Source organism: Manis javanica, chromosome 5, assembly GCF_040802235.1.
Source record: "Manis javanica isolate MJ-LG chromosome 5, MJ_LKY, whole genome shotgun sequence".
NCBI lineage: Eukaryota > Metazoa > Chordata > Mammalia > Pholidota > Manidae > Manis > Manis javanica.
This window is the reverse complement of record NC_133160.1, coordinates 47,875,733-48,019,911: the sequence shown is the minus strand read 5'-3', so window position 1 is coordinate 48,019,911 and position 144,179 is coordinate 47,875,733. Positions and strand designations below refer to the sequence as shown.

Genomic DNA, 144,179 nt, shown 5'->3' with positions numbered 1-144,179 from the left:
CACCTGCAACTGCTCAGTGTGTTCAAATCTGTCTACTCCAACAGATGTCAAGGGTCACAAAGGCAGGAGATCCCTTCTAAAATCCCAGTGCTGAGACCAGAGTATAGCAGAAGCTTAATAGACATTGAACGGCTGGATGGATAGGTGAATAGGTGGATGGCTGGATAGATGGGTGAATAAGAGAGTGGAGAGATGGATGGATGGGTAAATGGATGGATGGATGGATGGGTGAGTGGGTAGATGAATGGATGAGTGAGTGGGTGGATGGACGGGTGGGTAGGCAGATGGATGGATGGATGGATGGGTGGGCAGATGAATGGATGGAACTCCCCAGGCATTGAAGAGTGTAGGAAGATTCTGTGGGCTCTGAGACAGAGTCCCTGGACTATCAGTGATATCTTATTAAAACATGAAGGACATGAGAAACACCTCTGAAGAGTCTTCATCCGGAGTTTGACATGGGCACTTTATACCTTGGGGAAGCTGTAAGCCAATGAGTCCTTAACCCCCAAGACAACCTAACCCAAATCTCTGTAGAGGGCTGATGTAGCAGATGCTGGTGCCCTGTCCACAGTCCCTTGACTGTCCCCTCCAATTCTCCACCTGAGCATTCCCTCTGGTGCACTGGTCCTCACTGTCAGCTCAGGAAGTTGCTGTCCCCAGTGAGAAGGAGAACTGGAGGAGTAAACCCCAGCCCCTTCCCCTTAGCCAAGGAGACTCTGAAGCATGGCCCACACAGTCTTCCAGAGTGTCTCAGGGGATGGAGCTCCAGGACCCCAGTGTCACTTGCTTGCTCAGGTGTTGTCACCCTGTATTATCACCCCTGGTTGGCTCCTTCCCAGATAAACTACTTGCCCCAAATCCTTGTCTCAGGTCTATTTCTAGGGGAAGTGCTCCAACCAAAGAAAGCCCTGGTGAGTAACAGCCCTCTGGGATTGCAGGAAAGGAACCCTTTGATTCAAGGGCCTTTGATGGGCTGCTGGGCGGAAAGAGCTGCCGTGGAGTCTCATTCTGGGGCCAGAACCCTGGCCCTTCCCGGTAACCCTGAGTTGGGAGAGGCAGGAGTACAAGCCCAGGGCCATGAGGCCAGAAACATTTTTGTTTTTTCTTTCTGATGCTGTCACTTCACAACACAATATTTGCACTGTGAAACCCTGAAAACTGCCAGATCTCACCCAATTTGGCTTAATCTTCCTTAAGAGCTTGGCATTGTGTTAGACACTCAGACATTCCCACGGCCCAGTTCCTATTTAAAAACTGCCTATCTATTTAAAGTTCACGGTGGGGAGAATACAAGAGAAAAGACTCCCAAGCTGGAAGGAACATGAGATAGGCAAAAGAAAAATCCAGTTTGCTTCTAAAAAAGGCTGAAAACTATAACCGTCCATGGTCTCATGTCTCAAGTCTGAGAAACTTTTTTTCTCTTCTGGTTGTTTGCAAACCAAAGTGGAATTTTGTTATGGGTTACTAAGTGAGCCTTTTCAAGTTCCTAGCCCTCAAATGTCTCTACTGACATTTAGTTTCCTCATGCTGATGGGAAGGAGGATGGAGCCGAAATAAAGCAGAGGGTGTCTCCGCGCTGTGATGGGCTTCCCTCACACTGCCGCGGTTTCCCAGCACTCATCCGGGACCCAGCAGAGCTGCCTGGCCCCTTTTACGACCAACAGAACCGTGATGAAGGCAGTAGGAGTCAGAAAGCTATTCACCGCAGGAAGCTCCAGTATCCGGTGAGAAGTAAGAAGTACAACAGCACAGGATGCACCTTGGGTCAGCGCGACGCGGAAAGCCCTCAGTCTTTGTGCTCTTCTCCTTGCTGGGGCGTCTGTGTCCGAGCCCCCCGCTCCCCTCTGGCTCAGCTGTGGTCTCCACAGTCACTGCCGGCCTGCCAGCCTCTTGCCGAGGGTCACACACAGACCACAATGGCCACGTCTGCTGGCCTCCTGCTTCTGCTCCTGCTGGGCCAGCCCCAGGCAGGGGCCGGCGCTGCGGGGGAGGCTGTGGTGTGCGTGGGGACTGCCTGCTACACAGCCCACTGGGGCAAGCTGAGCGCGGCTGAGGCCCAGCTCCACTGCGGCAGGAAGGGGGGCAACCTGGCCACCGTGAAGACTGAAGAGGAGGCTAGGCACGTCCAGCGAGCCCTCGTTCAGCTCCTGCAGCCGGAGGTGCCCCTGGCAGCGCGGATGGGCAAGTTCTGGATCGGGCTCCAGAGAGAGAAAAGCAAGTGCTTAGACCCAAGTCTGCCACTGAAGGGCTTCAGCTGGGTGGGCGGTGGGAACGACACACCTTACGCCAACTGGCACAAGGAGGTCAGGAGCTCTTGTGTGTCCAAGCGCTGCGTGTCCCTGCTGTTGGATCTGTCCATACCGCCCAACGCCAGCCGCCTCTCAAAATGGTCCGAGGGGCCCTGCGGGAGTCCGGGCTCCCCTGGAAGCAACATTGAGGGCTTCGTGTGCAAGTTCATCTTCAAAGGCATGTGCCGGCCCCTGGCCCTGGGGGGCCCCGGCCGGGTGAACTACTCCACCCCGTTCGAGGCCACCAGCTCCTCCCTGGAAGCCGTGCCCTTCGCCTCCATGGCTAACGTGGTCTGTGGAGAAGAGGACGACAGTGGGTGGCTTTACTTCTTGTGTAAGGAGAAGGGCCCCGATGAGTTTGACTGGGACAGCTCAGGCCCCCTCTGTGTCAGCTCCAAGTATGGCTGTAGCTTCAACAATGGGGGCTGCCAGCAGGACTGCTTCGAAGGGGGAGATGGTTCCTTCCGCTGTGGCTGTCGTCCAGGGTTCCGGCTGCTGGACGACCTGGTGACCTGTGCCTCCCGGGACCCTTGCAGCTCCAGCCCGTGCAGAGGGGCAGCCACATGTGTCTCCGAGTCCCACAGCAAAGCCTACACATGCCGTTGCCCCCAAGGCTACCAGCTGGATCCCAGCCAGAGGGACTGTGTGGATGTCGATGAGTGCCAGGATGCCCCCTGTGCCCAGGAGTGTGTCAACACTCTTGGGGGCTTCCGCTGTGAGTGCTGGGTGGGCTACGAGCCCAGGGACCCCGGGGAGGGGGCCTGTGAGGACATGGATGAGTGTGCCCCCAGCCGCTCGCCCTGTGCCCAGGGCTGCACCAATACCCATGGCTCCTTCTTTTGCTCCTGTGAGGAGGGCTATGTCCTGGCTGGAGAGGATAGCACCCAGTGCCTGGACGTGGATGAGTGTGTGAGCCTGGCAGGCAGCCCCTGTGATGGCTTGTGCCTCAACACGCAGGGGACCTTCCACTGCAGCTGCCTGCCCGGCTGGGAGCTGGGCCCTGACGGGGTCTCCTGCACCACAAGCCCCATGACCTGGGAACCGCAGGCTGGGTCTCCCCAGGAGGAGGACATGGGAGATAAAGAGGGGAAACATGTGCCTTCTGTCACCAAGCCTAGTCCCACTAGGGACCCTGAGGGCAACTCTGAGAGAGCGCCCACCACCAGGAGACCTCCCCTCCCACCCAGCACACCCGTCCCCTCTGCCTCTCCTGAGATGCTGGCTCCCAGTGGGCCTCCTGGCATCTGGAAGGAGCCCAGCACCCATCAGCCCATGGCCACCACTGACCATGGGGAGTCTACAGATGGGGATATTTTTGCCAAACAAGATGAGGACGGCACTGATGGGCAGCAGCTGCTCTTGTTCTACATCCTGGGCACCGTGGTGGCCATCCTGCTCCTGCTGACTCTGGCACTGGGGCTTCTGGCCTGCCGCAAGCAGAGAGCAAAGAGGGAGGAGAAGGAGAGAAAGCCCCAGAGTGCAGCAGACAGCTACTGCTGGGCTCCAGAGCGTGCGGAGAGCAGGGTCATGGAGAATCAGTACAGGTAAGGAAGGCCTGGGGTCACCCAGAGGGTGGGGGGTGAGCAGGCAAGGGGAGGTGGCGGGGCAATGATTGCTGCTGAGCACAAAGTGGACAGAGGGCAAGGAGCAGGCACTGCCCAGGTGGACGGTGATCCCCACCCTGTTGTCAGCCCTGAGAGCTCACTCAGGGCCATGCTCTGCCTGTGGTGTGGCACACATGACACATGGGTCTCTCCCAAGGTCTAGATGTGTGCAGCAGGCTTCCAATGCTGTGATGTGGTCTTTGTTTTCCATAGTCCGACATCAGGGACAGACTGCTGAAGGGGAGATGGCCCCAGAGACACTGACAGTCGGCCACCACCATCCTCAGAGCTGTATGTGCCCCATGGGACGGGCAGACCCACGTCCTTCTGAAAGACTGGACTGGAATCTAAGCAAACAGTTGTAAAACTGAAAAGCCTGCCAACTTGAAGCAGGCAGGTATTTCCTACGTGTTTGTGGTATTCCTGAAGTGGAGGCCATGGGTTGGGGTTTTACTCACTGTGGGAATTTTGTGAATATTAACAATTCTCACTCACCTCCCTTTTCCAATTTAAATGCGACTAATTTCATTTTCTGCTGGGATTCTGGATCAAGGGGCATCACAAATCAGGGGCTAATAGTTTTGAACTGCTCTACTCACTTGAATCACCTAAGAAGAAAAGGCAATTTGCTAATGCTAATTAGGACCTAAAGATTTGCTCCTCTTAGGAAAGAGAATTAGCCAATTAATTGGTTTCTTATATAAGCAGCTCTTTTTTTTTTTTTTTTTTTGTCAAAAGGGAACATATCCAGGACTGGAAATCCTTCTTTTCATTTGCATTCACTTATTTTCCTTGCACAGTCCTGCTGAGCTGGATGCTGAAATCCTCCAGAATGACTTAGAAGTGCACTTAACTGCTCAGGTAGCAAGGGTCCAGAAAGTGTAGAAGTCACATTTCCTAGTTCTTAAGTTTCTAAATAGTTTTGGATTTATTTTCAAGTGAAATCTGAGAAACGTGGGAACGGTTGTATGGAGTGAGTTGAAAGGGATTTTGAAAATAAGACATCTACCAGGCCAGGAGGGACCGGGGGTTTATTTCACAGGGGCTTGAAGGAGACAAATTAAACACTGAATTCTACTGGCTGCAGGACCCTTGCTGGGCAGGGATTAAAGGCACTGGGTTAACACACGCTTGGCCATTTATGAGAGGAAGACTTGCAGGAAGCAACACAATTCATCTCTGGGCCAGTGAAGCCCAAGATCCCCTCCCCAGTGGCCTGCCTTTTCCTCACGCTGCTCTGGATTTGAATGCTTCCATTGCAGCACCAGAAAGTTCCTCATTCTTGTTTCTCAAGAAGGTGTGAGAGAAATGATGGGCTGAGTTTTGAAAGCAGGTTTCATGAGGCATCTTAGCCCAGCTCACAGTTAATGTGACACCCTATTTGTCGCTGCAGCTTACAAACAAGTCAAGGGCCAGTCAGACAGGATGGTGTCCTGGTGCTGCTTAAAGAACTTCCACTCCATTTCTCTTTTCCTTAAAAAGGCAGGGCAGAAGGAAGGAAGAGAAAGAGAAAGCAACCAAAATCTTTCCCAACAACAGAAACTGCTCAAAGTGATTTTAGTACATATCCTCATTTTTAAGTGGTTGCCCTCCTGGCGCTGCAGTTGTGGTATGACCCCCTCATACTCGTGCCTGGTCACGGAGAGCAGCTTAGGGGTGACCCGTGGTCAGGGCTGCTGCGAGCCTTCGGCAGCACTGGGAGGCCTCTGGCCTTGGGGTTTCCTGCTGTCACTGTGCAGGAGAGCCCGCGGGATGTTTCCTCCCAGAGAGTCCAAACTCAGCCTCTCAGCCTCCCCATTGTTTCTGGGTTTGCTTTAGACATGCATCTGCCTCCCTGGGGCAAGAGTCACCAGATGCACAGCTCTCAGAGTTGAGTAAATGTCCTTTGGCCAATTTTGAAATGTGAATGCTAGAGTTCAGACTTAAGAAAAAATGCAACACTGAAGGAGAGGTGCAGGGAAAGATGGGGATTTTGTGGGGTTCAGCAGGGAATTTTGGATTCTGTTTTTTAGGGTCATGTAATACTCTTCAGTTTTCAGTTGCAATACTGGAGTTTAACATTGAAGGAGACCAATTTAATGTTGAATTCCACTGGCCACAGGATCCTTGCTGGGCAGTTTGTGGTGTGGGAACCAACTGTTCATCCATTTAGATGATTTTAAAGACTTGGTCAGATGAGTTGCTGACCAGTGTCTGAGCTGACATGGAACAGATGCAACTTCAGTGGCTTTACCTCTAGGCCTTTGCAATCTTACCCTTATCAATTGGGGTGAAGGAAACAGGATTGAGACTTCCCCAAAGCCCTCCATGATCTTGTGGGGCCTTGCACTGGCCAAGGTCATTGACATGTCCCTCCATCTCACAGAGTTCAATTTCTTCTACAGCCCAGCCCCAGTTTCCATGTTCGGATCCTTCTGTGGGTAGGAATACGCAGCCCTATCCCTGACACAGGCAACCAATAATCCCTACTATGAAACAAACAAGGGGAGAAATGGGCTGATAAATCTTTTCTCAAAATCCCTTCCACAGAATCAACCCCTCTGCAAGCAAATGAGGGGTTCTGATGGCTGTTGCCGGCCAGGAGGAATGAAGGCTTCAGTCACTGTCCGGCCCCACAGGGTCACCTCTTGGCTTCCATGCCATCCAGTGATAGCAAGTGACCCTTTGCAAAGGCTCATCCCAACACCCTCTGCACCATTAGGCAAAAAATACGATAAGAAGTTGAACACATATGTGCTTATAATATGGAGGAACTGAGTTGGAAATGAATTTTTTCTCTTAAACCCACATATGTATTCAGTTGCTATTCTTTTTATGTTCTAATATTATGTTCTAATAATGAGCCCTTGTTTGAGAACATTGTGTTACGACCTGGATTTTTATCCATTTTGGATAAACCTGAATTTATCCATTTGAAGAATATAGATTGGATCACTAGCTACTTTTATTCAGCCCACTTTCTCATAAATATTTCTGTGAGCAGTAAGAAAGCAGAGATGAGATTTGACCAAAAAAAGCTCTGAATTCAAAATAACACCATTTTTTAAAGCAAATATAGGAAAGCCTTTTCCTATTTTTATTCTTAGCGTCTCCATTGTCTGAATCAGGAAAACAGGAAAGGATTACTTTCTAGCAGCTGCAAAATGGTGTAATGTCCCTACATATTTCCATCTTTTTAAACAATAGGTTTAGCATGGAAATCTGAGATATGATCCTTGAAAACATTTGTCTCTATCTGGCTACAAAACCACTGCCACTGCTTAAATCCATGTGGTTTATGGAGATTTTCAACCAAAAAAAAAAAAAAAGAGATGATAATCAAAATTCTCCATGAATCCAATAATTAAAGACTATTGTGTTCCAGATTCCCAAAACTAATACTTACTTAAGTGCTTTTTGAAAAATGAATTGTGTCTTGATGTGTTCTTGAAGATAATGCCTACCTGTTTTAGGAAGAAACTCTGGAATTCCCTCTTGGCATTGTCCCTCTTACTGCAAGGTTGGCAAGCATTTCCTCTCAGTGTATTTTCCGCTGTTTCCCTGGACTGATGTTCTTTCTGCATATGTGGCCTCAGCTTGAATTAGGTATTAGGCAAGGCTTTGTTCTGTGAAATGAGATGCAATTGTAAGTCACTTCATGAACACTAAATGAGAGTAAGAATTTTTAAATATGTGTATTTGAAATTTGTTTCACTACTTCTGGAATCATGGCATTTCTATGCAAGGTTTACTTTCATCCTAGGCTCAAATGTTTCCCAGGCTGTGGGGAGCGCAAGCTTGAGCACTGCAGCACCCTCAGGACTCTGTGAAGCTGGGCTGCCCTGCGCGTCAGCCCCGAAAGTGGCAGGCCTGCTGTCCCTTGTGCTTTGTATGACACTGCTATCCTAATAAATTCTGAAGCATTTGCTGCTGTCCATTAGTTTTAATGGATTTCATAACAACTCAAAACACATGGCAGAACTTGCACCCCTGGTATTTAAATATATCCATTGTCCTCTCTGCAGAGCTGCTAAAGGTAGGTCCCTCGAGAGCCCTTACTGCATCTTTACCTACTGGATGTGACAGGAGCCCGAGTGCACTAGGCTGGGGCTGAGCCCTGCCCTCAGGAGCAAGGATGTACCGAGCGACTGAGCTGCATTGTGCCCAGTGTCCTGGCTGCTGAGACCCAGGCCTGACTCCATGCTTCCAGATTTTGCATTCTGATCCTGAGTCCACTCCTCCATGCCTCTGTCTTCACACTTAATCCCCTGAATAGTGGTGACACCTGGTGCAGGAGTAAACATGTCCAACTGGTGTGATGGAAAACACCACTCCGTAATTACTATAGGAGCATTTATAACCACTTTGTCAGCAAAGCCTTTTCAGTTTATTTAACTAATTAGACAGGGGACCCAATCATTCATTGTTTGGCTGCACAAATCTCACTGTGACTGCAAGTTGTGGCAGCAGGTGGTGGTCGATTCCATGTCCATCTGCTTTTCAGATTGCATCCTTGGTGAGAAGAGGGTTTAGGCAGGATGAAGTGTCCTGCTGTTATGCTAATGAGCAGGACCATCCAGATAAACATTCGTTACTTAGAGCTAAATAGAGCTGATCCCCTCAGCAGTGTGGTCACTAACAAACCACATTTGGAAATTATATTTTAATATGAACAACCTGGGCTGTCTCCCAACACACACAGATACACACACACATACACACACACACACACACACACACACACACACACACACACACACACACTATACACACACACATACACACAATTTTTAACATCCTTCTGTTTTACATTGAAAAATCTGAGGCCAGTGTTTCCTAATTTAGGAAAAGCCCACAAACAAAAATATCAAATTTTAGCAGTGATTCCTCTTTTAACAAAACAATGACTTTTGCTATTTGCTAACTAACCAAAGGAACTTAAGTCCTAGATAAATCTTTCAAATATGATTCATTTACAAAACAATTTACTTTATACAGCGGTATTTCCATTGCACAATGTGAGGTACATTTGTAATGAACAATGTGTCAATTGAAATACAAGACTCACCTGTATATTATAAAGTACATGGCTTTTCACATGAATCAAATGAACATACCAAATTTTCAACCAACTCTTAAATATATTGGGTAAGAAGGGACAGAGATGGCAGAGATAATACACTGAAAACCAAAAAGTTTCAGTTTAGCCTCTCCCTTAATTATATTTTGACATTACTGCTGCTTAGAAAGAGAAAGACTGATGGGCTTGCCCTTCACATCTTCTTTATTCGGGGGTGTCTTCCTTATAAGAGGAGATGATGGGAGGCAAGTGGTGAGAAAGTGAAGAATGAGGCAGAGAGACTGGAAGGCCCAGGGTGACTGAGGTGGCAGCCCTTCTGAGGGGTCCAGCTGCCAGAAAGCTCAGCATAGATGGCCCCTTGCCTTGGGGTGCCACAACCAGATATGCCCTGAGGGAGCTTGTGCCCGACCCTGGGAGTGGGGAGGGGAGGAAGGAGAGGGAGGGAGAGGGAGGGAGAGAGAGAGGGAAGGGGAAGGAGGGAGAGGGAGGGAGGGGGAGGAAGGAGGGAGAGGGAGGGAGAGGGATACAGGGAGAGAAGGGGAGGGAGGGGGAGGGACGGACGGATGGGAGCGCGAGACCCAGGTGTGGCAGAAGTCATGGGGTCACCACTCTCCCATCCCAGCTGTAGTCTGAGGTAACTGAGGGCCACTCCCGCACTGTCACCTGTAACTCCCGGGACCGCCCTCCCAGAGCAGCCGAGCTCTATCTTTGAGGCCTTGGCTGAGGCCCGACTCCCTCTGTATCATGCCCTGTCACCTTCCCAGCAAAGCACGGTTATCTCCTCCACTTCACATCTTATGCCTGTCAAGGTCTTAAGCTGGGTCTATGACTTCTGCCCTGCTGAGATCCTTCTATGTTCAAATATCACATGACAATAATGGAATTTGTGAGTCGGAAGAAAGTAGTTGTGCCCTTTACCGCCATTCCCAAGGGCCTACCTTTCCAGCAAGATTACATCATGGACTGTAAATGTTTCCCTTCCTTGTCCAGCTGCCACCTCCCTCCCATTTAGTAGCCGTCCCACGTGATATGGCTTTTCACCTTCTCCTTGTATTTTCACCAGTTTTGTCTTCTACTTAAAGCTCTGTGGTTAGGTGGTTACATATCTGGCAGAACCTTTACCAATAGGAAAAACAAGTTTTCAATGTTTTCACATCTAAAAATTAGTTTGTCTAACTATGAAAATCGATATACCTGATTGATCTGCGGCATCTGATAAATACTTTTTCAGTTTTTAAATTTAAAAGCACATTTCCAGTTTTCCTGTGTCTCTTTATATTTTGTCTCCTGTAAATGACAAAGCTGGATTCACAGTTGGTTTGTTTTTTTCTCCCTTTATCCAATCAAAACTCTTTGTCTTTTAATGGGAGATTTAACCTATTCACATTTCCTGAGATTCCTAGTAAATGTGTAGTGGTTTATTTTTTGTATTCTATTTGTAATGTTTTGGATTTTCCTATTCTCTCTATCTTATCAACTATTGGCTTCATTGAGGTGTCTTTGTCTATATTTTCCCTCTAACAAATTATTTGGGCCTTTATAAGGACTACTTGTAGTCTTAAAATGCTCCTTAATTTTTTATCTCACATACTTAAATCTATACCTTCCTATCAATATCTATTACTAGTTAAGAGCTATACTATCTTCCCAAAAAACAGAGAAAGCAACCCCAGAAATCTGCTGTTTCTTTTCTCTACTCCAACTACCCCTGCCTTGACCACCATCAGCCCCTCTGATTGCCCCTGAATTTTATTTCTTGAGTTTTATGCATTTTTGCTATCAACACCATGTTAGATTCCATGAGTTTGACATGATCTTCTCGCACTCACCTGGTTCTCAATGCTCTTGGATTCAGTTTTCATGACAGTAGAGCTAAACCCCAAGTGTATTGTCCATTTGGTTTGTGTCTTTTCCTCAGGGAACCATTAAGGAGTAGATTTTCTGCATCCTTGTGCGACTGGAATTGACTCTTTTCCCAATTGAGTGATGGCAATGTATAGATCTTTCTCACCTTACAATGGGTTCACATCCTGATGAGCCCATTGTAAGTTGAACATATCATAAGTCAAAATGCATTTAATGCAACTAAACTACCAAATACCATAGCCCAGCCCAGTCCACCTTAAAGTGCTCAGAACACTTACGTTAACCTGCAGTTGGGCAAAACTGTCTAACGCAAAGCCTATTTGATAAGGAAGTGTTGACTATCTCATGTAGTATACTGAATATCATACAGAATGACTGCATGGGTACAGAACAGGTGTCAGCGCATCAGTGGGTAACCCTCACGGCTGTGTGGCTGACGGGGAGCTGTGCTCACTGCCCCACTCAGCATCAGGAGAGAGCCCCGTGCCCCACAGAAATACCTGGGAGAAGATCCAAATTCAAATTTCTCAGTAGGGTTTCTGCTGAATGCATTTTGCTTTTGCACCATCATAAAGTTGAGCCATTGTAAGTTGGGGACCGTCTGTAGGCTACCGTCCCTCAGGCTCTGGAGGTACACACTCTCACTTTCCTGCAGCCATTGTTCCGACAAGAAGGCTGACTTCAAGGGACAGTGTTGTTCTGTGAGCCTGTCTGTTCCCTGAAAGCTCACCTTCTTTCCCATCCCTTTTGTGTTCTGAGGGGGTACAGATGTGATTCTTTTTCCATCCTGCTGCACTAGGCCATCACGCTCCATCTCAGGAGGGGGTTTTTTCTTCCAGCAGTATTTGAACTGCAGTGTGGGTCTGTCAGGATCCCCTGGAATCCCCTGTCCTGGAAGTTAAAGGGTAGAAAGCAGGGCCTCAGCCCAGTGTTTCTGAGTCAGCAGGTCTGGGGTGGAGCCAAGAACATGCACTTCTAACAGGTTTCTATGTGGAGCTGCTGCTCTGGTCTGTCAGGCCCAGAGACGCAGACATGGCAGATGGAATTTGACCTGAGCTCAGGTATTTCTAGGGACCCCACTTGGAGAACCTCTCCTTTATTCAGTTTGGGGTAACTTTCTTCTCTTATTGTGAGAATACCCTCTTGTCCATTCTCTTAACTTTCTTATTCTGGAAATGATTTTTCGAGGGTTCTGTTTTCCACTTGTCCTGTCTTTCCTCCACACGCTCTCTCTGTCTACCATTTCACAACAGGCTATGAAGTTGTCTCTTTTCCCAGCCCCTCCCAGTGATCCTTGCTCTGACCTGCCTTTTTACAAAGCACTGGTCACATTCTGACACAGTCTATAATTCTTCATGTAATTGTGGTTTATTATTTATTGTCTATATTTGCATATTTGTAAGTTCCACCAGAGCAGTGGCTTTCTTCTTTTGGTCTCTGCTATGCGGAGGCATCTCGATGAGGGCCTGGCATCCAGTGGTGCTCAGTAAATATACATTGAGTGCATGGCTGGCCTGGAGGGACTGAAGCAGTATAGCAGGCAGGGTGAGCAAACATGCCTCCCGGGTGGTCCTATTTGAAATCTTGATGTTGGTGACCTCTCTGTCCCTCCTAGCTACCAGAGTCCACCCTGTCACCTCCCAGTTGTCTCACCTCATCCTGTCTCGGGCTCAGGGTGCTGTCCACACTCAGGCCTACACTACCACTGCCCTGGACTGTTGCCATCATGTCTGTTTGGCCTCTGGGCTCTTTCCACTTCAGCTCTTGGAAGCTGGCTTGAAGCAGGGGCTCCAGTACAGGGAAAGTACTAGGACCATGGGGAAGGGACATAACCATGGTAACTGGGAAATGGTGCAAAACACCCCAGTCATTCCACCTGATGGCCAAGGGAGGCAGGATGTTTATACACCATACACACCAACTGTCAGCAATAATGGGAGGGGTTTGCTCCAGGAGGGGTGCTGGGTACTTCCTGGCACTCCCAGACAATCAGATGTCTGGGCAGAGGGGCCTTGCACACTGGGGCTGGGAAGGCTGTCAGGCCCAGAGACGCAGACATGGCAGATGGAATTTGACCTGAGCTCAGTGAAAAGTGCAAAGGCTGTGGGCTGGGTGCCAACAGTGCGCCTGTCCCTGGCACCACCTGACACACCTCTTGGTTCCCCCACACGTCACGTCCATTTTCTTGGGAGGAAGCTGGGTACTTGAGGAAGGAGTTCACTTTCCAGGTTTCTCTAATGGCCCTCATCCCTTGATTTCTCCAATGATGGTTCAGTGGCTATCTGTGCCCATCTTCCTGAGAGATTATCAGGTGCTGGAGGGAAAGGAGTGTACCTTTATTATGCCTCCCACAGTGTTCTACACACAGTTGACTCAAATATTCTTAAACCAAAAACCCACTGGTTATAGAAATTCATTGCACTTTTACTACTTACCAGATATGAAAGCAATATTTATTTATTGAGAAACAGGTGGCATTACTTCCCACTGTGTAGACAAGGAAGCAGAGGCACAGACGAATTAGGAAGCCTGGTCATGGGCTGACAGGAGATGAAGTAGGGTGTGTGAGCCTGCAGCCTCACTCTTAATCACTAGGGTTCACTGCTTCCTGTTGGGCATGAAGTGGAGCTGTAGTGGAAAGAGTGTCAACCAGCAGAAGTAGGGGACTAGCTGGCCTCTAAACCTATTCAAGATAGGAAAGGTGGGGTGCTAAGCAACTGTGGGTATTTTCTTTAAAGTACAGTTGACATAATATTATATTAGTTAAAGGTGTAAACAGTGATTCAACATGTGTAGACATTATGAAATACTCAGCATAAATGTAGTTATCACCTATCACTGTATAAAGCTATTACAGCATTATTGACTGCATTCCCCATGTTTATTTATCAATAAGCATTTACCAATATCCCTGTGACTTTTATATTTATTTTATAACTGGAAGTTTGTACATGTTGATCCCCTTCACGTATTTCACCTGTCCTCCAAACCCCCTATCCCTGTGTCAACCACCAGAGGGTGATTCTCTGTATTTATGAGTCTGTTTCTGCTTTTGTTTTTGAAATATTCCACATATACGGGAAATCATATGGTATTTGTCTTTCTCTGCCTGGCTTATTTCACTTAGCACGATACCCTCTAGGTCCATGCATATTGTTGCAAATGGCAAGATTTCATTCTTTTTTATGGCCAAGCAATTTTCCATTGTGTATATGTACCACATCTCCTTTATCCATTCATCTATCAATGGATATTAGGTGGCTTCCATATCTTGGCTATTATAAATAATGCTGCAGAGAAGAACATCTTATGTTCAAATGAATATACATGTGCTTGTGTACTCCCTACACACAAACACACACACACACACACAGACAGAGCTCAAGAGGTTGTATAACCTGAGGCTCACCATGCCCTGAGGGCAGATACCAGGACTACATCCTCATGGACCCCCACAGTGCCTATCATTCTGTCTTGGTCAAAATAATGTGTTTGTGTGAAGTGGAGGGGGAGAAAGGAGTGAAGCCTGCAGGGAACAGCCCATGGTCATGCTTTGCCTTCAGCTAGACTCTCATATAAGCTGATGGGAATGCAAACGCTGCAACCTCTTCGAAAACAGTTGGTTAATTTCTTAGAAACTTGAACATACACATATGATCCAGAAATTCTGCTCTCAGATATTTACTCCAGGGAAATGAAACCATGATTCATATAAAGTCTTGGCCATGGATATTCACAGGAAGCTTATGTATAAAACCTCAGCCTGGAAACCACCTAGATATTCATCAACAGGTAAATGGATAAAAATGAATAAATGGAGAAAGGTTTATCCATATAGTTCCTCATCAGGAAAAAGGAAGACTTCTGATGTACACAATGACATGGGTCATTTCCAAAAGCACTGTGTTTTGCAAAGTAAACCAGTCACATAAGATTCCTGTATGATTCCATTTCTGTGACATTCTAGAATAGGTAACCCTGACCTACAGTGATAGAAAGATCTGTGGTTATATGAGGGTGGGAATGAGGACTGATCAGAAGGCCCTGAGGAACCTTCATGGATGGAAATATCCTGTGTCTTTATTGAGGGGTTGTTACATGGTGTTTCCATTTGTCAAAAGTCATCAAATAAAATATGTAAAATTGGAACTTTTTTATATGTATTGACTTTTATTCTACCAGGCTGTTGATTTTAAACTCCTAATGTTATAAATAGAAGTTTCTAAGTAGTGGTCTGTATTTTTTTGTAGAACAGGGACACATGGTTTCTTTGCACTTCATTATTTTAAAGGTAATAAAGCACGAATGATCGTTTAGGCTGGAATCAGTCTTGTACTACCTGAATGGTCTACAGTGCTGGAGGCTTGTCTGTGGCTTCCAACTCAGCTTCAGGGGCTGGGGAGACACCCTCCTGAGGCCAGTCCTCTCCCACCCTCCCTCAAGGGAGCCACAGGAATAATTTTTTGACTTTCATCAAAACATCCAAGTACATCATGCAGAAAAGGTCCCCCTGTCTGACCCATGTCTGCTTTCCTTTCCCCCATGCTGAGTATTAACTTTTGAACTTCAGTATTGGATTTTTTTCTTTTATCCTCCTTTCTCCCAATCCTCTAACTACATTTCCTTCTTAGAGGTGGTCTCAGTCAAGCCCTACCCTTTGGCTGTAGGCCTGTGCTTTTAGGGAAGCAGCTTTTTCTTTGGAAACAACCTTTTGTGTTACTAAAATTCATAAGTGAAAACAAACAACCTTGGAAAAGCTCTTGTGCACCACAGATGCCAAGTTTGAAGTGAAACCAGTGTCAGCAGTAAAGCCATGGCCTTTCACAAGAGGCTTTTCCACTGCACAGGAGAAACCACATACCCAGAAAAACTTCTTTGATGCTCAGAAAGACTGGATTCGATGCTTAACGGTTTGTGGCTTTAATTAAATGCTGTTTGTTAACTTTAGTTATATGCTGAATGTTTTTCAGCATGAGGCATTTATGCTTTTTGAGCACAGGAAAAGATGATTCATATGGGCCATGTTATTTCACAGTTTGGAATAATATGGTCTGGAAACAACTCATGCATTGTTTGTTAAAACAAGAAAGCAAACCAAAATATATAAATAAATAAATTTTTAGCTGCACTATGTAGCCTACTAAAAAATCATCCTTTGGGTCACTTTTCTCCACATTTGCACTATTTGTGTAGAATAGATCTGAACTATAAATGATTCTTTGTTCAGTACTGCTTCAGGTATCTAATTCTAGTTCTCCTTGTATGTTTGAGAAACTTGTAATATTTAGCAGTGAACTTGGCCACACATAATAAGGCCTAGCCAACATGACTCTCGTCCCCCCACATGGCCCGGCCGCTATGGCTACTGCCCGTCTTCCAGGGTTTTGGTCTCCATCCCAGCATGTGGCTTTCACCCTCATGCTCACGACAGGGCTCATCAAGGACTTCTTTTTGTTTTCTTTTTTTAAAGATCGAAATAATATTTAGATGCAGAGGAAGGCACCAACCCCAACTACACAAGCTGATGAGGTCTGATAAGTGAATTCACCCCATAATGATCACTCAATCAAGGCACAAAACATTCCTTAACCCAGCAGTACCATCCCAGTCCACCCCACCTCAGAGACAAACCCCATCCTGCTTTCCATTACTATGAATTAGTTTTGTCTGTTCTAGGAATTCATATAGATGGAATCAGAGTTTATTGGGTTTAGGGCATCATTTTATGACTTGTTTTCTGCCTTTCCTATCTGTTTTTATTTGTTTTCTTCTGATTCTCTATTCCTGCTTTATTTTGGGTTAATCAGTACTTTAAAAAATTATTAACTTTATTTTTGGAGCCATTTTTGGCTTACAGAAGAATTGAGCTGAAGTACAGAAAGGTCCCATATAACTCGCTCAACCCTTGCCCCACAATTTTGCTTGTTAACATCTTGCATTGGAGTGGTTAATTTGGTATAATTGATAGGCCAAAATTGATACATTATTATTAATTAAAGTCCATAGTTTGCATTAAGACTCACTTTTTTTGTTGTACATTCTATGGGTTTTGAAAAAGTGCAAAATGATATGTATCCAGCATTACAGTATTGTACAGAACAGTTTCATTGACCATAAAAACCCCTTATATTCCACCTGCTCACTTCTCTCTTCCTCCCTCCCACTTATCCCTGGTAACCACTGATCTTTTACTGTCTCCATAGTTTTGCCTTTTTTAGAATGTCATATAGCAAGAATCAGAGATTGGCTTAGATTCCAGATTGGCTTAACAATATGCATTTAAGTTTCCTCCATGTCTTTTCATGGCTTGAAAGCTCCTTATTATTCGTAGCACTGAATGATATTCCATTGTCTGGATGTCATTTCAATCTGACTCCTCATTGACTGTTTACTGATATCCCCTTATATTATTATTTAGTGGCTGCTCTGGAAATTATATCTAGTCACAGTCTTGTTAGCTTCATGTAAAGTATAAGGAACTTGCAAGACTTTAATTACATTACTCTATCTTTTGTACTGATTTTTTGGTCATATATTTTATATCTATAGACTATAAATCCCACATTGCAGTGTCATAGTTTTTGCTTTAAAGAGTCAGTTATTTTTGAGAGGCAATTGAGTAAATATCACCTTTCATATTTATTCACATACTTAATACTTATTCACATACAATTTCTGGTGTACTTTGTTCCTTTTTGGAGATCCAGATTTCTACCTGGTATCATTTCCTCTCACCCAAGTGCTTCCTAAGCATTATTACAGTACACGTCTGCCAGCACTGAATTATCTTGGTTTTCTTTTATCTGAAAATGTATTTCTTCTTCATTCTTGAAGAATATTTTAGCTGGATATAATACTCTGTTGGCAGTAGTTTTGTTTCAGTACTTTATTTAAATATTGCTCTATTGTTTAGTTGCCTTCACTGGTTCTGATGTGAGATCAGGTGTTTTTCCCTAGCTATTTTCAAGATATTCTGCTTACTTTTGTTTTTCATCAGTTTGACTGTGAAAACTAGTTATGGTTTTCTCTGTACTTATCTGCTTGGGATTCACTTAAATTCTTGGATTTGTAAGTTTATGTTTCTAAAAAACTTTTGGAAATTTTGGAAATACTTCATCAGAAAATTTACTGTTTCACTATGCCTCCCTCTTCTCTTCATCTAAGACTCTAATTCCATGTTATTGAAGCCTTATTCACTCTTTCTAAACCTGTTTATTTTTCTGATCTTCAGACTGATTAATTTCTCCTGAACTATATATTCATCAGTTCACTGACCTACTTTTCTCCTTATTTCCCATATACTTTTTAGTCCATAAAATAAAATTTTCATTTCATTTATTGTACTTTTCAGTTCTGCAATTTTCATTTGGATTTCTTAGTTTCAATTTCTTTGCTGAGATTTATTTTACTCATTATGACTATCTTTTCCTTTAAGCCCTTGAATATGTTTAAAATAGTTCTTTAAAGTCCTTATCTGTTAATTATAACAGTTAGCTTATTTCAACACCTGTTTCTATTGAATTTAAAAAAATATTATGAGTTAGTTTTTCCTGTTTCCACCTACACCTGGTATTTTAAATTATATAGTGCCTTTGGCACACCATGGAGGCTGTAGTTTGTATTATACTCCTCTGTTCTTCTGTGGAGTCCACTGTGCATGTATCTTGTTTTTATTTTCTTTAGTCCTATTGTGAATTCCTTAGTTTTGAGACATAATCTTTACTTCTTAGGTATGGCTTTTTGGGAGATTTCAGTGTCAAGCTCAAGGTGTTTACTAAGCCTTTCTAATTTGGTGTAACTCAAACTCTAAACTTGGTCTCTCATGCAGTGGTCAGTGGCTGAGCTAATTCATCTGCCTGTTAATTTCCACTAAGTTTCTTGAAGTCCTCTTCATGCATGTGTTTCAGAAGTCATTCAAAGACTTAAGTGGAGCTTATATTTAGATGATTCTGGGGCTCTTCCCTATGTCTTCTAAATTTCCACTTTAATTTTCAACTGTGCAAACTCTGAACTCTACCTTCTGACACTGCTAGCCAATAATACTGGGAGTGTCTGCCAGAGGTTTAATCACCCACACCCTGTGACCTGAGACTATGCTCAGGGAAAATATGAACAAGTATGCATCTCATCTAAAATGATTTCCTCCTTTAAAGAGTTAAATCCCTCCAATTTCTTACTAATTTTGGTTATTCCTAAGTGCCTTCAAATAGTTGTTTTTCATATTTTTCCCAGAATTATTATTATTAATACTTTTACCAAAACCAAATCTTAAGCTTGTCCTTCAAAGGATCCTCCAGGTAGCTCACCAAGTCATGATTTTATGTCCAATTGGCTAGAACTGGGCCACATGACCATTCTAGACCAAACACTGGGAGGGAGAATAGAGGCAGGGATTGTAGATTGGGGAGGAGAGTCAGCTAACCAATAGTGTCTCTCACATTGCCATTTGAAGCACTCTCTATTTCAGAGTTTTCAGATTTTCAGACTCACTTTTTTTCTCCCAGCAAAACACATGCTCATATATATCTCATCTAAATGAATGAGTTTTGACAGTAATTTGAGATTAAAATTGAACATTAGCCCACTAGTTTCATATGATCTTAGTGTAGAGGTTCTTGAAGATGATCATCTGTTCTCAAAAACTTTAAGATCTGAAGGCCATGGATCTTATAACAATTCCATGATCAACAAGGCCTGGAAAGCAGCATAAACAGCAGGAGCCATTTTCTCTGTAACAAATACTTTGCATTTGTCCCACACACCTGCCTGGTTTTACTGCCCATCCTGGGTGTCCATGAACCAGCCCCAGAGTTTCAGAGTAACCCTGGGATCCAGATTTTGTCATCTAACTCTAAATTATAGATTTTGTCTTCATTTTCAGAAGAGAATCCAAGACTCAGGGATCTTAGCTAGCATGGAAGGAGAGCTAAGAATAATAATGATGGCTTGAGTTCATCCTATGTGGTGGCATAGTGCTGAATGTCTTGCTTCATTACGTGTTGGGTACTATGTATTATGTTTATTTCACAGCTGGATAAATTGAAGCATAAAGATATTTAAGCAACCTGTCCAATGTCATACAGCAAACATCAGAACCAAGATCTAAACTAAAGCCCATCTGACTCCTCAGAATATTGCTTTTATTCAGAACATGCCACTCTTTAAATGTTGATGCAAATTCACATAAGGAGAGACAATTCTTTCTGTTTATTTTACTAGATATAGAGTAAATTGTATCACTCAAAGAAATGAACTTTCTTCACCCCAAATTATAAAAAAAGGAAGCCACAGAAAGTCTGACGTTCTAAGAGTTTTGTTTTACTCAGTAAAATCTGTTCAGAGCTATTTTAAGATAGAGAAGTAGAAGGCTGTATGAAAAGAGACTGGGGAGGGGAGAGAAGGGGTTGCATGCATGCATGCATGTGTGTGTCACAAGACAATGACTGCAAACCAAGTCTTACAGATTGAAACATACCTATTGATGGATCTTTGAATACATGCAGCTATTTAATGGAATGGAATCATGTATCCACAACAGCTGATGAGCACTCAGTAAGCTAAAGGCCCACTCCTGCCTTTGCAGCCTCTGTCTCAGGCTGAATGGGCCTCCCATGCCCTCCTCTTCCTGACACATCCCATCGCTCAGCTTTGGCATCACCAGCACCCTCCTCTCTTGCCGCTTCGGTCCCCATGAGACTGCCAGTCCCCATTAGTACCGAGCCCTAGCACCCCTTCTCATCACTGCTGGGGCTGGGGGTCTTGGAAGACTCTGGAGCACTGAGGGATGCAAAGTAAGCAATTTATAGACATTCTGACAGTATAGCTGGCAGAACCACTCAGCATCTTCTCCTAGGAAGAAATTAATCACTCATTTGATATTTAAGATCTCCTACTGTATATAAAATACTGCAATAAGACATGGTTGTAGCCTTCAAAGAGCATGTAAATCAGTTGAGAAGACAAAGCAGATACAATAAGAGAAACAATAGAAATAATACAATTAATTTTTTTTTAATGCTTGAACTTGAGCTAGGCTTTAAAGTTCAAGTATTTCAATACATAAGGGCCAGGACAGGCTAATATGAACAGAAGCAGTTATTCATCCATCCAGACAAGTAATATTTATTGTGAGCCCAAAATATGCTGGTCATTGTGCTATACATGAAAGTGTAAGTGAATAAAATAGACATGATGACCACCCTATGCAGCACACAGAGGGGAGGTAAATAAATGAAATACATATATGATTACTACATGTGTGTATCATGCATATGTGCATATTCATGTATATGTATGTGTGTGTATACTTATATGATTACAAAGAACAAATAAGTAAAAAACAAATACATGAGATGGATGAGATGAAGGAAAGGGACAGGATGGTGGAATGAAGAGGGTGAAGGGGTGGGTGGTTTGGACATGATCTGAGAAGAGGTGAGAAGGAGAAGGCTATGCAAAGCCTAAGATGGAAGCATGTCTCAGGGAGAAGAACCAGCCGCAAGAGGTTCCCAGGGTGGGACAGAGTTCCCCTGGGGGATCAGACCAGGCAGGAGAGGAGTGGAGTGCTTGTAAAGGGGAGAGGAGAGAGGTTAGAGGTGAGAGGGGAAGGTCTAGGGGCAATATTCAGGATGCTCAAGAAAGAGTGAATATACAGTTTAGCTCTGGAGCCAATTAAAGGGAAACTCAGAGCAGATAGAACTCCTCAGTGGGCACGTAAGGGAATGGCAGTGGGTGCCACGCACTGGGCAGACAGGCCAGGGCCCCACACAGGGCCCTTCCATGACTGCCCTTTCACTATCCCTTGACTTTAACAAGGATGAGGTCCCTGGGTGGTACAGAGACCCTCCATGATTTCTCTTGTATTTGTTACATGGATACCCTCACACTGCCTAAGGCAAATGCTTGCTACAGGTCAAGAGCACTGATCATCTTTCACAGAGCCAGATGAGGCTCCCTGAGTCAGGGAAATGCTGCTGGAGTGAGATGTACTCCTCTAGGAATGTCAGTTTTCCAATACTTTGTTATGAAAATTATCAAGCATACAGTCAGCATCTCTACACCACTAGATTCTACGTCTACAGTGTCACTGTGACTGCATCATCACATGGGTGCCATCTCTCCACCCATTCATACACCTTATTTTGGGGTGTATTTCAAAGAAAGTTGCAGACATCATTATACTGTCTCCTAAACATTTCAGCACATGCCACTAACTAAAGTCCAATCTTTGTTTATGGTTGTGTATTTCTTTTGAGGCAAAATGTACATACAATTCAATGCACACATTTTAAGGGGAGCATTCCATGAGTTTTGATAAATGCAAACACTTGTGTAACTCAAGCCCCCATCAAGGTAAGGAATGTGACCATCACCCCAGAAACTTCTTCCCACATCCTCCTTCCCAATCAGTTTTGACCCCCACCCCCATCGTAGGCCCTCACAAGAAGCAACAGCTGTTCTGATATTTTTTCCCCATTGTGGATTAGTTTAAACTGTTTCAAAACTGCATATAAATGGAATCAGACAGAATCTACTTTTTTGTGCAAGGCTGCTTTTGCTAAGAGATGTTTCTGAGACTTATCCCTGCTGTTGTGTGTTCACTCCTCTTCACAGCTACAATTCCTCTTCACAGCTGCAACCACACTGTTCACATAGCTGCTGCTGAACACCTAGACTGCTTCTACTTTGAAGGCACCTTCTGTAAGACTTAGTCTGAACAGAGCCTTGGCCATTTCAGGGGCAAGCCCACCTTGTCCATAAGCCTGGAAAGGGCACCCATTTCACCGGATTTATTTCCTTTTGCTTAGGCCACCTCAGAGATGGATGTGTGGTCACATGCTGGATGTCAGAATGACATCAACTTGCTGCCCCAAGACTTCAACAAGGTTGTTTAACTTCCCCCAAAATGGTTTCATAATCTGTAAAATGGGGATAATAAAGGTAATTTTGAAACTTTGTTGTGTAGATTCAATGAGATGAACCATGCAGTGTTCTTTATATGACACCTGGTCACAAAGTGGAATTAATGAATGAAAAAGGCTCTATAGCAAATGTCCAATACATATTAGCAAAACAAATTTAATTGTTGACCCTAGGAAACGTGGTGGAGATTCTAGGGCTTTCCATCACAGACATCTACAGACATGCCTTATAACTCATCCAAGAAAAGTGGGTTTCCTTGCTGAAAACAGAGAACTTTCCCAAACATGTACAGTTATCCAGCATGTGGACTGTCATTGTCCACAAAGGAAACTTTGTTCTTTGCCTTGGGACGAAATGCCATGGCAGTGTACTTCTGGCTAGCCTAGGTATTAGTACTCCTGGAGAAAGAAATGCCATTGTAAATCTTGCAAAGTAAGAGGAATTTGAAGAAGACCATACCACAGGGTCACTACTGCCTACGGGACCCATGTGCACACCCCATTTTATCAGCAATTCAACCTGTGGTGCCCACGGTGTTGATACGAGACTTCTGGCAGACATGAATAACACATGAATCCTTGCACCCCATAGGCGTTGTGTTCTGAATTGCACTTCCTTTTAAAGGGATGCAAAATGTGGGTGACAAAATCTAGAAAATGTGTTCTTTTAATAACACTGTTGATTAAAATAAAGTTGATTCTGACACTTTTATTATGAAGCACCTTTCTGAGTGACATTCCTGAAAACAGACATTTCTTTTCTGTCCATCAGATAGTTAAAGAAAATAAAATATCTCCATAGATGAAGGCTTGTTGTCCTTTGTGGTGGCTCCCTGCTCTGATCATTTCTTTTCACCATAAACATTGCTTAAGTTTGACACTGTACTGCCACTCTGCACCACTCTGAAACTGAAGGATAAACCAATATGGCCTTTTACATTTGCTATTTCAGGTTTTCCTGGGTCTAAGATATGTGTTTTCTGGAAGATGACGTTTCCATCTTTCAAAGGTTGTTTGACTAGAAGAAGTAGTTCTCTTACCAGTAAAACTAATTGATTGGGGAGAGAACTGAAAGTGGCCAATAGAGAATATGCCTAGGTCACTGCAGGGAGGGCGGGGAGCAGGGGGGTACACAGTGGGGGTCTGGCCGACCTTGCTCATGTGCTTGAGACCAGATAATCTGAGCTCTAGATCTTGGATTTAGCTCCAGCTTTTTCAGGAGGCACAGGACCAACCAAATCTGTAAAGGGAACAGTTCACACAACCTTTTGTTTCTCCTTACCTTTCTCCTACATCAAATTCTCCTGCTATCATTTAAAAAAAAAGAAACTTATATTATAAGTAAACTGATCATTTTAAACTGGGGTTTGGCAGCCTTGACAATCAACTCCAGAGACTCAGAGTTCTTACAGCCTTGCTGGAAAGTCCAGGTGAATTTAATTAAATGACAGAGAGCTGAGTGGACGTGGATTTCAGCGGCTTTGTTGTGGTGACTGAGGTACCAGACTGACAAATGGCCGAGAAAGCCTCTTTGATGAGGATTTATTACATCATCCACATCATCTGCACCAGGAAATAGTCCTTTAGATTTAGGTGTGAAATTCAAGCAATTGAATGAAATTCAGAAATAGAACTTTTTTTGAAATGGAACTTTTAAGCAGAAACAGTAAGTTCCATTCAGAAGGAAATGAATGGTGTTTTTAATTCATGTCATTTAAAGACATTTAAGATGTCATAAAACTCAGTCCAAATACTCTGTTGACTATATTTGCTCATGTCTGGCACCAGAAATGTCAGGGCAATTATGTCATTTGGCAAATGGGGGTTTTGCCTTGGTTTGGGACTTAGGGCCTTGGTCTGGTGGGCCCAGTGTCATTGCAGGGCCCTCAAAAGATGGACAAGGCATTCAGAAGGGGCAGAGAAAGAGATATAACAGCCCAGCCACTGGCTAGAGAGCAGGAGGAACAGGCCGATGCCGCACTGTTGTCTGTGGGGATGCAGGAGGGGCCCTGGGACAAGAGACGCAGGTAACCTCCAACAGCTGGAAAGGGCAAGGAAAGATTCTCCAGGAGGAACACGGCCCTGCCAACACCTTGATTCTGGACCTTTAACCTCCAGAACTGTAAGATAACAACCCTGTGTTGCTTTAAAGGGCTCATCTGTGGTGACTGGCAACAGTAAATAGGAAACTAATAGACTGCCTCACAGAAAAATACTCAGCTACTCACTACAAGTGATGGATATTTCCAAGTTTTCAAAGAGCAGGACTTTATTCTGCAACACAGTAGTGCTCACTGAAGAGCAATAGGGAAAGTGTATGAAAAATAGGGTCTTTACTGACATAGTGTCTGCAGGACATGGACCTCGGCTCTTGGGTGCCAACCTGGTCTGAACTGGCTGATGGCAGAGAAGCTGCAGCAGAACTGAGCTCTGGCCCTCTCCAGACGTGAGAAGGTTTGCCCCACACTGGGCTGTGGCGAGGTCAGAGCATGGAAGGGTCTGCAGGCTTACAGCCTGCAGGAAGCCACTCTGCAGGATTCCAAGTGCTGGAGGGCTATCATCCCAGCAAGGCCAACTCTGGAATCCAGGTTCACCCTGCACCCAGGTTCACTGGGAGGCCAGTGGGAGCTTTTGGTCTGTAACTGAAAGAATAGCATTTCTCCCTCTCTCTACAGTTCAAAGCCTGTCCGTCCTCATCTCTTGTGAATTGCACAACAATGAGAAATGTATCCATAATAGGCACAAATTAGAGATGGAGGTCCCCCCACCATTGTTCCTTATATTTGAATAAAATGCTTCTTATTTAAGTTGTTGGGTTTTTTTTTCTGTCTTTCTCCATATCTTCTTTGAATTAGAGAGAATTTTTAAAGCAAGGTCTGTGTCATCTGGGATTTTTCTCTTCTGATATGTTTAAGACAGGGGTTGACCAAACATGAACTGCAGGCCTAGTCAGGCCTGATGCCTGTTACTGTATGGCCAAAGAGCTAAATACAGTTTTTATGGTTTTTAAAAGTTAGGAAAAATCAAAAGAAGAAAAATATTTCATGACATGTGAACATGATAAAAAAAATGCAAAGTCCACCAATAAAGTTTTATTGAGACACAGCACTTTCATATTTATGTATTGCCTAGGACTGCTTTCATCTATAATTGCAGAGACCAGTGGCCTGAAATGACTAAAATATTGGTTGCTGACCTCTGGTTTGAGGGACATAACCTAATGAACATACAGAACATACTACTGAATGACGACATTTGACTAAAAATAGGGGTCAGGCCTTGAAGTTTAAAGAAATTTGATCAGATAAATGGCAATCCAGGAAGCCATACCTTAGTTTATTCAAGTTTGAACCAGCTGGGCAGGTGACCGACTGCATGCAGCGCAAGCCCAGTTGTACTGGAGGAACTAAGCAGGGATTTATTTAACACCCCTAACAGGAAGTATGCAGGTTGACTGGGGCTGTGAATTCCTAGTGCTTTTAGCATCTCGGATCCCTTTGGTCTTCCTGCTCTTATCCCAGCCTCATGGCCATGATATGCTGTACCTTCTGTTTTTGTGACAAAATTCTGCGAACTCCACTTTGTTTGGCTTCAAAGGCTATTTCCACTCCCTCATCAGAATATGGTTTGGGATGGCTGTGCACTACAGGCAGGAATGGTGGTTGCAAGGCCCAGGGGAGCACTGGCTGATCCAGGATCCAGAGAGGCAGGTTCAGGAGCAGAGATGAGGGTGGTGAGCATGTGATCAGAGCTTTGGAGGCCCCTCCATTCATGTGTCACAACCATGAGCCAGGGGTTCTCATGCGCGTGCATTAGAATCCCTGGGAGGGCTGGCTTGAACCCACATGGATGGGCCCAGCCCCTGGAGTTTCTGATTCAGGCCTGGGCTGGGCACAGGCATCTGCCTTTCTGACAAGTCCCAGGTGAAGGATGGCATTTGCAGACAGAAGCCATAATGCTGATGCTCGGGAGGTCCTTTCCACGCAACTCGAGAAACTGTTGTGGAGGGCTGGAGAAGGAGCCAGCTCCTCTCTACAAAGCTCTCAATCAGTCCATCTGGCTGTCCTGCTGGCTCTTTCTCAGGCACAGCAACACTAGGGGGTGTGTGTACCCACCCCACAGGGATCTCGTCAAAGGCAGAGCCTGATTCAGAAGGTGTGGGGTGGGGTCAGAGATGCTGCCCTCTCACAGGCTGGAAGATAAGGATGCTGGCCTGGGGACCACGTGTTGGGGGCAGAGCTGCAGGGTACCACTTGGGTTGGCTGGTTCCCTCCTCCTCCTCAGCCTGCCTCACAGCAGGGCCATCCTGCTGGCAGCCCCAGCTGCCTCTCTGCACTGGGGCAGTGACGCACAAATGTTTGGGGCAGGGTGTCTGCATGTTTGCCCTTGGGCCCAAGACACTGTCTCATGAATGACATTGTCAACTCATTGAGAAGATGCTGGGGAATAAATGGAAATGGTAGCAAACACTTTCTGGGAGACAGAAGCCAAATGTTTTTTCTTTCAACCATTATTTTCTTCAGGTTCAGAAACTGCTTAATTCCCAGTGAAATACAACTTTCAGATTGCAAGATAAAGTATGAAAATGATGTCCAAGCTCAAGACCACAGGAAAACAGTGGGAAGAGCATACATGATGAGGAAATGGAGTTATAATGTGTCTCTGTGGCATTTTTCAAGTTCTGAATTTACTTATTATAAGCTGTGCATGTGCATTTATCCTACCTGCAGCAGAAACAGCTGAAGTTTTCAATCTGTACCATGGGTGATGCTGCCAGCATGCTCCCTGCATCTGCTGGCTCTGGCATTCTTCAAGGACCAGCTGGTCAGCAGGAACATGAAAGCAATGATCTATTCCTAGGAGGAAGCATCCTTCCCTGCTGCCTATGGCCTACAAGGTGAGTAGGTGTCCCCTGGCCCATCTTTCTGGGAAGGCCCTTTAAGGGACTCTGGAAGGCTGGGTTTTGCTTAATTTCCCAAAAATCCCCCCAAAGGAGAACACATCCCGAAGAGGGGCCTTTGCCAGTGCTTCTCTGAGATCCAGCTGCAGAATGACTCCCAGTCTGAAAAGCATTTCCAGTGATCTGGGTGTGGACGGAATGCTTCTCCACCCTGTGGTGGGTGGGCTGACTGCAGATGCAGGTGAGTGGGGTTGGAAGCTCCCCAGCTCCCTCCCCTCTTCCCACAGAGCCTGAGGCAGCCTCAGGCACTCACCGGCCTATGGGAGGAAGTGGGATTAACTGAGTAATGGACTCAAATATTGGCAACCCCTGGCCTCACAGTAAAGCTCCCTCCCTGACAGCTGCTCTCCCAGCCTCCTCTCCCCAGAGGACCTGTAAGCCATAGTTCAAGATGTTCTGGCCAGTTCACCCAGAGGTTTTGAACTATCCTGCAGGCCTGTCTTCTGCCACCAGAGGTCTGTGGTCGCTTGTCTGTGGCCCTGATGGAGCTTGCTACCTTTACCCTCATGTGTGAACTGCTTGAAGACCTTGGGCCAGTATCACTCGCTGACAACCTGGCTAAGGAATGGGCTTTCAGATATGGATTGCTTCCATCACTGAATCTTGGATAGTTTGTTATGTAGCAGTAGATGACCAATTGTATTGCACACTCGTTCACGCTGCAACAGCAGGGTTGAGTTGTTACAAGAGACAGAAGGGCCTGCAAAGCTAGACACATTCCCATCGGTCCCATTATGAAGAAAGTTTGTTGACCTTCTGCATCCACAGAACTCTTATTGTCTCATCTTTCACAATTCAAACCAAGAAGCCATAAGATTTAGCAACTAAATGGTAAATTGGTAAACACATTTCGGTGGAATTGGGACAGGTCTCCACTACATGGCCTGGTTGAATCTGTGATAAAGATCTGTTCAATCATGAAATCTGTGTTTGGTGGAATGCTTGCACTGAGCTCAGGTGTGCAGAAGCACAGACCTTGTTAAGTTCACAAAAGCAGCTATCTCATGAAGCTGCTCAGACACTTACATTAAATGATTCAAAAGTGGTGAGCCAAGTGACTCAAAATAGGTTCTATTTTGCATGAGAGTTCAAAAATAAATTGTACATTATTAACCAAATTACATTTAAACTCATTAGCTTTCAATTGCCAAAAAATAATTTTACTTTCTTTATAAAGAACTGGAGCCCTTCTGTTATGAAATACATGCTTGATGTAGAAAACACAGGAAATAAGAGGAAAGTAAGTCATTTGTTATGTTTCAACTCAGAGATCATTTTATTAACATAAACATATAAACCATATGTAGTATTTTTTTCTAAGTCAGCTGAATCTATTTCCACAGCTTTCTATGCTTCTTATGCTAACAAAGTGTTCAGGTTCTAACTTTCAAAAAGGTTGTGTACATTATGGTAGATAAGTGTTTTCATTGCTGGATTTCTTACATATAAAACATTTGAAGTATATATTAAAATACAACTTTATTAAATAGCATTAAATACATAAGTCCCCTTTTCTTATTTTCCTACTTAAATAAGTGATGTTCTCTACACATGCTTCACTTTTAAGCCTGTCATCTTGCATGTAGTTGAGTGAGAACATATCCCACAGGAATTGTTTGCCAGACGTCAAAGCATATTTGACGTTTTTCAAATAACACTTTTGGATTTCTTGGCTCCCTTGTGAGAACTGTCTGCAAGGACAGAGCATTCCTTTCAAATATGCATTGTGTTTTCAATAAAAAAAGAATTTGCTGTGAAAAAATATGTAAAAAATAAAGGGGAGTCTAAAATAGCATAAATATACCTTGACAAAGCACTAGTTTTAGAGGCTTCTATTTGGCTGACAGAGATCTGTATTCTTAAGTAAAAAAAAGAGGAATAGTTCTTAATTCAGGGGTTCCATGAACTTGGATTGGAAAAGCATTACATGCTTATTTTCCCTAATCTCTACCTGAAACTTGGCATATCCTCCCATTATAACAAAAGAGGTAGGACCTGAGACGGTCAGCTGTGAGGTTGCAGTAGTGAGGTACTTCATGCCATACCACAGGTAGTACAGATCTTCCAAAATACTGTTTACATGGATCACTGCTTTGAAATTATGGCATTTATGTGGTGTGTGTTTATCACAACAGGTCTTGTGATTTTAAATATCGATAAAGCAGCTTTTCTATCTGGTATCACATAGTTACTTATTTTTTGAATTTTCATTTGTTTATTTTATTTTATTTCATTTATTTTTTATTAAGGTATTATTGATATACACTCTTAGGAAGGTTTCACATGAAAAAACAATGTGGTTACTATATTTACCCATATTACCAAGTCCCCACCCATACCCCAATGCAGTCACTGTCCATCAGTGTAGCAAGATGCCACAGATCCACTATGTGCCTTCTCTGTGCTACACTGTTCTCCCTGTCATCCCTCACACCATGCATACTAAACATACCCCTCAATCCCCTTCTCCCACCCTTCCTACCCGCCCTCCCACACCCCTCCCCTTTGGTAACTACTGCTTCCCTCTTGGAGTCTCTGAGTCTGCTGCTGTTTTGTTCCTTCAGCTTTGCTTCATTGTTATACTCCACAAATGAGGGAAATCATTTGGCACTTGTCTTTCTCCATCTGGCTCATTTCACTGAGCATAATATCCTCCAGCTCCATCCCTGTTGTTGCAAATGGTAGGCTTCGTTTCTTTCTTATGGCTGAATAATATTCCATTGTGTATATGTACCACACTTTCTTTATCCATTCCTCTACTGATGGACACTTAAGTTGCTTCCATATCTTGGCTATTGTAAAAAGTGCTGCAATAAACATAGGGGTGCATATGTCTTTTTGAATCTGAGAAGTTGTATTCTTTGGGTAAATTCCAAGGGGTGGGATTCACGGTCAAATGGTATTTCTATTTTTAGTTTTTTGAGGAACCTCCATATTGCTTTCCGCAATGGTTGAACTAGCTTACATTCCCACCAGCAGTACAGGTGCGTTCCCCTTTCTCTGCATCCTCACCAGCATTTGTTGTTCTTAGTCTTTTTGATGCTGGTCATCGTTACTGGTGTGAGGTGATATCTCATTGTGGTTTTAATTTGTATTCCCCTGGTGATTAATGATATGAAGCATCTTTTCATGTGTCTCTTGGCCATCTGAATTTCTTCTTTGGAGAACTGTCTCTTCATATCCTCTGCCAATTCAGGTTATTTGCTTTTTGGGTGTTGAGGTGTGTAATTCTTTCTATATTTTGGATGCTAACCCCTTGTCAGATATGTCATTTACAAATATATTCTCCCATACTGTAGGATGCCTATTTGTTCTGTTGATGGTGTCCTTTGCTGTACAGAAACTTTTTAGTTTGATGTAGTCCCATGAGTTCATTTTTGCTTTTGTTTCCCTTGCTTGAGATGCATTCTTGAAGAAGTTGCTCATGCTTGTATTCATAAGATTATTGCCTATGTTGTCTCTAAGAGTTTTATGAATTCATGACTTACATTCAAGTCTTTGATCCATTTGGCATTTACTTTTGTGTATGGGGTTAAACAATAATCCAATTTCATTCTCTTGTGTGTAGCTGTCCAGTTTTACCAACACCAGCTGTTGAAGAAGTTTTCATTTCCCCATTGTATGCCCATGGCTCCTTTATCATATATTAATTGACCATATATAGTTAGGTTTATATCAGGGCTCTCTAGTCTGTTCCATTGGTCAATGGGTCTGTTCTGTGCCAGTACCAAATGATCTTGATTACTGTGGCTTTGTAGTAGAGCTTGAAGTTGGGGAGCATAATCCCCCCAGCTTTATTCTTCCTTCTCAGAATTGCTTTGGCTATTTGAGGTCTTTTGGGGTTCCATATGAGTTTTAGAATGATTTTCTCTAGTTCATTGAGGAATGCTGTTGGTATTTTGATAGGAATTGCATTGACTCTGTAGACCGCTTTAGGCAGGATGGCCACTTTGATAATATTAATTCTTCCTATCTATGAGCACAGGATGTGTTCCCATTTATTGGTATCTTCTTTAATTTCTCTCATGAGTGTCTTATAGTTTTCAGAGTATAGGTTTTTCACTTCCTTGGTTAGATTTATTCCTAGGTATTTTATTCTTTTTGATGCAACTGTGAATGGAATTGTTTTCCTGATTTCTCTCTCTGCTAGTTCATTGCTAGTGTATAGGAATGCCACAGATTTCTGTGTATTAATTTTGTATCCTGCAACTTTGCTGAATTCAGATATTTGATAGAGTACTTTTGGAGTGGATTTTTTAGGGTTTTTTATGTACAATATCATGTCATCTGCAAACAGGGACAGTTTAACTTTTTCCTTGCCAATCTGGATGCCTTTTATTTCTTTGTGTTGTCTGACTTCCGTGGCTAGGACCTCCAGTACTATGTTGAATAGAAGCGGGGAAAGTGGGCATCCTTGTCTTGTTCTTGAACTTAAAGGAAAACCTTTCAGCTTCTTGCTGTTAATGTAATGTTGGCTGTGGGTTTGTCATATGGCCTTTATTGTGTTGAGGTACTTGCCCTCTATACCCATTTTGTTGAGAGTTTTTATCATGAATGGATGTTGAATTTTGTCAAATACGTTTTTAGCATCTATGGAGATGATCATGTGGTTTTTGTCCTTCTTTTTGTTGATGTAGTGGATGATGTTGATGGATTTTCAAATGTTGTACCATCCTTGCATCCCTGGAATAAATCCTACCTGATCATGGTGGATGATCTTTTTGATGTATTTTTGAATTTGGTTTGCTAATATTTTGTTGAGCATTTTTGCATCTATGTTCATCAGGGATATTGGTCTGTAATTTTCTTTTTTGGTGGTGTCTTTGCCTGGTTTTGGTATTAGAGTGATGCTGGCCTCATAGAATGAGTTTGGAAGTATTCCCTCTTCTTCTACTCTTTGGAAAACTTTAAGGAGGATGGGTATTAGGTCTTCACTAAATGTTTGATAAAATTCAGTGGTTAAGCCATCTGGTCCGGTGGTTTTGTTCTTAGGTAATTTTTTGATTACCAGTTCAATTTCATTGCTGGTAATTGGTCTGTTCAGATTTTCTGTTTCTTCCTTGGTCAGCCTTGGAAGGTTGTATTTTTCTAGAAAGCTGTCCATTTCTTCTAGGCTATCCAGTTTGTTAGCATATAGTTTTTCATAGTATTCTCTAATAATTCTTTGTATTTCTGTGGTATCTGCAGTGATTTTTCCTTTCTCATTTCTGATTCTGTTTATGTGTGTAGACTCTTGATAAGTCTGGCTAGGGGTTTCTCTATTTTTTTTTATTTTCTTGAAGAACCAGCTCTTGCTTTCATTGATTATTTCTATTGTTTTATTCTTCTCAATTTTGTTTATTTCTTCTCTAATCTTTATTATGTCCCTCCTTCTACTGGCTTTGACCCTCATTTATTCTTCTGTTTCTAGTTTCATTAATTGTGAGTTTAGACTGCTATATGGGATTGTTCTTCTTTCCTGAGGTAGGCCTGTATTGCAATATACTTTCTTCTTAGCACAGCCTTTGCTGTGTCCCACAGATTTTGTGGTGTTGAATTATTCTTGTCTTTTGTTTCCATATATTGCTTGATCTCTGTGTTTATTTGTCCTTGATCCATTGGTTATTTAGGAGCATGTTGTGAAGCCTCCACATGCTTCTAGTTTCACACCTTTGTGGTCTGAGAAACTGGTTGGTACAATTTCAGTCTTTTTTAATTTACTGAGGCTCTTTTTGTGGTGTAGTATATGATCTATTCTTGAAAACGTACCATGTGCACTTAAGAATAATGTGTATTCTGCTACTTTTGGGTGTAGAGTTGTGTAGATGTCTATTAGGTCCATAGTTACTTCTTTTTGATGTTTTTATAACTGTATTTCAAGGTGGTTGGTTCCTTCTGTAATTCTGTGTATTTCATTGCATGCATTCTTTAAAAATATTATTCTGAGAAGGGGTCCACAGGCTTCTTGACTTGACTGTAGGAAGGTCTATGGCACGAATGCTGCTCACCTCTTGCTTATCACCTATGGCCTCAGCAAAGATGGCCACAACCAGTCAGATCATTGTGGCAGAAAGGTCTGCTGTTCCACTGGCTGGGCATCTGGGGGACCTTCTTGTTATTTTCCTCTCTGCTCCTCTTTTCTCAGAAAAGACCTCTTGAAAGGTGGGAACACATTAGGACACATGAGTGAGAACACCATGGTGGGGGTCCATGGATCTACAGAACACAAAATCCTCCCTAGTCCCAATGTGGGCCATGTTGGACAACCATCCCTGAGCAGGTCAGTGATCATCTATGAACTGCCTTTGGCTTATGTGAATATCCAATGAGATGAGAGATGCAAAGCTGTTTAAAGGGTGGCAGTTACTGGCATCATTTGCTGCCTTGTATGATAAAACCACGAGTAGTGGGAAAGGGCTCAGAGGTGCACTTGGTGGCCTGATACTTGAGTAATTGGGGGAACATAATGTCTCCTTTCCTTAATAGCTTGTTTGAGATATAACTCACATGACATATATTTCACTCATGTAAGATATACATTTCAAGGCCTTTAGCATATTTACAGAGGTGTGCAACCATCAGTATAATCAATTTTAGAACATTTCTATAACAACCAAAGAAGTCATACCCATTAGCTGAGGTGTCCCAATCCCCCAAACCCCACATGCCCTATCTCTAGGTACAGTAACCTACTTTCTGTCTCTTTAGATGTGTCTAGTCTGGACATTTTCTGGAAGAGGAATCATATAATATGTGGTCTTTTGTGACTAGTTTCTTTCATTTAGCATAATGTTTTCAAAGTTTACTCATTTTGTGGCATGAATCAGTATTTCATATCTTTATTGCTGAATAACATTCCATTGTATGGCTATACCACATTTTATTTATACATTCATCAGGTGATGGACATCTGGGTTCTTTCCACTGTTTGACTACTAAGAATAATGCTGTTATGCACATTCATATACAGGTTTTTGTGTGGACATGTTTTAATTTTTCTTGGGTATATACCTAGGAGTAGAATTCCAGTAGCATATCGTAACTGTATATTTAACATTTTGAGGAACTGCTAAACTGCTTTCCAAAGTGACTGTCCCATTATTTATCTTCATCAGCAGTATATGAGAGTTCCAATTTCTCCACATCCTTGTCAACACTCATTATTATCTATGCCTTTTTGATTCTAGTCATCCTAGTGGGAGTGAAATAGCATCTGACTGTGGTTTTGATTTGCATTTCCCTGATGGTTAATGCTTTGGAACATCTTTTCATATGTTTCATGACTGTGTTTGTATCTTCTCCAGATAAATGTCTGTATTTTAATTGGGTTAGCTGTCTTTATTATTGACATGTAATATTTTATATATTCTGGATTTATTACATGATTTATAAATATTTTCTCCCATTCTGTGGGTTGTCATCTTGCTTTGAAGCATAATTCCTTTCATTTTGGTAATACCCAGTTTCTGTTATCTTTGGTTGCTTGTACTTTTGGTGTCATGTCTAAGAAGCATCATCTAGTCCAAGGCCATGGGGTTTTACACCTGCTTCCTCCAAGAGTTTTCTAGTTAGACCTTTTATCCATTTCGCATTAATTTTTGTATGTGAGATGAAGGGTCCAACCCAGTCTCATGTGGATAGTTAGTTATCCCATCGTCATTTGTTTAAAAGACTATTCTTTCCCAGATTTAATTGTCTTGGCAATCTTGTGGAAATTAATGAATTCAAAGGTTTATTTTTGGACTCTTAATTTTATGCCATTGACTTACGTGTTTCCTTGTGTCCGTACCACACTGTCTTGACTACTGTAGCTTTGTGATAAATTTTGAAATCAGGGATTTGTTTGTCTTTTCCAAGATTGGTTTGGTTATTCAGAGTCCCTTGAATTTCCATGTGAAATTTTGGATCAACCTGAAAATATATGCAAAGAAATCAGCAGGTATTTTGATAAGGATCACATTGTGTCTGTATTGGTAAGGGTTGCATCGAGTCTGTAGATCAATTTTGGGAGTGTAGTCACTTTAACCATAGTCTTCCAACCATAAACATAGGATCTCTTTTCATTTAATTAGGTCTTTTTTAAATTCTTTCAACATTGTTTTGTGGTTTTTGGAGTATACATTTTTGCCTTTCTTTTGTCAGATTTATTTCTAATGTCATGTAAATGGGATTGTTTTCTTAATTTCATTTTCAGTTTATGCATTATCATATAGAAATACAATTGACTTTTGTATACTGATTTTGTATCCTCCAACTGTTGGACTTGTTTATTAGTTTTCATAGTTTTCTACTAATTCAATTATTTTTGGGGATTTTCTGAATATAAACAAGATCATGTCATCAATGAACAGAGACAATTTTATTTCTTTCTTTCCAGTCTGGATGCATTTTATTTCATTAACATGATTAACTACCCTGTCTATTCATACATTGTTAAATAGAAGTTGCAAGAATAGACATCTTTGTGTTGTTTCTGACCTTTGGGGGAAAGCAGTCAGCCTTCCACCATTAAGTCTGATATCAGCTGTGTGGTTTTGAAGATGCAACATATTCACTTTTACAAAGAATGAGCCAAAAGAGGACTGTCAATTTTTACCTTGCTTCTTGAAGAATGAATGCCTAGGTGAAAGCCAAAATTTAGAAAAAATATGTGCTCTGCTATAGTGATATGCTGTTGTTCATTTAATAACATTTGCTAACCAGGTGTTCATTTTTCCACACTTTGATTCCTACAGTGCTGCATAGCCACAGAGACTTAATTTTTATGTCTGCGTTTTAACATCGTTATGGCTTATAAATACAATGTTTTTGTCTTTTTAATTTCTTTCCTCCTAATACTAAATTACTGTAATGAATATCAACATTGAAAATAATATTGATGCATTTATTAGTCAAGTACTAATAATGATTGACCCTATAGATTCTGATTATTCTGATTGCAGTTTTGACAACCATTACTGAGAAAACAGCAACTGTTGTAAAATAGTATTCACTGAATCCAAGAAGGATATACTCATGTGTTCCTGCCGATGTCTTTCTGAGGTGACATTACCTGGCTCTGTGTGTAGATCAGCACCGTCCAATAGACATTTCTGTGATGATCAGTGCTCTTTCTCTGTACTGTCCAATTTGGTAATTCTGAGACTATTGGGCATTTGATATGTGGCTAGTGACACAGAGAGGCTGAATTTTTAACTTTAATTTAAGAGTTTAAGTTTAAATAAGCACAGGTGATTGGCGGCTGTCACATTGGACAGGGTATGCAGCTTTCACCCTCCTCATCCCCAAGTGCTGGTGACAGCAATTTCAATCCAGGGCACCTAGAACTTTCGTCAGCAGCAACAACTAGTATTTGAATAGTCCTAATGTCCTTAGCACCTGGAACTGTGCATTTTGACAGATGGGTTTTCTCTTCTTTCATAGGAGAGGCTTTGAGCCAGCATTGTAACTAAACCGGACTGTTTTCCTTGGTCACACAGAACAGCACAGCTGCCCATGTGCCTGGGAAAGACACAGAGCAGCACAGTGGCAGGCTTTGAGTGAGGGACCTAGGAATTAACAAGTCCAACAGCAGGTGTTCATGTTGAAAATAGAAAGTTCTTTTTATATCCATTAAGAAAATATCTGCCTGCCACCCTTGATAAAGCTCTTTGGCTAAGGTGTGTCTGGGGCCCACACTGTCTTTGGGGCCCCTTCTGCACCTGGACTCCTCTTCATCTCTGTTTTAACAACATTCACATGTGTTTTCCTTCAGTACAAATGGCCAGAGTCTGTTCACTGCCCAGGTGGTGGGTCCAGTGTCCTCCACACACATCATACTCCCTCCCATCTAAAGGCCAGACTTTCTGGACACATATGAGTGACTCCAGGAGCCCTTCATAAAGCTTTTCACCAGTACTAACAACTGTATTTGTTCAACAGCTGCTGTGTTCCAAGAAACGTAATAGTTACTGTGTGTTTATTTTCTAATTTGCATGACAACCCTGTAAATTAGATATTATACCTCCAGTTTTGTGAGGGGGAGAAAATCAGAGATTTAAGTAACTTAACCAAGTCTTAATAGCTGGTAAATGACAAAGCCAGGGCTCAGACACATTCTAGTTTTTTCATCTGAAAGGTGACTAGACAATCTTATTAGCTGTGTGGCCTTGGTAAATCACTTACTGTCTCTGACCTTCAATTTCCACATCTGGAAGATGAGGAATTAATAATGGATGCCTCCAGGGCAGACAGGGAGCAAGTCTGAAGCTTTTCCAGAGCCCTTCTGGTACATGGGGAGATGTTTCCCTGGCTATATTCAATTCCTTCCCCATGCCTCCTGTGTTCTTGACGTCTTTTTTATCCTTTATTTTTTTTTCACAGTTGCTTATCCTTATTGGTAAAAATGCTCAGCTGAATTACTGCCATCCAAAAGACATTAGTGAGTCTCTGCTGTGGACAGAAACTGTGCTGGGTGTTTAACATAATAAATGGTGGAATAAATTTAGGGACCCAAATGTATCTTTTTTCACTAAAATTTGTTGAGAGTTTTCTACAGCTTGACCATTCTAAATACTTTACATGTATAATTTATTTAACTTGGAAACGACACTTTGAAGGGATGATTGTAGTGATCCCCATCACACAGCTGAGGAAACCCTGGTTACTTGCCTGGTATGACACAACTTATAAGTGATGGAGCTGGGACCAAAATTCATCCAGGTTGGTTCCAAAGCCCACCCTCCTAACCCCAAGGCTCTGAGGCACCCTGTCCTTGTGTGTGCCAGTTAACATGAGAACATCACACTGGACAGGGCCACAAAAACAAAATATGCCACCGGGTGCATGGGGATACAAAGACAGATGAGAACTGTGCTCCACCCCCAGGAAAGCAGACACTAAGTCTAACAAAGAGCACATTAGGTACAGGAAGGTATGTGAGTGCTGATATGAAGTCCTGTGAACTTCACAGGGATCATATCTGGTTTAGCTACTCAGAACCAGTTGCTCAAGAACCATCATGTCACTTGCACCTTAAACAAAAGGTTAGATTTCAGGGGATGGAAGGAAGCAAAAATGAAACCATTCATAGCAGAAGGGAAGCCATGAGCCACAGGACATGGGGGAGGCAGAATGAGGTATCTCTCGGACCATCATCAGGAGCCCCTGTTGCTGGGACCTTCAACACCCATGGGGACCAGTGTGTTCTACACAGGGTGAGATGTGAAGAGATTACCAAAGACCAGAGACGGCCACCCTCGTGGGGCAGAGGGTCAAGGGGCCACCCCAGGCAGGTAGAGGACAGGAGGGACAGGAGCACAGGAGACTTAGAAGTCACAGGAGGAGTGACTTGGGAAGAGTGAGAGTTCAATAATGCAAACATCATGGAGAGGTCTAGAGAGATAGAGAATGAAAACAAGTTAGTGGCTTCAGTGTTTAAGAGATGATGAATGACCTTCAAGGGGACGGTTAGAGTAAAATGGTAAAACAGGCCTGGATTGTTGAGTTGTTGGAGAGAATGATGGGCCAAGGGCCAGCCAAGAAGAGAGAGTTGGTGTGTCAGCCACACAGGGACAGAGGAAGGGCCCACTTTTGTGCAGGAGGTGCAGAGAGGAAGTTGAGGGTCACTTAAAATGTGTAAAACAGCCTCAAAGTGACAGCTGGACAGGGAAGAGGATAGGGCAAAGGGCAGGCCCCAGAAGACAGGGATGACATGTGCTAAGGCTAGAGGCAATGGGCAAGGCCAACTGGGTTGTGTCCCCCAATCTCTTGTGGGGTGACCCTGAACCTGCCCACCCCATGGGGCTCGGTGCTCTGCTCGGGGCTGGTTGTTGTGGGGCATTTCCACATGGGAACACCCAGCCCCTCCTGTGGACTCTGCTACCGGGCTGTTCATAGACTTAATATCTTTTTTTTTTTCTTCCTCCTTTTCTTTCAAGAATTAGCAATGGGCTCAAGGAAACCCAAATAGGATGTGCCACAAACCCCCAGGGGCAGTGGTGAGTCAGCCAGAACCCATCCAAGAAGTGAAGCAGCCTGGGTGGGCGGGATCTGATGCTTGAGTGTCTCTTAACCCCTTTAGGGCTGGCAGGCCTGGAGGGACCACCTTGTTAGTGCTTCGCTGTCATAGTCCTGAAATTCTTAGCGAATTCTGAACACAGGTGTAGCTGCTCTTGTCCCCTCTTCTCATTCATGCTGGCAATTTCCCCCCTTTGCCAAAAACTTTCAGCAGTCCCAGCGGGGTGCCAGTCTGTACCTGAAGGCCTGCCCCCAGGGCTTTTCTGGGTGGGCTGTGCAGCGGGCCACGGCCCTCCAGACCCCCTATTCAGCGCCGGCAGTAAGTGGAATATCAGGCTAGCGCCTGCTGTGCTCCACCAAGGCAGCCGGACCCTCCAATCTGCTGTCTTTCCTTCCTCTTCCAAAGGAGCAGTCGCCCCAGCCTCCGAACCATCTCTGTGTTGGGGCTGGGGCAGGCTTTCCAGGACACAGCGGCGACCGGCGGGCTGGTGCCGGGGCTCCTCAGGTCCCAGTTCACCCCCTCCACGCGGGGCAATTGTGAGCGAAGGGAGGAACCAGTGCCCACGCTCCGTCCCCTTGGTCGCTGTCTGTTCCTACAGTCCGCGGGCAGTGCCTGTCTTTAGCTTGTGAGGACGCCACAGAGTCTGGGTTCTGCTGGACCAGGGAGGCAAGACTCCGGGGTAAGCCGAGGAGTCCGCGGGTCTGCTTGGGAGCGAATTTCCCGCCCCTGGGCGAGGCCTCTGCGTTCCCCACACTTATAACCCATTTTTGCTAAACATGATTGGAGATCACCAACCTCTTCGACTTTGTTTAGAGTTCAACAGCGCCGCCGCCCGGTACCAGCTGTGAGTGACCACAGAGGAGACATGGCATAGGGTACACAAAGAAAGAAAAAGTTTTCCACTCTCCGATATGTTTTGGACCCACCCCTCCGCATTCTTGGTAAGTGAATAAGCGGATAAGGTCGCCAAAGTAGCAGATTCCCATCTCATCCCGCTCGCTCCCCATCCTGCTCTGCCGCAGGTCCGCCCCACTTTGCGGCGCAAGTGGCATTTATATGCACCTCTGTATCAACATGATCTCAGCCAAATGTAAAATCCTTAACAGACCCGGAGGGGAATCTGCTTGGGGCCCGCAGTGCCTCCTTTCTAGGGCTCCCTGAACGCCCCATTGTGGGTGCAAGATGGACTGTCCCTCAGTGAAACTGGAAGAAAACGGACCAAATCAGCGAATGAGCTCCTTAACACTCTTGCCCCTACAGGTCTCGGCAAGAATTCGCCTGCTACCGCTTCTGAAGGGTGACAAGACCTTGGAGACTTGACAGCATCCCCGATACTTTTCCATGCGATGAGATGAGGTCTGGCCTCGGCGGCTTGTGCTCAGGGACTTGCTGGTCCTTAGCTGTGCGCAGGCGGCACAGGTGTTAGGCCAGGCCCTCCCCCGCAACCCTTCTCCTGTGTCGCCCAAGGCACATGCTCTGTCCTGTGGTGTATAGCGCATCCCTGCACCCTGCTAGGTGCCTGGCCGGTAAGGGGTCCAGCCATCTCCTGGCGACCGCGTCTTTAAAGAAGTCCACGCCCTGGACATCCCCTCTCAAAGCCCGCTTCCTAGCAGGAATTTCCTTCCAGAACCCTGCAGGTCCCGAGCACTATTCTCCACCATCCCCCATTTAAAGCCCCCCATTGCCCTGTCTCCTTTCCCAAAGCCCTGCAATCCACGTTTTCCTTGAAATCGGTGGGAATAACACATTTAGAAAGAAAAAGAAAGACTACCAAGAGATTAGGAGGGGATGCGGATTAAACCCCCTTTAGGGCTGCGAGAGCAAGGGCTCAGTGGTCGGGGCGGGCACAGAGCCTCCCTGGCCGAGGTGCTGTCGCCCTGAGGCGCCTGTGCCTGGAGACCCCGCCCGGGACCTCGCAACGCCCAGGCCGGGTTTACTCATCTCTGCGAGGTGATCCCAGGCGCGAGGGCGGGCACAAGGCGTCCGGAGAACCCAGTAATCCGAGAATGCAACCTCAGCCCTTCCCACCAGGCACTTCCTTCCTTTTCCCGAACGCCCAGGGAGGGAGGGCCGCGCACTTATAAACTCGGGCCAGGGCCTGCCGGCCTGTCAGAGGCTGCCTAGCTAAAGCTGCCCGCCGCTGCCGGACGCCTCCGGGCTGGGACTGACGCCCCGCGCCTCTCAGCCTTTGCCTGGTCCCAGTCCCGTCGCGGTTCCGGCGCTCTCCCTGGCTCCTGCACGCGTCGTGCCTGGAATCATGCTACGGGTCCTGCTCCTTGGAGTGCTGGCCCCAGCCGGCCTGGGGCTGCCGGCATCCCCGGAGCCGCAGCTGCGCGGCAGCCAGTGCGTCGAGCACGACTGCTTCGCGCTCTTCCTGGGCCCCGCGACCTTCCTGGCCTCCAGCCAGACCTGCGAGAGCCTGCAGGGCCACCTGATGACCGTGCGCTCTTCGGTGGCAGCTGATGTCATCTCCCTGTTACTGAGTGGCGACGGCAGCTATGGCCAGCGCCTCTGGATCGGCTTGCAGCTGCCACCTGGCTGCGTCGACCCGGGGAACCGCGGGCCCTTACGCGGTTTCCAGTGGGTCACGGGAGACAATCGCACCAGCTACAGCAGGTGGGCGCGGCTCCACGCCGACCCGGCGCCTCTGTGCGGTCCGCTGTGCGTCGCAGTCTCGCCAGCCGGGGCCCCTGCACCCGGCGAGCCGGTCTGGGAAGAGCAGCAGTGCGCCGCGGAGGCCGACGGTTTCCTCTGCGAGTTCCAGTTCGCCGCCTCCTGCAAGCCCCTGGCCGTGGAGACCGGCGTCGCGGCGGCCGCCAGTGTCCCGGTCATTTACGGCACCCCGTTCGGGGCCCACGGCGCGGACTTCCAGACGCTGCCGGTGGGTAGCTCCGCCGCCGTGGTGCCCCTCGGGGTGGAACTGGAGTGCGCGGCGCCGCCGGGAGAGTCCGAGGGGCGCTGGGTCCGTGAGGCGCCGGGCGCCTGGGACTGCCGCGTGGAGAAGGGCGGCTGCCAGCACGCGTGCAACGGGAGCGCCGGGGCGTCGCGCTGTCTCTGCCCTGCGGACGCCGCCCTGCAGGCGGACTCGCGCTCCTGCGTGGCGCCCGAGGAACACTCGTGCCACCAGGCCTGCGAGCATTTCTGCGTGGGTGACCCAGGGGTGCCAGACGCCTACTCGTGCATGTGCGAGACCGGATATCAGCTGGCTTCGGACAAGCACAGATGTGAGGACGTGGATGACTGCTTGCTGGTACCCAGTCCGTGCCCGCAGCACTGTGCCAACACCCAGGGTGGCTTCGAGTGCCACTGTTACCCTGGCTACGAGTTGGTGGACGGCGAGTGCGTGGAGCCCTTGGACCCATGCTTCGGGACTAACTGCGAGTACCAGTGCCAGCCCCTGGGACACACGGACTACCGCTGCATCTGCGCAGAGGGCTTCGCGCCCAAATTGCAGGAGCCACATCGGTGCCAGATGTTCTGCAACCAGACTGCGTGCCCAGCAGACTGCGACCCCCATGACCAGGCTTCCTGTCAGTGCCCCGAGGGCTATATCCTGGACGAGGGCTTCATGTGCACGGACATCGACGAGTGTGACAATGGCTACTGCCCCCATGGGTACACATGCCGCAACCTCCCCGGCAGCTACGAGTGCATCTGCGGGCCCGACTCCACTCTCGCAGGCCAGGCTGGCACTGACTGTGATCCCCTCCAGGTGGACAGACACGACGACGGCGGCTCTGGGGAGCCCCCTGTCAGCCCGATCCCCGGCGCCACCTCGACCCCCTCGGCAGTAGGGCCCGTGCATTCGGGTGTGCTCATTGGCATCTCCATCGCGAGCCTGTCTCTGGTGGTGGCGCTTTTGGCGCTCCTCTGCCACCTGCGCAAGAAACAAGGTACTGCACGGGAAGAGCTGGACTACAAGTGTGGGTCCCCCGCCAAGGAGGTGGTGCTGCACCACGTGCGAACCGAGCGTATGCTTCAGAGACTCTGAGCCAACTCCTCAGGCTGGCATAGACCTGGCCTTTCCCTCCCCGCTGAGCCTCACCCCTCTCTGTTCACCCACTCGTACTCCCTGGCTACCCAGAGCAGTTTAGCTGGACAAGACCCTCCCCGGACGCCCACCTGCTCCTTTCCCTGATTCCACGCAGGCTGGCGGGATGGAAGGGTGTGTGCCCCAGTCACTTCCAAGACGTCGTCCCATAACGGCTGGTGACTGCGACATTGTGATGAAGACATAGATGCAAAGTGACCCTGCCCTCATCAAGGGGTGCAGGAGGGGCAAGCATTACTGGCTGGTAGCCTTTGGGGCAGACTGTGCTCCCCTGGGCCAGTCAGTGTAATTTAGTTGTGGATAATGACCAAGATATTTATTTTTTAAATATAGGACTTTTTCTCCCTTCTGCTTTTTTCCTATGTGTATGTCTCAATACCTTCTACCCTCCCTCACTTACTCTGCTACCTCTCTCTCTCCTTCCCTATCTATTGTATTTATTGCTCCCACTGATCATGTAGCAGTTAAACTGTCTATCTTTGTGATTTTTTCCCCCAGCACTCTGGCATTTATGAAGTCAAGCCTCATTTCCAGCCCCCTGATTTCTCCCAAATTTTCCCCTCTTAGGAATTCAGCCCTCCCACTGAGTCACCCTATGTGTGTCGGACTCTACTTCTGCTCTTCACCATCTGCACAGGCAGAACGCCTATGTGAGACAGAAACAAAAACACTATGAGCAAAAGTGGTTGGGGATTTGCTCTTTCACAGACTTGTTAATTTATCCTGGAATTCCAGACTTCCAGAGCAATGTAATTTTAACAAAGGTTAATATGTAAGAGAATTTGTTAAACTAATGTTGCTGGACTGTCATTGAAATTCAACCCAAGGGGTTTTTATTTTTATTTTATAAACAGTGAGCCTGGGTTTTATTGTTGTTTTGATTTGGATTGAAAAGTAGTAATTGTTGTTAAGATTCTTGTGTAGTTTCCTTTTCCATTATTATTAATTAATAATGATAATTGTTATTATTACTAATTTTTGACAGTGTCAAAAATGTTCACATGATTGTTCTAGATTGAGAGAAGGAAACATCTCCCAAGAGACAATTCAAGAAAATTTTAATTGTGTAATTCATGTCAATTACCATTTTGACTCCGACTGTTCTTTGTAGGCTAAAATGAAACCAGTGCTATTGGATTTTTGGGATTTGGGAGCTTGGGGATAGAGCCTGGAGGACACCCAGTTAGGGCCTCATCTTGATCAGGCTCTCAAGAATTTCCCTCACTTTGGAGGGAGCTTCTAACCCTGGTCACTTAGAACATGGTCCCTGAACAAGAAGCAGGAGCCACCCTTACAGCTGGTTAGAAATGCAGAAACTCAGGCTCCCCTCCACCTACTGCATGAGGATCTCTGTATTTTAACGTCTGTAGGGGAGTTGTCTGCTCAGTATAGTTTGATGAGAACTGTTCTGCACAGCTTCCATCTTTCTAGAATACGTTAAATATGGCTCAGTCGTAAGCAGCAGGCCAAGTCGGTCCCTATGTTCTCAAGAAACTGAGGAATTTTCATTTTATAGCTTTGCTTTCTGGCAGAAGAGACTCGGCACCCACCTTTAGATGTTGCTGCACAGGGTCTGTGGTTTAACTAAGCTAGGAATGGAATCATATTTCAGTGTATGGGGAAAGTGTAGCGTGTAAGTGTATCTTTTGCCACACCAAGGATTTCCTCTTCTATTTGTAAACTCAGCACATTTGTACATATTTATTTATTGGAGTAAACTAGAACAGGGGCAAAACTCTTGCTTATGACATCACATGTAGGAAATAAACAAATACTGAGTGTTCTTGGGTGTTGTGTCTGTTTTCCTCCCCTCTCCCATTTTATATCATTAAGAGGGGCTCACAAACAATGCAGAGCTGTGAGATGCATTTAAAGGCTGCTCCACACCCCATCACTAGCTCCATCTTCTTGTGGCATCATCTCTGATTTTCAAAGATCTTCCCAGAGGAGATTGTTTTCACTGTAGAAGGACTTCATGTTTTGTCTGTGCATAATTATTTATTTTTTCCTTCTGTAACCATAACAATTTCATACACAAGCCTTGTGTCTATGTGTTTTAAAATACATTATAGGATTATTTGTTGGGATCAGTTAAAGAAGTAGTCCTTCTTGGAACATCTCTAGATTCCCAGCTGTGTGTCCTGCAAACGGTTTGGCATTTTCAGCCCTCTGGGGTGTCCAAATGCTACAGTCATGAGGGTCTCATTCCATGGCTCAACTTCAAATGCTCATTTCCACATAGTAAGGTCTCATGCACTCTTAGAAGAGTCTCATTTCTGTTGAACATTAGAAGCACTGTCTTTTGAACACATGTTTCTTATGCCCCTTTTTTCTGGGATGGTGGAACTGGCTGAATTTTATCTGTAGTGCTATGGAAATTTTCATAAAGCAGAAGTTGGCAGAAAATTGAGTTTGATCAAATATTCACATATTTTTATACATCTGGGTAATGTTGAATTTCTCCATTTTAATCCAAGTCATTACTGTTGTGAAGGTACAGTAGGGATTTCAACATCCACATTGGGTGACATGGACAGCTTTGGGGGAGCTGAGGGGTGAACTGTTGCCCTACTGAGATAACAAGCTGAGCAATGTCTCTCTGGAAACCTGTTAGATGAGCAGAAAAGTAAATTCGTCAGTAAGTAGGTGAGAAAGGATAACTGAATCAATGGAGGCAAAGCAGGGGCAGTGATGGTGCTGGGGTCCAGAGGAGAGAGAGATGCTGCTCCAACTGGTCTTCATTGCCAGCCTTCCAGTTTTCAAAAGGGCCTGCTCCCAGCCACTGTCAAAGTGCCTCCCAAGGGCTCACTGCTTAGGATTTCTTCCTCAAGAAGAAGGGCATTTCCTTAAGGAACACAGAAGATTAAAACACACTTTTTAAGACCCAGAGGCTAAACCCTTACCAGGGTATCTTGAACCCCAGGACATTAGCAGGGTGGAGGCCCAGGTCCTCCTTAGCTTCCTCACTTTCTGTCCCATGGGAGATCATTATTCTTGTTTACAGGCCTCATCTGAACTTGAGGTTCTCAAAACAAGTAAGAAACCACAGTCCCTCTCTGAGAAAGACACCAGGGCCATATAAATAAGCAGTTAGTTTATAGAGCTATCCCCTGGCATGTACACCAGGGTGGCCTCTATGAATCAGGGGCTGTGGGTCAACCTGCCTGGCCTCTGCTTTCTGTTCACATTCCTGGACATCTGCATCTGAGGGATGGTCCCATATCTCAGCAAGTGGTGCAAGGTGGCAGTGAAGTGCACCAGCTCACAGGGCCAGGGATGGAGGCCAAGGTGGTGCTTCTGGATAAGGCAGAACTTGATTTTGTAAGTTAAATGGCTTTTTCCTACCTCAGACCTAATCTCTTATTGGATTATTTCAGCAAATATTTACCAAGCACATACTCTGTCTGGTATGATGGCAGACATGGTGACAAGTCCCTGCCTGAGAAGCTTACACTCTGGCATGGAGACAGACATGAAACAAATGATCAGCTTCAAAGTGTATTTAACTTAGAAACAACATAAGAGCTGGGGAGGAGATGCTCAGCACAACAGGGCAGCAGGATTTAGACTGGAGACAGGAGAAGGGGTGAGTAAAACACAGAGGGGAGGGAGAGAAGTTCAGGTGGAAGACCCTGAGCTGGGAAGACTTGGCAGAAGGTGGCGAAGAAGAAGCTGAAGTGGTGGGGGGGTGGGGAGGCAAGTGGAGGCCAGCTGAATTCTCTCATGTGCAAGTGCATGCTGGTATTCAATTTGCATACTGAAATTGTTTGGGGAGGTAACAGCCACTTCTAAGATTATTTACATGTCAGCAGACACCTGCACAATTTACCTTGTAAGCATTAGCAGAGCTAACACAGAGTATGGGTATCGTTTGTACCTGGATTTGAACCCCAGCCTGACACCTGATGGTCACATGATCGTAAGTACTATGCAGCTGCTCTAAGGCTGTAAAATGATTGCTAGCTAGTCACCCACAGGGTTTCCAAGAGGAAGAGATGAGGCGTGCTAGTACAGATGCTGGCACACAGTAGGTGCCCTTAATGTGTTAGTGTATGCAGGAATAAATTAGAGAAAAAGTTTACACTGAGATCTTGAGTGTCTTGAGGACAACTTCAAGGTTACACAGAAAGTGGGAAGTATTTGTTCAAGGCAAGGTACAGTCACTTGCAAGAGATGCTGTCAATCTGGATGGGAGTGTCATGGTGGAAACTGGGGCATCAAGCAGAGCTTCGGAAGAGAGACATTTGCACAGTGGGGGGAGTGGCCCCTTGGGAGCTGTAAAATCCTGCTTCCAAGGTTTGTTCTCCTTGCTCACAAGGCCCATCAAAATATAGGGGTGCAGAGAGCCCCGCATTGTGTCCTTAGGGAGGCCACAGAAAAGGGGAAAGCATACCCCAGAATGCCCAGAGGAAAGAGAAAACTAGTCTCCCGCACCACACACACAAAGCCTGGAGCTGGGTGGAGATGCCCCACCCACACTCTCTCCAAAACCCTCAAGCATAGCTACACCTAAGAGGAAATGCAAAAAGAAAAGGATCAAGTCCCTGTTCAAAGTGCTTCACAGCCCAGGGCCAAGCACTCTAGTCAACCCTCTGCCACACTGGGGCCTTCCAAGTGGGCAGGCAGGTCTGGGCACTTGAACCCCTAGGGAGTCTGGACACTCTGGCATTCCTACCGGTGACTGCATTCCCCCACCCTGTGCACATCAGAGGCCACACCTCAGAAACACTGCCATCTTCATGTCTCAGTGAAGGTGACTAAAGCACAGGGAGCTTTTAGAGCTCTCCACCAAGAAAAGACATGCTCGTTTGCTTATCTTCCTCTTCCTCTGTGGGCAAAAAGTAGAGACGAGGCTCTGAGTGGTACCTGCTCGTTCATTAGGGACTGGAAGAGTTAAGGTCTGCATGTCCAGACAGTGCTGGCCATCAGAACCTCCAGGGACCCAAGAGGAGCAGGCTAGGCCCCTATAGTGGCTAGTGCACTACGATATAGTTGACAAATAGTAAAATTCGCCCTTTTTGATTGCTGGTTCTGTGAGGCCTGAAGAGCACATACATTCCTGGAATGACAGCCTTCATGAATATATAGAACATTTCATCACCCTAAGAAGTTCCCTAGGGTCTTGCCCCTTTACACACAGCAGATGAAGGTCCTATTCTCTCTGACGTTCATTCCCCAAACTTCCACCCCCTTCAGGATCTCCCTACACTAAGGATCCTGTGTTTGCATCTTTGATTCACACAGATGAGCTATTCTAAAGACAGTCTGACTCTCTTTACTTTCAGCAAACAGGTTTGAATGAACCTTAGCTCCTGTGTCCCCCAGTGACCTGCCCATTTGCCCTGAGTTCTGGGCTTGTGCTCCCCAAATTCCTGGCAGCCCACCAGGAGTGTGGAAAGAAACACAAAAGCAGGATGGCAGCCCTCATCACAGGCAGTTTCATGGAGAGTGGTAAGGGAGGCATGCAGGCAAGGATGCTGCCGACTGGCTTCCTGTGTGGCACCCATGGCCCCACCACCTTCCTGGGCTCCTGGGCGCATGTCACGGAGCTACAGGGAGGGCCAACTGCCAGGAGACCCCAAGTTCTTATTTCTAGGCACTTCTCTTGGTCTTGTGTTAAATGAAGGTTAATTATTCTGTCATCTCTTCAAGGAAAACTGAAGTTACAAAGAATATATTTTCACCACAGTCATGGCTCAGTGCAGGGTACCCAAGCTCATTTGAAAACCCACCCTGACCTTCTCAGGTGTTTCTTCATAAAACAATACAGGTGATGCCCAACTCTCTCTCCCTTCCTCAGGATGCACCTGCCCAGCTCAGCACTATCTCTTCTTGCTTGGAGAGCATCCTCCCCTTTTTGGGTCAGCAGGTTCACAAGCAGGCAAACAACCGATTTCCTCTCACAGGAGAAGTGAAATATTGTTTTAACATCAGGCTCTAACAGAATCAAAGCCTTTCCAGCCTGTTTTGAAAGTGTGATTGTGAAGTCAAAAACTCTGGGAATGTGTTAATTCAAAGTCATACCCACTGGAAACTGGGAGCAAACAGCAGAAGGGGTTCGGGTATCCAGTGAAAAGCACCAGGACTCGAAGCTAGGATCCATGGCAGTACCAATCCCAGCCACAGGCCAGACAGCCCCTGACTGTCTGCTTGAAATGGATCTTTAAAGAGGACATTTCATGACTGCTATTATCCTTAGAAAAGCCAGCTCCTCTCCTTAGCATTGGTGAGTGGGACTTGTCCTGGAGTCCTCCTGGGGCCTCCTGGCTTCACACTGAGGCTGGCCCCAGCTCTTACTCATGGGATGTTGGACACAGGCAAGTCTCACTTCAACCTCCCAGGAGGAGTAAGGGACATTTCAATAGTCTCTAGAAATCTCCCCTCTTCTTCTACCTTTCACTTAATCCCACTCAGATTGCTTGAGATCAGGCACCCATCTCTCATAGATGGGTAACCATCAGCCTTGCACACCATCACCCTCATAATCGGGGCACGGGTGTTACATTTGTCTTGAAATGGTGATGGAAGCTAAAAGGGTGATTTTACAATAAGTTGATTCCCATCTTTCTTCAAACACTCACCCTTCTCCTAAGAGGTGGGACTTCAGAAATCCAACAGTAACATGAGGAGAAGGGAAAGTCTGAGAAGGCATGGGGCAGCTCCGGGCTACTCTGTTGGTTGTGTCAAGCTTCTGGAGCAGAGGGCAATGCCATAATGAACCTGGAGCTAAGACAGATGGAGCAGCATGCTCACAGAGAGCTGCCCACAGGCCCATGGGGATGGACATGGAGGTTTCGAGGGTGCTGGGTCTCATATGCTCCACTCTGCCAGGTTTTGAAGGCAGTTTTGTCCCCCGGCCTGGAGAGGAGGCTGTGGTTCTGTTCAGTGCTCCGAGTGAAAACCTGTGAGGTCACTGAGCAGTGACCAAGGGGGAGGGGCACAATGGCTTCCTCAGTGAGCTGACTGAGGTCTCCCTGCCTCAGGGAGGGTGCTCACTAGGGGGCGTGATTGGGTGGCCTCCCTCTGTCTGGGGACAGCATTGCCACAAGTTTTGTTCCCTCTGTCCTCCCCATGCTTATGTCCACCCACTTCCTCAGGGCATGCACATGGCCACCAAAAGGGAAGTACATGGTGACAGAGGCAGTCCCCATCTTGTCTGGTGTGGCAGTTAAACAATTGAAACTGTGTAAGTTTGTCAAAATTCATGGAGCTGTATACCTAAAACAAGCGACTTTACCATATGTAACTCATTCTTCAATAAAAATAGCTTTAAAAAAGTCAGAGCCTCCTCAGGAAGGCTAAAGAAAGCCTGATGTTAAAAAAAAAAAACACAAAACAACCCCAACTTTCTGCACCAACTCTTTTGCCCTCCTGTCATTCAGTGACCATTCAAACGGCGAGCCTTCACTTGGGCCAGGCACTGCACATGTAATACTGGTTCTGCCCCTTCTCCAGGGGTCTTGCAACTTTCCTGTGGCCACGGGCTGTTAAGCAGTCTGTCTGGTCTGTGTGTGTCAAGTGTGTCCCCTCCTCCACATGCCCACACTGCCAGTGTTGACCCTGGGCAACCCCAAGTCTCTCAAACTCCACGTGCATGCCTGTGGTGTCTTTTAAGAATAGGAAGCTGCAGATTCTATTTTAACAGTCAATCTTCCCATTCTAGATGACACAGTTAATGATCTTGGATTATTTTTACATTGGTTTTATATTGGTTCTCCTCCACTGAGCCCATACACTCCTATGATTGAGGACCCTGCCTTCTTGTTGATACAAAGTTGATGGAAGTTGAAATGAAAAGGACACCTCCTCCTGCCAACCTTCCACTGAAAAATGGAGAGCATACACATCCTCATCACACAAGGACTCAAGAGCTCGATGGTTTTCTTTGCAGATAGACCCAAACTCTCATTAGAGTCTGCCATTGCCATCCCATGTCAGGGTCCTAAATCCTTTGGAGGGCTTCTGAGGCTTTGCTGGCCTGTATCTGCTAGCCCCTGCAGCTGGCTGGCATCATCCATCCTGCTCCCTTCACCTTCAGTGCTCCCACTACAGGGCCTTTGCACAAGCTGTGCCTTCTACTTAGAGCCCCACCACCTTCTTCTCCTGGCTGATTCCCACACATCTTTCAGGAAGTCATCTTCTGCAACCTTCCTGGGGAGAACTTCCCTAAGGCAAGGTCTGGTTCTTTGAGTGCTCAACTCATAGAAACCAGATTCCTTTCTTGGATGGTTCTTATTTTGGTTTGAATTGTGCTGTCATTTCTGTGGTTATTTGATTAATGTGCATCTTTTGCCACTAACCTCCAAGCTCATGAGGGCAAGGCCACTATCTACAGAGGCTCCCCCTGTACCTTGAAGCTGCCCTGTTGACTGAGGAAAGCCGCACTTGGTGTGCTGTCTGCACACACACCCCTGCCCACACCCCCATAAAGAAGGGTGTCAGGGCATGGTGCTGGCTGATGGCATGCAACAGAGGACAGAGCTTCAGGATTCTGACATTTTAAGGAATTTGAGGCTGTTCTGTCATCTACTTAGGGTAAGCAAGTGTGAAATGTGGGGATGATTCATGACCTACAGTCTGTCAGAGAAACCCAGATTTGCAGGCATTTGCTCCTCACTGCTCAGGCTCCCATGTCTGATTTCTGAGGTAGATGGCCCAAACATACCACATTTGGTAGTTTTCTCCATTGATATCAGCATCTAGCACCTAAGGAGTAGGATGTTTTTAATGAAAGTTAAAGAATTTAAAGGTGAGTATGAAGATAGTATTCATCTTTGCTCAAAGACATAGTGTTGCTGAGCTGGGCATGAATGCTGATGAGTGACCACCTGTCATGTCCGAACATAGTTTTCCTGACCGTCTAGAAAATTAAACACCTGGCTTGTCACTGAAGAGTAAATTCACTGACAGGGGTGCCTGAAGGCTGTTTCTACCTGGATAAAAAAGGTTTTCATTCACTTTGAAGGCAGAAGTTGTTATGATAAGTGAGTTGGACTAAGGTCCAGCATGCCTGTCCAGCCAGCCTCCAAGCTTGGGACCTGTGTGGGTGCCCTCAGAACCCTGGCTGTCTCCATCACTGACTTCAGTTCACTGCAGCCTGTCTGCACCCGGACTATAAGGCAGGGTTTTATGCAGCCAGTGGCTCCACAGGCACGGGGCTGACATGAACTATAGCCTGTAGGCTGTTGGCAAGCTGTGAATGCATCCCCAAACAAATGCTTGATTGCTCTGCTGCTGCTGAGGTGTTAAAACCCCCAAATCAGAAAGGCTGCAACTGAGGAAGAAAATGATCAATAGGACTCCCACCTTCTGTCCCACCCTCTGCTGTGTGATATATTATTCCCAGGGCCAAGGGCAGTGTAGTTGCTCATTTTTAACAATAGAGAGAGCAACAAGCTTAATGAATGCTTTCCACCTCCCACTGTCTCAGTAAGTATGTCTCCCCAGGGTTTGTTGGGACGCAGTTTACAGTGGGGAAGAACGCAAATCTCACACCCTCCCTCTGTGTGTATTTCAAGTGGAAAACTGAGGCTTAGAGAGGTTGTAGCCCTGCTGACAGGGCAGCTGACCACACAGTTCCTTGCCTCCCAGTGGCTTTTCTTTCCATGATCTAAGCTTTCTCCCCTTCAACATCATCTAAGTTTAAAAGGTTGCAGTTTTGAATAGTCAGGTGAGCATAAGCCTGGCCAAGACTCCCAGTGAGGGAGTCTTCCCCTACGTCTTCCCCTCAGCCACCCAACCCTGTGAGACATCTGGGATCAGCACTCCTTTTTGCATGCAGATCACCCAGCTGCCTGGCTGTGTGGAGGACTAAGGATCCAAAGGTTACAATGCTCGGAGACAGTTTAGGTAAGGCTCTTTTTGCTCACCAGAGAATTTGCCCAGTGTGAGTCTGTACTGGAGACAGAAGAGAAAGACCAAGCTGGGCAAAGGCCCAGCAGCTCATGCCCATTATATCATTGCCAGTGCCCTGAACCCCTCACCTACTTGCTCTCAGCCCAGGTGGTCTTTGCAGTTTAGTTTAACTGCATTTATCAAGTGCCCACTCTGCCAGGCACTGCCTGGCACTGGGCGACTCCAGCACCGTCTTACTCCAAATGTCCAAGGTAACTCAGGTTAAGGATGCTTGCACGTGTCTGCATGCACATGTGTGGGCTCAAGGGGTCTGTGCCTCAGCTAGGTGCTGCCAAACCACAGCCACCTCTCCAGTACACAGTACAGACTTGGCTTCACATTCTCTCTCCAGGACAGATGTAGACCACCCAAACACAGACCCTACGTCTTCCCCTCAGCCACCCAACCCTGTGAGAGATCCGGGATCAGCACTCCTTTTTGCTTGCAGATCACCCAGCTGCCTGGCTGTGTGGAAGAGCAAGGATCCAAAGGTTATGATGCCCGGAGACAGTTTAAGTAAGGCTCTTTTTCTCTCCATTCAGTAAGGGAGATGATGGAATCTATAGCTCATGGACACCAGCCCAGAGTTAGACCGCTGAGAATCACTGTGTGCTGGCTGGACTGGCTTCCTGATTTTATAGGCAGAACTCTCAGGGTCCTGGGGTTCAGCTGCCTGCCTGGATCATAAAGTGCTGGTATCTAGGACCAGAATTCAGTTCTGCTCACTTCCCTTTGCCAGGTACCTGCTTTGTCTTGCTTCTACCTCACTCTGAGAGGAGGCAGAGCTTCCTCTCAGTCCTTGCCCTGCCCTTCTGGCCCTGCCTCATTCTCCTTTAGCCACCCAGAAGCCCCTGTGTGCCCTCTTTGGAACACCTGCTGGCACCTGAGCATGCCCTGGTCATGCTGTGCCTGCTAGGCTGACAGACCTGAGATGCTGTCTCTGGAAGCCCTCTTGCCAGGAAGCTGAGGGCTCTGAGGAGCTGGCTACCTCCAAGAGCAGAAGCTCAGTCTTCAGGGGTCATTTACCCTTCCTTCCCCATACAGCTTCCTCTTGCCATCAGGTGAGAAATGTCTTGCTGTGCTGAGCCAGGCGGGCTGCCCTGTGTAGCACTTTATGCATGTTTAGTAGCAAGTTTTCACTCTAGATTCTTACACAAGCACTGCGAGCATTTCCTCAGCCCCCACCTCTGCTTGTAGCAGAAAGCAGGACTGAAGTTCCTCTTAAGCTGATTTTCCTTTGGGGATAATAATAATTTATCCTTGCATTAACATCAGGCAAAAGTCATGGCCTTGTACTGTGTTCAGCCTACATTTATTTATTATCTACATCTGGCTGATGTTTTACTGAATGTTGTCTTTTTTTTTTTTTTTTAAATAGTGAAGGATGGAGCTGCCTTCTCTATCTAAAATTGGGCTGATTTCCATCTGTGTTCTCTGGTCATCTCCCCCTCCCCAGAACCCTTCCCACTCACCAGCATGGTATAACTCGCTGCCTTTATGAAGGCTCATGTCTCACACCAAAGGGTCTGGGCAAAAAAATCACATCATAGGAGCCAGATGAGATTTAGCCTGTCTTTTATTACTGACCTGGTTTCATGCCTCATAACAAACCCCATGCTATGCCTCTCCAAATCTTTTCTCCTCACAGGAAGCTGGCGCAAGACAACCAGCTGACATCTGTGATTGTGAACAGGCACTGGGTCTGGGAGGTACAGAAGCCAATGCCCTGGGCTGTCATACACAAATCTCAGCAGAAGAGCCCAGGAACAAAAGCTAAAGGACTATGCTTGCAGGAGTCTTCTTTCCTTCCTTGTCTTTCCCAACATGCCCCATGTCCCCACCACAGAGTCTGCAGAGAGTGAGAGCATGGCTGCCTCCACCTTCCAGGCAGGCCTCTCCCAAGCAGAGATTGTGAAACAAGTCACATGCAGATGGCCATTCCCCCCTGGCACTCTCCTGCTTCCCACCCCTTGAAAAATAGTCAGGGGTTCAGGAATGACTATCATCTTAGACTAGTTTCAGAGGAGTCCTAACCCTGTGGAGGCATCCTTCTGAAAGCCAGCATCCTGCGGAGAGGAGTGAGCACAGACCCTTTGCTGTCCCTGGGGCTGGCACACAGTCTGTGAGAAGGAAGGAGGTGGCTGTGGGTCCTAGGAGAGCCAGACAGGCAGTCTGCTGGGCTGTAATGGGGTGCCAGGCTGGGAGTGGTGAAAGGGCTCTTCAGAAGTTGGTGGTCCCAGTGAGGGGTACGTGATTGCAGCTGGCTTCTGGTTGCACTGTCTTCTGCTGGCAGGGGAGCAGTGGGCATATGCATCTTGCCGCACCTCTGCTCTTGAGAGCCATGGCACATAGTAGTCCAGGGGTTCTTCTTCTGCCCCGCCAGCTGCACCCAGCAGGCAGCAGCACAGGCATAGAACATGCTGGAAGGAGCGGCGGAAATTGTCAGAGAGGAAGCTGTAGAGGATGGGGTTGGCACAACTGTTAGCGTAGCCAAGGATGAGGGACAGTGCATAAAGGCTGGTCACAAACAGGTTGACAGTGGCATCAAGGCTGGTCACAAACAGGTTCAGCAGCTGCACCACGTAGAAAGGCATCCAGCAGAGCACAAAGATGGAGTCCACTGTCAACACCAGCCTCTTCTTCTCCAAGCGCCTCCACTACTGCCAGCCAGCCCTCCACTACTACCGCCCACATCTTGCTCACAATAAGCAGGTAGCACAGGCCATGGCCAGAACGGGCAGCAGGAAGCCCAGTAGGAATGTATAGACCACAAAGGCTGCAGACCAGGCCGGGTGCAGCCAGTGCAAGTTGCAGGCTATGGCCTGGCCACCCCATGCTGGCCTGGTGTTGGCGAAGATGGCAATGGGCAGGGTGACCAGCAAGAAGGCCGGCCACACGCCCAGGTTAATGAGCTTGGCTATGCAGGGCCGCCGGCAGGTGGCGGCACGCAGTGGGTGCACCATGGCTATATAGTGGTCCACGCTGAGCACCGTCAGGCAGAAGACGCTGGTGAACATGTTGAGGCCATCAACACTGAGCACCGCGTGGCACAGCACTGACTCAAAGGGCCAGTGGCGCAGGGCAGCCGATGAGGCCACGAACGGCACGCTTAGCATGAACAGCTCGTCCGCGAAGGCCAGGTTGAGCAGGTAGATGTTGGTGGCCGTCTTCATCTTGGCATAGCGCAGGATCACGAATATGATGACCAGAGCGTTGCCCAACAGGCCCACTATGTGCGTCCTCAGGGGCCACCATCTTTGCCTCCTCTGCAGGGACATGACTGGCGTTGGCCGCAGGGGGCCAGGAGGTCTCGAACCTGAGACAGAGGACAGAGGGCAGCTGACGGAGTGAGGAGGAAAGTGGTTTCCTGAGAGGAAAGCTGCAGAGCAGACGCTGGGGTGCGCTGAGGCCTGGGCTGAAAGGTGGCAGCAGGACCGAGGGCCTGGTAGGGAAGGGTCATTGGGGGTGCAGATGGTGGGTGCTTAGTTTGCACTGAACCGGGTGCGTTGTGTGGTGGACACATAGGGTCCTCATCCAAAGTGACAGAGAAGCAGGAGCCATGTATAAGCAGGACATCAGGGCCAGAACTGGGGTCTGTGTGGCTCATGGCCACTGGTAGGGATGGTGTGAGGGTCCAGGCCTGTGAGGTCTATATAGCAGCATTTGGGGCCGTTGCAACAGGGAGCAGAGCAGGGCCCTCAGGGGCCTTCCAGGCATGCATGGGTCTGGTGGGCAGACACTCTTTGTAGCATCCTCACCTTGAAATGAGGCCACCTGGTTTAAATCCAGCTTCACCTCTTGGCAGATATGTAGTCTTGGACAAGTTCCTCAGTCTCTTCATGCCTCAGTTTCCATGCCTGGAGAGTGGGAACAATGATAGTAACTCCTCAATTGGGGGTTGTGAGGGTCCATCACGTAGGCACAAGTGCAGGGACTGGGGAGAGTGCCTGGCTGTGTCAGTGCTCAGTGAGCACCGGCTGTCCTGATCATTTCTTTTTCTACCCTTCTGAGTGGCTTAAAGTGAGACTCTGGATGATAACACCAAAGAGGAGGTCAGCTTGCCCCCATGTGGCCTCACAACTGTCTGATGTTCCCCTGCGGGGCTGCCTTCAAAGGGCCAACGGCAAAAGGGATGGGTAAGCCACTGACAACTCACCTGAATTATTATAACCACTGTTGTTTGCTGTATAGGTTTCTATGGACCATCTTTTCACATCTCACTTGCATTGAAAACAATCCTAGGATACATGGGAAAATGTTACTGCTCTTCCAACTTTCTACAAACGACCCAAACACAGCAGGTTTGCTGACCAGCCTAATTTTTATTCTGGTTTGACTCACACCCTGATGATGGGTAAAGGCTCAAGCCAGATTCTTCTGCGGGGAAAAAGAAGCTGCCTTAGTAATCATGTTGAAACAGTAGCATAATTCCTGACTCTTCCAGAAAGCAGCATGGATGCTCTAATTATGGGAACTCTCCATTTTAATTTTATGAATTACCATTAAAGTGGTAGAAAAAACAAAGTTTTTTAAGCACCAGATTAACTTGTAGGAGGCTGTCACTCCTCTCCCTGGACCACCAGGAAAGGGTTTTACGGTAGTAAAGGGTAGGTGCAACCCTACCGGGGACTGCAGAGAGTAAACTGGAAGGCCCTGTGTGTCCTAGGCTGACAGAGGAACCAGTTGTTTTAAAAAATGCTGTCCCAAGATGTCTATGTTTTGGGAGGAACCAGAGAAGTATGTAAGATGCAGACCACTCTCTGAATTCTCTAATGAGGGGCTGAGTGTTTACCTCCTGCAAGGTGGGCCCCAGAGGGACACCTGCCTCTGGGTGACATTGGGCTCCTCCTGAGATGGACATACTTCTGCCTCTCTCATCTCTCCACCTGGCTCTCAAGTCCTATCATGCCTCCAGCACCAAGCCCAGGTTGGGTGTGAGGTTCAGGGATTAGTGAGAAAAGTTCAGCTTTTAAAAAATCACTGGAATGATGAAAGTGCAGTTGAGTCAATAGGGAGAATCCTTGCCCTCAGCCCAGCATCATAGTGACAAAGCCCGGGGATGTGAAGGGCAGGAGGTTGGTCCATTCAGGCCTGCTCTCAGTATTCTCCCCCAAAATTGGGGAATGGTCACGAAGCTGTTACTGGGGCTTTGATCCAGCTGACAGTTTTGGCTGTGGGAGGTCATTTTTGGACCCTGGGTATTCCTGAAGGCCGCCTAGCATAGTGTGAGTGCCTCAGTCTGATCCCAGCTCCACTGTCTCCCAGCTGTGTGGCCTTGTGTAAGTTACTCATCCTCTCTAGCCTCCATATCCTTCCCTGCAAAGCAGCATTAATCCTAGCCCTAGTGCAGCCGGCTGTTGTGTGGAATGAATAAGTGGCATATGTGAGGCAGTCAGAACAGGGTTTGACACCATTAAGCATTATGTGTGGTTTTTAGCACCCCCTACCAGGGCCTCTGGAGCTTGGTGGGTGAAAGATCTTGGCTGCATCTGTTTTTGCCACAAGCATGCTTTGTCACAGTTGATGAGCTGAGAGGAGCAGGCATGGCTGCTGGGGCGTGTGCATCACTGGGTTATGAGCAGCCGGGCACAGACCCTGCTAAGGCTGATCACAGGAGAAGAGATCCCATCCCTCACTGGGGCATAGGATGGGGATCTAACACAACTCCAGCTCTCAGGGACCCACTTCCTTGGAGCTAGATGTCCTATGCAGCATGGGGTCTCGATCACAGGCTGCATGTTGACATCATTGGGGAAAATCACAAGCCCAGAGTTACTTGGTGTGGAGGAGGCCTAAGCATCTAGATATTTTTTAAGGCTTTCCACAGAATTCTAAAGAATTGCACAGATGCAACTTTTAATTAAATGGGATTATAAAGAGGCATGCAGCCTGGGGGCCACACGGTATGGAAATCACTGTGCTTCTAGGATGGCTGGAGGAGATGCCAAGAGAAACATCCAAGAAACCAGGTACCCCTCTGCTCAAAGGAGCAGAAACCTCTAGAAGGGTGAGGGGCAGACTGCTGTCCCTTAGGTAGGAAGAGGCCTACTGGCTGGGGCCAGGTTGCTGTCCTCTCCCAAGGCACTAAATACACACCTGAAGGGGGCAGTCACTACATTTCTCTGCCAAGAGAGAACCTAGTGAGCATTAATGCTGAGTAAACTTGGCAGGAAACAGTCTGTCTTTAAGATATTTTTCAGCTCAATTGTCCCTTTGCTATAGGATGTATATACTGGGGCCCCATTTGGGTTTGTTGATTAAATATCTGGCATTAGTACCAAATTGCCCCCCTGCACATTGTCATAAGCCATGCATACTGGAGCCAAGCTAGGTCTGAGGGACCTTCTCCTCCAGGTAGTGAAAGGGCTGGTCCCAGCTGCTAAAGAGCCCTGGCTGAGTGACAGACAAGAAGGTGGCACAGGAGCCTCACAGCCCCTCCTCAGGCCAGAAGAATCAGCTTTCTTGTCGTAAATGTGACCATCTCTCCAATTTCTATACTTCAGATGCACTGCTCAGGCTGGGAGTCACCTGGCCTTGAAGCAGCTGGACCACAGGGAGACAGTTCCTTCTGCAAATAGCAATGCACCAAGGGGAGGCTTGACCCTTCAAAGCAGGATGACAGCAGTTCTGAGAGCCACTTCTGGTACCTGCTGATTAGAAAATCATCTGAAGTGCTATCAGAAGCTCAGCTTGGCTTTGATCACTTCTGCCACCAAGCATATTAAAGGTATCATTTACCCAGGGCTAGGAGCAAAGCTTTGTCAGAAGTGATTTATGTAATTGCCTCTCCAGGTTCACATCTGAACTCCAGTGACATCTAGACAGTGCAAGGACAGTACCGTCCCACTCTACCCCAAAGGCCCAGGTGGCACAGTAAACATAAGCGAGAGGGTCTCCTTTAAAAATGTATTACTTATTAAGTGACTTACTCAAGAAAAGTGGAACCTAAAATCATTTGTGATAGCCAAAAAGTCAGCATGCAAAAGGTGCAGATCCGAAACAGGTGCAATGCTTACAGATTATGTAGACTCTGCTGCCAACCCTTCAGAGAGAGAGCAGCGAGTGCCATTCAGTCCTTTGAGAGTTTTAGACTGTTTCAGCAATGTGGAGAGAATGAGCTGGAAGACAGAGAATGCTGTTTTAATTTGGAGCCCTCTGCTTACAAGGGGTGTGAGTTCAGGCAGCTCCCTCGGAGTGGTGCTTCTCCAAGTGTGGCCCCTGACCTGCAGCATTCACATCACCCATTAGCGATGCACATCATTCACTTGCTGAAGCAGAGACACAAAGGGTGGACGCCAGCCACATGCATTCACCAGCCCTCCGGGGGCTCTGATGACAGTCAGAGCCCCTGGCATAGCCTTCCTAAGCCTTGTATTACTGTTTCTAGTTTGTTTCCCTCCTCAGGGCTGTGAAAGAATCAGGAAAGATAACTCGACATGAGTGCTCTGAAAATCTCTGGACCAGATCTGGCCACATGGGCTAATGAGCACTTGAAAATTGAGATGTACTGTAAGTGTGAACTACACATTAGATTTCAAAGATGTAGGGTGGACAAAAGAATGTAAAATATTTCATTAACATTTTTGATATTGATTACGTGTTGAAGTGCAATATTTTAGATATACAGGTACAATAAGTTATATTGTACAATGGATGTTACCTGTTGCTTTTTACTTTTCTTAATGTGGCCATTTGAAAATTTGAATTACATTTGTGTTTCACATGATCTTTTCACAGCATTAAAGTCCTAGAGCATCTCAAAGCAACACTACAGATGTGCTGTTACTGTATCACTGGGGCCCTAGCCACTTGGCTCACCTGGCTCTTAGAATTTGATTAATCTTAAAAACATTGAGTTCATGTCCTAAATCACATTAACTGTATTTCAAGTGCTCAATAATCCCATGGCTGTGGACAACGAAGATCTAGAACATTTCATTGTAATGGAAAGTGTCATAGTAGAGGGTAAAAGTAGGGCCTTTAGGCCCCATAATTCCAGGCTAGCTTTGACAAAGTTTCACCTCCTCTTTCTTGTGGGCAGATCTCTGATTTTGTTTAGGACTTCATTTAAATGCACTCAGGGACTCAACTTGATTCCCTCCCAAAAATCTGTGATTGTGGAGCCTAACTCTGGCCAAAGAGGCATGAGGGTAGATCACTGAATTGCAGGATAACTTCTGGGAAAGGTTTGGCTATTGCCCTGTGAAAATATAATGCCTGGAGGGGCTGCAGCCACTTTGTGACTATGAGGTGAAAAGCCTGTAATAATGTGCTAGCCAGTGTTTAGCTGTAAGTGGGAGAGATCTAGGGCAGGAAGTGGGAGAGATCTAGGGTAATAGTGATAGAGCTGATGAGGTGGCCAAGCCTGCGCTGATCCCACTGAGCCTTGATGGGAGTGGATCCACACTCCTGCTGTCACAGTGCTTTCAGGTGCTTGCAGCCACAAACTCACCTGTTATCCTTGGGCAAGTTGCTGATCTTTTAAAGCCTCACTTTTCTCATTCTAAGATGTGAGACAATGTGAATGAGACAATGTGATAATAACACTGTCAAACATTTATGTTACACTATGTGCCAGACTCTATTCAAAACAGTCACTCATGTAATGTATATAAAATGTTTAGCATAGGACCTTGAACCTTGCATATTCTCAGCACTTATTGTAATCAGTGTTGTTACAGGAACCAGGCTATTGATTCAGACATTCTGTTCCTGACATTTTACTACTCTGGGAAGAAATAACACAGAAGGAAGATTATAGGAGCATTTGAAAAATCTTTTTGCCCCTATATCAGTTTTGGAAATTTGAATCCTCTCACAGTTGAATGACATAGGAATCAGTACATAGAAAGCTGCTTTCCTGGTGTTCAGGTTATAATGCATATATTTAAAAATAGACTCATAATAAAAGTTCCTGCAAAGCAATTGGGAAGCTAAAAAAGCTCATCATAAGTGAGATTCTAGATTATTATAAACTTCTCGAGTTTAGGAGCAGGGTTTTAGCTTCTTGGGTACACCAGGCTCTACCTGTCATTGTACACAGAGTAAACAGCCCCATCACTTATCTGTTTTCTTAACTGTTTTTCAAGAACTAGGAATGGCTGAAGATTTACCCTATTTGAAAGCTAACCAGTTAGCCTACCACAGCCTCATGGAAGTTGGCAAAAGACGGGCGACTCCTGGGTCAGAGACAAGGGCTTTATCACTCAGGACACAGAAGGGACACAAGTTTCCTGTTTGCACTGCTTCCTGTCTCCCTGTCCCCCACCAGCTCATAAGGTGAAAGGAGGTGGGCCCCAGAGGATGCTGCGCATTCAGTACATTTGCACCAGAGGGAAAGAGTCCTGAGTTTGAAAAATCTTAAATATTCTAAGGAATGAGCAACCCAGTCCAACTTTTGCCCTGGAGGGAGATAGTATCTTTATTGTTCTCATCAGGAAACAAGTCTGCCCTGTGCCTCAAGGAGACATGATCTCTGTGTCCTTAAGGCTATTACAGTGCAAAGAGCCTTGAGAAGACAGTCAGAGCAAAGGCCCTCAGCGCAGGGGTCAGGGCAGTGTGCAGCAATTGGAGAGGCCAGGCAAGTTACCTCGCAACACTAATCTTATCACGTGAGGAAGAGTGGAAACCCCACCACCTCTCATCTCCACCACCCTCAGCGCCTTTACCCTATCCGTAGCTAGCAGTGATGCTCGCTTCTTGCATTGGGCTCCAAGCTGCCCCCAAGCCCCCCGGGTTTACTTTTGGGCAACCCATTATTTTGCAAGTATTTCTCAGGGGCCCACATTCAGATTACCAGGGAAGTGAATTTGATTGGTCCAGCCCCATCCAGCATCCCCTTGTGAGCTGTGGCCCACAGGCAAGGGCAGTTGACATAAACACTCTGCCCACCCTCTGTGGCTGGGCAGGAGGGGTTGGGGTAGGGAGATGGCTTTGGGACATCTCACCCAACAAACACGTGTTACATAGCTGGTATGGCCATTGTTAGTAGACATAGTGTCTTCAGAAATCTTATAAATCACATATGTTAAAAAGAGTAATCAAATATGACTCAGATAACTTCATCAGGGAACAGTCACCATAATAAAGTCACTGAATTATCCTGTGCACATTTTCTGAATATTCAAAAAACTGTATTTGCCCTCCTGCTGTGTGTTCAGAGCAACACATGGCAGCTCCTTTTATTGCTAATGGCTTTCTGGGTTTGTGCTTTTTGGAAGGTGCCAGAATCATTTGTATTGTCACTGAAATGTGCTGTTTATGTAAATCCTACTCAGAAAAAAAAACTGAAAAGCAATTGCAAAACCAATCCAGCAGCCTAAAAACAAGCAAGCCAATGAAAGGGAGTTGATGAGAGAAAGGAATGGAGCTCTGGGGAGCAAAGTCCGTCTCAACAGGACCCACTGACGGGACTGTCCTGCAGGCTGCTCCCTGCCTTGTTCGCTGAGCATGGATGGGGTGTCCAGATGGGCAGGTTGGGCTCTCCTCAGGGCCTTTGTTCCTTGAGCTGCATCAGTGGAGACCTTCCAGTTTCTCATCTTCACCTCTCAGAAAGCAGGAGGCTCTGAGTTGGTGAAAGTACATTTCAGTGCTGAATGATACTCCATGGCTTTGTCTGTGATATGATTTTTCTCTATAACTAAATGAAAGAAAGAAGCCTGATTAAAATTTGTTCAAGACAAAGCAGAGGGTGAAAAAGGGCTGGCTGTGTACACATGGTCATCCTTAGTCTCTGGAAAATATCAAAACCCAACATTTATTGGGGAAGTTTGGGGCAGGCAGAGGTGGCCAATTTTCTCACAGTTGGAATTACTTGGGCCCCTCTGTCTCCTTCCCTGCACCCCATAATGGAGAGGACTCACCCCTGCCCACCAGTTGACCAATTCCCAGGCTTTGGGACTCATTACCTTCAAGCAGCCCTGTATGACTGAGCTCTGAGTCTGCTTTCCTCCCAGCACACATGGTAGCTGACTTGCCTTGTCCATGCACTCTAGAGCCCCCTCTGGCTTTTCTCTATTCCCTGATATGTTCTCTGGGCCCTAAACCTTGGCTGTTCACATAGCAGCTTTCTGCCTCATATCCCTTTTGCCTTTGCAGGCCTGAGGTCCTTGTATATTCATTCATTCATGCATTCATTCATTCATCTAGGTCTTTCCATGTTCTAGACATTAGATTGAGCATTTTGAAAATTATAGGGATGAAAACAAAAGCCTGGTGGCTCCTCCTGAGTGCTCAGTATCCACTGTGGGTGGAAGGCATACAGGTACAGAATCTTCAGATGCATGAATTCCAGACTGGGGACTGGATAGGATTCAGGGAGCACAGAGTAGGGGAACTCCTTCTGCTTGGGGCCCCTAGGCTTATATAATGATGGGAGAGAAGCTGAACACTCATTCAGACTTTTCCTTGGGATCAGAGAAGTGGCAGAGTGGAGCCAGGAGGGTTAGCGGCGGGCAATCCAACGGCCGCAAGGCTAGGGCAGAGGATCCCCTTCCCTGTCTGTTTCGGTCCCCGATGGCACCCTGGAAGGTCTCCAGCATAGGGGAACGTGCTTCTCATTGCTCTGGCAGCAGTGTCAGGTTCTGGGTGGGGCCTGCCCTGGAGGACCTTTGAATGTTGACTGCCTGAACAGTTTAATATGTTTTACAGAAGTGCACACTGAGCCACTTTCCTAGCCGAAGGAGGTGTGTGTAAGGCTCACATGTGTGCTCCCCTCTGCTGGCCCCCTAGAAGCCGGGTAGGGATCATCCTCAAAGGGAGCATCTGGTCCAGCCCTGGGAGATGTGTTTTCATAGCATTAGGAGCAATTACACCAACAGGCTCCAACTCTTCTGTTTTATTATACACAATTCATGCTGAAAATCAACATTTGCTGAGTGATGATGTGATGACTGGAGCTATCAGTTTTCTTAGGACACTTCTTGGAATCACGTGTGCATGGTCAGTGCAGGCTGTGGGGCTCACCACAGACATGAGAACCCTGGGGTGGGGTAGGGAGCAGTGGTCTGGAAGCTGCACGTCTATCACACTCCCCAGATGATTCTAGTGAACACTAACATTCCAAGCCTTGCTTGGAAAATGGGTAAAAGAATCTTGTAAAGGAGACCAGGAATTGACACAGATAATCTATGTGCAGGCTGTGGGTAGGGTTTACATAATGGGCCTCTGAGATTATATGGTTAAAGTGCAGATTCTTGGGTGCCCACATCCCTAGAGCTACAGCTGCAAAGTCGATGTAGTTTATAAACACTTTGGTTACTGATGAACATGGAAGGAGTGATTTTGGAGCAGAGCAGCTGGAACGGATTTTCACTTTCCTAATCTCATAAATCCATTTTTTTTTAGTCTTAGCTCAGTGATTCAAATGACATAATTTTCATAATCAAGCAGCAAACAGAATGATGTGAGGGGCTGAAGGTTCATAGACTTTGAGGTGAGCCAGAGGGTCAGGACAACGCCTGGAGAAACAGGTCCCCTATTTGGAGAGGACACGACCACCAGCTGTCATTCTAAAGAAGTCCAGTCCAACAGTTCTCAAAGTGGCATCCTGGAACAGCAGTGACCCCATCACTCTGGGCCTTGCTAGAAGTAAAAGTTCTGGGGTCCCCTCTCTCCTCTAAATCATAAGCAATCGGTACCAGAATCCATGTTTCTATGAGCCCTCTGGTTTGAGAACCAGTGTTTCTTACTTTGCTGGGTGGTTGGTGAAAGTCTGGTGAGCATCCACACTGCCCCCACTGTGTTCCCACTCTCATTGGTGTCTGACTGGGAGAAGACGGAAATTCTGAGGTCCCCTCTCTCTCCCTCAGTACTGCAGAGACCCTGGAGCAAATCTCTCAGCCCCAAGACCACTTTGTCTTGACCTCTCACCATCTTTGGAAGATTCCACCCAAGTTCTTTGTCTTTTATGTAGCAAAGATGTTGTCTAAAGTCCTAGTAACGTTGTTGTTTGATGTAAGATTAAAAAACAGTGAGATTTTTGCTTTTAAAAATTAGTATATACATAGTGTGTGTGTGGGTCACAGGGAAGACAATGTGGTACAGAGAAGACAAGTAGTGACTCTGTGGCATCTTACTACACTGATGGGCATGGGGGGTACTTGATGATATGGGTGAATGTAGTAACCACATGTTTTTCATGTAAAACCTTCATAGAGTGTGTATCAATGATACCTTAATTAAAAAAAAAAAGAAAAAAAAAGATAAGCCAGAACTAAACTATCAAGAAAAAAAAATTTAGTGAATGAAAGGGGAACTAGTCACTGTACAGTGGAAAGACCTGGTCAGTACCACCTTAGACCAAGGGACGGAGCTCAAATCATCAGCCCTGGGACAAACCAACCTCACACCACACCTGTGGTGGGGCCCTGACAAAGGCACATTTGTGACATTACTGCCCAGAACACGTACCTGACTCAGGTCTTGAGGGAGCATGAGGCAAACCCAAGCTGAAGGGTGCTCTAAGACGTAACTGACCTCTGCTGCCTAACACATCAGGGTCAAGTACTCCGTGAAGTGCTGAGAGACTGCTCCGGGGCAGGGACACAAGAGAGCAGACAACTGGATGCGTATGTGCTTCTGGACAGGATGTCGAGCAGGGGGAGCTAACAAAGGCATCATTAGGTGGTTAGTGACATTAAATGTGACCTGTGTGTTTGATAATACTATTGCTCAATTGATAGTAATATTTGTTCAAAATTAGAAATAATATAATTTTATTATTGCACTGTGGTTATGTAAGGAAAATTCCTTGTTCTTAATAAAAACCCAACGGGAATATTTAGGGAGTAAGTGTGCAGGGTGTCAAATGGCTTAGACCGAGAGAAAGGGAGAGAGTACAAGAGAATAACGGGGTAAAATGTGAATAATTGATGAATCTGGGTAAAGGGAATATAGAAGCTCTTTAAACTATCCTTACAGCTGTTTGTGGGAACTTAATTTTCAAAACGGTTTGTATAAATAGAGAATATTCAATTAAATATTGCGGCTGTTTTTGAGGAGTGGGATTATGGGTTGTATTTTTTTCTTTTTTAAAATATCTTTTCCCCCAAGTATTCTGTCAGAAGAATACGGGAAATCAGAACAGATGAATGAAATGGTAACAACAGTTCCTTCTTTTCATATATACTCCAACTGTCTTATCCTTGTCTTTCTGCTGGCTAATGGCATCCGTGCTGCTCCAAAGGATTTGAGATCACTGAGAGCCAGAGAGCCAGAGAGCCAGAGGCACAGCCCCGCCAAAGAGGGCCTGAGCCACACACAAGGGCTGGTGGGAAGGGAAGTGGACTCAGGGAGCTGCTCATGAAGCCATTTGTCCTTCTGCTCCTTTTATTCTCAGAAGCCTCATTTTTCCAGCCCCCTGTCTACCAGTTGTAGCTGTTTCACATACAAAGTGAGCATGTTCCCAGTGGAGGTTTATGATTGAAAGGACGTGCTTTCCCTCTGGCCTTCTGTCCCTCTCATGCTTCAGGCTAAGCCTGAGGCTGCAAGGTCTTTAGGGAGGCGCTGGAAGTACCTTCCTCTCAAGCTTCCTGCCTTGCTAACATCTCAGCAGTATCATGGAGATAATTATCTTCACTGGTAATTTTAGTATTGTTACCATATGAAAATCTAGACAATAGTTGGCAGCTGCCAATACTCAAGATAACAGCTGTTATTTTAAGGATCTCCCTCCTCTTCAAACACGGGTACCAAGATAACATACAGACCACAGGGGGCCTCATACAATGAGTTTGCTCTGTGAGGGCACACAGCACAGCATGTGTCTGGATGAGCTGCAGTGTTGGTGGAAGTCAGTCCGCAGGTCTCTGTGGGGGCGGCACCTGGGCTGGGACTTTCCTTTCAGGCCGTGGGGCGCCTGAGGACAGGCCCTGCAAAGGCCCTGCTGAGCTGGATGCCCCCCACCTCAGCCCCGTCCTGCCTTATGGGCAGCAGTGGGGCTCTCCAGCCTGCAATCTGACTTCTTCATGTGTCTTTATTTGTTTTTTGGGATGTTTATTCCTACTTTACCAGTTGTGAGAAATAACACAGTTTCTGAGAAATTCCTGTTGGTAACAACTTTCCAGAATTCTGTGACTGTGCTCCAGAGCAAGCCCTCAGTAGTGATTGCTGTGAAAGACTGCTTCATCAGCTGATCATAAAAATGAGACCTTTTTATCGTGGGAAGCTGGTTTAGATGTTTGGCCCAGAGCACATCTGTTCAACCAGCAAATCACTGCGTGTCTAGCCAGTGACCAGGAGCTTTTTCTATGCCTCACTTCCTTCTTGTGGAGCTGGGCTCCCAGATTACTAAGAGTGGTAGAGGCCCTGCAGCCTTCAAGGGTGGTAGATGGGGTCCACAGGGCAGCAGCCTCACCACCAGCTGGAACCGTGTCAGGAGAGCAGAACTGCAGGCCTCAGCCAGGAACTTCTTAATCAGAGTCTTCACTGTGACAGGCTCCAGGGGGTCTGAGCTCAGTAGATGGGGAGCAGCTTGGCAAAGGTGTGCCTGCCAACCCTCCACTGGTGGTGAGGATGAGGAGGCAGAGCTCACTGGCAGGCTGGGCAGACACTTCTCCAAAAAGACATTCCAAAATGTTAAACACTGAGATGCTGGAGAAGGAAGCTATTTAAAGGAGATGTGTGGTGAATCTTCTGGAGGCAGGAGGAGGGATGTACACTTATTGCAGCCTGACCCTGTGTGAGGTAGAATGTGCATGTGGGCATGTGTGTGGACCCCCAACTCTGTGTGCCCTCATGGTTGAATATGTGTGTGTATATATATGTACATGTATATGTATGTCTCTGCGTGCATACATATGTGTTAGGCATCTATTTCCTTTCTCAGCACACCAGGTACTTGTCTACTAATCCCACCTCACAGAGAGAGTCAGTGACCTGCACATGAGGGACGAGGGGCAGAGGCTGTAGGGCGATCTGGCTGCCTTCAACCCCATTCCTGCTGGCTCAGCCTTGCTTCCTCCTTTTTGCATAAAATAAGGGATCCCTCTCTGGTCCCAGGTGCTTCCTTCTCTGTTCTGATCTCTGGATCATGTGTGTGGGTGTGGGGTGGGTGTTCCAGTTACTACTGCTGTGCGATAAACCCCCTGGCCTGGTACACACGTGTGCTAATAAAGCAAACTACACCATGGCCCTGTGGTTCCTAGAAGGACTCAGGCTGGGGCCAGGCCAGGCACAGAGGGCTGGCGGCGGTCCTTACCCCATCTTCCCAGCGCTCTGCAAGCTCACCCTTCACCCCTCCACCTCAGTGTCCTTGTTAGTAAGGTGAGTTAATAGGTGCAGTGGCTCCTGTTACCTCCAGTAAATAGATCAGTGCTAAGAAGGGCCATTGTCAGAGGAGATAGCATATACAGTGCTTCAAAAGGTGTGCCTGGGCCAGAATAAATGCCTCACAAGTGGATGCTCTTACTGCAGGTGGTGATAGCGATGCTCATGTGAAGATGCTACAATTATGGGAACACAAAGGATGTGACCAATTGTGCCTGGGAAAGGGTGCTGGAGAAGATCCATGGGGAAGGGCACGGACGTCAGGCCTGAATGATGGCAGGGCAGCAGCCCATGGCTGGAAGCCTCCAGGAGCTTCCCCCAGACTACATGTGTCAGAACTTCCACCAAGTGCTCTCTCCCTAGGGTGGCACAGGACTGGACAGATGGGACTGTGGGCCCGTGGGAGCCAGTCTCCCAGAACCAGATCACCCAGCTGCTTCAGTGGGAATGAAGCTTTACAGTCTAGTGCTTTTTTACTGTAAGGTTTTAAATATAACAATCTTTTGTTTAGAAAAGAGGTATTAAGTTGAAATAAATCTCTTTCAAAAAGCAAATGTGAAGCGCCGGGCACCTTTCATCAGCCAAAGAAGTTTCCGGTTGTTGTGATATTCAGGCCTTGCGTGATGTGGCCTCTTGCATATTTAAACTCTGGTTTTGTGTTTTTGCTTTTGACTCTGACAACCAAGACACACACACAATTTTGTCACAATAAGCAACTTACACTTATGAACTGCTGATCAAATAAAAAGATGCAGGTGATTTTTCAAGAGCTTTTGAACCCCTAAGATTGTATTGCATTCATCAAACCCTTGCTTGGAAGTTCAGTGGGGTGACTGTAGTTAATTGGCTCTCAGGCAGTGGTCTGCAGAGCTAGACCTGTCGAGTAGACTGTTTCCTCCAGCCAGGCTGTTTGTCCTGAGCATGTGAGGAAGCAGTTGTGGGGTCCAGGGCCAGCTTGTTGGAGTGTTTGCACTGATGGCTGCTGCGTAGCATTCACGGCAAGGCGTCTGGTCCTTGAGCTGCAGTTCTGTGCTTGGATGTGAATGAGGTGGGGGAAGCCAGCTTACGGGTGCCAGGACATGTCAGACCAGAGATGACTTGCCTCCTTCTGCAGCCCTCGGCAAGTGACTGGTCCAGGGGTTTTGAGGACTGGCTTCCTCTGCCTCTTGGGACCTTCTCTGGGTGCTGCATGCTCCCGAGTTCCCCATGGGATCAGGCAGATGCCCGCTTTGTTTGGCTTTCTCCCTATCCTCCACCTTCTTTTTCTTACTGCCATTCTCCTAGTCCTAGGTGAACAAAAAGCCCCATCCCAGGCTCTGTTTCTAGAAATCACACTCCAGAGCCACCCATTACAAAGACTGCAGGCTGAGCAATGGCCTACCAGGGTGTGTGTGAGTCCAGAGCCAAGGGGAACGAGGGGCACACTGCCAGGCACCTTCCACACAAGGTGTGAGAGGATGCTGTTCCATGAGCAAAGCGCTGGATTGCAGAGCCTTTGAGATGAGGGATAGCCTTTGGCTGGCATCATTCCTGAGTGTCAGGACCCTGCAGCTATGGCCTGGCTTGTTTCTCCCACTGTACGCGCTTGACTAGCCTTTGAGACTCTGCTCCTCTGTCCACACTCACTTTAATCATGCTCTTCCTTATGCATGGCAATAGCTTGCTCCTCTCCCCTCTGGACTGGACCACATAAAGTTGGCGGGCAGGATACAGAAACACCCATTAAATTGGAATTTCCCAGAAACAACGATTGATGTTTTCAGGCAAGTATACCCCAAATATAGCATGGGACATATCTACATTAAAAATGATGTTTTATTTATCTAAACTTCTAATTTAATTGGGCATCCTATATTTCTATTTGCTAAACCTGACAACTGTACCCAAGTCCCTTTTGGTGGAGAGCTTGAGAATGCATTTGCTCTGCCCCAGCTTAAAGCCGTGAGAATAATTACAGCAGTAACAGCAGCCATAGCCATACTAATAGCAGCAGAGGCAGAAGTGGAAACAGTAGGCACAGAAACTAACACAGGGCACCAGTTTTCCAGAAAAGTAGGGTCTTTTCCTGACCAAAGCCTAAGAAGCTTTTCGGAGCAAGTGCGTGCAGGTAGATGGCAGACACTTTCCCTGGCACAGCCTGTTCCCTGTCTGATTCTTCCCACACTCAAAACTGAAAAGCTGGCCACATAGGAAGCTGGTGAGGAGAAGGCTACACTGGAATATACCAGTGTTCACAACTGCCCTGTTACCATCCCAACTCCTGTCCCCACCAACAGATGGTCCTCTACTTCAATAACCACCCTGCACATCTGTGCAGAGCTCCCTGACCACAGTCAAACATCATCGTCCATGGAGGCAGATAAACCCCCAGGGTCTTAGTAAGCTTCGGTTTCTGCTTCAGCAGCTCTGGGGTGGGACCTGAGACTCTGTTTCTCACACGCTCTGGGGGGGCCAGTGCCGCTGGCCCATGGGCTGTATTTGGATTAGCGAGGCTTTAGGACACTGTCCTGTCCCCTCCACCAGGTTCCTAAAAGGTGCAGTCTGTGTCCGGTTTACCTTTGTAGCATCTCTTCTGCCTGAACCAGTGGCAGACGCACCTCTGGGATAATGTATTTGTGGGCCTATCGCATAAGGGGTTGCTGTTATTCAGAGTAAAATATGAAAGCACAGACTGAATAAGCCCTGTGTTCCCTTGAGGCCGTGTGCCCAGGGATGTTAATGGCATGTGGAGGGAGGGAGAGCCCATGTTCTCAGACCCAGGACTGAGCTCCGTGCAGGGTACCTCACCTACATGATCTTCTCTCTCCTCGGTGCCTCTGATGAGGACACAGAGCTGGCTCTTCTTCTCAAATGATGAAGCCTGGACGAGTCAAGCAACATGGAACAAGCTGGTGCATAAGTGGTGGGCTTCCATGATGGCCTTGTGGCTCAGCTGTTGTGCTCTGGAGCTGGAGGAAGAGCCTCACCCTCACCCGGGTACTAGTGGTCCACAGCACCAGGTTTTATCAGTGGCTTCCTAGTTGAAGAAGCTTTGCATTCCTCCTCCAAGTTCTCTGCAGAATGTTCTCTGCAAATCTCGAGAAAGTTGTTGTTGCATTTCCCTGTCAACTCAGCTTATTTCAGCCCCTGTGATGATGGTCAGCTTTGCCTCCAGCTGGAACCAAAGAGGAGCCACAGCTCCATGTCCCCAACCTCTGCCGAGGGAACCCCTGACACCCCCTCCCTAGACCCCATCCGTCTGCACCTCTCTTCACTTGTGACCCCTGCAATGCACAGTGTGGCTTATTCTGGTGGCTGCTAAGCAAAGGCAGCTGTGCCATCTGAGGGTGGCACCACAGCTTCAGAGCCCAGCTCACGGGGTTTGGCTCCTGGCTGTGACATTAATTGGCTGTGTGACATTCATCTTGAAGCCATGATTTACGCTCTTTGAGCCTGTTTGCTGTTCAGGAAAATGGAGCTGATTATTAGGCCGTCATCCTCAGAGGTGATTGTAAGGTTGCAACAACAGTAACATGCTCCGCAGGGTCCCACAGAAAGTTCTGGAAGGGAGTCAACACTTATAAGGAGGGGATGGCACATTGCTGTCCAGGCTCCCAGCCACGGGCAGGCACTGTCTGCACCACACTGGGAGGTTAAAGCAAATAGGTGATTTGCCTCTTTGCTGATTTCAAGAGCCAAAAGCCAAAGTTCAGTATGACTTCAACTGCTGGGAAGTGAGGATCCTGTGAAGGAGAGTCCCAATGGGGTCCCATATGCCATGTACAGTTCTGCTGCCTTCCATGGACCCCTGGACCGCAGTCTCCAAACAGCCCAGCTAAGGGCTGAGGAGCTGGGCTGAGATGTGCACTCCTGTCAGGGAAAGAGGGTTTTCAGTTAGAGCCAAAGAGATTCATGTTCCTATGAAGACAAGTAAACACCAGCACTCCTCTTAGAAAATAATTGACAGCATAGCATTATGATTGCAATGCCAAAATATAATCCCATATCACTCAATACAGTAAGAGACAGAAAAATGACAATGGAAACCAGCCTGGAGATGACTCAGATATCAGCATCAGGAGACAAGGACTTTGAAGTAACTGTTGCAGTGATAGTGAGGTAAAGGAAAATATGGTCATTATAAATGCAAAGACAGAGGCTTTTGGTAGAGAAATAGAAACTATAAAAAATGGAAATTGGAGAATTAAGAAATACAATGTCTGGAATAAAGTGCTTCTCATAATGGCAGGCACTCTATAAATGGTAAGTATTAAAGCAACATAGAATGAAAGAGATCTTCAGTTTTATCAGAACTGAACTATAGCAGAATATAGCATACTTTCAGACAAAAATAAGCTGATTTGCATACATCATTAATTATGGAGAGTTTTTTTTGTGAAACTGAATTCTTCCTGAATTATTTTTAAAGTACAGTTTTCTAACAACCGAACCACATTAAACTACTTTTAAAGCCCGCTGTTTTGCTAAATGGTCTCAGTGTGGGTGGGTGGCTGGAGGCAGTGGTTCAGCTCAAAGCCCAGGTAGTTGTGACCACATGGTAGTGGAAGCCAGCGTAGACTTTAGATGGAGATGCTTGTTCAAGTCCCAGCCATGCTTTCACTTGCTCTGTGATGCTGACGAGGACATTTTACATTTTTGTGTCTCCATTTGAGTTATTTGTTTGTTTTCATCTATAAAGTAGATATTTCAAAAGTTGTGTTTATAGACAAGGATTTAAATAAACACTCATTCTAGATATGAGCCCAGCACACAATGCACTCCATCTGTGTCTGTAAACCTGAGAAAAAGAGACTTACTCTCTGTTCCTTTTGAGGGGTGCAGCATTTCTCCTGAGCCTTAGCTGGTCCCACAGGGACTCAGAAGCACCACTCTGGGGCCGAGGGGTGGGGAACCTTCAGGCCTCTGTCTGCAAAAGCTGCTTTGCTTGGGCACCAGGGTTTTCCCGGGCCCTGGAACTGGGCCTACTGTGGGTGTCAGACTGATGGCCGCACATCTGAGGCCTGGGAAAGAGAGCTAAAGGGAAGAGTATGCAGGGGTCATTGCGGGGCGGGACTATGTCACAGCCAGGATGGGGACAGGACGCATCCTGGAGGCCTCAGTAATAAAGCTTGCCCCACAATGGCTGTGTCCTCTGTATTTTGAGAGCCGCCCAGAGACCTTCCCGTGCACTCTGCATCTCCGTTTTTGCACCCACAGCACACAGGCCGCGCCCCAAGGTGGCAGCCATAGTTAAGTGCTGCCCTCAAGTGGCCGGTGAGGGCAAGAACCGACGAAGGGGAACATTCTCCCTTTCCACTGGTCTCCAGGCCTTGGCTCTGAAAACCAGTTAAAACGATGGATGAAAACTAAGCAATTGTTTTAAAAATAATTTTTACTATAACTTCCGAGGAATCATAATAGAAAACTTAAAACAAAATATTCAGGTAGTAATATTTATACTTGAGCTCCATTCTCTTTTAGAACAGATTGGAAAATGCCACTCTTGAACTCAGAACCCTCAGGGCTCCCCCATGGGTCTGAGAGCATCATCTCAATGCTCACCATGACCTGCAAGACCTTGCCTACCTCCTAAGCCTTATTGTTTATCTCTCAACCCCTTGCTAGCTCTGCCACAGGCTCACTGATAAGTTTCAGTTTGTCCATCCAAGCCAGCACCTTTTATTCTATTTTATTGGACGACTCAGCACTAGATAATTAGCTGGGTAATTGGGGGTTTACTGGCTCTGTGACAGCAGGAACCTTGTCTACTTGCTCATGGCCCTGCCTCTGGGGATGAACACAGAGCGGACAAATATGTCCTTTGATGCTCTAGTTCTTTTCTTAATTTGGTCCTTCTTTCTCCAAAATCCATTCTTGGAAGAATTTAATAATCCTAGATATACTGATTAAGGATCAAATGAAACTTTTTTAACTAAATCATTTTGCAGTTTGAATGAATTGCACACATGAAATTCAGATTTTGTTTACAGACAGTTTCCTTATATGGGGTCAATTGTGTTGTCCAAGACAGAAGTGTCAGCTAATTACATGCCGTGCTACTTCACGAACAGCGTTAAGTCCAGGCAGACTGGACATGGGTCAGTGTGCTGTGTGGCCTCAGGCACCCCAGCCTCCCATGCCTTGGCTCAGCTTTTGGAAGAAGAGGGAGCACCATGCTTCTCTGGTGAAGCTGGAATGGGGGTGTTGAAGAAATGATGTGAACTTGCAAGAGGAAATGGACAGAGGTTTTTAATAATTTTTAGAATATACTTTCCTATAAACATGGTATTTATTCTCATTTTATACATTTGAATTTAATTACGGATGGATTGCTTGAATGCTTCCTTTCTTACCCCAGTTTTCTTCCCAAACATGATGTTTATATACTTCCTCTCATTAAAAGTTCCAGTTTTTCCTGGAAGCCATCTCAGTATACCCATTCATAGCTCCTTCTCCTCTTTTTGTAAGTCAGGCAAGGACACTTTCATACCTGTTCCCTAATTTATTTTGTGTTTATTGCAGGAAAACAGGCAATGCAAATAGAGGAAGAGAAGAAAATCAATATAGTAAGCCCACCACTGAGAGTGTGGTGTACATCTTTTATCTCTATGTGCATATCTGCATCTATTGATTTTTTTTGTGTAAAATTAGTAGCCTTTTTTTGAGATATTTTTGGTTTACAGAAAAATAAGCAGAAAATTTAGAGAGTTCCAACATGCTCCCTCCTCCCCTACACCCTGGGTTTCCCTGTTATTAACATCTGCCGTTGGTGTGGTACATTTTTTACAACTGATGAGCTAATAGTGATGCATTATTATTAGATAAAGCCCATAGTTTCCCTTAGGGTTCACTTTCAGTCTTCTATGAGTTTTGAAATACAAAAATACATGATGATATGTATCCATTATTATAGCAGCACAGAGAATAGGACTGGCCCAAAAATCCCCTGCTCCACCTATTAATCCCTCCTTCCTTTCCCCATAAACCCTTGATGACCGTGAATCTTTTTACTGGCTCAATAGTTTTTTCTATTCCAGAATGTCATGTAGTTAGAATCAAACAAGATGTACCCTTTTCAAATTGGATTCTTTCACTTTGCAATATATATTTATTGTTCCTCCATGTCTTTTCATAGTTTGGTAGCTCATTTCTTTTTATCACCAAATAATATTACATTGCCTGCATGCACCACAGTTTGTTTATCCATTAACTCATTGAAGGACATTTTGGTTGCTTCCATATCTCAGCAATTATGAATAGAGCTGCTGTAATATTCATATGCATTTTTTATGTAGACATGAGCTTTCAGCTCCTTTGTATAAATATTGAGAAATGGGGTTGCTGAATTGTATGGAAACAGTATACTTAATTTTGTAAGAAACCTTTAAACTGGCTTCCAGACTGGCTGTATCATTTTGCTTTCCCACCAGCAATGAATGAGAGTTGCTATTGCTCCACATCCTTGTCAGCATTTGGTGTTATATCAGTGTTCTGAATATAGATATATGGTGGTATCTCATCGCAGTTTTTATTTGCAATTCCCTAGTGACATATGGTGTGGAACATCTTTCTCATATCTTTACTTGCCAATTGTATATCTTCTTTGCTGCATGACTGTTCAGATCTTTTGTCCATTTTTAGTTAGCTTCCCTGCTGTTGAGTTCTAGGAGTTCCTTATATGTTCTGGATACCTGTTCTTGATTAGATATTTGTTTTGCAAATATTTTCTTCTGGTCTGTGACTTGTCTTTTCATTCTTTTAACAGTCTCCTGCAGAGCAGAAGTTTTTAATTTTAATGAAGTTCAATTTATTATTTTTTCTTCCATAGTTCATGACTTTGGTGCTGTATCTAAAAAGGAATCACCAAATGCAAGTTCACTTATTTTCTCCTATGTCATCTAAGAGTTTTATGGTTTGTGTCTTACATTTAGATCTATGATCCATTTTGAGTTAACTTATGTGAAAGGCATGAGGTCCATGTCTAGATTCATTGTTTTGCGTGTGCCTGTCCAGTCATTCCAGCACCACTTGTTGGAAAGACTGTCCTTTCTCAATTGTATTGTACTTACTCCTTTGTCAAAGGTCAGTTGACTATGTTTATGTGGGTCTGTTTCTGGGGTCTTTGTTCTGTTCTGTTAATCCATTTGTCTAGTCTTCTGCCAATACCATGCTGTCTTGATTACTGTAGCTGTATAGTAAGTCTGAAGTCGGTAGTTCTCTGTGTTGTTCGTGAGCTGTCTAATTTTGTCTCATGCTAGTTTTTTCTTCTCAGCTAGGTCGTGAGCACAGGATCCTGCCTCCTCTTCCTCTCTGGACCACTTGCCTTTCCTAGTACCCTCAAAACTGCTGACGGAGCAGCTCACAATCTGTCTCTTCAGGTCTCTTACACTGTGTTGTCAGTGGGACCCAGAGGAACTCGTTTTGTAGTTTTTACTCCCATCCCTGATTGAATACCTCCAAGTGGAGACAGAGCAAGGCAAGTCCACTATCAAATGCACACTGAGGAGCCAGCCTGGGCTCACTCCTGTCACATTCTCATTTGTAGCATCACTGCACAGATTGCTGCCTGTCCCTCAGCTACAGTGAAATACTTTCCCAAAGATGGCTTGGAGAAATCTTAAGATTTTCCTATCAGATCTCTTTATTAACTCTTTTTTTAAAGGTTTTAAATAATGATTTTATTTACATACAAATAGATAGCGGCTGCAGAAAAAGTAGTATTTGGCCTTTATTTCTGGTAGCTGTTGTACATATAAACCTTGTCAAAATATTGTGGCTTAAACATGGAAATGATTTGTTATTTTTCATGGTACTGTGGGCTGACTTGTCTCAGCAGAGCACCTCCATTTCTCATGGGGGCTGTCTTCTGGGGTGGCTGGGAGGCCCAAGGAGTTCCACTCACATGACTCAAATCTTGGAGCTGTCCCACGTGGCTTTTTCATGTGGCTACATTGAGCTTCCACAAAGCATGATGGTCTCAGGGTGGCGCACCTCTTCATGGTGGCTGACTTCAAGAGAATAATTGGAAGCTGCAAGCTCCATAAAGCTAGTCCCAGGACTGGGATGGTACTGTCCTGCCACACTGTGTTGGTCACAGCAGTCAAATGCCAGCCCAGATTCAGGGTGTGGGACACAGACAGCAAGCCCTGATATGTGAAGCAGCATGAGCTTATAGGGAGGGAACTGGGAGCACATCTTTGAAGACCATGTCCTATAGCATCAGATGCAAGAATGAAGCCCTGGGGCTGCTGATGGTCAGCTGCACAGTCATGGCATGGTGCTTAAACTCTCCATGTACTTGGTTTTCTTCTCAAATAGGGAAAGCACAAACTGCATAGACTTTCTGGAGGAAGCAGATAAGATATACAGTGTGCACATGGGAGGGAAAAGTCACCTTAGTTCTTAGGAGTAGGTGGAGATGGGGTCTAGCCTGTATCCCCTGGGTCTGCTGTGTAGGTCACTAGCCGATCCTAACAAGCTGTGTAGGGCTGATGCCTCTGCTCCCGACATCTTTCCCCAGGGAGTGTCCACCACCTCTCCTTTTACCAGCGGCCAAGTCCGCTGGTCCCCAGGATGACCCTCCCCAGCCATCTGTGCCATCTCACTCTTCAAGCTCTCAGTGAGCCTCTGGGGTCACCTCACAGATAAAAACCACCTGGACCCCCATGTCCTTGTCTTAGAGGCCACTTGGGGGGAGGCCCAAACTAAGAAATGGACCATTAAAGTTCTCCAAATATGTGATACATTTTGACAGAACAGTTGCCTCCACTTTTGTGAAAGATTTATATAGTCTACTTCCTGGTTTCAACTGCAGCTAGAAATCTGGTAGTATGCACAGGTAGAAGAGAAATACTCCATTTTCATTTCCAGGACAAAGCAAAGCTGTCATTTTAAGCTTTCTGTGTTCTGAAAACCAAAATTTATAACAACTAGCAGCATGTTCAAAGAGTAGGAAAAAGTGGGGAGTATGTGGAAAGGAGTGTTCCCAGTGCAGGGTGGGGTGGGTGCTGGGCAGTATTATTCTGAGAGCCTGAACCATAATTCCTCATCGGAAGGAAATTACTTTTGTTTGGAAGAAAATTCCTGGTGGGCTCCTGGTGACAGAAAAGGAGGGAGTAGCCAGCCAGGGCCACAGGGACAGTGGTTGGCTTAATCTATTCAACATTAGAACTGAAAAGGAATCCAGAAATACCAGGAGAGCTAAGGAGAAAGAGAACGGACAGAGAAAGCCTCAGCAGCTCGGCCAGCAGGTAGTGCAGGTGGTAGAGGACTGGAGCAGGACCATCAGTGGGCCCACTGCTTCTCTGCGTGAATCCTTTTGTCTCCAAGACACTTATTAAAATGCCCCACAACATTCAGGTGTGTGGTGTATGTGTGGATGTGTGCAGATTGAGTTTTCCCGTGATGTGAAAAGAGTGAGAATTGGGAAATAATCACCCCAAAATTGAATTCTACTGGGAGGACACTGATTCGTAGAAATTTTCACAGATCAGAAAAGGGAAGGTTGAATTAACTCTTTCTGGATGTCATGGGACAGCAAGAGCTAAGAAGGTATCTGTATTTGTCTCAACACTTGTGTACTGAATAAACGTACTGATATATGTTAGATGGAATTCATGCTACAGAGATAGAGATACCAAGATAGAGCTCATGGAGCAGCTTTCAAAGTGAGTCACCACATCCCTTCCTCCAGGAGCACAGAGCACCCGGGACTTAGAGGGTACTGGCCTCTCTGCATGATGGCTAATGATGTTCTCCCAACTCCCAGGCCTGCTACCTTCTCTAACTGCATCAGAAAAACTGGCATTGTCAGCTAGGGTTGCTCTGACTGCTGTTGACCTTTTCCCTGGACTGGGTGGGGTTTGGGGGAAGAGCTGTTATGCATTTATTTCTCAAAGTATTTCTCCTGCGGTGATCCAATGGTGGGGTTAGATCAAACTGTTAATGTACTGTGGTATGAGGGACAGATGGCTGGTGTTGGGGGACACCTGCCTGTCCCAGTCACTGTCAGGGCATCATTGCCCAGGCTGTGCAAGTTAGAACCCATTTAACGGAAGCTTCAGCATTTTCCTTTGAGAAAATCAATTTGGGAAAATTCTTCAGAATCCCAGTGTGTGCTAGGCTAGCCTTCAAGAAGTTTGATGTAAGAGAGCCATAGTTTGTGAAGCCAAATAGCAATGGAAGTTACAGATCAGCGGATCCCCATTCATCCCCTAAGAAGAGGTAGTTGGTGTAAAGGACTGTGGGGCAGGGCAGAAAAAGCCTTACACCGAAGTGTCAGAGAGCTGTTTCCTGGCACTTCTGCTGAAGCATCTCCCCAAGGATTTAGGCTGTGGCCCTATTTGGGTCTGTTCCAGGCCACTTGGTATGTCTGTGGGGACATATACAACATTTTACTGGGAGAAAAGACTCATTCCCAGGAACAACTAATAGGAGATGGTAGATGGCACTTAGCCCTCTGCTCCAGACCTATCTTCTGTTTGTAACCCTCAAAAACCTTTTCAAACATCCTTCTAGCTAGTCTCACCACTGGCCTGGGAGGTCCCAGTAGATGGTATCAGGACTCCTATTAAAGATGAGGAGCCTGCTGTTCAGAGTGATTAAGTGCACCCAGCCACATCACAACAAAGCCTAGTCTTGCACAGTTACCAATTCCATTCTCCCATAGGCCTGACCCAGAACCACAGGGGTCAGGCAGTAGTATAAGTGAGAAGAGTGAACCATGCCAGTCAGGCAACAGGGAGTGGTGGGGACCATGGCCAGTGGATGAGCTATTGCCTATCTAAAAAGGGAGTTGCTCTTCAGCCCCATCTGATTGTGGGCATATGAGATATGGGCCCATTTTGCTTGACTTCCCAATTTTACCAACATTCATGTTTTATGAGAATTTATTTGTCAATTAGATAAAGAAACCCAACCACGTACATGTAAATAAAATGTATTTTTAGGTGATTTCAGCCCACAGGATGTGATCCCATGTCCTGCGCCCTGGTAGAAGGTTGGATGGGGGTGGGATGGCCGGGGCAGCGGGGTGGTGGGAGATGGTGCCTGCTCTGCACTTCAGCAGCAGCCTGACCCAGGCCCTATACGTCAGCTCTGCAGAGGTGGGTCATGGGCCAGGTAGTGGCTCACAGGCAGTTTCTTTGAAGGGGAAGTGAAAAATGGCCATTGTTAACCCCATTAGCCTGCAAGGCAGAAGTACAGAGTGACTTGTTCCAGAACCCACCTCCCTCCCACATCCTCGCTTCACCAGAGTCTGCATATGGCATTTACTTCTGTAAAGTCATTTTTTGGAGTTTATGGCAGACTCTCTGTTTTGGTTAGTGAGGCTGCAATTCCTTTCCCATCTCCACTGTTCTCAGCTTGTCCGCTTCTTGTCACATTGCTTCTGCAAAGACAGATGACAATGAGGAGGCTTCGCCTTGCCTGCAGCTGTCATCTTAGAGCAGTTTATTCAATGTGCAGACTGGTTTCTCCTAAGAACTGTCCAGAGTTGTGGGTAGGACCCCTCTGGCCCCTGAAAGTCACTCTCTGTTACCTTATTCAGCTCCTTCCTCATGTGCAATGAGAGATGTCTGTTTTGTTCACCACTGAGAAATGCTGGGTTTTCCTCTACATGTAAGTGCACTTCACAAGTCCCCAGAAGTGCCCTCAGATTTCTTGGGCACGTAGATTTATCCAGAGGCCCACAGTTTCTTCCATGAGGATTGATGTGGCCCCAGCAGGTAACATGCATTGGTGGGAAGTCAGAAACACAGCCCCTTCCATCCTCCAAGCCTCCCACGTCAGCAGTGCCCAGGAGGGGACACATGACAGGTGAGCCAGGGCCCTGTCCCTCTGCCACTCAAAGCCTCTCCTTCACCTTTTCTGACCCAGCTTTTGATCCTTTCCTAAAAAGCAGGCAAGCAGGAGAAAGCCAGGCAGCCCCTGACAAGAGCAGGAACAGGGACTTGCCCCACATAGACTTTTTCACTGGGAAAACAGGCGCAAGGCAAGAGAGGACTGACTCACTTTCAAAGCCTCTCTCTTTTTTAAATTCTACTTAGTCAGGATAAGTGTACAAAAGGTTATCAGACTTGTTCTGAAACAGGTTTTGGGAAGTTATGAGTGGCTGACAGGATTTGAAGCCCACATGCTCAGGTATGCAAGAAGTACATTTATCTATATTTCCTTAAATCACATCATTCTGACCCAGAACCCTGCCCCCACTAAACCAGTTTGAACCACCATCCATCCATGGGTTACCTGAGGCCTCACCAGGGCTGGGGGGCAGGGGTGACTGGGGGAGGAAGTCTGCCCTCTCATTCTGGAGCCTGGCTTTAGCTCTCTGGGCCACTCCTGTGCAGTCCTCCTGCTCTGGCACCTTCTTGGATTTCCCACTGCCAAGGACTGTCTGCCTTCCTCCCCAAGGCCCGCACTTCCCGTCGTCTTCCTGGATGGCTGGGACAGTCTGCACAGTAGCTCTCCATGTCCTTGGTGCCGGGTGCAAGCTCCACGTTCTTAGACCTTAGGCAAGAAAATCAGGCAACTAGCGTGTCTTGCAGACCAATCCTTTCCCTGGGTCGCATGCCTCCTTCAGTATGGAGGAGGCATGTCTGTCACCTTCTGTGCAGAAACTAAAAGGGGGAAACGTCAGAGGAAAAGAGAGACATGGATATCCCCCAAGTTATCACGGCACATTTAGGGTATGCAGAACTGGTTCAAGCGGCAGATGCCAGAGTTTACTTATATGGCATGACTGGACGGGTCACTGCTGGAAGTTTTCATAGTTCAGGACCTTTCAAAGACGTACCCTGCACAAAAATACAAAGAGCATTTTTCCCCAGGAAGGGGCTCGCTCATAATCAAGGCAGCGTTACCTGTCACCACCACGACAACACGGGCGGTCACAGAGGCTGAGCCGGGGCTTCACCAGCAGCAAAGCCCGGAGGGAGGTGCGTCCCTGGGGGCGGTTGCGGGCGGCTGCGGGAGGCCTTGTTACCCTCACCCAGTGTCTCTGGGCACTGGCCTAGCAGAGCGGGCCCTGTGAGGACTCTGGCTCCTGGCCCGAGGGAGAAAGTGTCCCAAGTAGGAGGTCATGCTGGGGTCACAGGTTCTGGCTAGTGTCTGGGGGATAGTTCTACCCACACAGCCTGAATGTCCATCCGAGCCCGAGAGGCCCCAGGCTGGAGAAGTCACTCCAAAATGCTCAGGGGCTTCTCATGAGTTCAACCATTCCCTTCCCGTCCTTTTCCACACAGGTCAGGACAGTACTGAAATTTGGTTCTGAGCAATTAGGGTTTTCCTTTCCTTAATCTTGAATTGCTACTTCTCTTAAAGTTATAGATCCTTTCAAATGATAGTCCTAGTGTCATTTTATTTATTTGGGAGGATGAAATACATGCAGTGCAAAAGATTCCAGCAGAACAGAAGAGTCAGTCCCACCTGTGCCTATCCATCCCGTGACCCTCCTCAGGGCAGCCTGTTTCTGGCTCCTCTCCGGAGGGTGGCCGCTTGTGTGATGGGGTCTGAGCTTCCATTTGCTCGGTTCCTCTTGGAGGTTACTGTGTATCATTACACAGATTCACATTGTTTTTTAATGATTGCATGGTAATACAGTGTATTGATATTTCATGATTAATTTAATTAAACTCCATAATAGCATTATGTTCTCCAGTCTTAGAAAACCACAATGCCTCATTGCTCATTTCAGTATCACTGTGTATGCATTTTCTTTTTATCCTTAAAATTGTTTTTCCTGCTCCTGATTCTTCATCTGTTTCCATTTCAGCACGTCTTACCTAAAAATATTGTAAGTATGTAAGTGTCCTGGTTGCAAGCCATCCTAATTTTTTTTGTAGACTGAGGAGAGGCAAAAAAACAAAACAATAAATATTCTTTTCTCTGTACCATCAGGGGAGTAGGTTAGAATCACATCTCTTTCATGTGACTCATACTCTCTTGTGACTTTATTGCTGAAGAGTTTGTACCTGGTATAAATTTACCCTGGAAATTCATAGGCTTTTCTGGCCAAGTGATAGACAGTCAGCCTCCTAAGAAGATGAATTCCACCAGTGTTCTTTACTACCCACCTATAGCAGAGCTATGAAATTTTGTGCAGTAGAGAAAATGCTGCCCTGGGTAATTCATCACAAGTTTCTTCCTGGATGACTGTGGGCCACTTATTCACTTTTTGCTGGAGTGTCTGAATCTTTCTGGCTTCCCCTGTATTCACGGATACTTGGTATACCCTGTGTTTTCAACCCTGCCTCGACATTAGCATCCACTGGAGAACTTTTTCCTCCATGGAACTTGTGCGTCAAGGACTGACAACCCTGAGACTGATGACCACTGACACCTTCCCATCTACAAAATCCTGGGATGGCATGATGATTGCCAGAGCTTGCCATGGAATTAGATGTCTTGTAAAATCTGGGCAACTTTAAAAGTAGTTTGCTCTACCAGAGTTTTCATATTTACAGTTTTGGGTGTTGTGAAGTATTTTTCTCTTGAGAGTTTTTCCTTAAGTTTTCCATTGCTTAGAATAGAAAAGACAAAGTTTGGGCTTTAAGACCTTAGTGGAATAGTAAGCTGGAACATGACTTTCTCAAGGTCCAAAACTGGGGCTAAACAGATATAAGAAGCCAGGTGGGCATAACGTCCCAGCAGCTGGGAGCAGAGGAGGGCAGACAGGTAGAACATCAGCCCACCGCTGCCCCTCATCCTTCCATGTCTATCTGCTCACCCACTGACTTGGCTGCACCAGGACTAGTTCTAGAGTGGAGGCTCCAGTGGGATCCCAGGTTTTCAGCAATCTTTCCTTAAAGGGACCTTGAGGAGGAACCTGTTCAGGGATTGGTCGGGAGTAATTCTTCAGTTCTTCAATGCCTGAGGCATTGTTTGCTGTTCCTGTGTGGTGCTCTGTGCTGTCCTTCCTTTAGGAGAGGGATGCTTAGCACTTTATGAACATCTTCTTGATGGTAGGGACCCAGATGACTTTTCTCAAATAATTCCATGGGCTGACAGAGGACTGAAACTGCTACTCAGCGATGAGCAGGACGTGCACCTGTTCTTGACAAAGAGGACTGTTTGGCTGGGACACCTTATCCACAGGCGCACAGTAGGGAGAGGAACAGTGGCTTGCCTACTTGAGGTCCTCCCAATTTCACCAGACGTCAAAGCAGCGCATTATATCAGACTTTAAGGGCTTACACTAAAATGGATGAACAGAATAAAAGAAGGAAGGGAGATGGATGGTGGATGTGTGTGTGGGTGGAGGGAAGGAAGGAAAGGAAATGGAGGGAGGAGAGAAAGGATGGGGGTGCGACGCACCGGCTGATAGCCACACAGGGACCGAGGACCGTGTCTGACTCCTGCCTCTGCACTTGCATGTGTGAGCTTGGGGAAGTTACCTCGCCCCTCTTGTACAGCCCCTGTGAAACCTGGAGTCATGACACCTATCATCCAAGGTTCTCATGAGGGTTTAATCAGATAAGGATGGGGAGAGCACTGTGCACCATGTCAAACACACAATATGTGCTCAGTAAATGCTACATATTCTTTGTTTTCCTGTTTTATTCCAAGAAGGCTTTAAGCTAGCTTTGATAATAGACGTATTACATGCATTGCAAACTTCTTATCCAAGTCTATGTATTTCATTTTCACTCCCTTGATGACATGTTTTGATGAGACGTTCTTTTTTTAAGATCACTTATTTTTCTTAGTCTTTAGTATTGAGGTTATTGCTTTTGTATACTGTTTTTGAAAGTTGCCCTTCAGGTCATAAAAATATCCACCTGTTTTCTTCTCAAAGGTTTATCATTTTACCTTTCTCATTTCAATCTATAATATAAATCTATCTGGTAATGATTTCTGTGTATGATGTGAAGTAGGGGTTGGGGTTAATTGTTCCACGTGGAGGACCAATTGTCCCAGCACTTTATTGTACACACCACCCTTCCCCAGTGCCTTTCAGTGGTCCCTTTGGTGTAAATCAAGCAGGTGAGTTTCTGGACTCCCTAATCTCTATCATTGTTCTTCTTGTTTCTCCTTGTACCTCCTTCATACTGTTTTGAGGACACATATCAAGAATATACATAGAACTTGTATAGAAAAAGACAGCCAGCCAAATAAAAATGGGCTAATGAATTGGGAAAACACTCAAGCACATTCTAATTCTTTGCTCATGGAATATAATATGATTTAATATGCATTTGCATCTTCTGAGGCAGCAAAACTTACCACATGTGTGCATGTATGTATTATTACTGAGCATTACTCATTCGCCCATGTTTTCTCACTTTCTTTGTTAATGGTATGTGACCAGAGAGGCAAAAGTATAAGGATTTTGAAGGCTTGGAAGCTGAGTAATGACAGAAATGCAAATGGAAACTGTGGTGCAGGCAATGGGGCCAAGTGGCCTGGACAGGGAAGGACATGTGGATGGGATAGCACTGCCCACATGACAGGTCTTAATGCTGTTACACATTGGGTAAAGCCCAACGGGAATACACACTGGTTCTTGTGTACAGGAACCAAATGTTCAAGGCATTTAAAAAGAAAACTAGAGCTCTCCTCTTCTGGGAAGAATAGGAGACAGCTGGAAAAATGGGAAAATGGATTAAAGGCTAACAATCTACTTTCAATCTTAATGAAAGTTTCTGGAATTATGACTCAGGTACAACATTCATTGTAAACATCTTGGGAGTGCAAGAAAAGTTGTATTTCCTATTTCAGTCACTATGGTAACCATTTACTAAAGATACTGGTGATGTTTTGTCAAAAGACTGAAATATCAGGATATCATGGATGGCATATGAGCTTGAAATGGCGATTGTTTGGTTACATGTGTAGCATGCAACAGCCAGAAAATGAAAGTCATGTATGTGGAATACATGGAAGGAAAGGAGTAGGAGGTTTATTGGTCAGCTGGGGGAATCCCAACTTTAAAAAGAGTTACTGAAATTATTTCTGAAAGTATCCCAGTCAAAGCTAAAGTGTGTCTATTACTGTGATATGACATAGTTAGTAACTTTTAATGGGAAAGTGACTTTTATCATAAGACTATTAGTTTATATAAACCAAGTGTCTGGCAAGATACTGAAACAGAATCTAATGGCCCTGAGAAATGCAGTTTCTTTCACTGTAAGTGGAGGGGCATCCATCTTCCTTTCCATCTGTGAATACAAGTCCCCAAGGACTTGGGCAACACTGCATTTTCTGATGTCAGCAAACTGAGCCAAATCCCAGAGAGGCTGTTCAGGGTCCGTCGAGTTAGAATGAATGTGTTCAGGCTTGGCAGCTGGGATGCTGGGCTCCGCATCATCTCCTCTGTGCTCAGCCAAAATAGCGCTGCACTGCAAAGTGGCACATGCTACTTTTCTTGGAACAAAGGAACATGTCTAAGATACCATAGGGGCTGGGTCTGGATCCTGAACCCATTCCTCCTCCATGTGCTGTGAAGAATGCCTCTGCCTTCAGAGCCTGTTCCCACCAAACGCATGAGTGAAGGCTGTGAAAATGCCTTGTAAACTACAAAGTGCAATAAAATGGAATTTCTATATTGTGGTGTGGGTTGAATATCAGTAATTAAGGATTATGATAATAACCCAATAAGATGATGCTATTTGACTACAACAAACCCATTGGCTGTCTGTCCTTGTCTATTATTATTTCATTTGAATGCGAGTCAAATGGTTTGTGTGTTGACCTATTGGTTGATTAATTTGGCTTGAAGGATTCTTATACCAAATGCATCATTTTACACTTACTGTTTTTCACTCAGTTAATCTTAGTTCCTTCCATTGTGGTGATATGGGATCACCATTCTTTTTAATAGATGCATATTATTCTATAGCATCTGTTCCATAATCTAACTATTCGCTGTTGATTGTGAGTTCCAATTTTTTATATTTTTTACAGTTACATTCACCACTTCCTTATTTATCTTTAAGTATTCTTAGAGTATAGAAATACCACGGTGGAATATCTGGATCCAAGTATATGTGCATTTTAAATTTGAATGGATATTACCAAATTGCCCCCAAATTTCTTTAACAGGTACCACTTTTGCCAGTGTAGTGTGAGAGCAAATGTTTCTTATCCACTTGCTAACTCTATATATTAGTCATCTTGCTAATGGTCCAGTAAAAAACTTGTTACATGCTCTGGTTCCTCCTGACTTCATTTGAATGGAATTGTCAGTAGGGAGTGGGGTGCTTCTTTCTCATTTCTGGATTAGAGGGTGCACAGATCAAGGGCATCACTTTGTAGCATGGCTTTGGAAAGGCTGGCTCCCAGTTTGCCATCTGCCACTCCTAGACCAGGGGGCTTACAGCTGGAAGTCCTGCTCCTAGAGGAGGAGATCCTCCAGCTGCCTGCCCTCCTGGGGGTTTCAGGAAGTGTGGCTCCCTGACAGACACTGAGATCTTTCCAATTGTGACTTTACAAAGCAGAACTAGGAACTAGCTAAGCTAAAAAGTTCTAACCTAAAAGCAATCATTTAAAACACAAACAATTAAATAGGAAGTTATGAGTAAGTCCTTGTCATCTGCAACTAACCTGAGATTCTCCTTCACTGTGTATATTCCTTTCACAGGAATCAAATGTGGAGCCTCACCATCACCATCACCCTGCCTCTTCCTGAAGCAGCAGGAGGGTCTGTCTCAGCCTGAGCCCTGTGCCTGGCCTCTGAAGTAGGGCTAATTGTATGATAAGTGATTCCTTCTTACCATTTGTATGGCACTGTGGAGGAGAGACAAGAGGTATGGTTGGGAAGCAAGGAAGGAAGGAGACTTACTACTTGCTACTTTTCATTCCCTATTCTGGCTTAGTTCAACTGTTAAGTTTAGGTATTCAAAAGACACAGGCAGCCTGGCAGAAGGTTTGAAGATCATGGAGCTCAGCTGTTGCTTCCTTTGCAGACAGGAAATAATGCGTGGCATTTGGTGACCAGAAACAGTTGTGACTGAGGCTCTAACCCTTGTTCTAAAAGGCTGCTGACTCTGCCTGCTTTAGGAAAACCTTCTCATTCATGATAGAACCCAGTGACTTTGCTCAAGAACATACTGATTTCCTTTTTTCATAGAATCATAGGTGATATTCCTTATCATTCTTAAGAATGATGAAATGTGAAAGTATCAATTGGGCTTTTTTGAAAGTGCAAGTTGGAAAGTGGTGGAAAGAATCAGGTCCTCTAGCAATCCCTGGCATAGACACCAGCTGCCTAAACATGGACCCATCCCATCACCACGGGGACTTATTCCCTTATCTGCAAAGTGGGATGACTCTTATTTCACAGGGTGGGAAAGATCCAGTTAAATAATACAACATACCCCTGAAGTGTTTGCTGCAACATCTGGCATGAATAGGTGCTCAAATGTCAGTGAAGAATGAAATTTAGAATGCTCTGATTTGTGTTCATAAGTAATCCACTTATTTGTTCCCAAGCAGGGTGGCTCTGCTGTGGCACCCTGGTGGCCCTGAAGGGGTACACAAAGACTAGCAGGCCAAGGTGTGACTGCAGAGGATCTGAGTCCTGGCAGGCACCTTGTGGGCCTCCAGGACAGGAGGCCATCTCCCACTGCCTCCCCACACCCCTGGAGGCTGTCAGGAAACAGTTCTGTGGCTCCTGGGTCCTGAGGAGACTGAGGCTTCCTGCCAAGACCCTGGGTGCAGCACAGCAATGGCCTCAGCAAGGTGCTGCCACCTCTGGCCACGTTCACTTTAGGGTTGTCCTGTGTGGTGTGTGGGGTGAGGCCCTGGGGCTTGCCCCTTGGCTGCATCTCCTCTCTGGGAAGCTGGGGTGCACACTGAGATACACCCAGGATGAGCCTCGCAGGCCTGCCCATCATTGCCCCCAAACTGTCTGGACCTGATCGTGACTCCTGTTTGGCATTGCCATGGCTTTGCCTTTTCTTGGGTGCTCCATACAGACCAGCTGGGGAACCTTCTCTGCATGTGGTGCCAGGGACCCTGCTGAAAAAGGTGGCCTTGTTTCTATCCACAGGGGCCCAGGTCTCTTATGCCAGCAGTAATGATGGCCTACTGGGGTGGCCTGGAGGGACATGGTGACATGCCTCTGATGAGGAAAGGGACACCACTGGCCCTTCTTGTGCTCTCAGTGTGTCTTTGAATTTCTCCAAGAATGGCCACAGCCATCCAGTATCTCCTCCTGGCCCCCTGTGCCTGTAGGTCACAGTAAGATTAGCAGGCAGCCGGTGGGAGCTTCCAGGCCAGTTTTCAGACAGAGCTCTGGGTGGTCCTCACAGGGTGATCCCCGTTGGCATCCCTCCATGCAGGCTCTGACCCCACCTCCTCCACCCCAGGCTCCTGGATTGGGGCCACTGTCTGTGATGTAAGGGCAGTGCCATTAGGGTACAGAACTGAGGCACTAAGACAAGACAGTTCTGCAGCAATGAGACCCAGGAGGGAAAGTCACTTCAGCAGCGGCTTCACTTCTTTTCCCAAAGCTTTTCCTCATAAAGACCCTGCAGCTAAGGCCTACTGTAGAGTGGGCTCCTCTGAGGCCGGCCCCAAAATAAGGACTTGGGGGAGTAGATGGTTTAGAGGGTGAGCCAGGCTGCACCTCCAGGGAGGAGGGGAAGGAAAGGCCAGCCTGGGTGCTAATGAGCAGACCCCCCTGAGGGCCTCTGGGCCCATTCCCTGTGCTGAGCCCTGGGGACAGTGTGGACCACCCACCAAGAGGCCTGCTCCCCCTCCCAGGGCTGAGGAAGCTGGGGTGTCCACTGAGATAGGGCACCCAGGATGAGCCTTGCAGGCCTGCCCATCATTGCCCCTGGGCAGCTCTCAGGGGCGCTGGCTGCCTGGCACCTCTGGCCTGCCCACGGAGGCAGAGGTAGCCCTCGGGGGAGCGCAGGCCCTTGCAGCAGGGTGCCATCGCGTGGAATGGAGAGGGCTGAGGGGCCAAGGCAGGGAGCCAACAGCACTGGCTCCCACCTTCTAAATCCTAAAAGGGTTTGCCTCTTTTGGGATCAACTCAAAGTGAACCCAGGTAGACACAATGTGTCTGGAAAATTCCACAGTCTGAAAAGCCAGGACATAATCATAGTCTAGAGCAGACACTGGATTCAGAAACCCTGTCTGGTTTCTCAGGATTCTGGCTTGTCAAGAGCAACTCTAAATACAGTCTCTCATTTTAAAGAGGGTCCGGTTTCCTGTGAATAGTTTATTGAAAAAACATTTGTACGAGCTAAACGTTTGTGAGCAGCACAGAGCCTTCAAACCTCAACACAGGGACACAACCTCCTTTACAACTTTATCTTCCTGGAATGTCCCAGGTGCCATCTTCAGAGTGTTTGCAAATCTGCCTTTAATTCTGAACAACGACGAGGCAGCAAAGAAAATAGACATGCCTGGATTTGATTTGTGGAAGGGATGGAGAAAGAGGTCTGCCTAACTGCTCACCTCTTAGCTGGGCCTCCACACGCCTCGCTGGAACTGCTCTGTGGTGATCTTGGGGCACCTGGGGGCAGAGGGAAGACAGCACAGAATCCTCATGGTGCTCCATGCACCTCTGGCTCAGTTGGGCTCCACAGAAAAGACCAGTAAGTCCTTCTACATGTGCCACTGTATGGTTTGCTGACAGCTTCACCCCGTTCCCAGCTGGTTCTCACAAGAGGCAAGGGGTGCAAGTCACTTCACTGTGTTTCAGAGAAGAGGCAAGCAGGTCAGGGTTAGACAGGACCAGACCACTTGGCCCAGAAGAAGAAACTGGGCCAAAACCGTTTCATGATCATTGGCAAGCAGACACTGCCTGGCATAGAGTTGGGAAATGTCTGAAGAGCTGTTGGGCTGGGCTGCTGTTGAATCTGGGTCTGTCTACCACAGGAAGCTGATGAGTCAGTATTAGCAGGGAGAGCTTGACAGGCAGCAGAAAGCTTGCCACATGCAGGGTTGTTGGTCTGCTTGTTTCACTTACACTTACTAATTTATTCCTGTGGCAAAAGCCCCCATTCAGTGGCCTTGTTCCTCCATAGTCCACCAGACGCATCCCATTAATGTCTCACCTTCTGCTGTGCTAAATGCAGATCAGTGGACCTGCTCTAAAGTATGCACATTTCAGTAAGACTAGGGGGAGAACGTCCCCAAGATCCCGCGAGATGTCTGGCCTGGGGTGAGTATGTTTAAGATGGTCATCCTCCCCGTGGAGGGGGGTGGGCTTCCTGGCAGTCCTGCAATGGTCATACACCAGGATCGCCTCCCCTGCCTGGTCCATGGCTAGCCCTACTGGACCCCCACCACTTCCAGAATCACAGCGGGAGAATGGGTGAGTGGGGAAGGGACGTGAACTTCCACAGAGAGGAGTAGTGACTGCATACTAGTGTTGTTGTTAGACCCAGAAATTAAAACATGGCAGCGAGACTACTCCTAACTTGCCTTCAGTGTTTCAGCACTGCAGCAATTCCCTCCTGAACACACTGTTTCAGGACAGCTGTGTACATGAGCAGCTGCTTCAGCTGTGGGACGTTCAGGATTTTTTTCTTACTTGTTAAGGAAATCTTAGCAAACACTTCTGGTAAATCAGGCACAAATGGATCCACCTGTTCTGGGCCTTTAATCAATGCACACAGCACGCTCCCACTCATGATCTCACCTGCTCAGTAGAGTAGCTGGGATATGTCTAAGTGGTCGTTCTTAGTGGACAATCTTAGGTAACACCCAGGACAAAAGGTGTGAGCTGCACACTAGGGTTCAGCAGGTCACCTAACTCTTGGCCCATTTAGTTGTTTTAAACTTTGTATAAATTCCTGTCTGTCTTGGGCTGCCATTAGGGGCTTCTGAGGTACTGAGGTTGTAAAGGAGACCCATTGGCACATGTTTTTGCATAAACTCCATCAGCTGGCATAGGTGGAGAGGTGCCTCTTAGAGACCCTGAACTCTGTTCTCCACCTACTTTCCTCTGCTGCTGGGCTCCCAGTAGTGAGCACAGCTGACCCTCTGCCTGCGGACCTATGGAGGGGTGCAGGGGACAGGCCCTATCTGAGTGTGAAAAGCAAATGACTGTCCCCTGCATGTCTCTCCACACCTGGATACACTATATATTCTGTGACATTTTTGATGGCAGGATGAGTGCGGTGTCAGAATATCCTGGTCTCATGAAAACTCCTGTCCTCAGCTCCATGGTCCTGCAGAGGATCCCTCCTCTGCTTCAGCCTGACTGCTGCTTGCATCTCGTGGTACCTGCACCACATGGTACCAGCCCTTGGGTTGGTGGGTGCTGTACCTACTCTCAGTGTCCCAGTAGCCTAGCCTGGCATATCTCACAGAACAGGCATGAACCAATTATCGGTAAAATGAACAAAACTCCTTTATTCCAAATCATAGCGCACATGGCTGACAACTTCCAGGCAGAGACTGCTCAGTGATCGGCAGCTCCTGTGGAGGTTTATTCATGAGTTATAGGGCCTGAGCCCATCCTGTGGCCCAGGCTTCTGATCCTTGGCCAGCTCTAAGCGACCAAGAATCTGCAATCCTAGCCTGGCCACACCCAGGATGTTGTTGGGTATAGCAGGGAAATTCATAGTTTTCCCTCCGAACCTTAAATAACATTCATATGCACACCCCTACTCCGCCTGCATCATTAATACAAACTCATTTTCACAATTAATGAAGGAGCTCTTTTGTGGCAGGAAGACTCGTGGATGGTCTAAGCCAGTGCTTCTCCAACCTGAGTGGGCATCAGAAACTCCATGTAGGCTTGTGTGCACACAGGTGGGTGGGCCCCACCTCAGATCGTCTGGGGCTGCCAAGGACTTACCTTTCTAGTAAGTTCCCAAATGCTGATGCAGCTTCCGCCCCTCTTCAGAGGCCCACTGGAGCAAGCTGGTGGCATCCAGACCCCTCGAAGCTTCCGCCTTCCCCACATGCCAAATAACTTACAAGAGGCCAGTTCCTGAGTATTTCCCAGGCATGAAAAATTTCAACATCAACTAGGGGTTAAAGACTGGAATTAATATGTTTTTTTTCATGTTTCTACAGGCACAGCAGCCAATCAGGTTCTTAGAATCAGCAACTGAAGTAAAGCACAGGCCCACTACCTGTGTCCCATTTTCCCTGTCCCCCCACCCCAAAAAGACAAATAGAAGAAAGGAAAGAGAGTTTGAGAAGTAATGGAGGTGGATAGTGGGATTTTTTTTTAATATACGTTTTGTGTTTCTAGAAACAGCTGATCAAGTAACATCTTCCATAACCAAATGGAATATAAAGAAGCCATCTGCCCAATATCAGTTATCCTGGTCATTGTGCCAAGACACAGTAAGATGAGTCTAGCTTTCCAATTTTGGAAACTGCCAGAAATGCTAATTGGATTAATTTCTATTGGGAGTTGGCTAAAACTGGCCACATTCTCTCATGCCTCAGTGTAAACATCATAGCATTGCCATATAAATCTATATTCCCCAAATTAGGTTAAAATAGGTCTTTTAGGGGAGATGAAAGTTTTGTTTTTGTTTTTGCAGATTACTCTCCAAATATGTTCAGACACAAGCAGTTCAGCTTTTCTTTCTTCATATTCATCATCTGTGAAATGACAATTCTACATTTTTGGAATTGCATTAAATTTTATTGTGTTCATTAGTTACATATACAATTCAATTAGTGTTTCTTTATGGAAATTTTAATATACATAGGTTAAAGAAACAAACATTTAAAATGACATTTTAATACTTTGTGAGCAGCAACAGAAACTCAACTTGTCAAAGCACAGCCCAGGACTACCACTGAAATTCATCTATAACAGAATATGTTCCAATGCAAACATTCCATTATTCTCTCCAAGAGACTGACCCTCAAAAACTACTGTATAGAAAGTCTATAAAGAACATTACCATACATGTGAAAGAGAAGGTTAGAACTTGTGCAAAATCTGGAGAAACATCACCCTAATTTCTGACCATGATTCTGTTATCTGAATTAAAAAACATTTTCAATTCTTGGTCAATTGACTTAAGCCAGAACTGAACATTCATGTTTTCAGACACAGCTGAACTAGAACAATGTATCTACAATAACTTACTGATCAAACTGATTTCATTCAGCTATTTTCTCCTTTCCCATATGACCGGGGTGGGATGTCCCACCTTCCTCAGGGGACATGTGCTGGCCCAAGCTTTGCCATGTCTGGACCAGGGAAGGGCACTGGCCAGTCCAGACTCACATTCGTGGGGAGGTGATTGCTGAAGCTCCTGGAGATGTTTCCCTCATTTTTAAGAAGCAGTCACATGAAGGGATGGCTGTTTCTATCCTACCCAGAACACTGGGTCTTTAATGTCTGGCATTGAGACCCAGAACCCCTGGAGCCATCTTATAACTACAGGGGAGCCAGTGGGGGCAGTTTTAGCCCTCAGATGATGGATCACAGAGAGAGGGAGAGAAAACAGGTCCTTGATCCCAATGCCAGCTGTTGAGTCAACCAGCCTGGAACCCTGCCAGACCCTCAACTAGCTCTTATTTGATGCAAGAGGTTGTCTCATTGTTCATGTTTGTGAGAAAAGTCTTATTTTGTCTGCAGTGAGGGGTTCCTAGATGATACAAATGAAATTTGAAAATTTGAGATTTCATGAAAACATGTCCTGTAGCAGAACTTAATGCAACTCAGCGCTCTCTTCCTGGTGTTTAAGAACTCACCCATTCAGACGCGTGAGTCATAAGTGAGCTCTGTAGAAACCTTCCCTTGGGCCTACATACTCACAGAGCCCAGGCCTCTGCTCCATGCTTCAACTATTCCCAGGTTTAGAGATTTCATGGGGTTTCCAGAGCAAATCCACTAATCTATGAGTGCACTTTCCATGCATCAAGGCGTGAAAACAGTAAAGAAATGTGAGACAGAGGAGACAGAGCTAGAATTATATTTAGCCATGAAGAACAGATGGGTACCTCGAGAACACCAACCATGAAGCCAACAGGTGGGTGAGGGAATAGAAATGAACTCTTAAAGCAAATAACTCCAGCGCACTGGTCTGACTTATAGGTCCTTCTCCCAAGCATGGGGACTGGTATGTATACTATAGCTTCATAGCCCAGGGTCAGCCAGCGGGCCAGCCACCACTGAACCATCCTTGGTAAAAAGGCAACATTTTCCCTTCATTAGAGACCTACTCTGGCATCCTTTACTGGGCTACATAGGTACCTGCAGTTGTTTCTACTTCATATACATTGTGGTCCATTTTGTAAATGATGCACTTGCAAACACAACTGATGCACTGTGGATTATTTTCTTAGGGTGACTTCCCCAGGAATGGAATTAATGAAGTGAAGGCATGAGTTGAAAGTTCTTTATGCATGCAGTAAGAAAGGGAGTGAGGTGTCAGGGATCCAGGGTATTGGGGAAAAGTCTTTGCAAGTCAGCCCCTAAGTGGGAAGATTCACTAGACAATATATTTTTGATCAAAGTCACAAAAGGTCTCGAAATTAGTACTTACCATTTATATAAAGCTTTTTTGAAATTATTGCAATTTGCAGTTTACATTTATGGTTGGTACTTATTCCTTTAGGAGGGTAGGATGAAGTGAAGACTGGCATCGGGTGACTTCTTTGGGACTGGGAGTGGCACCTGCACCCATGTTCCTCACACAGGCCTAGCACACACTCATAGTCACACTCACAACATGCATGCTGACACACTACCCCAAACACTTATATCTACTATGATTGCCAGAGAAAATACAGGAACCTTCAGGATGTGAGTTTAAAATGAATTTCCAATAAACAATGAATAATTTTGTAGTGTTAGTATATTCCCTTGCAATATTTGCAGTGTCACTGTGCAATATTTGGGACATACTTAAACTAAAAATCTAATCACTGTTTATCAGAAATTCAAATTTAGCTAGTGCCCAATATTTCTGTTTACTAAACCTGGCAACTCTAACATCTATATCACACATTCCCCCATAACATGTGCCCCCACACACTTGAGACACCTTCCTTTCTTTGCAGAGTGTGTTCAATTTAATATTTCTTATAATATAAATGGGTACCAGAAACCCTCAAGTAAAAAGCAAGTTTCATGGTGTACTTAATATATACTTTTAAAATAACTGGTTTAATAAAATCACAAAGGAATCTCATCTCTTACAAGTGACTATCTTACGGTTGGAAATCGATCCCATTGTGTGTAGGATTCTAGCATCCAGGCTGAGTTCGGCATTCTGCCAGCACAATTGTCACAAAAGGAGGCCGGCTTCAGATAGCCCAGGTCTACAGGCTCCTGCCAGGCAGCTCTCAGATCTCTCTGTAAACATTTCCCTTTGCACTTCCTAAGTTCTGGGCGTATTTATTTTACAGAGAGGGGTCTCAGCCCATCTGGGATTTGTTTGGAAGGGATTGCCTCTTTTCTTTCTTTATAAAAATAACCCTGGCTCTTTATGTAACTGGGCCGGACCGTCAATTTAGCAGGTGGGCCTCCCCTTTCCTGGGTGTGTTCCTGGAAACAGCGTGTAGGGCCGGCCTGATTAACCATTCGTGCACACTGCCCCTAGTGTGGTCTCTTTGAGAACGCAGCGCATGGCTCTGGCTGCCCCTCTCTGCTGAGCCCAAGCCCTTGGGAGTGCTGGGCATGCAGACTTGGTTTATCTCTGATTGGGTGAGTGAGTGAGTGAGCAGGAAACTGGATTCCAGCTTCTTTTGCTCTATTTGTGCTTATAATTCTCACTGTGGGGCAGCATGGCTCCTGCAGTCAGTGACCGTTCAATTCCACATGATGAGGTCCATTATGTGCAGATCATGTAAGGGTCTTAGTTTTGTCTACAATTCCAAGAAAACTTGAGAAAGGTCCTGACTGTCCTTCTTTGGTGTAAACTTCAGGTGTGTGCGGTGTAAGTGGATCAGGCCAAGCAGCCAAAGGCCCCCTCCCCAGATATTTACATGCAGTGGCTCCTGTCAATGACATACAGGAAATGGGAAGAAAGGAGCCACGTGGGAAGCTGGAGTTGGCTCTGGGGACACAAGTGAGAGGTGAGGGCACTCTTGGATTTGGCCACTGCCCTAAACATACTGTTCTGGTCTTTCTAAGGCTGCTTCATGCCCACACTGGTTAGAGCCACCAGAAAACTGACTCCTTTTCTGAGCCGTCCCCACCACTGTCCATCAGTCCAGAGAAATCTGAAGATTTGCCAATGTTGCTCATGGCAAAGCAGGTGGCTTCACGTGGACAGTGGGCTTTCTCCTCCAGGGAGCATGGAGACTTTCTGGGCACTTATTTCCTTAGTCCCTAGAAGAGGCTGGTGAGGTGGGGAAATGCCGTACCTCCCACAGGGATCTGCCCCTGGTACAGAGGAAGCTGTAGAATGAGAGAAAAATGGGACATTTTTACCCCCTGCTTCCCAGCTCCAGATTCCCAACAACTTTTCTTAGGTTTTTAATGCCAAAATATGCAGCTCCAAACAGACACACCCAGGCATCTAATACCTTCCCCAAACCCACATCTAAGCATAAATTTGGCCTTTTCGGCCCACAGGAGTCCTCCTAACATGTGGCTGCTTTCTTGTAGAAACGCCCATTGCCAAGACATCACGGACTTTGTTTCTGTGAAAAGACAATTGTTTTTTCTTAGGAGGAAGGATGTGGTGGGCAGTGGAGAATACTCTGGCTTTTGTCTTTAATCAATGATGTTTCCACAAACGTACAGAGTAATGTCAACTCATCTATGGAGAGGCTTTGGCAAACTCAAGCCATTAAGTCATTTGTGATTTTGTGAAAATAAACAAGGGCAGAGGGAGGCCTCAAGGAGGTGGTTCCCAACTCACCGTCTGCTGAGTGTAAGCTGTACTCAGTGACTTCCAAAGAGCAGAATATGGAAAGGGGACAGGGCAGCTTTAGAGTGGCCAGCTGATACGCTTACCACCACCAGACGTGCTGGCAGCATGCTCCCTGGATATGATGTGCTGCTGAGATGGACACTTCCCCTGTGTGGTCTTCCTCCTGAAATTCCTGTAACCCCAGACTAACCATGTAAAAAATGCTAGGCAAACCCAAGTTAAGGGACTGTCTACAAAATTCCTGACCAGTGCTCTTCAAGGTCACCAAGGACAAGAAAACCTGAGGAACGGTCACAGACTACAGAAGGCGAAAGAGACATGATGGCTCAATGCAGTTTGGCCTCCTGGATGAGAACCTAGAGCCAAAAATGGCATTAGGAAAAAACTATGGAAATCTAAATAAAGTGTGAATTTAATTAATAGTAATGTACTGAAATTGTCTCCTTAGTTGAGACAAATGTACCTGCAAATGTAAGATGATAATCAGAGGAACTGAATGAGGAGCACACGGGAGCTCTTCCACACTGTCTTTGCAGCTTTCGTATAAATCAAGGGCTATTCTAAAATAAAAGAGTTATTTAAATAAAATTACAAAAAAAGATGGTGGTCCTGGCACAGGAGATACATAAGGCCAGTGCTTACAAAGAATTTTTTAAAAATTTAATATACAATTAAAGCTCTTGAGTTCTTTCTAGGTTATAGCACACAAGAGAGTGTTGAGAGAAGCTGGTGATAAATGAAATTCCTCAGGGCAAAAAGCAGACTCGTTACATCAGGAAATGCAAACAGAAATACCTAACAGTGAAAGAATCTGAAGTCTAGCCTCTTGGTAGTAATTTGCTGCATACAATGGCAGTTGTGATTCTTGGCAGCAGGGACAATGGGGCTGTCGGGGCTGACTCTACAGGATCAGCGTGAACATCTGGTGAAATGAGGTGGATTAACCACCGTCTTTGTCTTTAATCCCTCCCCAATTAACCACTGGATGCTAAAGAAAAGAAATAAGGTATAAAAACCTATAAAGACAAAGAAAACACAGATGGTCATCCATGGGGCGATGCTTCAGGTGAGAGAGGCAGCTGTCAGTGTACTTTCTAAATTCTAAATTCTTTCCATAGGATGATTCATGGGTGAACACACCCTGAAAATCAGGAAAAATCCCACAAAAAACCAAGTGCCTATGGACAGGAGAAGCAGTAAGAAGGAAACCACTCCATTGGGTGGAATCCCAGGACAGCCTGTGCATAGGAGGCACCCTGCGGGAGGGCGGTGCTTCCCAACCCCAGGCTGCCTGGGGCTCCCCTTCCCCATCCCAGGGCAGGAGGGCAGTTCATTCTTTGAGGACATTAAACTAGGCTAGTCTAGGATTCTGGACACACAGTGGGTGAGTAGGCTCAGTCCCAGGGTTGACTACTGTGAGTCATGGAAAGCCTGTTCCAGGACCTGTTCCCAAACACCTGGTGCCTGGCATGTGCTTCCCACACCATGAATCAGAGGATTCTTCTGACGAAACAGACCCCAGTGGACTAACATCCAGATAGGCACATCCAGATATGGATTCTGGGCTGAATCGTGTCCCTCAAACTCCAGAACCCCAGTACCTCAGAAAGTGATGGTATTTGGAAACAGGGACACCAAGGAGGTTGAAATGATGTCCTTAGACTGTGCACTGATCCAGTCTGGCTGGTGTCCTTATAAGAATGGAAATGTGGTTGTACAGAAACACCAGAGGAAAGGCCACGTGAGGACACAGGGAGAGAACAGCCATGTGCAAGTTGAGGAGCGGGGCCTGCAGGAGAAGCCACCCTGCTGATGCCCTGGTCTTGGGCTTCTGACCCCCAGAACTCGAGTTAACTTCTGCTGTTACAGCCCAAGCAAACGATGTGGCTATTTGGATGTTCTCTGGTAGAAAGGAGGTCACTGTGGGACCATGAGCCCCACCAGTGGACAGGCCTTGCCCAAGCACAGGAGGCTTCCGGACTGACCAGGGCCTTGTTGAGAAACAGCCATAGGCCCTATCGCCCCAGGCCTGCTGGTCAGATTGGGTCTCTACTAGAACCCAAAGGGATCTGCGGCTGTCAGAGAGGGTCAGTCAATAGATGTCTGTTGCCTTCAGGAAAGGAATGTAATCACTGCCAATCACAGCTCAGTAGGAGGGACCTAGGGACATCAGTTCCCTAGTAGTCTCTTCTCCTGATGTCTGTCTGACCCCTGAATCCTGAGCACAAAGAAGCCCAGGCAGTGCGACCCCACAGGCCAGCCTCAGTGCACAGGGCAGGCTGCAGGGGATGGAATCTGGTCAAGTAAGTGATGTGCAGCTCAGTTCCCAAACACCTTCTGCTCCTCCCTGTCGGATATGAGCAGCTCCAAGGATGACCAGATAGGTGAGATCCTGCGGCATGAAAGAGACCTCAAACAAACAGGCTCACAAGCCTATAAGCAAATGAAGGGAAGCTAGAGGAGCCGGGCAATGAAGTGGACAGAGTAAATTTTTTAAAGGCTTGCAGAGGAAATGATGCAGTAAACAAAATATATATATATATATATATATATATATATATATATATATATATATATATATATATACACACACACATATATATTTTCCACAAATCTAAATACATGTCATTCCATTCTCCAAAATGTGATGTAATAGAAAATGGAAAAATCAGATAACGTGAAGAAAGTCTTAGGAATTAAAAATATGATAGCCAAAAATAGTAAATAGGAAGATTAGAAGACTGAAGAATTCTTTCAGAAAGTAAAACAAACAAAAAGAAGATGAAAAATGGGTGAGAAAAGATAAGAAACTTAGAGAAGCAATCCAGGAGATATGACATCTGACTCTTCAGGAATGCGAAAATAGTGAAAAGAAGGAAAAAGGATGAGGGAGCTGTATGGTCAGCCCTGAGGCCTTGAGACTCCAGCCTTGGGAGAGCCCAATAAATGAGATGCACAGGGTACACACTGAGGCATCCCTTTGAGATGTTTCTGAATAGAAACCGAGAGGACATCCCATTCAAGGGAGATAAAAACAGAGGGTAGTGCTTAAAGAGCAGCAAAATTGTAAAATTCTGAAGTACGGTCTAGAATTCTATATCCAGGCAAATAATGGAATGAGAGGGAGAATAAAGATACTTCAACTATTGTAGGAAGATGGAATCGATATACTTTCCCTATTCTTCCTGCCAAGGACAAAATAGGACACTGTATGTAAAGCAAATCAAAGAAAAGTCTGGAAGCAGAGAGAAGAAGAGTGATTGGCCAGGAACCTCCGGACACAAGGATGAACATAGTGGTGGGTTCTGGGGTTTACTTCTTGCCTCATCTATTCCAGAATTGGCACAGAGAAAGTTGGCAACCCAGAAATAAATGTCAAGAGGCACAGACAAGAAAGGCCCTGACAAAAACTGGTTCTGTCTCTAGCCAGGACAGGAGGGTGGCCAGGCTGAGCGGGGAGCCTGGGCATTCACTCTCCCTGGGTGTAGCAGGGAACAGCGACTCCAGCGTGGTGCAGAGGATGCTAGCCAGGAAATGAGACTCTCATCCCTGCCAGCCAGGAAAAATCCTCACTGCCACGCTCTTAAGAGACCATGCAAAACTTGAGTCTTTATAGGTGCTCTTCATCAGGGTGAGCAAGTTCTCCTCCATTTATCAGGAATGAGTATGGAATTTTGTCACATTTTTTCTCTCCCTCGTCAATTGATACGATCATGTCATTTTTCTTCTTTAGGCTGTTAATACTGTGGGTTACATCGATTCATTTTCAAATGTTGAACCAGCCTTGCATTTCTAGTGGGACATTCACTTGGTTGTGGTGCCTAATTATTTTTGTACACTGCTGAATTCCATTTGCTAACATTTTGTTAAGGATCATTGCCTACATATTTATGATGGATATTGATCACTGGTTTTCTGTTTTTGTACTATCTGTCTTTGTCTGGTTTTGGTATCAGGATGATACTGTTTTCATAAAATGAAAGTGGTGCAGCGCCCTTTCTGCTATGTTCTTTTGTCATGTGGTCAGAAAGCCTGGACTCCAGGGGCAGGAACTTTTCCTCTAAACGGGAAGAGTGCAAAGAATTTTGAGGCCACACCTTAAAATTGCCACACCTTCCAAAGAGTGTATTTGGCATCTGAGTTTCAATTCAAAATGCATTATTTCAGGAGCAATTTACTGTTGAAATAATACTGTACTTTTGGAACATTATAGGCTAAATCTTTTTTTTTTTTTTCTTAGCGAAGGGAGGGAGGAGGGAGCCTTGCTGCCTTATCTCCTTTATTTCTAGGGGAAATGTGTTTTATGTTCTTGAACCAGTGTGCAAACAAACTTTTGTAACCAAGCCTTTGTTTCTGTGTTGCATTTCTAAATTCTGCAATTTAAAATGCCACTGGGGACAAGCTGTAAAAAGTGACTGGCAGGACCCACTGAAGCCTAAAAAGGAGTTGGGGAGAAACAATGGTGATTAGGGTGCGGGGCATTTCAAGTGCCTGAAATGGACTGTCCTGAAAGCCAAGGGTGAGTTACACCTGCTTGCTCTGTGCTGGTCCTAGACAGGAGACAGCCAGCCCAGAGTGTGTACTTCCTCTCAGGTCTACGGGCCAGCACGTGGGGGCAGAATGTGCCTTGGAAAGCCTTGGCTCTATACAGCATTGGTTGACAGAAAAGCAGCCCATGCATTTTCACAAGTGAGGAGAGGGTTGTAGAGACTTATGCTCCTGTAAGTATACAACTTTATTGTGGTGCTTCTCATTTAGAATTGTCACATTTCAGTTATAGGGAAGTGAAATAAAGATATAATTTCTTCTCACCTGGAGTCCTGTCCCTTTTCTGCCCAGGGACCTCACGGTAGAGACCTCTGCTCTGAACAGCAGCATCCTTCCCAGGGTGAGCACTGCTCTTGGATTTGGCAAATGGGGGTTTGGTTTGCAAAGAAGCCCCTGGGGCCCTGGGCTCTGCACAGAGAGGAGCTGCTGATCAGCATGATAAGTGGAGACATTTTCTGCTTGTCCCAGGAAGCCTGGGTACAGAAGTTCCTGGTGACTGGGACCAGGGAAAGAGAGGCAAAGGAGACCCTGAAAGCAAAATGTGGAGTCTAACCATGAGGCAACTGTGAGCTCCAGGCCCCACAGCCTTTGGAAGTGTTTGGCTCAGCAAGGGTGACTCTCGACATTGTGGGGTGAACAGAACAGATGATTCCACAGGGATAAAGGGTCTCTTTTCCACAGGGATAAAGGGCCTCTTTTCCAAATGGTCCGATGTGAATTCCTAAGGAGCTCTTGATTTGGAGCTCTAAACAAGGCAGGTGACAGAGAAAGGCTCTGAGGTGAGAAGAGCTTCTGCAGCAGCAGCCAGCACCTTTGCAGAGACCCAGGCCTCAGGCACATGTCGGAGAAACCTTCCCACTCTGTGCACAGCCTCCTGAGACTCCAAGGGTGGATCTATAATAATGACAGGGCCATGGGGCAGTGTCCAGCACCTCTGTGACCCCTCTTCATTCCCTGAGTGTGCTCCTGAGGTGAAGTTCCTGAGCTCAGCCACCTGGGCTCTCAGGCAGGTGTATGTGCCTTGGCCCTGGCCAAGGAGCCACTAGTTGGTACATGGATTTTTTGTTGGAAATTATTTTGAAAATTGTGCTATACCTCTTCCAGGTCATTCAGACTGGTGGCCCTTCTTTAGAAGTCTCCCCAAACAGACCCTCTTTTGGGGGGGTCCTTGAGATAATTTACAGCAGAGGAAGGAGACAGTGAGCAAGCCTCTTCAAACTGTGGCTGGCTTCAAAATGGGTTTTTATTGCTCTTTCAACTACCTGTAGATGGTAGAATTTGGACTAGATGTTATCTTTTTATCTGTGCGCTGGTTGATAGAATCCACTGGAAAAGGCCATGAATCAGAGGATGAAGGCATAAGGGGAAAGCTTGTCACAAGTAAAGGTGGTCAGAATATATCACCTGTTGTAGCTGTTTAGAAAGTTAACTCTTAGAAAAGTTAAGGTCATAATTAAGAGCTCACCAAAAAAGGAATCTCCAGGCCGAGAATAGTTTCACTGGAGAATTTTATTAAACATCCCAAGTCAAAGTGATACCAATCTTAGTTTTCTTCCAAAAAGCAGAAGAGAAGGGAACACTTCCCAACTAAATTTAGGAAGCTGTATTACCAGGATACCAAAGCCAGACAAAAGAGGAAACAAAAAGAAAACCACCCACTAATACCTCTCACGAACTTAGATGTAAAAAACAACAACAAAAACAAGCAAGTACAACCTAACAATGTGCAAAAAGAATAATAAGCCTTGACTAGGTGGAACTTACTTGTTAGGTAAGGGTTCAGCACTTGACAACCAGTCATTGTAACCCACCATACCATCAGGCTACAGAGGGAAAATGGGTGCATTAATTGACAAAGAAAGTATTTGACATTTGCCATGATACATTCTCAGAGTGCAGAGAGGGGCTTTCTCTGCCTCCTTAAGAGCAGCTGGAAGACTCATGGAGTCCTCCTCCAGCCCCTTGGACCCAGGGCTACCACGGGCTCACTGTGCCCTCCTCTGGGCCATGGGGTGCTCAGGTGGTGTGGACACCACCCAGGTGGGTGTCCAGTGGGAGACCCAGGTGACTGGCCGCTCTCCCACTCCTGTGCCCATGAGCACAGTGGCATCATGCAGGAGTCATTCCAATGGCCCAACCTTTGCACCCAGAAATTAGTATGATGTTGGGCCTGACCATTTTTCTCAGAATGTGAGAGGAGTGACCCCAGGAAGCCTTGGGTATTTGTTTCTCTTCACTGACTGTGGAGAAGAGAAGGCTCAGGCCAGTAGGGTTCCCTTGTCAGGGCCCCTTTACTGGACCTGCCTGTAGGGCTCTGCTTTGGCTGGCTGTGTTAAGGGTGCTTTGGGATGGAAATCTGTAGGTGGGTGCAGAGGTGCAGCTGTTTGCCTTGGTGCAAAAGGCCTCCTGATGGGGGGAATGACAGGTGGCACTGCTGTCAGTGAGAAGGAGCCCCTCTAAGTGTCCTGCTGCCTTCACCATGACCACAGTGGCAGCAGGGAGCAGTGTTGAGGTCCTGAAGGTACTGGCCTCCCCACTCAGCCTGCTGGGTTTAGCAGGATCTGAAGACACGCAAAGGGATGGAGCAGAGGTAGCGGGTAATAGATGCCATCACTGAGCTGCTGGGCCAAGTGGCCACAGCCCTCATCACAGGAGTAATGGAAAAGGACAGCATGCTTCCCGAGACCCTATATGCAGCTTCTTTCTTTAGGGTTTGCTTGGATGCTCTTCAGGGAAAAGCCAACCTGTCTTTTTCCTATGCATCCCTCCTGTGCATCTCCTCTACTAAAATACTTCACTTCTGTCACTTCTGGTCACCAAATATGTGGGGTTTTTCCCCCAAAACCAACAAGCCACTAGCCAACACCAGCTGGGTGCCCTACCATTTTATTCAATTCTGACATTATCTGCTGGAGAAAGCATCAGATCCCACAGGTGAAGGGCTCAGTCCCACAAGACTGCTCCCATCCCATCCAGATGCTCATTGTAAGTGCCAGGTTCCCAGCGTACCCACTTCTGTCCCATTTAGCTATAAATCAGAGGTTCCCATGACCGTCTTCTCAGGTTTGATTGATTTGCTAGAATGTCTCACAGAATTCAGAGAAATGTTTATTTTTATTTACCAGTTTATTAAAGTACATGATAAAGCATACAGGTGAACAGCCAGATGAAGAGATACACAGGGCAAGGTCTGGAGGGTCCCACGGGCAGGGATTCTGTCCCTGTGGGGGTGGAGGGAGTCACCCTCCCAGTATGTGGGTGTGTTCACCCACCTGAAAGCTTCCTGAAACCTCTGCTTTGGGGAATTTATGGAGGCTTCCTCAGGCAGGCATGATCAATTATTAACTCATTTCCAGCCTCTCTCCCCTCTCTGGGGAAATGGGGGGAGGGACTGAAAAATCCCAAATTCTAATCATGTCTTGGTCTTTCTGGTGACCTGCCCCCTTCCAGGAGCCACTCAGAGTCACCTCAGAACAAAAGATGCTCCTAGTGCTCTTGTCACCTAGGGATTTACAGGAGCTTGGGGCACCCTGTGTCAGGAATGGGGTTCAGGGCCACATAGTAGAACAAGAGATGCTCCCGGTGCTCTTGTCACCTAGGGATTTATAGGGGATGGAGAGAGTGAAATTTATTATTTCAAAAATACCCAAACTATTGTAACTACAAATGCTTATCCCAGATCCAGGTGTAGTGGGGACTCTCTTGGTTTCATTTTGTTGCAAGCTGATTCAAAACAAGGTGGTGCTAAACAAGGACACCTGGGGATTTGTGCACCACCTGCAAGCTCAAGTGAAGAGGCTCAAAGAGCACCAGGCCTAGGCCAGCACTCACAGCCAGCAAGCTTGCTGACCAGAGGCAAGAGAAGGCTTGAGAGGCAATGTTATTCTTCAAGAAACCTGATGAACAGGAAAAGAAGTCTCTGGCAGAAAGAGTTACCAAAGAAAAGGCTCTCTCTCTTCTCAGTCCAACACAATTATTCAATTCTGTAAGGATCAAGTAATGCACATGGGGAAGCTACAGTAGGAATCCCAGGGAAGTGGACCTGGGGCAGGACTGGTTGCTCTGAGGATTGCAGATGAGAGCAAAAATCTGCCACAGTGGAGGAACGGGAATCCCCAAACATGGAGTGCTCTGTGCAAAAGGAGGTGCATGATCTGTGTGCATCCCTTTGTTCTGCAGACATGATGCTGTCCTCCTTGAAGCTGGAATGTAGTTCATCCAAAGAGACTCAAGAGAAAGAATTCTACCCACTTTCTGAAAGACACCTATGTGGATAGTTCCAATTAGATAATGTCTAATTAGGAAACAAAAACCCCTTACAGGATTCTGCCACAACTTACAAGAAATGATGAGGTGAGAAACAGATCAACTTCCCCCAAACCAACACAGCAGAGGAGGAGAGAAACACTCTGAAATCCAGTCTGGATAATTTGATGGAGCCCTTAAGGCAGAAAAAGATGTACTAACAAGCTGATTATGTGAGAAAGATAAAAGGAAGCATTCTAAAGAAATCTGGGGTTCTTGAGGCTGTACAACAAGAGAGAGAGAGAGAGAGAGAGAAAGAGAGAGAGAGAGAGAGAGAGAGAGAGAGAGAAATATGGCCAAGTATGCACAGCAGGTGGTAAATGTACAAACATAAGAGGAGAGCCCAGGCTTCTGAAGAAATGCCCTGTTCTGGGAAGAGCCCAGAGATCCTGGCAGGAGCATGTGGCTGACTTCACGGGCAGAGCCAGGAGCTGAGAACACATAGACAATGGCGACCTGAAGCAAGACCTGGGGGACATGGTTTCCAACATACAGAGCAGCTTAGGTTGGCAAAGAAGCAAGAAGGCTTCTTTGCAAAGGTCTTCTTGGCAAAGAAGCAAGAAGAGTAGGAAGAGGAGGTTATGAAAGGAACGTTCCCCTGAGAATATTCCGGATGTCCACGTAGAGCTCTGCAAAGACCTATTCGTGCCTCTGAGCACCTTGGTGTGCTCCTGGGGGCCTGGGGAGAGCATGTGGGCTGGGGCCATCTGTCCAGGAAGAGGTCAGGGAGGGACCCTGTGCAGCTCCAGAACTCCAATGCCAGGTCCACTAAGAGGACAGAGGACCAGGGGCCAGGGGCAGGAGAATGAATAGGACTTTATGGAATCTGCTGTTGAGTATTTTCAGGGTCCTAAACACGACCTTCTTTCAAACATATTTGGCATAACTGGAAAAACAGCATCAGGAGACTCAGGAGAGAAGATAGAAGAACCTTTAAGGTTTCTTTGTAGCCCCTTTTAACAAAGCCCAGTGAAGAGAGAAGTCCAGAATCCCCAAACCTTCAGGTGCAGGAGCAATATATAAACCAGGGTGCTTGCACCTGGAGGTGCCAGGTCAGCTGGGTGGGATCAACATATAAACAACAAGACACGACTGGAGATGACTAAGAAAAGGAATTTATAAAAGGTTCAAGAAATGCTGACAGCGAAGGTGGACCTTCAGATCAAAGAGAAAGGCTGCCTTATATGACGAGGATGGTGGAAGGCCAGGACCTGGGGCTGGAGACATAGCAGGACAAGGAGGATGGACTGTGGAGGGCAGGTGGGCTGTCTGGCTGAAGAGAAGGGGAAGTTCTCAGACACCAGCATGTGCACCAGATGACCCAGTGTGCAGCAGGGCTGACAGAGGAAAGGCTCAGAGCTGCAGAGGAGGAGGGACGCTCTTGTGCCAAAACGTATCCTTCAAAGGAAAGAAAGAAAACATCCTAAGGATCCCAGGCAACTGCCCAAACATTGGTCACCCTGTGTCAAATTTTTTCTACTGTAAAAGTGAGACATATTCTTGCCCACCCAACAGAGCTAAATGTCTTTAATTATGAAGCGTGTCATTGGGGGCTGGCTCTTGGATGTCTAAGGCGTCCCCATCCACGCATGGTCTGCAGTGACCTGGGATTGGCAGGGGTGCCCCCATTCCAAGATTTTTCAGTCCATCAAGAAACCTTCACAAATAAAAGTGACAGTGGGTCAGAACAGACTTTTTTCCATGTCTCCCGATGCTGCTGTAGGCCTCTTATTCCTGTCCAAGAGCCTCTGCCAGTTTATGGGGGACAGAAACATGCAGTGGAATGATGGCTGGTTTCATAGCAGGTGTGACAAGCAGATTTTTTAAAATTAATTTTTTGAAGACTTCTCCCCCTTCACTGAGTATTCTCACAGCAGGGACTGTGGCTATAATTATGGTCATTTTTCAAAATGTAACAAAATCTTTTAAATATACTAAACAATTTACATTGAAAAAAGGTAAGCTAGCGTCTTAGTTCACGAAAATGTCTTTCAGTTTGTGACTGCAAAATAAAACTATGACTTCTAATCCAAGAAGGAGTCCCATTGCCACAACACAGATGAACAGTACACACGGTGGCCACTGCCCCAAGGTGTGTTCTGTACAAACACATCCCAGAGCCTGAGGCTCTGTTTGAGAAATTCTGACAGCTGTCACGGTGCCCAGGAACAGGGCTCTGCCTGCTCAGGACCTGATGTCTCAGCACTGAGGGCACACTTACCCCTCACCCAGTGCAGGGTCCCCTGAGTCCTCATGGCCAGCCCATGAGGTGAGGAGACGTGTCAGATGAGGCCCCAGCAGAGGTGCCATCCTGGCTCCTGTCCTGGGAGCTCAGCCTCTCAGAACCACACAAGGCTCTTCTCTGAGGGGGTGCAGGGTAAGGGAGCCGGAAGAGAATAGCAGAACAGAAGCGATACTTCTGAACATGGATGTATGGGCCTCTTTAATGTGCCTGGAGCTTGCTTCCCATCCCCTCAGACAAACATGGGGGTCAGAACCTGTGTTCTGGAACCAGCTGCACAGGGATGAGAGGAAGCTCCCAGCTCCTCGGATAGCAAAGGAGAAAGGGGGAGACACACCCAATTTCCAGAGGAGCATTCCCAAGGGGAGGGGGGATGGGTGACACAGAGAGATGGACACAGAGACAGGGAGATATACCCACAAAGTCAGAGACAGACACTCACAGAGACAGAGAGACAGACACCTGCAGAGACAGACAGAGACACACACACAGAGACAGACACTCACAGAGAGACAGATATCCACAGACAGAGAGATGCCCACAGAGACATACAGGTATCCACAGACTGACAAACACCTACAGAGACAGGTAGAGAGACAGAGAGACACAGAGGAACAGGCAAACTGGCACACACACACAGACAGAGACAGAGAGAGAGGGAGAGAAGGGGAAGAGGGAGACAGAGAAGGGTGCAAAAGGCCGGCCAGGCGGTGGGTGTCAGAAGCCCCACTCAGGACCTTCAGAGTCCAGCCTGACAGGTGTTCCTGCTGTGCCCAGGTGCCACCATGGATGGAGGGACAGAATATCCTCTGAGAGAGGGCGGAAAAGCCTTGCCAGGAGTTTAAATGAACTGTGTAACCCCACAGCTCTCAAAGGGTCAGCACTATGGGGAAGCAAATTCCAAGGCTCCAGCCCAGAAATTCATGGGCCTGAATCTGTCCCTGGGTTTTGACCAGCCCTCAAGAGGGCTCATGCTCTCTAAGCCTGCAAACCATTGGTTTAACCAAAAAGAGGCTGTTTACCCAAAGTAGGCTGCTTTAAACATGAGGACACTGTTAGCTGGAGAGGCGATTCTAATCTCATCCCTGTTCCCCTTGTGACACAGAGCCTCACAGCAGGTTGAGAAGTAATGAGTGCACAGTGTGGGGCCTGTTCTCCTCCATCCCCTTTTGGAGCTGCGGTGGGGGTGGGGGAGCATTTGAGCCTCCAGGGTGAGCAGAAAGTGCAAAGTGAGACAGCTGACTCTCCTGCCTGCGAAGCACACCACAGGCAGGGTTTCGAAGAAGCCCGTGCACCCTTCAGACGTCCAGCCAGCAGTTGACTCTGTGAACCAGGCAGGGCCATGAAGTGGGGGCGTGGCTGGGTACCTCACCCTCTCAACTTGCCTGCCTCTATGGGACTCTGAAAGATTGCTTAGATTTGTAGAAATTATAAACTAGAGAATGACAACTACTTCTGCGTATGTACTGTGGTCACACCTCAGAAAGACCTTGGGAGAGAGGCCCTCCCGTTTCCTCTGTTGGGCTCTCTGACATCTACACAACCCCAGGCGTGAAGCAGGAAGCATGGCCCAGAGGCAGCAGCAGGAACAGCGAAGGACATGTGTCACCTGCTCTGCTGTCACCATCCCCGCATAGCATCCCCCTTCATCCTCTGATGCTGACCCTGTCCCCACTGGCCCGGACCAAACCTCTCTTTCTTTCCAGCTCATTTGCTTTGCTACCATGCTTCAAACAATGGGATTCAGTGGGCTACCTCTCCATTTCCGTACTACTGGTCACTGTGCCTGCCCTTGCATCCCTGCTCCTCTGTCATGATCCCAGGCCTGCCCTTACCTCTGCTCCCTGCACATGTCCTCATTTCCCCTTATTGCTCTCACCTGGAAAAGCCCAACCCAGTCCCGTTAAACCTGGCTCTTTCCTATCCATGCCCCTTCTGAGGACCAACAGCTGGCACACAGCCCATATCACTGCTCACTGGTCACATTTGTTTTAATTAAATGTTTTTATTTGGAGATAATTATAGGTTCAGATGCAGTTGTAAGAAGTAATGCAGAAAGATACCCTGCACACTTCAGCCAGTTTCCCCCAAAGGGAACTCCTTGTAAAATGTACAGTAGTGCACCCAGGATATTGACATGTACAGTCAAGACACAGAGATCCTGGACTCCATCCCAGGATCCCTCTCGTTGCCTTCACAACAGCCATACCCACATCCCTCCAATTCCCACCACTTCCTTAATGCCTGCAAACCACTACTCTGTTCTTTATTTCCTTGAATTTGGCATTTCCAGGATATGATATAAGTTATGTAAGTTGAACCATGAAGTGTGTGGCCTTTTGAGGCTGGATTTTTTCACTCAGCATCATTCTCTGTAGATTCTCCCAAAATGTTGTGTGTCCTTCACACTCCCGACCCCATGGGTGTCAATGCCACAGATTGTCTAACCCTGCACCTATTGAAGGGCACCTGGGTCATTCCTGTTTGAGGGCCATCATGAATAAAGCTGCCGTAAACACCCATGTGCGGTTCTTGTTTGAACGTGTCTCTGTTTCTCAGGTAGATGTCAAGGGTGTAACTCCCGGATCCTATGGTAGGTGCATGTTTTAACTTTTAAGAAACTACTAAACAGTTTTCTGGAGAGATCCTACCATGTCACATTTCCACCAGTCATGTATAGATAACCAGTTTCTCTGCATCGTTACCAGCACTGGGTGTTGTCACTGTTTTATTTGGGCCACTCTGATAAAAGTGCAGTAGCCCTTCACCACCATCCTAAGCCACAGCTCCTAGACAGACAGTGGTGGGCAGCTTCCCATGCATTGCTTTATCATCTGTTTATTCTCTTTGGTGAAATGTCTGTTCACATCTTTTGCCCATTTTCTAATTTAGTTATTTGATGTTTTAATTGTTGAATCTAAAAGCTCTTTATGTACTTGAGATACTAGTGCTTCGCTGGAGATGTAGATCTCAAATATTCTCTTCCAGTTTGTACCTTGTCTTTTCATCCTTTTAAAAAGGTCTTTCATGGAGCAAAGTTCTTAATTTTGATGAAGTCCAATTTATCAAATGTTCCTGTTGTGAATCATTCTTAGTGTCAAATTTTTAAAACTCTGCCTGGTTTTAACCCTAAACTGTTCTTCTATGTTGTTTTTTAAATAAAATTTTATAGTCTCACTTTTACTTGTAAGTTCATGATCCAGTTTGAGCCATTATTTATATAAGGTGTGAGACTTAGGCTGAGGTTTACTTTTTCTAGTTGTGTTTACTGAAAGGGCTGTCTTTCCTCCATTGAACTGCTTTTGTGCCTTTGTAAAGAAAATCAGTCAGGCATATTTGTTTGTGTTGGTTTGTTTCTGGGGTTTCTGTTCTGTATCATTGTTTATGTGTCTATCCCTCTGCTAATAATTCTAATCATGTTGTAGAGTAAGTCACACACATCCCAGTTGGCCTCTACCAATGTCCATCCACCCATCTAACTGCTCCTTCTCAATATCATAAGAATTACCACTTAACATCTCTTGTTGCTAGATATCCATCACTGCCTCTCCCCACTCACCCTCAGCCTTTTGTTTCCTCACTTACTTCCCTGAGAAAGTAGATGATATTGGAGGGGAATTACCTCTCCTTCTCACCACCATGTGTACCGGTGGCCTGCCTCTAACTCACATGCCCTCCCTTCTCTCCTTCTGCACTTGTAAGGGTTTCCTGCTCCTATGGAAGGCCAGCCTTGCAGCTTGTTTCTCCGACCTCTTGTCCATCTCTTGTATTCAGAAACTCGTTTTTGCAATCCTCCACTCTCCCTCCTGAACCACCAAATTTCCCACACCATAGAATATATTATAATCTCTCTCCATAAATGACAACCACAAAAACTTCCGTAGGGGAGATTGTAAAAGTCTGAAATAAAACAAAAGTTTACTGAGTCTCTTTGAAAAAGAAGGGTTTGTCTAAACACACCCTCCCCGTTTGCTGTTTCTCAGGGGCTGTGCACCTTCAGGGTCTTTGAGCTATCCTGTAATGGTAAGTCATAGATAACTGATAGCAAAGAATATCATAGCTACCCATAGACACACAAATTCTGTCTTGTGGAAAGACAACCAATTTTCTTTTTTCTCCATGGAAAAAAGCTAGTTTTGCATCTATTTGTAAATTAATTTCAGCATTCCTGATTCAGCTCTCTAAATATGCTGTGGTAGTTTGAATTTTCTTGGGAACCAGTGATAACATCTTACTGAATCCTTCACTAATTAATGGATTTAATCTTGGAAACATGTTCATTTTATATTCTTTCAGATACAATTTAAATTTTTTTTTTGAGAGGGAATCTCTCATATTTATTGATCATATGGTTGTTAACAACAATAAAATTCTGTATAGGGGACTCAATGCACAACCATTAATCAACCCCAAGCCTAATTCTCAACAGTCTCCAATCTTCTGAAGCATAACGAACAAGTTTTTACATGGTGAACAAGTTCTTACATAGTGAATAAGTTCTTACATGGTGAACAGCAAGGGCAGTCATCACAGAAACTTTCGGTTTTGATCACGCATCATGAACTATAAATAATCAGGTCGATTATGATTATTTGTTTGGTTTTTATACTTGATTTATATGTGAATCCCACATTTCTCCCTTATTATTATTATTATTATTATTATTATTATTATTATTATTATTTTAATAAAATGCTGAAGTGGTAGGTAGATGCAAGATAAAGGTAGAAAATATAGTTTAGTGCTGTAAGAGGGCAAATGTAGATGATCAGGTGTGTGCCTGTAGACTAAGTATTAATCCAAGCTAGACAAGGGCAACAAAACATCCACGGATGCAGAAGATTTCTCTCAAAACAGGGGGGGTGAGGTTCTAAGCCTCATCTCTGTTGATCCCCAATTTTTCACCTGATGGCCTCCCTGCGACTGTGCCTGTCTTAGGTTGTTCCTCCCTTGAGGAATCTTACCCGTCTCTGGCTAACCAGTCATCTTCCTCGGCCATACAGGGAAATGTAAAGTCGGCAAGTGAGAGAGAAGCAATATTGTTTGAAAAGGTTAGCTTTTTAATTTTTTGCAGATTTATGCCCTGTGGCTTCTATGCCCAGCATTTGTCTTGAGGTACCTTTACCACTTGGAAGAATTATGATACTCGGTAATTTCGATATGAGGCACGAATTCTACTTAGGGGTTGTAATTTATAAAGGAAGAAGAGAAGCTATAGAAGTAGCAGATGGAAGAAAACATGGGAAGATTGATTATACAATTTTAATTTTTAAAAATTATTATCTTTTAATGTAGTTTTAAACCCATGCTTCTCTATGCCTATAGTTCCATTTAACTGACTTCCTTTTACTAAAAACTCTCTTGAAGGAGTTGTCTGTACATGTCCACACTGGGGAGATGTCTTGCATCCTTCAACTGTAGACTTAGAGATTGAATTAGTCTCATGTACATGTATCTGTCTCGAGATGTTGTCATGACTTGTTATCATCAATAACAATATAAAATCCTCTATATCAGGCCTCTTTGGGCACCTTCAGATAGTGGGGGAGGGAGGAGAAGGTAGAAGAATGGGAAGGGTCCTTCAAGCTGCCCATGTCCTTGGCAGAGTAAGAATTTTCATTGTATTCCACGTAGCAGAAAAGCCACCACAGGAATTTAAATTTTGTTCAGGAATATCACTCTGGTGCAGGGATTCTCCACCTGTGATATTATTGCAATCTGGGACAGGATAATTTTTTGAAGGGGCCGTCCTGTCCTGATCATTCTAGGATGTGTAGCACCATGCCCCTCCCCTGGTGTGAAATCCAGAAATGTCTCCAGACTTTGTCCAAAGTCCCCTGGGGTGGGAGACAAGCACTTAAAATCACCCCAGTTAAGAACCACTCTTCTAGAGTTCTAAATCCGACTGGCTGTTTTAATAGATTTGCCTCATTTTATTCTGTAGAGAGCCAAAGGGGACGGCAAGGAGCAGGTATTTCCCCTGGGGACTTCTGCCAGGCAGTGCCAATGCAGGAATGTAGCAAAAACAGGCAGGAGGGCAAGACAGTGAACAGCTTCAGCAGCCTGGGCAGTCAGGAGCTGGCATCTGGAGCAGCCTGGGCAGTCTGGGGCTGGCACCTGCAGTTAGAAAGGCCTCCCCTTTGTCTCACTCATCTCTCTAACAATTTAACTTGTCCCTACATTCTCTCTCAATATGGTGAAGAACAGCTGTGAACTATTTACATTCAACACTGGGGTGTAAGCCCTCCAGACTCAGCTCACTCCCTGACTGGCTAATCTGACCAGGCAAAGAATTACTGCTTGGGAATTGATTTGCTCATTTTTGCAATGAGAAAAATTGGTGAAAAGCCTTTGGAGTCCTGTTCCCACACGGTTCCACTGGGACTGCTGGTACATCAGCATATTGCATGAGCTCTGAGTCCACCTGCCAGCCCGTGTCTTCATGTTATTGCCAACTTTCCACATCACCCTCTCAAGACTTAAAAAAATTTTTTTTATTAAGGTATGATTGATATACACTCTTATGAAGGTTTCACATGAAAAAACAATGTGGTTACTACATTTACCCATATTATCAAGTCCCCCCCATTCCCCAACGCAGTCACCGTCCATCAGTACAGTAAGTTGCCAGAGATCCACTATGTCCCTTCTCTGTGATACACTGCTCTCCCCAGGATCCCCCACACCATGTGTACTAAACATAATACCCCTCAGTCCCCTTTTCCCTCCCTCCCCACCTGCCCTCCCACAGCCCTCCTCTTTGGTAACCACTAGTTCAGTCTTGGAGTCTCTGAGTCTGCTGCCATTTTGTTCCTTCAGTTTTGCCTCATTGTTATACTCCACAAATGAGGGAAATCATTTGGCATTTGTCTTTCTCCACCTGGCTTATTTCACTGAGCATAATGTCCTCCAGCTCCATCCATGTTGTTGCAAATGGTAGGATTTGTTTCTTTCTTATGGCTGAATAGTATTCCACTGTGTATATGTACCACATCTTCTTTATCCATTCATCTACAGATGGAAACTTAGGTTGCTTCCATATCTTGGCTATTGTAAAAAGTGCTGCAATAAACATAGGGGTGCATATGTCTTTTTGAATCTGAGAAGTTGTATTCTTTGGGTATATTTTAAGGAGTGGGATTCTGGGGTCAAACGATATTTCTATTTTTAGTTTTTTGAGGAACCTCCGTATTGCTTTCCACAATGGTTGAGCTAGCTTACATTCCCACCAGCAGTGTAGGCGGGTTCCCCTTTCTCCACATCCTTGCCAGCACTTGTTGTTCTTAGTCTTTTCGATGCTGGCCATCCTTACTGGTGTGAGGTGATACCTCATTGTGGTTTTTATTTGCATGTGGAGCATCTTCTCATGTGTCTGTTAGCCACCTGAATTTCTTCTTTGGAGAACTGTCTCTTCATATCCTCTGCCCATTTATTAATTGGGTTATTTGCTTTTTGGGTGTTGAGGTGTCTAAGTTCTTTATATATTTTGGATGTTAACCCCTTGTCAGATATGTTATTTACAAATATATTCTCCCATACTGTAGGACGCCTTTTTGATTTGTTGATGATGTCCTTTGCCATACAAAAAGTTTTTAGTTTGATGTAGTCGCATGAGTTCATTTTTGCTTTTGTTTCCCTTTCTCGAGGAGATGGGTTCAGGAAGAAGTTGCTCATGCTTATATTCAGCAGATGTTGGCCTATGTTGTCTTCTAAGAGTTTTATTGTTTCATGATTTACATTCAAGTCTTTAATCCATTTTGAGTTTACTTTTGTGTATGGGGTTAAACAATAATCCAGTTTCATTCTCTTGCATGTAGCTGTCCAGTTTTGTCAACACCAGCTGTTGAAGAGGCTGTCATTTCCCCATTGTATGTCCATGGCTCCTTTATCATATATTAATTGACCATATATAGTGGGTTTATATCAGGGCTCTCTAGTCTGTTCCATTGGTCTATGGGTCTGTTCTTGTGACAGTATACCAAATTGTCTTGATTACTGTGGCTTTGTAGTAGAGCTTGAAGTTGGGGAGCATAATTCACCCTGCTTTATTCTTCCTTTTCAGAATTGCTTTGGCTATTCAAGGTCTTTTGTGGTTCCATATGAATTTTAGAACTATTTGCTCTAATTCATTGGAAAATGCTGTTGGTAATTTGATAGGGATTGCATTGAATCTGTAGATTGCTTTAGGCAGGATGGCCATTTTGACAATATTACTTCTTTCTATCCATGAGCATGGGATGTGTATCCATTTATTGGTATCTTCTTTAATCTCTCTCATGAGTGTCTTGTAGTTTTCAGAGTATAGGTCTTTCACTTCCTTAGTTAGGTTTATTCCTAGGTATTTTATTCTTTTTGATGCAATTGTGAATGGAATTGTTTTCCTGATTTCTCTCTCTGCTAGTTCATTGTTAGTATATAGGAATGCCACAGATTTCTGTGTATTGATTTTGTGTCCTTCAACTTGGCTGAATTCAGATATTAGATCTACTAGTTTTGGAGTGGAGTCTTTAGGGTTTTTTATGTACAATATCATGTCATCTTCAAACAGGGACAGTTTGACTTCTTCCTTGCCAATCTGGATGCCTTTTATTTCTTTGTGTTGTCTGATTGCCATGGCTAGGACCTCCAGTACTATGTTGAATAGATGTGGGGAAAGTGGGCATCCTTGTCTCGTTCCTGATCTTAAAGGAAAAGCTTTCAGCTTCTCGCTGTTAATTATAATGTTGGCTGTGGGTTTGTTATGTATGGCCTTTATTATGTTGAGGTACTTGCCCTCTATAACCATTTTTTTTAGGGTTTTTATCATGAATGGATGTTGAATTTTGTGAAATACTTTTTCAGCATCTATGGAGATGATTATGTGGTTTCTGTCCTCTTTGTTGATGTGGTGGATGATGTTGATAGATTTTTGAATGTTGTATTATCTTTGCATCCCTGGCATAAATCCAATTTGATCATGATGGATGATCTTTTTGATGTATTTTTAAATTCAGTTTGCTAATGTTTTGTTGAGTATTTTTGCATCTATGTTCTCAGGGATATTGGTCTGTAATTTTCTTTTTTTGTGGTGTCTTTACCCGGTTTTGGTATTAGAGTGATGCTGGCCTCATAGAATGAGTTTGGAAGTATTCCCTCCTCTTCTATTTTTTGGAAAACTTTAAGGAGGATGGGTATTAGGTCTTCACTAAATGTTTGATAAAATTCAGCGGTGAAGCCATCTGGTCCAGGAGTTTTGTTCTTGGGTAGGTTTTTGGTTATCAGTTCAATTTCATTGCTGGTAATTGGTCTGTTTAGATTTTCTGTTTCTTTCTTGGTCAGCCTTGGAAGGTTGAATTTTTCTAGAAAGTTGTCTATTTCTTCTAGGTTATCCAGTTTGTTAGCATATAATTTTTCATAGTATTCTCTAATAATTATTTGTATTTCTGTGGTGTCTGTAGTTATTTTTCCTTTCTCATTTCTGATTCTGTTTATGTGTGTAGAGACTCTTTTTTCTTGATAAGTCTGGCTAGGGATTTATCTATTTTGTTTATTTATTTCTTTGTTATTTCTGCTCTTGCTTTCATTGATTCTTTCTATTGTTTTATTCTTCTCAATTTTATTTTTTATCTGCTCTAATCTTTATTATGTCCCTCCTTCTACTGACTTTGGGCCTCATTTGTTGTTCTTTTTCTAGTTTCATTAATTGTGAGTTTAGACTGCTATAATGGGATTGTTCTTCTTTCTTGAGGTAGGCCTGCATTGCAATATACTTTCCTCTTAGTACAGCCTTGGCTTCATCCCATAGATTTTGAGGTGTTGAATTATTGTTGTCATTTGTTTCCATATATTGTTTGATTTCTGTTTTTATTTGGTCATTGATCCATTGGTTATTTAGGAGCATGTTGTGAAGCCTCCATGTGTTTGTGGGATTTTTCATTTTCTTTGTGTAATTTATTTCTAGTTTCATAGCTTTGTGATATGAGAAAATGGTTGGTACAATTTCAATATTTTTGAATTTACTGAAGCTCTTTTTGTGGCCTAGTATATGATCTATTCTTGAAAATGTACCATGTGCACTTGAGAAGAATGTGTATTCTTGCTTTTGGGTGTAGAGTTCTGTAGATGTCTGTTAGGTCCATCTGTTCAATTGTGTTGTTCAGTGCCTCTGTGTCCTTACTTATCTTCTGTCTGGTTGATCTGTCCTTCAGAGTGAGTGGAGTGTTGAAGTCTCCTAGAATGAATGTATTGTATTCTATTTCCCCTTTTAATTCTGTTATTATTTGTCTCACATATGTGAGTGCTCCTGTGTGGGAGCATAGATATTTATAATGGTTATGTCTTCTTGTTGGATTGCCCCCTTTATCATTATGTAATGTCCTTCTTTGTCTCTTGTTACTTTCTGTGTTTTTTTTCCCAGTAGTTATTTATTTGGGTTCAACCTAAAATAGTTTAAATTTGACCTCCTTTTACTAGAGAAATTTCCAATTCCATAGACTGTAATAGAAAAGTATTGAATTTGCATATTTCCCATGAAGGATATTTGCTTCATGCTTCAGGCATCTACCATAGTAACCCAAAAGAATACTTACAGTAAACATAACTTTTGCAGCACTGAAATGCCCACAATAAAGTTCCTAATGTAGAAAACTGTCCCTATGTTACCATAACAGTCTTTAGTCTCCTGACTATTCATGTATTGTTTGAAAACCATGAAAATACAAGTTTTAGCATGCATTCCCAGTTGGAAAAGGATTTGTCCCTCTGAAAACACCATTTGTTAGGTTAGGCCGAGCTGAGGGCACCTCTGTGTGTGAACAGGCAGGTGGGTATCTCATGGTTTCTGCAGTCATCTCTCTCCTTAATGGGTCAGTAGTGATGCCAGCAAGGGGACAGGCTCCAGGCACATGACTCAGCTCATGATTTAATTTTCCACAGTCTTATATTAAATCCTAGAAGATCACTTATAACACCTGAGACAGCAGAAAGGATAACCACTTGTGTGATATTGTAGATTAAGGGATTCATTGTCAGTCCATAGAGTCTAAATGGTGTGTCCACTCTTTCAACAACTTGGTAGACAGTTTTAAGACATTATTTACTAGAGTAAGCTGTTCTTTCTTATTTGGCTTTTTTCCATCTTAAGATATAAATTAATCTGTTCAGTAAGTAATATTGAAACATTGCTGTATTTCTTATTGGTTTCAGACCCCAGTGAGGCCAGGCGCAGTAAGAAAAGTAGTAAAGCTGTTTCCCAGATTAAAAACTCCCAATTGTAAGCATCATTCAGGAAAGTTTTATGTCCTTGGAGAACCTGGGCACAACAAATGAAAGCAATCGAAAGTGTCAGTAAGAAGACTGAAGATACAACCACATCAACTGAATGCTGTGGATCCCGTCTCTTAAGAAAGGAACGCAGTGGTAACCATATCTTAATATTCTCTACTTTTTAAAGTCTGAAATGAGGTATTTCATATTTCCTAGCTTTCCTGGCAGAAGTAATATGGCTGAAGAGTTTTGCAAATAAAAATCTCTGTTTATATGTTCTCTCTGCCACATACATCATGAAAAAAAATTATCCAAGTAAGACACAATCTTTCAAAAAAATTAATTAGAGACAAAATAATAATAGGTGTAACAGGTGGTGCCCTACGAAAGAGAGTCAAGATCTCCTTAGCTGGAATGGACTTTAGCTGGTCAAGGCTCTTCTCTCAGAAAAGTAGATGTAAAAAAGGAAAAAATGCTAATCCAATGGTGATGACATTTCCCAGCATCTGATAACCTACTCCTTGCTGATATGCATTTACCCTGCTCATGATGATGCCACTTATTTCCAACACAGACATATCTATCTTTTTGCGCTCACTCCCTTCCCAGATTATTGCACTAACTCGATCGGAGGTGGGACTTGAGTTCTGAAGCCAGAATAAATGGTTCTGCTGAAAAACATCCTCTTTGGGGTCACATTTGGTTCCTGAGTGGAGGGTATTCACATGCGCCCCCTCACTATCACTGCTGACAGATGACTGGCACTCTGGGCCATGCAGTAGGTCATCCTATAACATATTCTCGGTCTCTGAGTTGTGACGGGTGCTTTCTGAGTCTCTTCTCGACATGTTGAGGCTTCGAGAGCTGCCACTCACACCAGACCTAGAACCCTGACCAAAGTCTGCAGATTCAAACTCTGATTCAGCCAGACTATTCGAATCTCGCACAATATGACACCATTTAGTAGAGGTCTTCTTTACCTGAGTGTTTAGGTGCCTTGACAGTATTGACTTTCTAGTTTTAACTTCACAACCATTGTCACTTGAGGCCCCTTCCACACTCCTATGCAGTGTCATCATCTGTGTCTGGGCTTCGCCATCTTCCTCACTTGACAGATCGTCTGAAATCCCATTACCCAAATGCCTAACAGCCTCCCTCCAGCACTTCTCTCCATTTGAAAATTTTTCTTTCTCTCTTGTTTGCCACATTCTAATCTCTGGTTGGCACTGCCTCTTCTTAGTCACAGGATGCAGACAACTTGAGTCATTGTCAGTTTCAGTCCCTTTGTTGCTTATTAATTTTTCTCTTTTAGTCCTGTTGCCAAAAAGAGTCCACCAAAAACCACCAATGAAGGGTGCAGATTCCAAAGTTTCTACTCCTCTGATTTTATTAGAGGCATTACTTCCATTTTCTCGGCTCGCATCAACATTTACAGTTTTCCGTAATTTTCTTCTTCTCTGATTTCCATTGTTTCCTGATGGCTTTGTTATCCTAGTAGACACAATTTGACAGCGGACAGTTCCCATGAGTAACACAAGGCACAAGGGTCCAAGTACTTCACTTACATTCACAATAGGCATCATAAAATATAACACGAGCACTATTACTTGCATGAGGTAAAGCAGTAGCAGCCAAACAAAGATTCTTAAAGAGGTAACCTGAATCCACCAACTGCTGAACAATGGGAAAAAACGACTCGAACAAGCCCCTTCTGAGTCAGAGATGTTCATGGGATTTCAGGCTTGGCTTTGGCAAATGTTGAGCCTCTGATTAAGTCAACATCAATTAAGTCTGGCTTTATGTGACCCATCTTTTTTGGTTTGTTTTTGAAGCCCTTAATCTGAGTCTTTTCGATTGACTTTTCCTGTATCTGCTGATCATATGCTCCAATCTTCTTTTGGTACCGTGATATAGCATCTCTCTCATTTGAGGCCATCTGTGTCTCCAGCCAGAGAATGGGATTTCACTGGTGCCTGGTGCCCCTCAGCCTGGTGGCCGGGACCTTCCTCCTCAGTGGCCCCAGCCAAGCTGTAAGGCCAGGGTCGAGGCGACGCGCCTGGCAGGCCACATCTTCTCCCAGATGGGGAGATGCCAGCAGGGCAGTTACCATAGAGACCACGGAAGCCATCCCAGCCTTAGAAGCAACTGGCCGCTTAGCGCCCAGAGGAGGGTAGACCTGGTGACCTCCACACCCGACCTACAGGGTCACCAGAGACTGACCCAAAACAAGTAAAAGAATGAACTTGGAAAGGAAGGGGATAAAAAGTGAAGGGAGTCCTTGCTAGGCCACTGGTCACCACGGCAATGGCAAAAGGCTTTTGCCCGACTGGAAAAGTCAGGTGCAAAGGCCTCAAGACCCGGAGGAAGATGCTTGGGGGCGGCGGGCGCATCCTCGCTCGGCCGGGCCTGATGCAGCCATGACTCAGCCGGCCGAGAGCTGGGCGAGAGAAGCGCAGCAAACCACGGGGCAGGCCGGCCGTGGCTTCCCTACTTTCTGTGTTTTGAAGTCTATTTTTTCTGATACAAGTATTGCAACTCCTGCTTTTTTCTCTCTGTTAGTTGCATGAAATATCTTTTTCCATTCCTTCACTTTTAGTCTGTGTATGTCTTTGGGTTTAAAGTGAATCTCTTGCAGGCAGCATATAGATGAGTCTTGTTTTTTTGTCCATTCAGTGACTCTATGACTTTTGATTGGTGCATTCAGTCCATTTACATTTAGGGTGATTATCGATAGGTATGTACTTATTGCCATTGCAGGCTTTAGATTCGTGGTTACCAAAGGTTCAAGGTTAATTTCCTTACTCTCTAAGAGTCTAACTTAACTCACTTAAGATGCTGTTACAAACACAATCTAAAGGTTCTTTTCTTTTTCTCCTCCTTTTTCTTCTTCCTCCCCATTCTTTATATATTAGGTATCATATTCTGTATTCTTTGTCTATCCCTCGATTGACTTTGGGGATAGTTAATTTAATTTTGCATTTGATTAGTAATTAGTTGTTCTACTTTCTTTACTGTGGTTTTATTTCCTCTAGTGACAGCTATTAAACCTTAAGAACACTTCTGTCCTTAGCAGTCCCTCCAAAATAGACTGTAGAGATGGTTTGTGGGAGGTAAATTCTCTCAGCTTTTGCTTATCTGGAAATTGTTTAATCCCTCCTTCAAATTTAAATGATAATCTTGCTGGATAAATTAATCTTGGTTCCAGGCCCTTTTGCTTCATTGCATTAAATATGTCATGCCACTCCCTTCTGGCCTGTAAGGTTTCTGCTGAGAAGTCTGATGTTATCCTGATGGGCTTTCCTATGTATGTGATCTTACTTCTTTCTCTGGCTGCTTTTAATAGTCTGTCCTTATCCTTGATCTTTGTCAATTTTAATACTATATGTCTTGGTGTTGTCTTCCTTGGGTCCCTTGTGTTGGGATATCTGTTGATCTCCATGGCCTCAGAGACTATCTCCTTCCCCAGACTGTGGAAGTTTTCAGCAACTACCTCCTCAAAGACACTTTCTATCCCTTTCTCTCTCTCGTCTTCTTCTGGTATCCCTATAATGTGAATATTGTTCCGTCTGGATTGGTCACACAGTTCTCTCAATATTCTTTCATTCTTAGAGATCCTTTTTTCTCTCTGTGCCTCAGCTTCTTTGTATTCCTCTTCTCTAGTTTCTATTTCATTTATTGTCTCCTCCACCATATCCAACCTGCTTTTAATACCCTCCATCGTGCTCTTCAGAGATTGGATCTCTGATCTGAATTCATTCTTGAGTTCTTGGATGTCTTTCCGTACCTCCATTAGCATGTTGATGATTTTTATTTTGAACTCCCTTTCAGGAAGAGTCACGAGGTCCATATCATTTAAATATTTCTCGAGAGTTGTATTAATAATTTTACTTTGACAAGATTCCTTTGGCATTTCATGTTCGTATATGGTGTCCTCTAGTGTCCAGAAGCTCTATTCTGGAGCTGCTCAGCCCCTGAAGCAATGTCAGGGGTTGCTGGGGAGCAGTACTGGTGCCTGGGGGGGGGAAAGAGCTGTTCCCTGCTTTCCGGCTGCTCTGCCTGTCTCCACTGCCTGAACCAGTGGGCCGAGCACACAGGTATTAGCTTTTGTACCAGAGCAACTGGATATGGTTCCCTGCTTTCCACAAGCAGCTAGAATCTCAGTCTCTCTGGGAAATATGCCTCTATTAACTTTCCAACCCAGTAGTCATGTGAGTATCATGAACGCACCATGAAATGTAGGTTTGTGCTCCCAGAGCAGATCTCTGGAGCTAGGTATTCATCAGTCCCAGGTCTTTCACTACCTCCCTGCTCCATTTCTCTTCCTCCTGCTGGTGAGCTGGACCTGGCCACAGCCTTGGTACTTACCCTGTTCTGCGAGGTCTGCTCTTTTCTCCAGGTGTATGCAGTCTGGCGCCATCCTCTTTCCTGTTGCTCTCTCAGGATTAGTTGTGCCAACTATATTTTCTAATTATATCCAGTTTTAGGAGGAAGTCTCTGTCTCTCCTCTCATGCTGCTATCTTTAATCTCCCCTCCCAAGGCTTTTGAAGGCCTCAACTTCTCCAAGTCTGATTTTCTTGGCTGCTGCCTTTATTAGCATATCCATATGCTTTTATTCATGAGAGAAGTGTTCTAAATTATTGTGCTGTACAATACAGTCACCACTAGCTGCATGAAGCATTTTAAATTAAAAAATTTATAATTAAAGAACATTAAAAATCAGTTTCCCATCTGCAATAGTCAAGTACTCAGTAGCTGCATGGAGCTGGTAGCTGTGAATTGGACAGGGCCAATATGGAGGATTTCTATTACTACAGAAAGTTTTCTTAGCCCTGAAAGCTAAGTATTTCAAACACTCTGTTTTCATAGACTTGGATATATTTGTGTGTTTTATTAAGTGTTATCATGCATCTGCCTTTTTTAGCTTCTTTTCCTCCCACCTCTACATCACTCAATATTGGATTATTCTTGGATTTCTGACTTGCGTTTTTCAAGTTTATGACATAATAGCTAAATTTAATCCACTGAAGAAACAGAAAAGTAATGGGCTTAACCCACACTTGTTTTTTAACTGAGGTGGTGTGTGTGAGGTTCCCTTCCTGCACAACAAGGGAGGACACAGAGGTGCAAGAGGGCTAGTTTCCCCTCAACCTCTACCCCTTGCAACAAAACATCCCTCTTTGTCCAACGTGGATCCCTGTTTGAGATGCTATTTTTTAAAGCCCTCGTGGGTGTGTGCTGGGGGCATGCTCTCTCCACACACTTCTACCACTGCTAGGTGCTTCTGTAGTTGCAAAAATTAAACAAAAAGAATGCTCTCTTTCCCATATTTAAGGTAATGTTATACAGTTAATTCAGCACTTGAGTGTCTAATATGAAAGGAAGAACATCCAGGATGCTGGATCATCATCCCAAGGTCACAGCCATGCCTCCCCACACTCTCTGATGTGCAATGAAAGAGGAATTTTTATTCTATTAGATAGCCAGTTTAGGGTCAAGACAGAATTGCTCATGCTAGGCCCCAATCAGCAAATCAAAATTTAACTATGTTTCTATGCTTGGCTTTCCCAGAAAAGGAGATTCAGGGTCGAATCAACCAATCAGCTCTTGCTTGCTCACCACAGCCTAGGGGACTCAGTCTGAAGACGTTTCTTTGCTCCAGATAAGGAAAGGAACCCTGTTTTAACCAATCAGAAAATACTCAGGATAACTTCCTTGTTCCTGCTTACTCTGGTCTATAAAATCCCTCTGATTGTTCGACTCATTGCATGCTGCCTGACTCATGGATCACTGATTTAAAGCCTACTATATCAGTAACAGTTTATCTCAGTCCAAGTCTTTTTTATTCACAGATCCTTAATTTCTTATCCATTGAGGGCAGTGTTAATATCAGTCACAAGGTAGTTGCGGTAATCTATTAACAGAGGATGTTTTAAGAATTTCTAACAGAAAGTTAGAACCAATGCTCAGCAAAGAACTCTTTCTTCTTGAAGCAAGAGTCACCCCTGACCTAGGGGTACAGATATTCATGCCATGTGTGGTGGTGGCTTTTCCATGGGAGGATTTTTCTTTCCACCTGGGTTATGAACTCCTTAAAAAAAGGGTGCATCTTATGTACTTCATATATTTATATGAATAAATCCATATGAAAACTATATGAACAAAACATATATGAAAATATGGTTGAATAAACATGACAAAAATAAACTTAAATAAATATATACTTTGGAAAATATTTTCTGATAGGCAGATGATTGCATAGTTAATTTCTGCCATCAAATGTGTCTTTATTGAGTGGGAAGGCTGACTAATGGTCTCAGGACCTTTGGGAGACAATTTATTTAACTATATATTTCATTTACATTTATTGTGCAGATACATGGGCATTATATAGCTTCATCTCTGTTGGCTGAAATAATATACTTTCCAATCTTCCCTTCAATCTTGGTTTCTCAAGAATGCATGTAGTTTTAGGCTTCACAGAATCCTCCAGCAGGTGAGGAACCTCGAGGGGCCCTGGGCCAGCAGCAGGTGTGGGGGCTGTCCCTGGCCTGTGGTTCGGGAGGGCATTGGCTATATGCCTGGAGGTAGCTGTCCTGGGGGCTGGCCTCCCTGGCTCTCAGGTGCAGATGGTGAAAGAAGAATTACAGTCACATCTGGTTTTGCTGAGAGCATAGAGTAGCGGGGAGAGCTGGGTGGGGGTCATCCACCCTTTAGATGTCAGACCCTGTCCACTCCTTCATCTGTTTAGGCTATTGTTTCCTCTTTCGGGAAGTGGGGTCACCAGCCCTCTCCCTTTCTGTCTAGGAGAAAAGTTACATGGAAAAATGGATATGGTAGGCTTGAAGGGTACTTCATGCACACACACACACACACACACACACACACACACACACACACACAGGAGAAAAGGAGAGGGATCCCATTTGATGCCAGTTAGTATGGGGTAGTGTCAGGTTTCTACCCAGATGTGGCCAGAGCTAAAACCCCAGTATCTAAGAACAGAGGTGCCAGCACTTGCCATTTCCTGCCTTTTGCAGTCTAAGTAACTGGGGCTGGACAATGAGCCAAGAGCATCTGCCACTTAAAAAGCCAGATAATGCTAAGGATGTATGGATTCTCGGTGTACATACCTGACTTGAAATCACTTAACATTGAAATAATAGACTTTCCAATCTTCCGTTCAATCTTGGTTTCTCAAGAATGCATGTAGGTTTGGGCTTCACAGAATCCTCCAGCAGGTGAGGAACCTGGAGGGGCCTTGGGCCAGCAGCAGGAGTGGGGGCTGTCCCTGGCCTGTGGTTCAGGTGGGCATTGGGTTTAGGTCTGGGGGTCGCTGTCCCAGGAGCTGGCCTCTCTGGGACACTTTGGGTAAATTTATGATTTGTTTTAGTTCAACTTAGTTTTCAAGATTCTCTAGTTGATAACTGCCTATTTCCTATGAAGCATCTTCCCTATAAGAATAATCTGTGTGCTTTATCTCGTTGTTAACTAAGTCTGGTTAGCCAACAAATCTATGAAAAAGTGGTCATCCTACTTGCAAAAATGTATGTAAACCAAAGCAGTATGGAGTTTGAAGAACTCACAGCAAGTGAGTTTTCATCAGGTAAGGTCACAAAGATGAATAAATCTGCAGTTGACAGGGCACGTGGAGAGGGGCACTCCCTCCTGGAGCTGGTGAGAATGAAAAAGGCTGCAGCTTCTCTGGAGGGCAAATTGCTGAGTGTGCTCTGTTCTCTCCCAATTCCAGTGCCTCTCAGCAGGAGAGCGCCAAACAGGATCAGGGCCCCTTACTGCCCCATTGCAGCAGGGACACTCCCCGCGGGAAAAGCTGGTGTTTGCACAAACCAGCTCACAGTCATGCTGTAGGCTACGTGGCCTCCATGAGTATGGTGTCTGTGTTTGGTGGTGAGGAAAGTTTTTAGTTGAAAAGTCAGTATAAAACAGGGTAAAGATCATGTTTACTGTGCACCTTTTATGTAAACCTTGTGTGTAGACACATACAAACATGCACGTGAGTAGGTATCTAGGAAAGTTTTCACCAAATGGCAATGACGGTTCTCTTGGAACCAAGGGCTTTCAAGTGATTTTTACTTTCCTCCAGATGAATTTATTTTTTTAATATATATTATCCTAGAAAAGGAATTAAGCTTGTTTTGAATGATTTAAATAGGAATATAGTTTATATACAACATTTTATTAGCTTCAGATGAACAACTTAATGATTCATCAGTTATACACATTATTAAATGCTCACCTGGTAAGTGTAGTTACCATCTATTACCAAAGATATTACAATATTGTGAGCTATATTCCATATGCTATACTCCCATTACTGTGACTGAGTTATTTTATTATTTGACATTTGTATCTCTTTCTATATATTTAAATGTAGATCTATGTGGTGGTTTGTAGAGTAGACTGAAGGACTGCTTTCTCACAAGGACTGTTTCACAGCAAGTGAGTTTTCATTGATATGAGCTTACTAGATCTTTGAAGATCTTTGAAACTGTGCAGCTGGTAAGGACTGAATGTTCATGTCCCTCCCACCCAATCCACACACTGAAGCCCTGTTTCCAATGTTATGGTATTTGGATGTGATTAGGTTTCAATGAGCCCATGAGAGTGCAGCCCAATGATGAGATTAGTGCCTGAGAGAGTGCCCAGGGCTCACTTGTTCTCTGCCACGTGAGGATGCAGCAAGAAGACTGTGATCTTTCACCAGGCAGAGTGCCCTCACCAAGACTCCACCTGGCACCGTGATTTGCACTGACAGTCTCCAGAACTGTGGGAAACAGATGTTTAAAACACCAAGGCTGTGGTATTTTGTCTGAGCAACTCGAAGTGACTAAGCCAGGGGCCTGTCTTCCTTCCTATGCCCAGATCTCTGGGTGGCCAAGGTGCCACTTGGCTTGGAGGTCTGGGCTGTACCAGATGTTGGGGTGAGTCCAGTGATTCTTCACCAGGGGTCTCTGCAGCCACACTACCACTTTTCCTTTTAGCAGGAGGCATGGGTTCAGAAGCATTCCTAAGGGGAAAGATGTGCTGCTTTCTCCAACCTGGCCCTGGCTCATAAATTGCACTTACCCAGCTTTCCCTCATCCTTGCAGAGAAAACCTGAGCACCAGTGTAATGAAATAATTGGAAGTCCTGTTCCAGATCAGAAAATGTCACTGAGACACAGTCAGGCAGCTCTAATTTTATAACAAAGCTGAAGTGTTTCCCTTGCCTAAAGAAAAGCAAAAGACAGAATAAACATTCATCTTATTTTCAAATTCATTACATTAGAGAAATGTGGGCTGGAGTGGTGAAAATGCCTTCTTTGAAAACTACTGTTTCCTTTAGTCATACGTGTGCCCATGAAAGCAAGGTTCTCAAAGAATCTTTCTCAGTTGTTATGTTTTAGTGTGGCCTGAATGTGAGCAAACTATTAGATTTCTACCCATGCTTAAACCAACGAAAATATCCTTTTCTTCTCAGGGATTCCACATGGGCTTTCATGCTCTAGGAGCAACTGAAAGAAACTAGACAACTTAATAGCTGCTGGGTCAAGCCTCACCTAGAGTGATCTGACTGGGCTCCTAGGAGGGGCAGCACTGTGCTCCTGTTGCTCAAACCAGTGCAGGTGCGCATTAGGTGAGACACGAGAGAATGCATGGCTTAGTGAGGATTAGATGCTGAACACGTTTGTAACCACCCAGGACAGGAAATAGAGTTTTGCCAGCACCTCAGAAACACCTAGAATCTGAGCTCATTCTCTCCCCCAGTTGTAACTAGTCCCCCAAATTTTATAGTAATCACTGCCTTTTGCTTCTTCATAGTTCTATCACTTTAGGCACCCCTGGACACTGTATTTAATACTGGCCATGGTTTTCAATTCGCTTTGTTGTTTTAGTCTCTCAGTCTTTTGATTGCCCTCCATCCCTCTGTTTTCCTTACAGTTTGTCCCTGAACAAGCACAGCTGAGGCCACTGGAGCTTTGTATGGATTATGCTGACAGCACAGGTGTCCCGGCTGTTTCCCACAAGTTAGCCACTGGACTCAGAGGTTGGCTTGCCCCAGGGCTCTGTCTCCCTGGCAGGACTCCAGAGACTGTGGTACCTGTCCATCAGGAGGCCCTGGATGCTCTTGTACCCCTGACATCAGTGACTGTGTGTGAGGGTGGTGCAGGGGTATGCTCTCCATAAGGGATATGCAAACAGTAACATCGGTGACTACAAGTTAGGCTGCCTTTTATGACTACCACACACAACAGTCCTGACCACTGTCAGTGCCATCCTTCTGACTGCGCTGGGGCCTCTCCACCAGAGCCCACAGTGCTGATGTGAGGTTCACTGTCAGACACCACATGGTGTCCTCGTTCCATCCCCTCACATGCTGGTGGCACTCAGGACCTGTTCCTGTTGGCTGTGTGTCTTCATCAGCTAATGTTTTGAGCCTTGTAGGGGTCTTCTCTGTTGGTGTTAGCCTGAGGGTGTGGGGCATTCAGAGACTATGCACAATTTTTCCAGAATTCCTTTTTGTTCAAGTCACTTCAGGGGGCTCCCTGCAGTGTGGGACTGAAAGATGCTCTAAGCAAAGTATAAATGTCTGAACCAATCACTGCAGTATGCAGATGAGAAAATGATGCCCAAGGGCAATGTGGCTTGAGCAGGAGCCCACGGGTGCTGTTCACCAAGCGGGGACGTCTGAATTCTGGTTGACTGTTTCTCCCTGCCATGATCTCCTGAGGTCAAGAGACTATAAATGAGTGAGCTTTCTGGGAAATAAGCTGCCAAACTCCCAGGGCCCATCCAGCACCTCCTGCTCAAACCAGCCATCTCCTTCCCTTCTATTTCGTGACTTGATGACATCCCCCTAAGAGTGGTTATTGTGTCAGTCTGCACAGACTGAAATATACACATTTCTTCTGTGTATGTGCATCACTTAGAAAAATTCCTCTTAAATAACATGTTGGGCATCAAAAATGAAGAATGATTTACAGGTCTGCCACCCAACTGAGAATCCTGGTTTGCAATAGTTCTATATTCAAATGCAGTAGTAAATGAATTGATTTAAACAAAATCACTGTATAAATTGCATCTTGCCTAGAATAGACAGGAGCATCCCTTTGCCAGAAGCACTTTCAGCCTGGGCTCTTGGGTTTCCAGGAGAGCAGAGAACCCACCACCAGGCAGAGACTCCCTTCCATACCCGAGGAAGATGCATTAGAGGCTACTGGCCTCAGGCAAGGTTTCATATGAAGACAAGCTATGTAAAATGTCATTTGCAAGCAAAGTTCCTCTGCCAAAAGGCAGAGCACGGAATAAAGAATTTGCTGCTGCCTAATGAACTTAATATGAATGAAAAGGTTTGTAAATTCTCAGGAGAACATTTGTTAAGTAATGGATGTCCCCTTCTGGTTATTCTATTTTAGGGATTTATGTGTGTCTGTAATGTAACATCCATTGGCATTTAGTCAGAAGCTGGAATTTATTAGGGAATTGAGGAGCTCAGGAAATTCCTAAAATTTCTGGAAAGAGTTTTTATGAATTAAAAAATGCTTTTATATTTTGAAGTAATCTCAGACTTACAGAGAAGTCACAAGGAAAATATGAGGACTTCCTGTATACCTTTCACCCAGACTGCCCCAAAGTTAATATTTTTCTACATTGGCATTATCATTCTTTCTGTAAATTTGTATTTTTAGTATTTATCTTGAATCATTTGTTTCAGACATTTAATCTTTTTTCTTTTTATTCTTAAATACTTCAGAGTGTATTTCCTAAAAACAAGCACATTCTAGTAGTTAACCCAGAATACCAAAATCAAGAAATTAACCTTGGTATACTATTTCTAATCTAAAGATCTGATCTAGATTTTGTCAATTGACCCAATAGTGTCCTTTATGGCAAAAGATAAAAAAACAAGAGTGGCTCATGATCTTACTAAGAAGCTTTAGTCTGCTTTCATCAGAAACAGGTCCTCAGGTTGGGATTTTTGTTTTTTTTCTTTCTTTGCTTTCTGATCACAGGCCAGATATTTTGTAGAATGCCTGTGAATTTGGGTTTTATGGCAATTCCTGTGTTTGAATGCAGGTCATACCTTGTGGACAGGGTTAAAATGGAGAAGCTGTCGTGTCCTTCTCTGTGATTTCTATCACTGAGGCAAGTAAAGTTGATTTGTCCCACTATTGGTGATGTTAACTGATCACTTGGTGAATGTGGTGTCTACTGATTTCCCTTATTTTTGTAATTAATAAACATCTTGTGGGGAGATACCTCCAGACTTTGTAAATATCCTGTTTCCCATCAAATTCCACCACTGCTTTTAGAATTCACTGAGGATCCTCACCTGAATCAGTGATGGCCGTGACAAGACATGGTGTGTTTCTCTCTCTTCAAAAATATGCACTGACTCACACCTTCTCAACATGTCCCCTCACCAGGCTTGTCACCATCGCCATCACATACCTCCTGCAGTGCTCTGTGACCTCTCGCTGCCCCTTAACCAGACACCCTAGAAGAGGCAAGTGACACGTCAAAATCGAAGACAGTGCACATCTCTCCTCCACAAACATTGGGGGTCACAGTACCCACAATGGCTCCCTGGGGCAGTATCCCCTCCTCACAGTGTTCCCACCTCACAGTGTCTCCTCCTCACAGTGTCCCCTCCTCAGCATGCCCACCTCACAGTGACTCCCACCTCAGTGTCCCCACCTCACAGTGTCCCCTCCTCACAGCATCCCCTCCTCACAGTGCCCCCTCCTCAGCGTTTCCTCCTCACAGTCTCCCCTCCTCACATTTGCCCCCCTCCTCACAGTGTTCCCTCTGCTTACGGTGGTCTCCCCTCCAGGTTCCCACTGTCCCACCATGGCTCTTATGGGCTCTGAGGCCCAAGCTGCCTGTCTCCTGTTGTGCCTCCGACTCCTCTCCTCCCCAGCCTGTTCACTCTCCAGGTCAGCCCTTCTGACCTGGCTGGTCCTGGGCCACACCTGGCCTGCTGCACATTAGGACCTTCGCTCCCTCTCCTGGAACGGTCTTCCCACACCTCACCATGGCCCCTGCTCACGTCCCTCCAGCCTTCATCCATGTCCCTCTCTGGGAGGCCTACTCCACACATTTTTCTTGCTTTACATCATTATCACCTTCTAAACTACTGCGACATTTACTTATTAGGTTTCATTTTTATTTTCTATATCCCCCTGCTGGAATGCAAGCCCAGGAGGCAAGAAGCTGACATCATCTTTGGCTACTGATGGACCGTAACTATCTATAGTGATGCCTGTCACAAAGTAGTTGCTCAAAAATTATTTGTGGAATGAACGTAAGGAGGGGAAATTTTTGTATTATGGAAATGGTTTTAAGTTATTAAATATTAAGATGTTCTTATAGACCTATTAAATCTTCATTCTCCCTAAATTATTTCTAAAAATTCTTGCTCCTGTCATTGTATATCCTTCCCTTAGACAACCTCTTCCTCTCCCACATTTTTAAACACAAACTTTAACCCATTGCCTCCCATATCCATGTCTCTAGTTGAGGACACTTTCCAGGCTACAAATTACTAAATCCCATATTGCCTGGGTATTTCTCTCTATTCCACATGGCTCTGCCTGTCTGATCCAAATCTTCATCATCTATTGTTTAAACCCAGTGTCACATCCATTCTCTAATGGCCAAGTTCAGAATGAAAATCATCTGACTTCTCTTCCCATGAGGTCCTTGGGTTAGTACCTCAGGCACTACTGCTTCCCACCATCTCTCTCTGTTTCTAGGTCCTAATTTTGAGCTTCAGCATCCCTCATTAACACTACAGCAATGTTCTCACAAGTCTAACGTAAAGCCTAACTCTATCAGAAAACAGAGGTCACACCGAAACTGGTCAATCTGAAGACAACTTAATAAAAGATTTTTGACCATTTGCCAAACTGTGGGCAGGTGGTAAGAAAACCACAAGCAATGTGTCCTGGATCTAAAAACAAAGGAATTGGTTATCACCCTATGAAAGGTTAAGGGGACGGGTGGTCATGGCCTCCGGGAACACAGCTGGTGGTTGATTCCAGCTGGTCAAGGTGAACCGCAACCCACAAGAGGTGTCCAGAGAGCATGGACATCCCAATCTCTCCTCCTGTCCTCTCATCTCATGGGATGTCCCCCACTGCTTGAGTCTAGCTGGAGCCAGGGGAAAGGGACCTATTGGCACGTCCCCTTCAGGTCAGCCTCCCCAGAGTACAGCCTGGGGTGGGGGTGGGGAGGAGATTCAGAGGAGACCAAGAAGGTGCTTCAGTGAAACAGGAGACATTTCCCTGCCCACCTCTCCGCCCTTCTGTGTGGCACTCAGGACTAGAATATGTGGTTTTGCCTTTTCACAGAATGTTCCTCATTCTGGAATGCCCTTTGGTCTTGGTTTTCCTGGAAAATTTTTATACCAGTCTGTTTAGCAGCCAGTCCCTGAGCAAGGCTTGCTTGATATTCTTTATTAATTAATCTTACCTCTTCTGAGCAGACCTTAGGCAGGAATTTGTTGTTGATTTTATACCATTTTATATTGGACACATGTATGTGGCAGGAGACCCTAAGATGGCTCCCAGTTATTTCTAGCCTTACCCTGTGGTGTTCATATCTTTGAGTCCTTTCCTTTTGAGTCTGAGACCTGTGACTTGCTTCTGACCAACAGTGATTGGCAGGTCACTCCTGTGAGTAGATTACCAGCAGTTGTGATTAATCTCTTGCAGGAAGACCTCCCCATTTCACATGTTGATGAAGGCTGCTGCCTTATTAGGGAGACCCACATGGCAAGGGAATGAGATGCTTTCAGCTGACAACAGTAGTCTGACCCTCAGGGAACAGCCCACCAGCTTGGGGACAATTTCCCCAGTAGTTGAATTTTCAGAGGAAACCCCAACCCTGGCTGATACCTTGATTAGAGCCTGTGAGAGGCCCTGAAGCAGAGGACTCCATTAAGCTATCCTTGGATTTCCAATCCACAAAAACTGAAAGGTAATGCATGTGTCTTGCTTAAAGCTGCTGAATTTGTGATAATTTGTTCTGCAGCAAATGACAGCATATCCAATTATTTTTCCTGTTAATAACAGCTAACACTCACTGTGCACTGAGTGGCTGGTCTTATGCTAAATTCATTTAGTCTTCATGGCCCTACCTACCGAGTGGATAGTAATATTACCACATTATAAATGAGAACAACTGAATATTAGAAAGGCTGAGTGATTTTCTAAGGCCAAACAGTGAGTGTCAGAGGGCTGCATTTGAGCTGAGACAGTATGGTTCCAGGGTCCACAATCATGAGCATTCTACTCTGTGACCTTTCTCTGCTAATCTGTCTCCCCTCCATGCCCTGCTCTTCTAAGCTGTGGGACCCTTGGGTCAAAGCTTGTGAGCATTCATAACTTATCTTCTGTACCAGGCACAGTATCTGGCATATATCAGGTGCTTGATAAATGTTTCCTGAGTAGGTGCATTCATGTTATGTAAAAACCTTTTTCTTATCACCCATGCACTAAAGGCAGTCAGCTGGGTTCATCTTAAGGACAAGCAAGGACTATTAGTGTTTCTGGACAAAGAACCATTCTAATTGGCATGGAAACCAGTAATTTGGGTCATGCACTTTCACACGTTGATGCAGGACATGGAAGACCACTTAGGTCTTGTTGTGAGGATCTACCTTTATCTGGAAGGAGAATACTGAACCTGTACTAAAAGGCATGTTGAGAATGAGAGCCAAGATCAATTAGCGATGTCCGCTGTAGGACTAGGAAGGGGAGCATTGGCTGGTTACCATACCATTTCCTCTCTAGGACAAAAACACTATTGTCATTTCTTTTCATCTTCCTCTCGACAGACAGACCACTAGAGGCAATACAGCCCTGGCATCCATCATTCACTTTAACTAGAATTAGAATCAAACATCCTGGGCTGCCTTGTGCAGAGACCTCAAGAGAAAGAGAAGTCACCATAATGTCAAGGATACAGGATGAGAAGGAAGTAGAAACTTGGTTTGACTCTGCAATGCCAGACTGCCAAGGAGCAATAAGCAAATACTTCTTTATTAAAAAGCAAGTGATAAATTTAATATGTTGCATTCATGATTGTAATAGCATGTTCTCATAATATCTGTAAGTTACAATAGTGTCTTAACGGTTACTATCTTTCCAAACTCACTGCTCAGATGAGGCACTCTATTTTGCCATAGAATATCAGCTAACACTAAGAGGCTGCTTTTGTGTTTAGGGAGATGATTACATGCATGCAACCCTGCTCACTACTATACTTCTCATCCTTCTACACCAGTACGTTAAAGGCACATGTATTTCTAGCTAATGGAAACACAGTCAATAAAACAACTATTTATAGTGGTGGATAGAAGAGGTGGAAGGAAGCAGAGCCTTCAGATTTACATGTACCTTCAAATGAGATGTATATTCCTAAATGCTAATTGCTGGTTCAAATATCTCAAAAGCAGTTGCCAGAAATTGAATTGCCAATACAGAAAGATCACTCAGGTGTTACTGCTTCTATGATATCAGCAAGCTTAAGTCAGTTTATCAGATCATGTCATCAGGGATGCTAATATTTGGAAACTTTTTTTACATTAACAATAGATAAATGCATTTGTATATAGAGTCACACCTTAAAGTCAGGGGAAAATAGACCTTTCTCTGTGAATAGCATTGTATTCTCTTGAAAATGCCTTTGGCTAATAGAAAAGGTTACATACTGGAAGATTTTTTAATTGCCAAAATTATGGTCTCTACTCCTAGGACCTCTCAGAGTATATATCTGGAGAATCACAGAGGAAGGCTGGAGTTTACCATTCTTTCCCATGTACAGATGGGAGTATAAAGGGAGCATAGCAGACATAGTTGGTGCCCCATCCATGTCCTCCCATACTTATCACTTTGCATTGTGCAGACTAGATACTATGAATGCCAGCTGTAGGTACTTAGACTCTTGGCCATAAGGTCATTGCTAGTTGCCTAAGCCTGCTCCCCACCACGGGAGGGAACAGAAATGCCGAGTTAATATCCCTTAGGAGAAGCCCTCAGTCATGACGGAAAGAAACTGGGGGACAAACACCCAACTTCCTTGTACCCTGGATAGGATGACTCTGAGATGTGTTCTACTTACTCTCCCAGACAGCCCCAGGGAACTGAGCTCAGGGTGCCCAGAGCAGTAGCCTGCTCAATAAGCCATGTTTTCTTGGTTTCCTCCTTCTCCCTGTTTCACTTTTCCACTTCCCTTCTGGTATTTCCTGGAGTGATTCCCCCAAATTAACTGGTTGCTCTTGAGGTTTTGTCTCAGGGGTAACTTTTGGAGTAACCCACTTAAAGACAGTGAACAAATCCTCTAGTTATAGCACTAATCCCCCAACTAGTGTTTAATAAGTCAAAGAAATAAGCAGCCAGAGAGAAACACTCCATTCTGAATCTTCATTGAAAATGCATGAGGAACTGCAAAAGGTGGACGGTTATAAAATATTTACTAAGCAAAGAACAAAATAAGTCAGGCAGTTTGATTAGGATATGCCTGGATTCTTTTCTGGGTGATCTAATAAATTGGACCATGTATAAAAGTACTATATAAGAGTGAAGAGTCAGAAGAAAACCTATAAATGAATTGCCTCCCAGAGGTAAGAAGAATATAAAAATTAAATAGACCCACTGTAACACTGAGACAGATTTCTGTTAGCCTTTGAGATGTCAAAATAAAAAGTTTTCTGAAAAACAAATCACTGGAAATGTTAAAGCACTCAGGAGTACAAGGAATGCTGTCTGCTGAGATGCCTGTCCAGCTCAACAAAAACACTGAGATGCTGGAGAAATGTCTCTATCAATTATGTATCTGAACTGGACAACTCCTACACACTGGCATTGATAAAAATAAATGCTCTTGCAAATCTTGATTGATTTCACCCATTTGAAACATCACAATCTTCACTATTGTCATGAGGTACACTTATCCAGCTTGGAAACCTTTCTTCCACAGTATTTGGAAAAAGTATCTTCTGCCTGAAACTGTACATAGACCTCAAGTATGTCCGATGAGAATAACTGAGCAATTTATGAAATATGAATTTTCTAAATATAAGAAATAATTATCTTAGAAGGACATCAGCAGGATAGCAGGTCAGAAATCTCCACTGAATAAACAACAGATATGAACAAAAATGCATTTATGAGCGCTTCAGAAACCAATGAAAAGGCTGAAGCAAACAAACAAATGCCTAACCAAGGAAAAGCCATGTTCATGATGATGGAGATGTCCGGGACATTTTGCTCAGCTCTTACTCTCTCCCTTCCACAGTGGGGCACCATCAGGAGAAGGCTACCATTTCCAGCTCTTCTCTTGGGATGGAAGGAAAAGAGTGAAACTTGGGTGCAGTATTCTGGCTTGTTTGGGAGCTGCTCAATTGACTGGTTTCTAAATTGCTTGGCTTGGGGTGGGGACTGTGGGGTAGATCTGATATGAATTGGAAGCTGATGAAAGCAGTGGCATGTGTTATAGACCAAGAGAGCTGCAGGGGGACTTCAGGCTCATTGGCACATGACAGCATGGAGTTACAGAGAGAGGGATGCAGTGGAGAAGCTAAGGCTCTGCAAGGAAGCAATAATGAGAGTAGTAGGGAAATTAAGCTATTTAAAGGCAGCTATATAAGGGGAGATGGGAGCTGGAACAAAAGCACATACAAAGGCCCAGGGAAGTCTCTGAAGACCTTTAGGTTTTGCAGGATCTGAGCCTTCACACTGGGCTGATTAGTGAAGATCTCCCCCTGCATGGAGCCAGTCCGCACAGACTGAGAGAGGCGGCTCTTTTTCAAACACCCAACTTTCAGAAAGAAATTACAAGGCATGCAAAAAACAGGGAAACATTCCTCATTCAAAGAAACAAAAGAAATCTCCAGAAACTGATTATAAAGAAACACAGATCTCTGACTCCCTTAAAAAGGATTTTAAAACACCTGCCCTAAATATGCTCAATGAGCTAAAGGAGAACACAACAGGCAACTAAGCAAAATCAAGAAAAGTATATATAATCAAAATGAGAATGTCAACAGAGAGATAGAAGAGTATTTTAAATAACTAAACAGAAATTTTAGAGCTGAAAAATACAGTAACTGAATGGGAAAGCAAAATCAGTAAAGGAATTCAGCAGATTTGGATAGGCAGAAGAAAGGATCAGTGATCCTGAAGATATGATATTTGAAAGTATTGAGACTGAAGATTAAAAGAAAAATGAATGAAGAAAAATGAAAAGACCCTAAGGAAGTTACAGGGCACCAGCGAGCAGACCAGTGTGTGTATTAAGGGAGTCCAGATGAAGAGACAAGAATAGTAGTAGAAAATTTGTTTGAAGTAATACCAGCTGAAAGTTTCTCAAGGAGAGGAAAAAAATGGATACTCAAATGCAAGAAAGTGAATGAACTTCAAGAAGGACAAACCTAGAGAGACCCACTGAACTACATTATAATTAAAGTGTAGAAAATCAAAGACAACACAATCTTAAAAGCAGCAAGATAACAGTAACTTGTTACATACAAAGGAGATATATATAGAGATAAGATAATTAGCAGAATTCTTAGAAAAAAATCTCAGGCCAGAAGGCAGTAGGACAATATATTTAACATACTGAAAGAAAAAAAAGCCAACTGAAAATGTTTTCTCTGCCAACATTGTCCTCCAAAAATAAAGGAGAAATTAAGACATTCCCAGATAAACAAGAGCTGAAGTTGTTCATTCCTACTAGACCTGCCGTAGGAGAAGTGTGGAATAAGGTCCTTCAGACTGAAACAAAAGGATGTGAAACAGCAAATCAAAGGTAAATGAAAATATAAAGTTTTCAGGTAGATGTAGATATGTGGACAAATTTTATTCATATTGTTTGTATTATAATTTTGATTCATAAGTCCACTTTAAATATTCTGTAAAATTTTTAAGTTACAAAATCTTACAAAAGTAACTACACATCTGTGTTAAAAGGTACAGAATTCATGCAGATGTAATTTATGACATCAATTAAGAGGGAAGGAGAACTGTAAAGATGTAGGATTTTTTTAAAAAAAAATTATGATTGTAGTTAAGTTGTCATCAGTTTAAAAGAGATTATTTAGAGGCAGAGCCAGGATGGCGGCGTGAGTAGAGCAGTGGAAATCTCCTCTGCAAAACACATAGATCTATGAAAATATAACAAAGAAAACTCTTCCTAAAATAGAGACCAGAGGACACAGGACAACATCCAGACCACATCCACACCTGCAAGAACCCAGCGCCTTGCGAAAGGGGTAAGATACAAGCCCCGGCCCGGCGGGACCCGAGCGCCCCTCCCCCTGGCTCCCGGTGGGTGGAAAGAAACCAGAGCAGTTTTTTTTTTTTGGCGAGTGCTTTTTAGAAGCCTTAAAGGGACAGGGACCCTGGTGCTAGGGAGGCAGGGTGGCGGGACTGGTGAGCGGGTGCCTGGGACCGGCGCCTGAGGACGGAGGAAATCGCGCATTTTTCCCCTTTTTTTTTCTCTCTTTGGTGAGTACTTTTTGGAAGCCTTAAAGGGACAGGGACCCCAGTGCTAGGGAGGCAGAGCAGCAGGACCGGTGAGCGGGTGCCTGGGACCGGCACCTGAGGACAAAGAATATGGCACGTTTTTCCCTGCTGGACCGGTGGGCGGGTGCTTTTCGGAAGCCTTGAAGGGACAGGGACCCCGGTGCTAGGGAGGCAGGGCAGCAGGACCAGTGAGCGGGTGCCTGGGACCGGCGCCTGAGGACAAAAATAAAAATCGGGTGTTTTTTCCTTTTTTTTTTTTTTCTGTTCCCTCTCTCATTGTTGCTGTTGTTGTTTTGGTTTGGAGAGTGCTTTTTGGAAGTCTTAAAGGGGCAGGAAAGGACACTTAGACCAGAGGCAGGGAATCTGGGGATCTCTGGGCACTCTAACCCCCTGGGCAACAGGGAGCACAGAGGCCCCTTATGGAGATAAATAGCCTCCCGGCTGCTCCCCCTCCAATGGGGCTCCACCACTTTGGAGGAGCAGCCCCAGCCAGGCCACGCCCACAGCACCAGCGGAGATAAACTCCATAGCAAACAGGCAGGTAGCAGAAGTCCTGACTGCGCACAGCTGACAAGCATAAGCCACTAGAGGTCGCTATTCTCCCAGGAGAGGAAGGCCACAAACCAACAAGAAGGGAAGCACTTCAGGCGGTCACTCATACCAGCTCTGCAAACTATCTCTATCACCATGCAAAGGCAAAACTACAGGCAGACAAAGATCACAGAGACAACACCTGAGAAGGAGACAGACCTAACCAGTCCTCCTGAAAAAGAATTCAAAATAAAAATCATGAACATGCTGACAGAGATACAGAGAAAAATGCAAGAGCAATGGGATGAGATGCAGAGAAAAATGCAAGAGCAATGGGATGAAGTCCAGAGGGAGATCACAGATGTCAGGAAGGAGATCACAGAAATGAAACAATCCCTGGAAGGGTTTATAAGCAAGAGGCCATTGAAAGAATAGAAGCCACAGAACAGGAACTTATAGAAGCTGACATAGAGAGAGATAAAAGGATCTCCAGGAATGAAACAACACTAAGAGAACTATGTGACCAATCCAAAAGGGAAAATATTTGTATTATAGGGGTACCAGAAGAAGAAGAAAGAGGAAAAGGGATAGAAAGTCTCTTTGAAGAAATAATTGATGAAAATTTCCCCAAACTGGGAGAGGAAATAATCGAACAGACCATGGAATTACACAGAAGCCCCAACAAAAAGGATCCAAGGAGGACAACACCAAGACACATAGTAATTAAAATGGCAAGGATCAAGGACAAGAAAAGAGTTTTAAAGGCAGCTAGAGAGAAAAAGGTCACCTATAAAGGAAAACCTATCAGGCTAACATCAGACTTCTCGACAGAAACCCTACAGGCCAGAAGAGAATGGCATGATATACTTAATGCAATGAAACAGAAGGGCCTTGAACCAAGGATACTGTATCCAGCACGACTATCATTTGAATATGATGGCGGGATTAAACAATTCCCAGACAAGCAAAAGCTGAGGGAATTTGCCTCCCACAAACCACCTCTACAGGACATCTTACAGGGAGTGCTCTAGATGGGAGCACTCCTAAAAAGAGCACAGAACAAAACACACAACATATGAAGAATGAAGGAGGAGGAATAAGAAGGGAGAGAAGAAAAGAATCTCCAGACAGTGTATATAACAGCTCAATAAGCGAGC

General features: G+C 45.3%; 3 protein-coding genes and 1 pseudogene across 3 annotated transcripts; 2 read left to right on the top strand and 2 right to left on the bottom strand.

The window, feature by feature from the left end:
• Positions 1-1,532: 1,532 nt before the first annotated feature.
• Positions 1,533-7,799, top strand: CD93 (CD93 molecule). The gene is made up of 2 exons (XM_017660018.3): positions 1,533-3,835; positions 4,109-7,799. Exons 1-2 carry the CDS (start codon positions 1,920-1,922, stop codon positions 4,131-4,133), a joined length of 1,941 nt encoding a protein of 646 aa, XP_017515507.3. The 5' UTR covers positions 1,533-1,919; the 3' UTR covers positions 4,134-7,799.
• Positions 7,800-41,728: 33,929 nt separating this feature from the next.
• THBD (thrombomodulin) lies at positions 41,729-45,512 on the top strand. The gene has a single exon (XM_017660020.3). It carries the CDS (start codon positions 41,936-41,938, stop codon positions 43,667-43,669), a length of 1,734 nt encoding a protein of 577 aa, XP_017515509.1. The 5' UTR covers positions 41,729-41,935; the 3' UTR covers positions 43,670-45,512.
• A 10,331-nt stretch (positions 45,513-55,843) lies between these two features.
• On the bottom strand, positions 55,844-91,745 carry SSTR4 (somatostatin receptor 4). Its single transcript, XM_073238068.1, is given in 6 exon segments — positions 55,844-55,969; positions 55,972-56,292; positions 56,294-56,349; positions 56,352-56,939; positions 83,114-83,374; positions 91,679-91,745. Coding segments are annotated over 6 exon segments (1,419 nt in total).
• Positions 91,746-121,354: 29,609 nt separating this feature from the next.
• Positions 121,355-123,964, bottom strand: LOC108396923 (protein PHTF1 pseudogene; annotated as a pseudogene).
• Positions 123,965-144,179: the final 20,215 nt, after the last annotated feature.

What these genes read in the sequence shown, in the direction of transcription:
- THBD (XM_017660020.3), top strand. Translation starts at nt 41,936, where the DNA reads ATGCTACGGGTCCTGCTCCTTGGAGTGCTGGCCCCAGCCGGCCTGGGG.
- CD93 (XM_017660018.3), top strand. Translation starts at nt 1,920, where the DNA reads ATGGCCACGTCTGCTGGCCTCCTGCTTCTGCTCCTGCTGGGCCAGCCC. An exon ending in GTCATGGAGAATCAGTACAG is followed by an intron (nt 3,836 to 4,108) that starts GTAAGGAAGGCC and finishes TGTTTTCCATAG; the next exon opens with TCCGACATCAGGGACAGACT.